We start from the raw sequence: 141,019 nt of genomic DNA, 5'->3' as shown, positions 1-141,019 counted from the left end.
AAGCTGGAATTCCAGGTTTTATGAGACCATTCTTGATTATTGAATGTTTGTAATGAATCCAACTTTTTATCAAGCTGTGCAGGGAAAATCCCCAGCAGCCTGTGTAATGCAGACATTGAGACCACGGTTTGATCGTGGCACCAACGAGGGATCCAGACAGCTGGAACCAGGGTCAGCAAAGCCACTCACTGCTTTGTGACATGGGGTGGGTGTTTAAGGAGCTGAACCTTCACTTCCTTATCAGTGAGAAATGAGGGTGTTTGCACCCAGTCGGAAGGATCGTCGTGAACACTGAGTGGCCATGTGCTGGGGGCAGGTGATGGCCTGGGGTGTGGCCAGGTAAGTGCCGTGCTCAAGAGTGGTCAATGGCCATGGATTGGGTCCCCGGGTCAGACCCCTTTCTTCCGGCAGCTTCGGCGGCCTGCAGAGGAGCGTCCATGTACTTGTTGGAGTGAAGCGTGAGCTCTTGGGTTGGTCACCGCCCACCAGACTGCTGGTGTCTGTGTGACCACCGCCTGGTCCTGGGCCTTCGGAGTTGGCGGCCCAGCAGCAGGATCTGCATCAGGTGTGAGCACCACGCAGAGTTTCCGCTCCCTACGGCGTGGAGCAGGGTCCCTGTGGGAAGCTTGAGGGTGCCGACAGAGGAGCGTCTGTGGAGACCCCGCAGGCACAGGGATGGGCCAGAGCTCCGGGGACGTGGCTGGACAGGCCTGGGCCTCAGCCCTGTCTGGCCGGTGCTTCCTGCCTCTCGTAAATAACCTAGTGGATTTACCCGGCCTCGGGCTTCCATGGCACCAAACCGAATCCTCATGTTCTCCTACAACCTGTGCTCAAAGCTTGACAGAAAAGTCCTTCCTCGAGTGAAGATTAAAAGGTTATGTCTTGGGGCTTGGAAACATCACGGCTTCCCCAGGAAATGGCTGTGAAGTGGTTTCTTGTAGCCTGCTGGTAGTCAGTATGGAAATAAATGCAGCAGCCATGAAAACATGCACTAAGCCCAGATCTTGGCCCTCGAAAGAAATATAATGGGAGACTGGGGACTCTTAACGTTTTCAGGCCCGGAAAATCATCTTTAGGGGAGTTGTAGGCAGCTCGTGCTTTGGAGGGTAGAGCATGCAGTTTCTCTTTGGGGCAACATCAATTAGACTCCTTTGGTGCATGCAACAGGAACAGACTTTGGCTGTTAGCAAAAGGAATTCCACTGGGAGGATGTGGGGTAGCTCAAAGACCAGGAGTAAAAGTTCCTGGGTGGAACTAGAGATCAGGTGGCAAGCACTTCCAGACAGTCTTTTGGGGGCTGCTTTTAGGGGGAATGATGGTTTATTTTCAGCCTTGTCGAATCTAGGTCTGGATTCTAGGGAAGAAGGCATCTGATCCTTCACCTTGGGAGGAAGGATACTTTGGCGATTCTGCCAAAACTCTGCCATCAAAGTAAAATTCTGATGCTGGTTTCAAAAGAAGGGGTCACATTGCCAAGAAGGCAGCTGCCAGGACAGACCTTCCCTTTCCCCCGGGGATCTGGGGGACTCTCCCCCAGACCTCTTGGTTGAATAGCTTTAAGGTTAAGTACCCAATGTCTGGGGACAGGGTTCAACCAGGCTCTGTCAGACTCCTGGGGAAAAGCATCTGATTGCCTGAGGCTGGGCAGCGTCCTGTCTTGGTCTAGGGTCATTGCTTTGAGCAGCTTGTTACCAAACAGGTAAGACAAGTCATTTAATGAGCTATGGGCAAGGTTTTGTCAATGGTAATAAACGGAGTGGATTTTCAGTCCTGGCAGGGACCCAAATCTACTCTTCAAAGGGGGAGGACGAATGGATTCTGTTGCTGAGACGGAGAGAGGGGGGACACATGCAGCTCAGCCCACTTCCTCTTGGGAAGCCAGTCGCCAGGCAGGCAAATGTCCTTCAAGTGCAGGCCTCAGACCCCAGGGCGTCCCCAGGACTTTCACTCTCCAGAGTGATAGCAAAGTGCAGCTTCCCTGGTGGAGATGCCAGACGGTATGCACGGGGCCTCGGGCTCTTGACAGCCACACAGGTCAGGACAAAGTAGACCCGAGAGTGTGTGAGAATGTCCTTGGTGAGCGCCGTTGGTTTACTCTGTCTGCTGCTGGTTGCCTTCAGTGGGAGCAGCCCCTGTGCTGGGCTGGAGTCTGGAACTCAACCTGATTTCCTCAAGACGCTCTTTTACTTAAAGAGTGGTTGCAAACTGTGGCTATTCACACAGAAACGTGTGGCGGTCGTTTTCTCTAAAGAAGTGACTGTCACTTCGAGGTAAACAACTACCAGTATTTGTTGCTAATGATAAAATTGGTGTTTACAAGCAAAAATTTGAATTTTAGAAATGTTTGTCCACCACCATAAACTTGACACTTCCACTACTTAAAGATGCTCCTGGTGATATTGGTGGTGAAGGGAGTAAGTGTAGGTTTTGGGGGAATTAAACCCAAGCGCACTTAACCACTGAGCCACATCCCCAGCCCCCCGCACCCTTTTTTGGGGGGAGAGGGTGCTTTTACTCATGTAAGAATGTACATAATTTATAGTGCATGACGGGTTCCAAAGGAGCAGACTGATTAAAGATTGGCCATTTCTGTGTAATTTCATTCTTTTTTACAGTTATCTCAAAACGTGAGAGTGGAATCTAATTGAAATGCTACAGTTAGTAGGAAAATCAACAAGTAACAAAGGAAGTGTAACTTCAAGGTAGCATCATTTGTCAGTAAAGCCAGTAGGGGTCCCAGAGACCCCAGGGCAGAGGACCAGTTAGGCCAACCATTAGTCCCTGATCCAGCCGCCCATGAAACACATGTATGCTAGACTGATAGATAGGCACATTTCTATTTCTTTGTACAGCGCTTTGTGGATATGCAGAGAAGTGTCATTCCAAAAACAGCCATACACACACCCTCCCACCCAACCCCTTTTTAAAAAAAATTAAATTTTGAGACAGCCTCACTAAGTTGCTTACAGCCTTACTAATTGCTGAGGCTGGCTTTGAACCTGCCATCCTCCTGCCGCAGCCTCCTGAGCTGCAGGGATCGCAGGCGTGGCCACTGTGCACCGATGTCAGATGCTGTGCAGGTTCTGAACGCTGCGTAATGAAGTGTGCTAACGCTTGGAAGAGTACTTACCTTGGATTGTTTGAAACAAAACTTTCCAAATAGTGAATGAGTAATGTTACAAAGATTCATTCCAATGACAGGTTAGAGGATTTTAATGAAACAGTTTGAAAAGTTCATTGATAGGTTTTTGTATTCCATGTTACAAAACCCTTAAGAAATTATCATTAGTTGAATTTTGATGTGGAATCAAAGCAAAATATTTGCAATTATCTGGCAGAATTAAAATATTTCTCTTTTCCAACTATATATCTGTGTGAGACTGGATTTTCTTCACATGCTTCAACCACACAGTACATTGTAAAACAAACCGAATCCAGCTGTTTTCGATTAAGCCAGACATCCAGTTGTAAAAGTATAAAACTATCATACTTCTACTCCAAAAAAGTTGGAAAATTATTGTTTTGTATAAAAATGTCCTTTACGTTAGTACTTAATGGGCTGCTATTTTAAAATGAATTAAAGTGTGAATGTTTAAAGTGTCAGTTTTAGCTTCTAATGGGGTAGATAGCCAGAGACACAGGACAGATCCACATCCTCCTCCGGGGTCCTAGGCAATCTCTGGGATGGGTCGTGTGGTGAAGCAGCTGGAGAGCTGCTGGGTCCGTGGGTCCTTTGCTGCGGGGAGATGCCCAGTGGCAGAGAGATTCTGCTCCTCTGCGTGTGAGCCCAACCCAAGGGTTGCTCTGAAGGCACGGGACCACCTGAGCGTCCTTCACATCCTGCTAGGGAGGCGGAAAGACAAATATTTACCTTTCCAACATCTTTGTACCCAGCAGATGGTCACCTAGATTGGGACCATCAGATTGTAGAAGGTGGTGGCCAGGCCGGCTGTCCTGCACTGGAAGTCTCCCCAGCTGTGGGATTCGGAGGAACCCCAGGGTCCTTCCTGCTTGGAGAAGACCAGGAGGCTGTGCCACATATGCTTGGAAGCCCACAGCCAGGGACTGACCGCCCAGGGACTGTCTGGCTCAGGGACTGACCAGCCCAGGGACTGACCGCCCAGGGGCTGTCTGGCTCAGGGACTGACTGGCCCAGGGACTGACCGGCCCAGGGACTATCTGGCTCAGGGACTGACTGGCCTAGGGACTGATTGGCCCAGGGACTGACTGGCCCAGGAAATGATTGGCCCAGGGAATGACTGGCCCAGGGACTGCCCGGCCCAGGGACTGACCGGCCCAGGGACTGACCGCCCAGGGACTGTCTGGCTCAGGAACTGACTGGCCTAGGGACTGATCGGCCCAGGGACTGACTGGCCCAGGAAGTGACTGGCCCAGGGACTGACCGCCCAGGCACTCACAGGCCAGAACCCCGAGCTTCGGTAGAGAATGGCTCTGGGCAGGGCCAGGCTGGGGGTCGTTTCAGCTGAACCGCATCTTTGCCTGGCCTTTTCCCTACACTGCTTTGTTTACTGAAAAACAATTGTGGGCTGGGGATACAGCTCAGCTGGTAAAGTGCTGGCCTCGCAAGCAGGAGGCCCTGGGTTCAATACCCAGCACCTCAAAAAAAAAAAAATTGAAAAAAAATCTGCCCAGAAGTCGTCTGCCAGGAAGTCACTTGCGCGGAAGTCCTCGTTTTAGCTTCTAGAGAACCTGCCGAGACAGACACGAGCAGAAGCCCTGGAGTTCCTCCTGGGAAGGCCTGCACTTCCTTGGTTGAAAGGGGAAGAGGACACGTGAATTGAGGCGTCCTCTTGCTTCCCTGTTCTGGCCTTGAACGTGGCTGCACGTTCTGTCTGGAGCCCTGACCCCCATCTTGTCAACAAGAGGCCATAGAAGGGAATGGGCAAGAGCATCCAGAGCCAGGACTGGCTGCTCCACCACGGACAGTTTAACAGGTGAGAGCAAGAGTTCCTACCTGTGTAAGCCACTGCCGTGGTGGCTGAGCACAGTGATCTGACGCAGGCGTCGTGAGATGTGCTGAGAAAGCGTGGGTCAGACATGCAGCCGGCACTCAGGACTTCGAGATTTCTCTTCTCCGTTTCTCCCTGAATGGACGTCCTTAGAGGCCAGGTCAGAGCAGGCGGGCCTTCTTCTGCTCCTTTTCCATCCAGTTTCCTTATTTCTGGACCAGTGTCCCAAGAGGGATCACTGCCGGGGGGGTGTACACTGTAGCCCCAGGGCCCCGGGGGCTGGGGAAGGGGATCGAGCCCAGCCTGGCCGCTCCGTGAGGCCCGTCTCAAAATAAAATATAAAACACACTGGGGTGTAGCTCAGAGAGAGCTGCCCTGGCTCAATCCCAATACCACACACACACCAAAAGTAAATAAATAAAAATCCAAAAAGGAAAGGAAGACAAGAGGGTGGCTGAGTGGTGGGAGGAGGTGAAGGCCCCATCTCTCCCTCAGAGCAGCTGTTTGTCACTATGACCCAAACTCCTGTTAAGAACAACCAGGGGAGGTGTGCTGGGGCCCCAGAGGGTCAGGCCACGGCGGGCCGAGTCCACTCTGGGCCCGAGGTGAGCAGCACACCCTGGGAAGGCCAGCAGAGGAAGCTGCTCAGCTCATGGTGGTCAGGAAGCAGGGACGGGGAAGGGCCCCAGGGAAGAGGCCCCTCCAGGGCTGCCTCGTGACCTGCTCAGCCAGCCCTGCTCCCGGCCACCACCCAGTCAGTCCACTCAAACCAGGATGGCCTGATGAGGTCACTGCACCCCGTGGTCCTCTCACCTCCTGCCCTGACTGGCACCTGGGGCCTCCTCACACCCAAGCCACAGCCCCTCCTGGCATCTCTGCAGAGGGAGATCCGGTGTCCAGCGTGCTGTCCTAGCTCATGGCTTTCGTGTCTCAGAAAATACTTCCCATGACATAGAAACGTGTGGCTATTTGAGGCTTACATTGGCCCAGCTCTGGGGTTCGTTTCTCCCAGTGATAGTGCAGTGTCATGGGGACACTAGGGCCTTTGGTTGGACCCTGGCCCTGTGGTCACACAGCATGGCCTCATTGTGCTTCTCTGGAGCCACATCTTGCTCTGGGGAGATGCATCTTATTATTTGTGCGGCTGAAGCTTGTCTCTGGCAGAGTGAGTTCTGGGGCAGGCGTCTACTGTTTGCATCACCCGAACACACTGTTGGTGCTCTGGGAAGCCTGCGGTTCCACCAGATTTGGCGAGCATAGGCGTGGGAGGGCCGTGGGCCTGGGCACTGAGTTGGCACGGCCGACCTTCCCAGGGACAGGGTCCTGAGCTCTGTGGATTTGAGGAGAGTCATCCTGTCATCCTGGGGTCTGACGGAGCACCCAGGGGCACCGGGACAAGGGCCAGCCTGTTTGAACTCATCTTCAGCTTGTGATCCTCGTGCTGGCTGCGGTATGAAGCCCTTCTAGAGGGACTTACGGAAGGGACCCTTGCCCTGCCGCAGGTGGGCTGGTCACGAGCGTCCCAGGGAGGAAGCTGCTACGCACAAGCGTGCTGTTGAGACCAAGAGCCCAGACGCTGGCGCATAGGCTCGGCTCCCTGCCTGGACGTGGGCTGTGTGCCGTCTGCGCCTGGTTCTCAGATGGGATTGCTCCCTTCCTCTCTAGGGCCTGGTGCTGCTCCTGTGTGTGTGGGTGGCCCCTTGTTCACGGTCCGTCCATCGAGGGGCACTTGGCTGGCGTCTGCCTTTCGGCTATTGTGAAGGCTGCTGGGCCTGCATGGAGACCCTTCAAGACCTTGCTCAGCTCCTTCGGGACTGTCCAGGGGGAATGGCTAGGGCACCGGTAGTTCCAGCTTTAATTGTTTGAAGGACGTTCTCCACTGTGGCTGAGCCATTTCACATCCCGCCCAAAGCACCTCAGTGGGCAGCCAGGGTTGGTGACCCCGAAACAGACTCGTCTCTGCAGGACAAGGCCTGGTTTTGCTGACCTTTGTGTCCTCAGCACACAGTCCCTCGCTGGGGGCTGCTGGGGGCCCTCGATGAGGGGCCTCCTCCAGGTGGTCTTCACCTTGCTTCTCGGTAGATTTCAGACCTGACCGGGCCAGCAGAGCCCAGGAGGAGAAGGCACTGGCAGGCCCGGGACGTTCCCCTGGGCCTACTTATTCCTGGATGTTGCAGGGGCCCAACAACAGAAGGAAGAGATTTCTTCTAGAACAAACACGAGAGGAGCAAGAGGCCAGCGGGAGAAAGGAGGGCTGTGGGTTTCCTCAGGCCTGCGGCACGGGGACCTCCTGCCCCTCCACCCGCGGGATCCTCTCATCTGGGTCCCTTCAGCAGCCGCCTCCCAGTTCTTACCGGCCAGGGAGCTGGTTTCATTCCTCAGAAACAAACTCTGGGGCTGGGCGTGGCTCGGCGGTGGAGCACTGGCCCCACATGTGTGAGGCACTGGGTTCGGATCTCAGCACTGCATGTGAGTAAATGAGCGAAATAAAGGTCTACCAACATCTAGAAAATACTTCTTAAAAACCCAACAATCACGTCTTTCTCATTGGGAGTAAATGATCTCCTCAGGCTGAGAGGACATTTGGGGACCTGACCCATGATGACCCCCACACTCATGCACACTGTTGCTCCCAGGGTCCTCCAGGAGGGCTCAGAGCAGGGGGACACGGGCGAGGGCAGGCCGAGGGGCGCTGCGTTCTCTTTGTCCCGCCCCCGGTTGCTGTCGGGGCAATTCATTCGGTCAGCTGCCCTGGAAGGGTCAGTGCCCAATGTCTTCTTCAGTCCTCTGTCTTCTGCTGGCCTCCCCGCCCCCACTCTCCCATCAGGCTATTGCATTCCGTCCGGATCGAGGGCAGACAAAGGCCTCCCCGCTGGACACGCAGGCAGTGTGTTGTACCTGGGATCAGAGACGAAGACCAGCCACCTGGAGTCAGGGGACAGTGAGAGATGAGCCCCGCCCAGTCCTGCTCGCTTCGATGCAGCTGTTGGTGGCAGACTTGTGACCAGGACCCGTCTTCTCTCACGGGGACGTCATTGTGGCCACGTGCCTGGCACCACATGCTGGCGCCACTGACCCGTTCATCCAGTATCCGCTGAGGTCATCTCCAGGTACGTCGTGAAGGCAGGGGGTGCAGGGGGCACCACCCGGGCCTGTGTGGCCCCCACGAAGGCCCCGGTGGATGCAGGTGGTGCATGTGAAGAACCTGGGGAGATTCAGAGTGGGCGGAAGGCGGGGCGAGCTCAGGCAGGTCCTGCCAGCCTCCCCGAAGAGGGGTGTCGCTCTGAGGGCAGGGGAGCTCTCCCAGGCCCAAGCAGGATCCTGCCCATCGGAATCACGTCTGAGGGGCACACTCTGCTCACCACGGGCAAAGAGGAGACCCAGGCGAGGAGAGGTCTGAGCGAGGATGGAGGTGACCGTGGCCACGCTGAGGATCCTGGGGAAGTGGGGTGGACCTGCGCAGGCATCCCGTCGACGTGCCACGTGGGAGTCAGTCGGGAGCTGAGTGGTGTGCCCACACTTGTATGTTGGAGTCCTGCCCTCAGGACACAGAATGTGACTGGAGCAAGATGAAAGGTGGCTGCAAGGCTGGCCTCCAGTCCAGTACCCGCTGTCCTTACGAGAAGAGGAGCAGAGTAAGAAGGGGCCCCAGCGGAAGCCACGCCTCCCGCCTCGGTCCTGGACTCTAGCTTCCTGACTCTCGAAGCACATGCTACGGCGTGGTCACGGTCTCTGCCGTGTGGTCGAGATAGCTGGAGAACGAGTTCACCGCCTCTCTGCTCACAGGTCTCTTCCCGTGCAGATGCCCGTAGTGCATTGAGCACGGGCCTTGGAGCCGGCGTCAAGTTAGAGCTGGGAATTCCACGACAGATAAATGGAGCTGCTGCAAGACGGGTCACCCAAGGGTCCAGGTAGGAGAAGGTGGAGTCAGTCTGCATCCTGAGAATGGCCATTCTTTCCGGGTCAGAGAGGCAGGAGGCTGCCCAGGTCCCAGAGGAGGGAGTAGTCAAGGCTGTCAGAGGCTGGGAGGCGAGGGGAAGCAAGACCAGTGCTCAGGACTGGACGTCGGTGTCCCGCGACGCCCTGTTGGAGCCCTCGTGCGGTAGTATTTGGAGGCAGGGCCGGTAGGAGGCAGGTTTAGATGAGGCGTGAGGACCAGGTCCTCACAATGGGGTCAGTGCCTTCCCAAGAGGGGAGAGAGACCCTGGAGCTCGCTTGTTCTCTGCCGGTTAGCACACGGGGAGAAGGCGGTAGTTGCAGGCCCCAGAGAGAGCCACACCAGCTCCTGCATCTGGGACTCCCAGCCGGAGGACTAGAGAAGTAGTGTCTGCAGTTTGAGCCGCCCAGTCTCTGGCGTTTGTTACGGCAACCGAGTGACCAGGACAGTTGCTGGCCATGAAGGGCGCCTCCAGGGGTGCAGGGATGTGGAGCCAGACTGGGTTTGAGGAAGGGAGTTGTGGAGCTGAGTGAGCTGGGTCACTGGGGGAGGCTGACATTCAGAGCGGAACCTGGGGAGGCCCAGGGGGAAGTCCTTTAAGCGTGAGGCCCTGGGCGGGGCTAGAGGTCTTTTTAGATAAGGTGCAGGTTCAAGTGAGGGGATGAGCAGTAGAGCCCAGACCCCAGACAGGTCAGAGGTGAGCATCTCACAGCTCCGGTCCAGAGGGACCTGGTCTGGAGGAGGCCAGGCAGAGGCCAGGGGCAGATGCAGGGAGCCGGGCACTGAGTCCTGGCCACTTCCTTTCCCAGAGTTGGAGCAGAGGGTGGTGTGGCTGGGAGTCTGTCTCAGGTGGAGGAGGGCGTGGTCAGCCTGCCTGAGAAACGCAGAGGATGCAGATCTTGCTACAAGCCAGGTCATCGGGCGATTGAAAGTGCGGACAGTTAACATGATCCTGTTATGTGGATGAGAAATCCGGGGCTCCAGAGGTCCAGATTCCATCCCTGAAGGTAACCTGGACGTGCCCCAGGCAGGACTGAGGCTTGCCCTGCCCCAGCCTCCACTGGACCCGCCAGTGGGTCCCAGGCCTCCAACCCGTGTCTGTGGCACCTAGGTGGCTTTGCCTGCATGCGGGGTGCAGAGTGGGAGAACCCAGCGACCCAGCCCCTGCAGACGGCTCGGCTCAGAAGGCTCTCCTCCCACCTCCACTGGACCCCCTTCCTGAGGAGGCCGGCCACAGGGTCTCCACCGGAGTCTGCTGCCTGGTGAGGGCTGGGGTAGGTGTCTGCACACCTTCCCAAGCTAGTAGCTCACCAGATGGCAGATGCGTCTCTATTTACAAGTGGTTTAGGTTAGAAATGTAGCTCCAGATCCATTTGTGCAAAGTCAAACTGGACACTGTTCTGCAGGCCAGGGCCGTACCTCCAGCAGGGGCATTTTCTTCTGTTAGTCTTGTTTCTGTCTAGAAAAGACCGAGAGGTGAGGAGCGTTTCGTTCCTTCCAGTCAAGGACAGTGACCTCCCTAGAGGTTCTGGAATGTTCCATCTATTTCCTACTCTGTGGCCCTGTGAGAGCCGAGCACCACAGAGCAGCGTCGTGGGAACTTGTCCAGCTGAGGCAGGCCTGGCCAGCTCTGGCTGTGGTGGCCCATTCCCATCGGGGGTCAGACAAGGGACCTGATGCTCCATGGATGCAGGTGACTCACTGCTGGAGTGGCACAACGCCTTGTGCTGGGAGGAGCCACGGAAGCGTGGTGATGGCGTGGTTGCTCAGGGTCATCGCCCTGGGAACCCCGTGGAGCTACCCGCCAGCTGTGTCTGAGAACACTTCCTCTTCTCATCAGAGACGCCTCCCCGAAGCCAGGTCCCGACTGCTAATGCCTGGCTGTCCCTAGGTCAGTCGTGGGAGGGAGCAGGTGGTCTTTAGGTCCCTAAACCGAGAGGCGGCAAATAATCAGACCTGGGGGGGCGCTCCCGAATGCCTTTTCAGCGCCTCGCGGACCTCTGTGGTGGAGGGTCACTGCCATCCTGCCTTGCCTGTGCCAGGGTCCCCTGGCTGCCAGACTCCCAGGGCTAAAACCCAGAATATCCCGGGTAAACAAAAAAGAGTGATTTATGTTTAGAAAGTAATTTTTTTTTTTTTTTTGTAGAATGATTTTTCCTGACAGAATAATGGCTCACACGGAGGGTTCCTGCACACCCCACCCTCAGCCTCTCCTGCCACGACTATCTTACAGCAGCATGGTACTTTTGTCACAAGAAACCAGTACTGACCGACGTCCACGCTTGTGTCGGACTCCCTTGGTTGGCACCGAGCACCGCCTTCCGTTCCAGGATCCCCTGGGAGCCACGGCCGGGGCAGCGCGCCTCTCCCTGGGCTCCGCTGGCTGTGACGGTGCCTCAGACTCTCCCTGGCTTTGGTGACCTGGGCAGCTGTGAGGAGCTGCTCAGGCCTCTGTAGGCCGTCCTCCCCTGGGTTTGTCTGCGGTGTTGCTTGTGGCTCTGGGGTCAGGGTGTGGGCAGAGTGGCGTTCTTCTGTGTCCGGGCAATGGGACCACTGTGGCCGGGCCGCGGACGCTGACTTTTCCACCTGCCGCCGTGGGTCTTGTCAGGCTCCTGGTCTGCAGCGTCACCCTGCTCATGTCACCACGGGGACTCCCCCGCGTGGGATCCCTCCGTTCTTCCTGGATTCCGTGCCAGACGTTTACTCAGATCTCAGATCTGTATGGACTTCATAGGGGGCTGTAGTCTAGTCCGACACCATCTTATTGACCACATTGCGATTCCCTGATGACAAACGGCCTGGAACAGTCTGGCATATTCTTATTTGCCATCTGTGGGGTTTTTTTGGGCAGGGCGAGGTGTCTGTTTAGAACCTTTGCCCTTTTTGAAGCTGGGAGTCCTGCTACTCCTGAGTGATCTGGAACTGGAGGCTCCTTGCGGGGTGTGTGTCAGGGGAGGAGGGACCCGGCCGGCCCTGGGCTCCTCCACTGTGGCTTCTGACGGTCCCTGGGCGGTCAGCCCAGTCCATCCCTGAGTCAGCTCTGACCAGGGCCGGGCGTGGCCTGCAGGGTGACTGGGGAGGACTCGGGTGTGGCTCAGTCGAAGCCACATGCCCCGGGTTTAGCTCCTCTCCCGCCTCACCTGGCACTTCATGAAACAGACGAGGAGTTAAAGCGCCTCCCGTTGCACTTCCGATGGCCTTTTAGAGGTGTCGGGGACCAGGCTGGTGAACTCTGCGGCCCGTGAAGGCCCTCGCTCTGGCTTCTCTGCTTTCCTGTTTCCTGAGGCCTGAGCAAGGTGGTCGCGTGGACACCTGGGCGCTCCGGGCCTGGGGGCCCTCTCTGCTCCCCGGACAGAAAAGTGATTTGGGAAAACGCCACGGAGTGCCGGCAGTGACCAGGAGGCTGGTGTTGGCTGGAGTGCGGTCCTCTCGGCGAGCGACTCTGAAGTTCGCTTTCTTTGAAGGTGCGCTCACGGTCACAGATCCGTGTTCCCCTCTGGTCACGGACAGATGTCAGGTTTTCAAAGACAACGCTGTTTTGACAGGTTCTCAGGAGGCGACGCTCAGCGGTGCAGTGAATGCGGTTCACCACTAGGGGGCGGGCGGTGTCCTGACAAAGCAGCGCAGCCCCGCGAGAAGGGGACGCGGAGCCAGGCGCGTTTCCAGAGAAGACAGACCCGGCTCCTGCAAGGGCCGGAGCGCAGGCGGCCTGAGCTTTGCCAATAAGGGTGTTTTTTTTTTTTTTTTTTTTTAATATATTTTTGTATTTTTAATTTTTTCTGGCTTGAATGCTAATTCCCTGAAGAGAACCGGAGATTTTATGCCTTTCATTTTGCCTAAGATTTCTCTTCTTTGCAGATTTTCAAATGTCTTTTAATGTCTCCCTCACCAGCCCTGTCTGGCAATTCCTAGGGATCCAAATGGAGATCAGTGCTCTCTCCGCCCCCCACATTTTATTCGGGTGAATCCTGCCTGCGATGAAGCAGAGTGGAAGGAGGGGCGGGCTGGGGGGAGGAGGAGGGTCCCAGGCTCCCGGCTGCCTTCCCGAGGAGCTGAGCGGGGTGGGCCACGGGGGTCGCCTGGCCTCGGCGCTGGACAGGACGGCTCCAGCACCTTCGGGCCCCAGCTGCCAAGTTCTGCCCCTTCTGTCTGAGAACGAGGTCAGGGTCCCACCTGGTGCTGCCAGGGCTCACCTTGCCAAGCAGTCTCTGGTGGGTCCCGGAGTGCTTCCCGGCTCAGCTGTTCTGGGCTTGGCTGTGCCAGGGCGTCAGGATGGCTAACCTGGCATTCCTCTCCCCGCCTCTGGTGCTGGCCATCCCGGAGGTTTGTGGAAGGTCCTCCTTAACATGTGGCTGAGCTCTCATTACTCAATGACCATGAGCTGCTGCGGGCTCTGGTTGGCGGTTCCTGGCTAGCACGGTGTTCCAGGCCGCGGGGTCCGATGCGTTGCTAGCCACTTCAACCTGGCCGCGCTGGTCAGGAGCTTTGCTCACCTGTGGCTGAAGTTTGTTGTTGACTAGTGCAAATTAGTGCGGACGCCCTTTCCCCCTCCAGCAGCAAAAACTTAAAAGAGAATAGCATACGGTGCTTGGTGGGGGCAGCGAAGCCTGAAAGGCTCCCCTTCCACCATGTCCCCGCGGCTGGCTTTTGTTCATCTATGACACCGTGTGGCGCCTGCCTTAGCGGTCTCTCCTCCCTTGACTATAACAAGATGCCAGAGTCTGGGCAGCTAACCAACGGCAGAAACCGATTTCGGACTGTTCTGGAGGGTAGGAGGTGCCAGACGGAGGCGCCGGCAGAGCCAGCCTGGCTCACAGACGCACCCTGGCTGTGTCTGCCAGCTGGGGCCATTGTAGTGGCAGGAGTCCTGGCAGGGCCCTGCCACGGGTCATCTCGCCACCCAGGGCCTGCCTCCGGGCCGGCGCTTGTTTTCTCCCGCCTGGTCGGTTGGGGCTCTTTCCCGCGAGCTCGTCTCAGCGTCTCCCCGTGTGTTAAACCCCCTGCCTCCTCTCCCTGTGGCTGGGTCTCCCTTCGCTTGCCCGGAGGCAGGTGGGCAGCAGTGGCGGGAGGCCTCTACGTGTCGGGGTCCTGAGTTCCTGGCTGACCCAGCCTCCTCCCTCTCAGCGGCAGTCCTGGAGGCCAGCCTCAGGGAGTGATGAGTCCGGCCGAGCCTCCCTGAGAGACGTCGGCCCTCGAAGGCTGCAGAGCTGCCAGACCCGTCTCGCCCGCTGCCTTCCCAGGAGAGGGCACGGCTTCATCCCTTCTGGGCGACGCTCCGTCTTGTGGCAGAGCCTGGCCCTTGCCTGACTCCAAACCTACCAGACTTCTCAGCCTCCGACATGCGAGAAATAAAACCACGTCCTTTGTCAATTACCCAGACTCAGTTATGTTACTGTAGCAGCACAAATGGACCAAACGGCCGCGTTAAAACTTTGATCTGAACGTCCAGGGAGCCCCTCCCTCCTCCCTAACCCTGACCGTGAAGACTGTATAAGTGCAAGGGTCTCCGTCTCGGATCAGGTGCTCTCCCGCCCAGGCAGGACGAGCTGACCCAGGGATGTGGAAGAAGGTTGTCCCAGTTGTAAGGCAAGGCAGGAGCTGAGCTTCGGAACTGGCCCTCATGGGGCAAGGTGACAGGCAGGAGGCGATACCTGGGCACGCTGGAGTAATAGTGGACACCACCCTTACGCCCCGTGGCCACCTCCAGGCCCCAACATGATGACTGGTTGCTTTCTGTGCAGGTGAGGATTGGCCCAGGGTCTGGGTTGGGGCCAGCCTGGGGGCTTAGACCCACAGTGGGAGGGATACCTGCCCTTGCTCAGAGAAGGGCTCCTTTCTAGGGGGATTCTGCTGGGCCCTTTCCTGCCTTGTCATAGCATGCTGCCTGAGGCAGGACAAGAGGAGGTTATGGCTCCTTGCAAGTTAGATCTTTGTAAATAGGAAGAGTGTCTGCATTTATGAAGTTGACCTCTTACGGGGATTTAATGAAACTAAGTAGGAGGAAAAAAAATCACTGCTTGGGAATGCACTATTTCTATTGGGAAAAAAAAAAAAAAACTATAAATAGCTTTTTCTGCTCTCTGTAATCTTGACTGACATTAATTGGCACTTTCCAGTTTGATCAGTCAACAACCCTTTCATCCTTCCCACCATGGATAGCAGACACTTTTGCCAACTTCTACCTTTTAATCTTGGCAAGAAGGAGGGCTGGCCAGAGGGCCAGCTTATTATTCAGCCTTTTAGGCCAAGGATTTATTCGAAGTATTGCACGATCAGAATTAAATGCAAAACCTTACTGTGTTTCTCTCCTCCATAGCTGCCTCCTCGAGGACGGCTATGTGTAAGTTGCTTTGTGCTCAGAGTCACTGATAATGAGACCGGGGCCCTTTTGTCCTTGCTTCTAAGAGGTCCGACGTGTGCTTGCACCATGTCCCAGCATGACCAAGGAGAGTGTGACCCTGAAGTCACCCCGGGTTGTGGCCATTCCCGCAGTCAGTTCTCTCCGGGACTCACCCAGGCCTCCTTAGAGCGTTGGCCTCCTCCTGAGGTGGGTGTGGTCAGGTTCTCAGAGCCAGGAAGATGCGTTTGATGCAGTGGCTCCTGATCACGTAGGGGTGGTGAACTTCCAAAGCATCCCATGAAATCCAGCCTTCCCCCAGGAAGATCCACAAAACACAGAGACATTTCAAACGCTGCACGGAGTTTCTGGCTCCTCTCAACCCGACGGCCATCCCGAGACTCAGGCCAGCGATCAGCAGCAAAGGAAGATTCTACTGTTGACTTATCATGGTTTAACCAAGGTTTAACTGGACACATAGGATCTCTGCAGAGGTATTAAGAGATTCATTGCCAAGACTTGGCTTATGTGGTTGTGGGGCCGGGCCGGGCAAGTCTGAAATCACAGGGCAAACTCCCAGGAAGGGTAGGGGCAAAGTTGATATCTATAGGTGGAATTCCTCATATGGGAAAGTGTTCAACTGATGGGACCAGGCTCACCCAGATTACACAGGATAAAGAATCTCCTTTATTTAGAAACCATCTGTGCTAGTCAGTATTCTGTTACTGTGACAAAATGTCTGAGATAATCAACTTGAGGAGAAAAGGTTTATTATGGCTCATGGTTTCAGACGCTTCACTCTGTGGTTTCCTGGCACTGCCACTTTGGGCCTGTGGTGATGCAATACATCATGGTGGGAGTGTAAGGCAGAGGAGGCCAGCTCGCCTTGTGGTGCCTAGAAGGCAGAAAGAGAAAGAGAGGAAGTGCTGGGGTCCCAATATGTCCTCCAGGGCATGCTCCCATGACCTCACTTCCTCCCACTGGGCTCCATCTGCTGAGGGATGCGCCACCTCCCGAGAGCACCACGGGCTGGTGACCAAGCCCCGCACACACAGGCCTTGGGGGACCTCCAGATGCAAGCTGAGTTTGACCACATCTGTGAATCACCTTCATGGCCGTGCCTAGATTAGTGTGTGAATCCTGGACTGTAAGGTAAAACCCACTCACGGACGTGGGGACATTGTGGTTAGGGGAAGACATCTTTGTTCCTAGAAGATACATGTTGAAATATTTAAGGTGTAATATTCTTAGGGTTATAAAAGATCTCCTCCCTCTCTTCTCTCTTGTTTAGATAATCCACTGACAACTAATAACTACCACGCTTCTTGGGGTGAGCGGGAGCTGAGTGATACAGAAGACGCTACCTTAGGAGCCAGGAGTTCTGCGTTTGAGTTATAAGTATAAGCCAGCTGGGTGACTTTGGGCAAATTGCTTTCCTTCTCTGAGCCCATTTCTGCACCTGGAAACGGGATAATCATGCTTGCTTTATATCGTAATCGTTCCGAGAAATACCTGATCTGAGCTCTGCGTCTTGTGCACCGGATGCTGTGACTTGGCAGGCTTCCTCTGACGGGGGCGTTGGCAGTGCTGTGTCGTTGATACTCATTGGTGGCCGACGAGACAAGTGGCCTCTCAGCTTTGATGAGAGGACCAGTGACTTGCGAGTCCCTTAAACTCTTTCTCCTCTTTGCACTGGGGACGGAAGCCCTTTGCACAGTTGCCTTGAAGGTCTAGGAGCTCGAGTACGAGGGACAGGGAACAGCGACCCCAGGGAGGAAGGAGGACCGCGGGGTGGGTCCAGGGCTGGACCCACCGCTTCCCATCAGCAGGGGCTCTGCCTCGCAGGATGGCCCTGACTGCCACGCACGACCCTTGTGACTCAAGTCTCACTGAGGCCCTGTGAAAACCCTTAGCCCTCTGTGACCAGTGGCCATTTTCTCTCCCGGAAATGTGCCCGTCCTCTGCTGCTGCCCAGCAGAGAGGCCGTGCTGGTCTGCTGGGTCCGTCCTCTCTGGTTTCCTTTGCTTTCGAAACACCACTTGTGCACCTGGCAAGTGCTTCACGAGTGCCCAGCACGGCAGTGTCCACCACCAGCGTTGCTGCTCAGCCCAGGTCCTGCCCAGAGAGTCCCCTGGCCGTCCTGTCCTTGGGAGCAAGCAGACCCAGCCTATGTGGTTTGGAAGGAGGGACCTGAATTACAGCAGAGCACTGCTCGCATCCCAGGTGAGGAGACGCCTGCACACATTGCGTCGAGCCTCCCTCACTCGCTGCCTCCGGGGGACCCTGGGACTCCGGCCCAACCTGGGGAGGCAGTTTCTTTGCACACAGGCTTTCTGAGGGCCTGGGGCGTGGTGGCAGCTGTGAGTGACAGGGCAGCTCCCCCGGGCAGCGGCCTGGCGAGACCCTCCCTGGGCCTCCCACACCTACAGACTCCGAGGCCTCTGGCCTCCGGGAACCAGGGTTGGTTACTGGCAGGAAAGGCTTTTATTCTTGCTGACCTGCAGCTTGAGGACTTAATTTGCACGGTCCCTCCTGTGGAGAGAGGTCCGAATGCTGCTGGCCGCTGAGTCCTCCTAAGAGCTTCTGGCCGCAGGGGCGCAGAGGACATCCTGCTGCCCCCGCCAGCCTGCGCCTGGAACCAAGCCTCTGGCATGAGGAGGGAGGGGAGGACCAGCACGCCTCCGCGGGAGGGTGGTCGTGGGGCTTGGCGGGCCTCGGCGGTGAGACCTGGCGCCAGGTCATGACTCCTTCCCACTCTCTCTCAGGGCTGTTGGCTTCTCATTTTGAGATGATTTCACCTACTAAAAAGTCAAAAAATAGGCACAAAGAATTTCTGTATATTTTTTCATAGATTCTCCAAATAGTAACATCTTATGTAACCCGAAATTCTAAAAGATAAAATAACTTTTTGGCAGATAACGCATTCCCCTGGTTTAAAATAAAGACAAGGTGAGACTGGCCGTGGGTCTCCTCCCGCCTCTGCCCCACCCTCCGTTTCCGCCGGCCTCCTCTTTGAGGCAAGCCGCTCTGGGGTCTTGCCCCGTTTGACAGGCAGACATCACCTCTCCGTCTCCGCAGGTTGGACTTCTGCAGATTCAACCCACCAGGCATCTGCAAACATACAGATCTGTCGTGGTCACTATTCTCCAAACAATGCTGGATAATTGGCATTTCCGTGCTTTGTGCAGGTATTGTAAGTCATCCAGGGAGGAGTTCAACCCCAGGGGAATGTGCGTAGGCTGTGGCTGAGCCACGTCATTGTGCGTACGGGAGGAGCACCTGCGGATCTGGGGTGGGCGTGGTGCCATTCAGTCCTGGACACTGAGGGACGACAGTGAGCCCTCCCCTTTCTTACAGAAATGTCAGCACTGTGTAAACGAGTCCACGGCTGACATTTCTCAGCTAACCCGATGTCCCAGAGAAATCTCCACCTCCTTGTGTAGTGGTCTCGTGCTTTGTATCAGCTGTGTACTCTTCCATGAGGTGTCTGTGCCTCTGCTTGCTTGCTTCGCGGTGCTGGGGATGGAACGTGGGTCTGGCGTGCACTAGGCAAGCCCTCTACCGTGAGCTCACCCCAGCCTCACCTGCTATTTATCCCCTTCCCTGTTGATAGGTGTTGCTGTGGCGGGTTGTTGTTGTCCTCTTGTTTTGTTTTTAAATGACTGGCAGTCGAAGGCATCTTAAGGGACACACCCCTCAGCAGAGGACGGAGAGGGAGCGGGAAGCCCTTCCCCTCCTGGGAGCCCTTTGGCCCTGGGGTGACCTCACCAGCACACTTGGCTCAGAGCTTCGGTGATCTTGTTCCCACTGTGGACGTCGCGCCTGGGAGTGAGGGTGCGGGAAGCACAGAGGGGCGGCGGGTAGGCCCCGCTGCTGACCCATTACGAGGAATGGTTCAGATGCCCTCCTAGTGAAGAGTCCTGAATTTCCACACAGGGTGTCCAGACGTGGAATCAGGGAAGGGAAATCGAACCCGTAGAACAACAGATCTCAGAGAAAAGTGTCATGGCCCTAAGCTTCAGATGGACCCCAAGGGGTGGGGTGCCGCGTGAGACTTTCCCCACCAGGACCCCAAACGGATGAGGAGTTGTCTCCTGATCTCCACCTTCTGCAGAGGAAGAGCACAGGAAGCCTCAGAAACTGGGGCCAATGGCCCTCCGCAGGCCATAGTAAGAGGGAGCGGGAGGGGCTCTGCGCACGCCAGCCGGCACCAGCTGGACCCCAGAGGACGTGGGGCCTGCCTGGATAACCGGGATGATCCCTATCTCAAGGTTCTTAGTTTAAGTAGCCCTGCAAACCTCCTTAACAGGCAAGGCAGCAAAGGCACACGTTTCATGCTGTAGTGGACGTGGACATTCCACGGCCACCCAGCTCATCGTCACCATAGTCCCAGAGTGATAAGACTGAGCAGCGGAATGTTGCCGTGCCCTCAATCTACCTGAGCAGGCAAGGAGAACCAGAGGGAGATGGCAGAGCCGAGGAGGGCAGGGCAGGCGCGCTGACCAGCAGGCCAAGGCTGAAGCCCCGGGCTGAAGCCCCGGGCTGAAGCCCCGGGCTGCACAGTCCCCATCAGTGAGAGCACCCCAGAGGCAGGAGGCACTGGGAGCACTGCCAGGGCCCGGCGCCCAGCTGGGGGTGCCCAAGGCCAGGAGCCAGGCGTTGCAAGTCAGGGGACAGCTGCGGGGGAGAGAGCGGACGCCCTCTCCCGAAGGCCAGCCCTGAGGTCACAGCCTGGCTGGATTTAGATGGGAGGCCATTTTCATCAGAGAGGTGGGAAGTGTAAACTGCACGGAGTTTAAAATAACTGGACAACGAAAAGGCTAGACCTGCCCAAGACGTCGTGCCACCTGGGTGGGGAAGAGCCACCACTGGAAAGGCGGGGGTCACGTCGAAGACAGTACCTCCCTGTTCTGAAGAGGGCAGCTCCGTCATGCTCCACGAGGGCAGGCCGGCCTCAGGGAGAGAAGAAAGGCCCTCAGCAAGGCTGGGTCCCAGCAGCTGGACCGCTGCACTGCCCTTTGCGACACCTGGGGAGTGAGCGGCCCCTTAGGGCCACCCTGCCACAGCCAGGCGTGGTTGCCCAAGCCAGGGAGGGTGCGGGCCTCCTCGGGCTGGGCAGAGGGAAGTGTCCCCCGTCGGCGCTCAGTCAACACTTTGGAAAGTTCATTTTTCCGGAAGAAACCTCAACTACGTGTCGGACTTGTGGGAAGGCAGCGTTTGAGGGTCACCAGCTTGCTCCCAGACGCCCGCCCCCCAGCTGCTATCGCTGCCTCCGTCATTCCAGGGTGACTGTGGGCCAGGAAGGTGAGGAGGGCAGGTCTTCGGGTGGCCAGTCTCGGGTTCCAGTCAGCACCCTCAGGAGACTGGGCCTTCCTCCACCTGGTGGGGACCTCGGTCCACGGATCACGCACCTTCCCCACTGAAGCTCCAGCGCGAGAGGCTCAGGCCAAGTTCATTTACTGGCAAGCGGGCGCAACAGGCTCGCTGCCTGTTCAGCAGCCGTGATACCGGCTCTGCTCCTCGGAGGTCCTCCCAGGAAGGGTGCTCCGGTCAGAAGCATGCGTCCTAGCAGCCCGACTCTGTGACCCCTCGGTGGGGTCGGGCAAACGGGGTCCTCTGGACCCAGCAGGACCTTTTGATAGAGCTAGGGGATCACTGAGTGGACTGAAGTTTCTCCTATTCCATTTGTGCAAGCGGGTTCTTTACAGTGATCGTCCAAAATTGTTGAGCACACTAGTAATTTCATCATCAGAAACTCGTTTCGACATCTCATGAAAGGCTCTAAGTGTCGTTTAGAGATAAAATAGCTGAGGGTTTACAGAGCCCCCTTTGGAGTGGGGCCTTTCGGTTAAATGCCAGTGGAGTGTGTGATTCCTGATTAGGGCACAGGCCGTCCAGGGTGTGGCCTAAACTAACACACAAACACCTACGCCGAAGAACCTGCAATCAAATTGCAGGTGACTGGGTCCCTCTTACCCCTTGGTTTCTTCTTCTAGGAAAGGGGGAAGAAGGCCCGCCTCCCGGCGTAGCCGCCACCGTGATAAATCAGGAAGAAAACTGAACACAATGGTAACCAGTAAGGGCAGAAGGTGTTAGTTGATATTGATATTTTGCCCAGATAGATCTAAACAGAGCTTTTTTGAAAAGCGTGTATTCATTGATCATCTTTGAGTTGATATCTAAATTTTTTTTACTACAGATTTATATATAGTAGCAAAGGATATAATTTTTAGCATGTGGTAATTAACATTTTAAATTTAAACTGATGTATTTATTAATCCAAGTATATCTAATGGCATCTAAATACTATGAGGATCCATGCCTGCTCTCCTTATTTTAACAGCAGCCGAGCATGCTTTTCTTTAATGTAAATGCTGTCCTGTAATAAAGCACATTTCATTTCCTTATTTTTTCTCCTTGATCTTGCATTTCATCCCACAGAATTAAATTCTAACATTATACATTTTTATCCTCAAAAGTCCTTTATTTGATTTCCCCATATTTTCTGCAACAAATATATGTACATAAGTAAAAGTTTTATAATTAGTTTTATTTTTCTGTGCACTTAAGGCTCTACTAAAAACATTTGGATTGGATTGCCATTATAATGTGTGTGTGTGTGTGTGTGTGTGTGTAAAATTGATCAAACTAGCAAATACGGCTGGGCATGGTGGCACACCCCTGAAATCCAGTCACTTGGTGAGGTGAGGCAGGAGGACCCCAAGTTCCAAGCCCTCTGCAACTTAGTGAGATCCTGTCTCAAAATAAAAAATAACTTTTAAAAAGGGCTGGCGATATAAGTCAGTGGTAAAGTTCCCCTAGGTTCAATCCCTGATGCCAGAAAATAAATATCAAAAGCCTCAAAATAACAAATAACCTATAATTTTTGATAAATACATATTAAAGACAATTAACTTGTGTTATAAGTATTTAATAGCATTAGCATCCAACTCGTGACTGAACAAATATCATTTATTTCTAGAATGAGACACTTGGCATCAGTACTTCCTGTTTTTATTTTGTTGATTAAGAAGCCAGATCACCTTCCATCCATAGGTGGAGGAGTGGAAGGAGACCTGCAGAAAGGCGGGTGACAGTCAGCAAGTGAGCTCCAGCTGCTTCCGCGGCTGTTATGATACCGGCCAGAAGAGCCCCTGGCAGCAGATCGTGAAGTGCTGGCCTCCCGATGCGTATTAACCGACAACCCTTATTCGTTCTGTTTAGTTGCAACTGATGGCAGGCTGCACCTCGACACATCCTACGTCAATGGAGTGTGACTTCTCGTTCTTCTGCTTGTGCGTGTGTAGGGTCACAGAGTTATGTAGGTCCTATAGTTACATAGGCACGTAAGGTGATAATGTCTGTCTCACTCTACCATCCTCCCTACCCCACACCCTTCCGCTGCCTTCTCTCCCCTCGGCCTAATCCAAACTACCTCCACTCTCCCAAACGCCCCATCCCATTGTGAATCAGCATCTGCATCTCAGAGAAAACATCCGGCCTTTGGGTTTTTATTTGGCTTAGCATATTCTTCAGCTCCATCCATTTACCTGCAAATGCCATGACTTCACTCTTCTCTATCACCTAACAAAACGCGTTACAAGTTCTGAACTCTGTGTCAGTGTGTAAGTCACCAGACAGCGAAAGAGGGCCTGAAGCTCCTGGGGAGTGACCAGCCCATGACAGCAGAGGGCCTCTGCCTCCAGCCTGGGGACAGAGGGTGCTTCTCGTGTGTGCGGGACGCTGTTTCACCGAGGCTTCTCTGCCTTCATTCAGGGTGTGTGGCTTGAGCAGGGTGCTTGGGCACCAGGGCGGCTGTGGAGCAGACTGAAGGACCACCTCCCCTACGGGTTTCTGGTTAGCAGCAGCACCCAGGAGAGGCTGGGGCTTTGGAGGCTGGGCTGGAGCAGCTGCCTCTCTGCCGTCCACGCAGGCTGGCTCACCTCGGCTGGCGAGAGGCGGCAGCTGCTGCTCCAGCTGCCAAGCCTTCCCCACAGCCTCCCAAGGTCTCCCGAGAGTGTGTCCAGCCACCTGACAAAGGCCCTGGCTGCTTCGAGAATTGAGAGTCACAAGGCCAGAGGCAACAAGAACCTGCCGGGTTCCTGCCGGGTTCCAGCCGGCTCCAGCTGGCTCCGCCCCCTCCCCACCCTGGCTTGTCCAGCCTCAGCCTGGAGGACTGAGGGCCTGGCTGGCACCAGCTCCATCGCCCACACCGCGTGAGTCCCTCTGCCTCTGAGGAACCCCCGCTCAGCGCCTGCCTCTTTGATAGAACCCCGATTAGTGCAGTGAGTTGTGATACGATAAAATCAATGTGCTATTTTAGAATTCATAACAAGACAGTGCAATTTGTAGCCAACGTTGTGAGTTGTTTCACCAGGTGTTGTCGAGACATCCCTCCTGGACCCGAGGGGAGTGAGTGCCCAGGACCTGTCTTCTGTCCCGAGAAAAACCATATTAGGATTTAGTACGATCATCTCAAATGATTTTATTTTTTGAAACTTATGAGCAAATGTTTATTTAATAATTGAGAAGAATAAATATGGTTCAAAACTATTTGGTTCAAAACCTAGTATATAATTTTATTTTGTATTAATAGCAGACAAAAAAAATTTTTTTGAGAGTAAAGGAACAGGACTTATTAGAGTAATAGAAAGCGGAGCTCCCAAGGAGGAAGGGGCCCAAGGGAGGGACACTGGAGTGGCTGCTGTCCAGGGGTTCATGTAGATCTGCAGGCTTAAGGAGGTCAGCCCCTGCCCAATGCTGGGCAGGACACTCAGTGTCCATGAGGTGTTGGTGCAGCCCTTAGTCCAATCAAAATACCAATCAGGCATTTTCCCTTCTTTGGAGAGGCGTGGACTCTGGTCATGCCAGTTGTGATTTAAAAATCACCTTTTTGTAAGTTTCTCAGCGTTTATCTGCAGGAGCTGCCTGTGCCCAGTAGCAGATAAAATATTGAACATTTTATAAGATGAAGTGAGATTTTATTCTAATTAAAATAATGTTTCATGATATATAATCAAATGTCTAAACAGACAGCTAGTAATCTACATTGACTCGGACAAGATGTTATCCAATGGCTAATTCCGATCTTGAAGTCGGATGGGTTGACCTGGGAATAATGCTGCTTTAGGAGGGTCAGCCTTGGTGGCCTCTGCTGCTTTGACTCTTCCTGACTGCCTGCTTTTCTGAGCTAGTGACAAGTTCTAGGGATTCATATGGAGAACAGCAGAAAATATTTGCTCGTGTTTAAATACAGGAAAACGCTATTTTTAGCATTTGGGATTTCTAATGGACTCTCTCTTTGCTTTTATGAAACGCTCCCTCAGATGATTCACCCTTTGAGAATAAACAGGCTGATTTTTTAGAAGAGTAGACCAGAGCCAGGAACAAAGAGTTCACAGAAAACAATTGCAAATGGCTTATGAAGAAGCTGTTTAGCTTCCTACAAACTAAGAGAAACGCGAGGAGAAACTACAGTGAGAGAAGTGGAGCCCGGGGGACGGGCCCGCAGGACAGAGAGGTGGAGACGCGTTTCCTACTGAGGCTGAGCTGGGGTCCGGGCGAGGACAGGGCTGCCCAAGGCAGGGACCAGCCGAGGAGTTAGTGAGGGGCGGTCTTGAAGAGGGTCCCAGACAAGGCGAGACAAGCGACGTGGAAATGCTTGTAACCGCTCAGCTGAGAGGCAGAACTGGTGCAAGTGTCAGTCGCCAACTCCGCTGACAAAATCATGGTGAAACTGGTAAAACTACCAGGTTTTGGCAGGGAGGCGGCGAGGCCCGAGCCCCAGAGGCCTCCTGGTGCACCTCCTGTCTCACCCACCAATGGCCAGCTGATCCCGCCGCTCACCAGTGACCAGTCCTGCTTCCTCGGGTGTTGAAGTCTGAACCCTAGAGAAGCAGCCAAGGCAAGCACATCGAGCAGGTTTTATTTAAAGGTGATAATACAGACTTCTCCGGAGGGGAGAGGGGCCATGGCTGATGTTCTAGAGTCCCAAGAAGCGAGCGCACCTACATCTTTTATAGGTTCGGGTCTCCTTTGTTCTGTTCTCTCCCCCCTTATCTCTCCTTCCTGCCTAAGTGACTAGGCCCAGGAGTTGCCCGGTGACATGGCAAAAAAGGTGAGCAGCAGATGGCAGGGGGAGGGCCAAAGGCAGGTAAGGACCCAGGGGACACTGATTAGCAGCTCCTTGCCCGCAGTCCCTGACAAGGGCAGGTAAATTTGGTAATCAGTGGCTCCGGAGATCCTCAGCAGATGGCTTTCATGGCCTCCATTTCCTCATCTGACCCGAGCCCCTCTTTCTACACTAACTGGGCAGCTTTCTGGAAACTGTAGAGTCGGGCCAGGTACCCGGGCAGAAGAGCTTCAGAGGGTCCGGACGGGCCTGGGATGGACCCTCTGCAGTAGCTCAGCCGGTGGAAGATGATACCTTGATCGTGTGGCCAAGGACAGTTTTGTGTAGCAAGCCGGAGAGTGGGGACCTGGGCCCTGTGGAAGGGCCACGGCAGAAGCAGAGCTGTCCTCTCCAGCCGGAGGCATGGCAGCGCTCCCCGCAGGCCGATGGTCTGCGACGGGTCCACCCTGACTCCACCACCCGGAACTCACAGGAAGCATGTGCCCAAGGGAGGCCAGCAGTGGAAGGCCTTCCTTGGTGCAGTGTGAGTGGGATTGGCCCTTTCTGATGGGTGCGTCACTGTGCAGCCAGGTGGAACTCTCTGGCAAGAGTCTCGGACGCTGCCAGCCTCCTGCTTAAAATCCTGCAGGAGTCCCCAGGCTCAGGATGACATCCAGACCTGCTGCAAACCACCCCTTGCAGCCTCTTCCCTGCTCAGTCTCCCTCACCCTCTGGCTTCCTGCCATACTTAACTATCTTTTTTTTCTTCTTTAAAGCTGACTTTTTCTGAGCATGCCAGAAGGGACAGAAGCACAAACAGAAGCTAAGCTAGTCTCTTCTGCCTTTTTATACGGATTCTTGAGGAAACCTACTCATGGTAGTGTCTATCTTGTATATGTACTTGTGCTGTGTTGAGTAATATCAACATGAGGACTGTTGGATATTTGGTTTATTAAATAGTAATTTATTTTACAAAATCTAAAGTCTTTAAGAATTATCTAGCTTGAGGAATCTGTCAGTGTATGAATTTTTAAGTGAATCAATTTGGTGAATAATGGGAGAGTAGATTGTCAGAAAAGACTTCTTGAAAGAAAAGGCATTTCATCTGTGTGTGTGTGTGTGTGTGTGTGTGTGTGTGTGTGTGTGTGGCATTGAGTCCTGAACCCAGGGCCTTGCACATGCTAGGCAAGTACCTTACTCTGAGCTACATCACCAGCCCCTTTAATTTTGAGACAGGGTCTAAGTTGCTGAGGCTGGCCTCAAACTTGCCATCCTCCTGCCTCAGCCTCCCAAGCTGCTGGAATCACAGGTGCGTGTCACTGTACCTGGCTCGATGTGATTCTTGAAGCATGTGCAGGAGTGAGCCAGCAAGGATGACCAAAGGCACATCAGGCACATTTTAATTTCTTCAACTAAAGAGAAAGAAAAGAGCAGAGTTTCAGAGTCTGGGCTCTTCTGCTTGGGGACATTCCCGGGCCCAGGAGAGCAAGGGAATGAGAGAAGACAGGCGGGAGCCTGATGTTGAAGCTGGAGTTTGAGATGGAAGCAGGTTCTCTGCTTTTGCTGGGTGTGGGGTCTGTGTAAGCTGCAGGCTGCCGCCGAGGGGCTTTTTGTGGTGTCAACAATTGATTAAGGCAGGGAATGCCTCAGCTGCAAGGTCCGGCTGACAGCTGCAAAGTGGCGGGTTAGCAGCTCCTAATGGCCAGCCAGGCCCTCCAGTGTCACAGCTGACCCAGAAGCTCACCACCAGTTTCTTCTTTCTGGGTTCTTGTCTCACGAATCCAGGGAAATCCACAGGCGAGGAAGTCAGGGCGAGAGAGTAGGACTTAGCCAAGCACGAGATCAAAGTTAGAGAGTAGGACTTAGCCAAGCACGAGATCCAAGTTAGTTCTCCCGGGTGAGAGGACACCAGCCAGGGGCTGCCCTCCAGTGCTCTAGTTAGGGATTCACATAGCACTGAGGTCCATGCTGCTGGTTCCAGTGTATGTCAGTCGGGGTTTGGGAAAGTACCATGCTATTGGTTCAAATCCTGCCGCTCTCCACTGGGGTCTGCTCACTCCCACGCTCTCACAGCTTCTTGGGAAGCAGGAGGCTGATGTCTGTGATGGGGTGCTCCAGGCTGTGGGTGATGCATTGGGCCAGGTTGGTGCACCCTGGCCTGCCTCAGCCTGGCTGCTGTGCCCCAGGCTGGCGCTGGCATGGTGGGTGGTCCCTGCCACCAGCCACACTCCAGCCTGCCCAGTGCACCTGCTGCAGGGCATGGGCTTGGATTCGGGGTCAAGGCACTTCTGAGTGTGAAGCTGAGTGTGGGGAAGCTAGATGCACAGGACACCCCCATCGGGAAAGTCCGGGGTGTCTGCGATGCCAGCATGCCCTGGGGTTGAGGTTGCTTGCTCTCGTCTTCCAGAAACCAAAGCTTTCCCCTCTGATGGACATAGCTCCTCACCCGCAGGGTCTGTGGGAGAAGAGAGCTGTTCCGAGGCCACTGTCTGATACCCGCTCCATGAGGTAAGAGAAATCCATTTAGCGTTTGTGGGGATTCTTTTGAAGTCAATATTCTTGTGTGCAGGTATGAATATGTGACACCAAATCCCGCCATCATGTACCAATAAAACGCGGTGAAAAGGATTCTTCCACGGACGTCTGATCTGTTAGTGTATTAGTTTATTTTTCAATAAAAACTTTCATTAGGATAAAAAATAAAATCTGACATTTTGAAAGTAGACCAATTATTTTAAATGATATTAGCAAAATTAATTTCTTTTCTCACTTTCTGTTCTGTCAAATGACTGCATTTACAAGTGACGGGAAGGAGAAATGCACAGCAGCGGACCAGGAGAGGAGGACCTTCAGAGTCATGTGACCCTGAGACAGAACTCCCGCTCCTGGGAGACTCCTCAAGGGCATAGCCACACCCAGAGCTCAAAGGTCAGAAAGTTTTATTAAATATGTTCTTAAGTATTTTTAAATAATAGCAAAAGGAATTTGGCTGGGATCCTTTAGTCTTGGAGCATCTGAAGGGCACAGAGTACAAGGAGACCCTGCGCTGGTCCCTGAGTCTTGTGAATTTCCACTTTTCCTCTCAGAGAGTCTAAAAAGAGTAACCAGAGGAGGGGGCACCGTGCCTGCTAGAGATGAGACCCAGCCAGCCTCCCTGCCTCGTCTTAAGTATCTGTAGCAACAGAAGCTGGTGGTTTCTGGTCAGCCTTGGTCTCATGACATCTTTTCCGTGACGGCTCTCCATGAAGACTTGTTCTTGACCTTCCCCAGGTGGCAGCTTGGGGTGCAGAGCCGCACCCAGGAAGGGGCTCACGCAGAGGTGCGTCCGATGCGGGCTGTGAGGCGCAGCTGGCCGGGCGTTTCAGAATTAGGAGGTCCATGCAGCGGGTGGCAGGTGCTTTCTGCATGTGTGTGTCCATTTTCTACTGTCAAAACCACGTTGCCACAGACAGGGTGGGAAGACACCCTGGATGGTGGTGCTGGAGGTGCAAGACTGGGTCATCTTGTGATGGCCCCACTGGTCCCCAGGGCAAGGCCTCAGAAGGTAAGAGGTGGGGAGTGGGCGTGCCCCCCTCTCCTGAAGCCAGCAGGATCCGATCAGGTTCCACCCTCATTGTCTCCCGCCTACTCAAGTTAGGTTTCCACCTCTAATACCTCACCGTGGGATTCAACTTCAATACATGAAACTCTGGGGACACCCAGGCACAGGATCTCTTCAATCCCAGATCAAGATCATTGCATGTTGCCATTTATTCTCTAGTAAACAGATTACAGATGAAAGTGTTTTATTTTAAGTCAAAGCCCACCAAATGGTGCCCCCACGTATATGAGTGTATGTAGCGTATAGTGCAAGACACGCATGCCCCGCCTGGTCCTCGGACCTAGCTTCACACCCTGAAGTGTTTTCTGTGCACCTCTGGGCCGAACAGCGGGATAGAGGTCACTTTCTGAAGGTCAAAGACCATGGCTTCTCTTTCCTTGTCCCTGACTCTGGACACCCAGCACCCAGACTCTGGGTAAATCTGACCAGGTGGCAAAGAGCAGGCTGGTCAACACGCAAGGGGGGTTATCCTCATTCACCTGCTTAGGGTCAAGTAGCCGTGGGGGCCACACTGGTACCCTAAGAGGAACCTTCAAATGAAGCGGAGCCTGGACGAGGGGTCTTGGCAGGCCCCCCTGGTGAGACCTGGATGAGACCTGGAGGATGTTTTCACAAGGTCATCGAGCATTAGGGATCAACCCGGCACCGCTGGGGCTAAACTGGTGTTTTCATGTGAACATGGGAAGCGAATCTGTGACTCCTCACTAATTTCTTATTTTGGGACACTCCTTCCCAAAGCCCTGAGTGATGTGGCTTGGAATTAAACACCAGCAGCCTGGACTCTGTCTCCCATAGTAGATGTCAATCATTTGGATGTCACCGTGGGTCAGACCTGGTTTCCTCCCTTCCTTCCCTCCCTTCCTCCTTCCTTCCTCTCTTCCTACCTCCTTCCTTCCTTCTTTACTGTCCTTCCTTCCTTCTTCCTTCCTCCTTCCTCTCTCCCTCCCTCCTTCCCTTCTTCCCTCCCTCCCTCCCTCCTTTCTCTCTCTCCCTCTTCTCTCTCTCTCTCTCTCTGGTGCTGGTGAGTGAGCCTGGGCCTGTGCTTTCCAGGCCAGCACTCCACCACTGACCCACATCCCCAGTCCACACCATCTTAACAACCGCTAAGAACCCACTCTCCACCATCCACACCATCTGCTCGGCAGCGGGTCACGTCCCTGATGCTGCGAGTTTTGTGCACCTCCCTCTAGCAGTTGTGGTTCCTCCCTACTCCCCTTCCTGTCTCGGGTCCAGCCCTGCCGTGGTGACCAGCTACGACCAGTCTCCAGCCGCTGCCATCCGACATGCCCATCCACCTCTCGCCCCGTGTCCCGGGCTCCCCTGAGGATGCCGGGTGCAGCTGCTGCGGAGCCCGGCGGGCGCCCACGTGCTCCAGCTCGGGGGAGGGGCCGGCGCGGAGGGGCGGAGCTTCTCCCAGGGGCGAGGCTGATGCAGGCCTCTCCCTCTCCCCGCTGGTCAGAGGTGCCCGGACCGGCCAGCTGCCCCGGGTGCAGCCCTTGCCCGCTCTCCCTGCTCGCCCGCTCTCTGCCGCCCCTCCCGCCAGCCCCTTGGGCTCCCAGGCTCGGTGACGCAAAAGTAAGCAGAGCGTTCTGGACTGACGCAGTTTGGCACAAGATTTTTTTTTTTTTTACTTTGTGATGGTGAAATAGCGATGCATTCGTCACAAACTCTACTTGGTCAGTTTGATCTTTTCCCAGGCTCCCCTTGTTCCCTAAGATCCTCTCCACCAATACTGGGTAGTGGCAGTGAGCGGTGACTCCCGGCCAGCCAGCTCAGGAGGACAGCTGACCCCGCTGGCCAGTGTGCCTGCTGCCAAGGGACGGTGTTTTGTGGCTTGGGTGCACTCAGTGAGTTTGTGGCTTAGGGTATCTTCAGCTAGTCATGTGTGATGGGGATAAATGAGCCTCCGCCCTTGGCCTCCACTTCAGTCTGGAGAGTGCCCTGCTTCCCCAAGCTCCACTTTCATTCCATTGGCACAGAAATCCATCTCCCCTGTATTATCTGTGAGGTGGACAGTGAGGGGGACAGAGGCCGTCCACAGGAGTACTCTTCTTTCCCCTTCCCTGAGGAGGCTTTAACTTCTGCAGAGGTGGAGGCTGAGGATGTTTTTAGAAAGCCCCTCAGTCACACGTTCCGATTTAGATTGCCTGGATCCATGTTGGCATGTGGGAGAAAGACATCAAAGCCTGCGGTTGACTACTTCCCGCCCTGCCTGTGTCTGTCACTGAGGAGCCTGCCACTGCCATTGGGCTCGGGATGTGCCGTAGGATCCTCTCCACCCCAGAGGCGGGGTTGGGGCCACCGTGTCAGGCGCTCTTGTGGCTGTGAGGAGTTGGAGACCAGTCAGGGTCAGGAGAGAGAGACCCTCCCTGCCCCATCCTCATAAGACATCCCCCCGAGACTCAGTGCAGAAAACAGGCACAGAGGTCCCCAGGCACAGAGGTCACTGGGCTGTGGGGTCCCCACTTAGGCAAACCCGAGAGAAGTCTCATCTGTGGCCTGTTGCCTGCTGTGTTTTTACTTTAATTGTAAAAGCATAACATGGAATAAACTTAAGAAGAGGAAAAGGCCAGCCCTAGTCACACTTACCGTGCGGTGGCAGGGACCTGCCAGGAGCGGCTGGGCCAGGGGGCCTGGTGCTGCTGCGGCGAGGAGTCTGGGCACCTTGTCCAGCTGCTGCTCTGGCTGTCTCCTGCGCTGGCCACTCAGTCCACCGCCTTCCCCAGCCCGGGGTCCGGCCCAGCCGAGCCCGCTGCTTCCTTCTCTGCTGTACCTGGAACCAGGAAGGCCTGGGCCGAGGCTGCAGGAGAGCCTGCCCTGGAGGGCACAGAACGTTAGCCCAGAGGGACGACCTGGCCGCAGGAGGAACTCGGCAGTGGGCTTGGACTTCGCGTTCCTTCAACAGCTCCAGAAGATGCCGCAGGAAGGAGAAATCATCTGCAGTACCACCTGGTGAGGATCATTCTCGACGTCTGACTCTGTCCTCCTGCGTGGACACATGAAACACTTCTCACCATCCTGCCGTTAAACGTCAGGCAGGAGCCACACCGGCAGCTGCAGTTGCTTCTTGACTGCCCGGCTTCACACTGCGTCGCGGTCTTGCCTCGATGACCAGCTCTTTGCTCTGGGACACCTGACGTTGGTACCCTCTGACATATTACAGGTGCTCCACCTCAGCTTCAAGTCTGCAGTCACGGGTTCCCAAAGCAGGCCATGACGGGCATCTTTAGGTCCCTGCAAATCCTCAGGGCTGTGCTGGGTGTGAGCCGGATCTAGAGCTCCGAGTGACCTTATCTCACCACCCTGTTGCACTTCCCTAACCCTAGGTCCTGCTTGGCCTTTCCCTCCCTTGGATTTCAGTAAGTGGGGGTGGGCATCGCAGAATGATCCGGTACCCACGGCCCTGAGTCCTACTCACTATGGAGGCACAGAGAGCTTCCCTGAACCCCTCAGAAGATGGAGACCTACCGTGCTCTGTCCCCCAGGCCATCGATGGTCACCACCCTACATCTGTAGTATTCAGAGGACCCCTCGAGCAGCCCTGTGCTGGAAAACGTCTAACAAACACAGCGGCCGGAGGTACGGTCTCAGCAGTTCTGCGGTGTGTACACCCAGCGTGGCCTTTTCAAGCTCTCGGGCTATGTGGCCGCACTGGGCTTTGGGAAGAGGCCGGCGATGGCCGGGTGGGCAGGTGGGACAGAGGCCTGCTCTGAGGCGATGGAAATCCACCTCTTGCTTTGACCCCCAGGGAACCGGTGGAGCCTTTTCTAAATGGGCAAATAAACATACCACCCTCTAGGCTCGAGAACCGGATGCACCTGCGCCGTGCGTCCTCTAAACAGTGCTGGGCGGAGGCTTCTGATGCCGGTTTGTACTTCTCAAACGCCTCAGAGAACCGAGGTGGTTTCTGTGTGTTAATCATGGCTTTAAAGACTGTGCCCAGCTCCTGAGCGCCTGCCTCCCACCAGCGCCTCCACCTCCGTCCTGTCCCTGCTCCTCCCTCCCTCTGGCCTCTGCTCCTTCCTTCCCTCCCTCCTCCTTTCCAGCGTGGCTGCTGGGGAAATCGGCACACGGAGCCGACCAGCCATGCACAGGCAGCAGCAGGCTGGGCTCCCAGACCCCCACTCGGGTTTCGTTCGTGTTCAGAGCTGTGCAGTATTCCAGCGGGGGCCCTTGTTCACCAAGCCTCGAGGGCGGTGGGTGTGATCGACATGGGGCAGCACCAGCTTCCTTCCGGGATCAGTTACAAATCATGATAGGCATTCGCTTTAACACCGAAATCGGCAGTTTTGTCTCCAGGACTATCTCATGCCGGGTCCCGCCTTGGTGGCTGTTTTGAAACGAGTCTGTAGGAGTCACTGCTCCCTGCAGCTCTGCAGACCCTGGCATGGACACAGCCCCCTCGGCCACTCCTGGCGCTGCCCTTTGTCCTGGGGGACGTTGCCCATGGCCTTGTCCACGCATGTGGAGGTGAGGGGTCTTGACAGGACGTGGGAAGCCGAGAGGACCTGGAGCTGCTACTCCTCCTGTCTGGGGATGGTGTGCCGGTCTCGAGTCCCTGTGCTGAGATTTATCAGAGCAAAGCCGGATCCCGCCTGCGTGGAGTCCCTGCCTGGGAGGAGCAGGGGGACGGGGAAGTGCCCCAGGGTGGCCTGGGCCCCCCTGCTAGGGTCCGGGTTTTTCTGGAGGAAATCAAACAGCCCTGGAGTCTTTCAGAAGTCCCCAAACTTGCTGGGGACTCCAGAGGTTGCGGTGCAGGCCCTGAGAGATGGCACGCGGTGCTCGGCTTGATGGGACCGTCTCTCCTCAGGTCGCCTACTGCGCCACTCGGGGGCAGGGTTGGCACCCTGATGGGAGAGCCCATGGAGAGGGTGGGTGGCCTCTCCCCAGCCTCCCTTCACCTGGGAGCTCTGGCCTCCCCTGCTGGGGCAAGCCCTGGGCAGTGGAGTGAGGGGAAGGGGCACCCAGTGGCAGCAGACCCCTGTTCAAGTCCTGCTCTGCAGTTCACTGGACAGAGGATCACTGCAGGGAGCTTGCTGGCCTCCTGGGGTACACCTCCTTCCTCACCTAGAAGCAGGCTGCCAGTCCACCGTCAGGGTCTTTGGAAAGCCTGCCGTGGACAGGCCTGGGAAAGCCTGTCCCAAGCCCATCTCCCCACCTACATGCATCAGAAAACCCAGTGGCAGAGGTGAGTCGGTCTAGAAATCTGCCTTGTGCTTTTTTTAGGATTTGTTCTCTCTGGCTGTGTGAACAGTATCTCCACCGCACGGTGGCTCTTTTCAAGTGGGGATCTCAGTCAACCATGGTGAAGGCCGGTGAGGTTCTGGGTGGTAGTGGGATTCCTGGGTAGGTGTTAACCTCCTCTGCTGTGGTACAGGCCTCTTGCGATTTGACCTAATGCTCAGATTGCTAAGGGTACCGTCCTTCCTGGTGCTGGAGGGAAGGGTTTCGGGACTCCTGGGGCGAGGGAGGGGCCGAGGTGCAGAGCATGCGGAAGACGGCTGCGCTGCAAGTGGACACTGGCCTTTTCACAAGTCTGAACCTCCCTGCCACCTGTGTTAAAGTCTGTTTTGTGACCATTGACATGAAAGCTGTTTCCTTCTGTCCTGAGCTGCACGCACACCATCCCTTGTAAGTTAATAGCAAACGATTTCTGGCGATTATTTGCCAGGTGACAGGACTCCCTCGTTTCATAGGGATCTGGGTCACAGCCAGAATGTCTTTTCAGGCTTCAAAAGCACCAAACTCATGGTCGGGATTTGCAGGTGTGAGATAATTGCTTCTGAAATTTGGTAATTAACGTTTTTTACAACTGCAGAGGAGGCCGCAGGGAGAGGAGAGGCAGAGCTGGTGAAGCGGGCCCTGAACAGCAATGCCAGCAGCGGAGCCTCATTGCAAAGGGGCTTGGGCTTATGGTATTTAAAACACAAAACAAATCTCAACCAAATTCTTTGTTCAATGCAGGTTTTTTGTTTTTATTTAAATTATTCTTTCCTAAATTTAACCATTAAACTTCATATAAAGTTCAAATCACGTCTTCTTTCCTTGAAGATCACTTTGCTATTGTCTGAAGGAGCCTAAAGCACTTAACATATTTCTCGGTTCCTCGTGGTTTTTAGAAATAGGTTGGGGCTGTAGTTACTCAAAAACGAGAAAACGGAAGCACAGGAAGGAAACATTTTTTTCTTACAAAATCACAAGCCAGACTCCAGCTCTTCTGTCCGACGAGAGTCTGCCAGGTGTGCATCCTGGGCAGGCCGTGGGGCCGCTCCCGCTCTCAGCCCGGCCGGGGAAGCTGGCCCCACGCCTTCTGAGGCCTGGCATCCCCTCGCCCTCTCCCGCACCCATCTCTCCCACGCATGCTCTTCAGACGTGCCTCTACTTTCTTCTCGGTTCTTTTTATCAGAAAGCCACAGATTAGACCACGGACGGGTGCCTTTCCGTCAGCGCGAGGGCCAGTGCGATGAGCTCAGCGCAGGGAGCACCCGAGGCCAGTGACGAGGGCAGAGCGCGGAGGCCGGAGGGCAGGAGTTACTCCAGGAGCAGAGCCCACGCAGACGTGAGCGCTCTGAGGATGGCTGTCTGGGAAGAGGCGCCCGGAAAACACTCAAACAAAGCGAAACAGCAAAGCCCCCGTGGCCCGTGCGTGGGGACCACCCTTCCGACAGGTCTTTGGCTGTCAGTAGACCGGGTGTTGCGCTGAGAGCCAAAAGGCGGTCAGTGTGCCTTGTGTGAAGATGGAAGGTCTAGTGGAAATTTGTCCAGTGTCAGGCCCCAAATCCCTCACCAAGACAGGCCACCGAACCCAGAGGCAGATCACAGACCTCTCATCCACCCGCCCACCGGCCCTCCCGTCCACACAGACGTCCTCCGGCCCTCGCTGTGGGACAGAAGGTCGCGACCTCCTCATTCTGGAGGGTCCTCCCACACCCTGGGGGAAGGAATGCTACCAGAGAGACCAGCAGGATGGGGCCCCCAGTCCATGAGCCCTGGGGCTCTGCGCCCCTTCTCCCGTCCCTCGCCCCGTCCAGCCTGGCATGTTTCCTGTGTCAGCAAACCTGTCAACCGAAGTCTGTGCTCCCCTGAGTCCTGTGAGCTACTCAAGCCAATGAACCAAGCCAAGGAAGCCACGGGCGGGACCCCGAGTTACACTGGGGTGGAGAGGCATTTGGAGTAAGAGGAGCGCCAGTCTCGGGTCGAGCCCTCCACTGTGGGGTCTGACACATGACCCGTAGGCGGTCAGAGGGAATCAGGCCAAGGGCACCGCTGGTGCCCAGGACAGAGCTGCTTCCCTGAGGCGAAACCCCCCGTGTCTGGCCTGGGAGGAGAGGACACTGCCTGGTCCTGGTGCCACCTCCTTCCTGGCTCCTGAGACGCTCTGCCATACTGTTGGTGCAGCCCCTGGCGGCTCAACCCGAAGACACAGGCAGCCACCGGCGGGCAAGGGTTCTCCCTGGTGCACCGTTTCTTATTTAAATGGAAATTCTCACTGTAAGGAGCAGATTCCGAATTGACGATTAATTTTACACGCAGCAGCTACGAACCCCGCAGGATGACACCTGGCAACCTCTGTCCTCCCTTTGCCCTGAAATTCAGGCTCGGCGCAGCCTGGGATTCTGAGCTGGTTTGGCGTGGCGATGCTTCTGCGCGTGCTTAGGCGCACCCGGCCCAGCCCCGAACCCCGGCCCACAGGAAGGTGATTTTACCATGAGCGGTGCTTCTCCTCCCCTGGCCGGCTCATTCGCACGCCCCCTCCCTGGGGCTTTAACTGGCTCACCGAGAGCGTCCGTCTGCTTTTGAGCAGCAGCCAAGCTCTTGGTCAGAGCGCCCCGCTTCCTGCCTGGTCCAGTCTGATCAGTCCCTGACCACGCTGGCCTCTTGGGCCACAGCTGCGTGGTAACCGCGTGTGCCCTGCAGCGTTTCCACTGGGTGATGGTCGGCCAGTCCAGGCACCTGGATGGGACAGGCAAGAATGCGGCGACCTTGCATGTCCTGGGGAGGGAGGGGCAGGGACCCTCCGGTGGAGTCCCAGCCCTGGCAAGGAGAAGCTCGCTAGAGCTGAAGGGAACTGGTCCAGAAGAGAGAGTTTGGTTTTAGGATGTGAAACAGACTTCACGCCAGTTTCTTTTTAGGGGACCATGTGGTCGTGTAGGGTAGAGGTGGTGAGGCTTTCCCACCCCTTCTGCCCGGGGACACACCCTTACACTCTCAGCAGGCACTGGGTAAAGGACTACACGTCATCACATAGGACCGCCTATCCGGTCCCACCACCTACCACACCCCCAGTGAAGGCCATCAGTACCCCTTATAAAAGGCCCACTTTAGGAAGCGGCTCGAGAGGCACTTTATAGTCTGTAGCATTCAGCTGTTTGTGCTATTCAATGTTTTTCATGTATGTGTGGAGCTGTGCAACCATCCCTATAATCTAATTTTTGAACATTTCTACCATCCCCAAAGAAGCAGTGCAGGGCACCAGCCTCTTCCCATCTTCCCTCCTTGCCTGCCGCTCCTCCCTCCAGCCCTGCTTTCTGCCTCTCTAGATTTGCCTGTCTGGCGTTTTCTACACATGAGATCGTAGCCTAGATGGTCTTCCATGTGGCTGCTTTTCTGGAGTTGGTCTGAGTCGGGGTCAGTCCGGTGCAGTCCTCGAGGCTCCTTTCTCCTGCTGAATGACATTTATGGTGGGGACACGCCGCTGTCCTTGTTATCCGCCTATCAGTCGGTGGCCCATCGGCTCTTTCTACTGTTTGGATATTCTGAATAGTGCTGACGTGAACAGACACGTGCCAGTTTCCGTGTGAATGTGTGTTCTTGTCTCTCCTGGGTACGTGTCTAGGAGTAGGACTTCTGGGTAATAGGGTGACTTTATCTTAACGTTTTGAGGAACTGCCAGACCACCTTCCACGGTTGGCACCTTCTTAAGCTCCCACCGCAGGGTACGAGGGTCCCTCTTGCCACGTCCTTCCTGCACCCATCATTCACATTGCAGCCGTCCAGCAGGTATAAGTGGACCTCGCATGGTCGTGATTGGCAGTTCCCTGATGGCTGAGGCAGGAAGGTCCCTGCTCTCTCCCCGTCCTCTGGCTCAGAGTTCTCAGGATAACTGTAGAACACGTTAGGACCACGGCATCCTCAGGCGGCGGAGGAGGACCTGTCTGGAACAGCCTGGGCTTAGTTCCTCTCTGCCCTCGAGGCAGGATCCCCTTCAGTGCCATAGCCCCGCAGATCACGTTCCCTGAGGTGTGTAACCCAGGCAGGCTACTTTGGGTCCCTCTGCTGCGGTGTCAGTGGGTGTGCACAGTCGAGACTCCAGCTTCCCCGGCCTGGGGACCAGCCGTTTGTGAATGCCAAGCTTCTTTTCTCCCTTGCTGCCTGTCTGTAAGTAATAAGTCTGCTTCACAGACCGTGTGCACGTCAGCATGTCCTACTCCGACCAGGTCTGAGCAGACAGAACTGCAGCCAGGGTGCAGGGGGCAGGGGGTTGACCTCCACCTACCCTGTTCCTGGTGGTTGGCATAGGGCTGATCTTGCTAGTCCCACTTATAGTGGGAGTTCTCCTTTGGGAAGGGTAATTAGTGAACCTGTTTCACGGCTAATGGTGTTGAAATCTTTTCATGTGCTTAGTTAGCCACTTGTCTATCTGCTTTAGAGAAATGTCTCTTCAAATCATTTGTATATTTTAAAATGGGGCTGTCTTTTTCTTATTGAATTGTAAGTTCTTCATATGTATTCTGAATGCAAGTTTCTTATCAGATAAATGAATTGCAAATATTTTCTCTGAGTCAATAGGTTGTCTTTTCTTGCTGGCATCCTTTGAAGTACAAAAGTTTAATTTTGATGAAGTCCAACTTATCACTTGTGCTTTTAGTTATGTATGTACATAAGAAAACATCGCCTAACCTCCAATAACAAAAATTTACATGTGTTTTCTGCTAAGAACTTTACAGTTTCAGCTTTAACATGCAAATCTATCATCACGTTGAGCTAAATTTTATATATGGTGTGAGGCAGGGGTCCAACTGCATGCTTTTGCATGTGACTAGCCAGTTGTCTCATCATTTGTTCAAAAGACCATTCTTTCATCCAGTGAATTATGTTGGCCTCTTTGTCAAAAGTCAATTGGCCATAAGTCTTCTGGACCCACAATCCCAATGGTCTATATGTCTACCCTCAAATGACCTATTGCAGAAAAATCATTTTATTAACTATATTTTACATATAGAAAGAACATATTTTTAAAAATTTTAATTAATTTTTTAATTTGTTCTAATTAGTTGGGCATGACTGTAGAATGCATTTATACATTTTGGTAGATCATACATAAATGGAGTGTGATCTCTCATTTTCTGATTGTACATGTTGTAGGATCACATTGGTCATGAAGTCATGTGTGTACATGAGGTAATAGTGTCTGTTTCACTCTACTATCCTTGCTACCCCATAACCCTCCCCTCCCTTCACTCCCCTCTACCTATTCTTCCCTATCTCCTCCCTTATTGTGAATTCACTTCTGCAGCCTTTGGTTTTTTGAGTTTGGCTTATTTCACTTAGCATGATATTTTCCAGCTCCATCCATTTACCAGCAAATGCCATAATGTCATTCTTCTTTAAAGCTGAGTAATATTCCATCGTATATATATATAGCATATGTTTTAAGTGTATAATTTGGATGAACTATTTGCAAAGTGAACGTAACTGTGTAGCCAGTATTCAGAAACGTAACATTATTAGTACCCTGCAAGCCCCCTCACCCCCTTTCGAGTCACTAACCACAAAGGCGACAACTCTCCTGACCTTTATTGGCATAGACTGTTTTTTTCCCTTTTTGAGTTATATACAAATGGACCGGTGCAGCCACACGGTTTCCTGTCTGTCCTCGTCCCTCTAGGTCATGCTGAGATCCATCCGTGGTGCTGTGTGCAGCAGCTCATGCGCTCTCCTGACGTGCACTATCCTGCTGTGGGACTGCAGTTTCTGCTTATTCATTCCATTGTTGATGGCATATGGGTTGTTCCCAGGTTTTGGTTCTTGAGGGCAGGGCCACCATGCATGCCCTGAGCTGGGGCCACAGTGACAATGTTCAGCTTAACATTCTCTCAAACTGTTTTTCAAAGGAGTGGTGCAAATTGACACCAAAATAAGAGTATCTCTTTATCAAAAGACAGTCGCAGAGTGAAAGGTCCACAGGGCGGAAGATCTTTGCAATGTGCACAGTCCCCTCAGCATAAGCAAAACAATCTTACAAATCAACAGCAAAACCAAGACAGCCCCGTAGGAAAACAGACACTGGACCTGAGCAGGCCCACAAAGGAGAGAGCACAGTGGCCAAACCTCATGACCAGCGCTCAACTTCATCTGTCACTAGGGAAGTGCAAGTTAAAGCCACCGCGTGACCCGAGTCACCCACCGGGGTGGTGCAGCTGCCAGTGAGGATGTGGGGCACCTGAAACTCCATGCAGGTCCTTCAGGAGGTTGGAAGAGGCACAGACAGCCTGTGAAATTGGCTCACAGATCTCCAGAGATTTTCACCCTTCTGAGGTTGTGCACGCCGTACCCTCCGACTGTTTCAAGACGAGTATAGAGTGTGGGTTGTCCTGAGTGTGAGAACTGTTTCCACGTGCAAAACCGATGTGAAAAGCTGGCCCCAAGCCACTGCCTGGTGAGCATCACCCTTTTCCACTCTGCAGTTTATTTCTTAGAAAATGGCAGAGTCTGTTTTAGGTCCAGTCGGCAGTCTTCCATCCACAGGAGGGACAAAGCAATTTTAAAGTGAGTGGGGGTACAGCCGGCGGGGCAGCAGCACCCACCACCCTTCCCTGTGTGACTCAGACCCCTGGGGCTCCCACCGGGCTCTGTCCACACCCCACCCACCCTGGGACTCAGCCTGCCCCGGGTTGTGGTTTGGGCCTTGGCTCCTGCAAACAGGGTCTCTTGCCTGCAGCCTGCTCTGGGCTCTGCCATTGCTTCAGTCTGCCCGTGGGTCATCATCCGTGGCTGCTGCCAAGAACCGGGCACAGGAAACTGAGGCAGGGTCTGGATGCCCATGGCAAACGGAGAGGGGGAGCCAGAGGCCTGGCGGGGTGGGCAGGCAGTCGGAGCGTTTAATGGGGCACAGAGGTCAAGGCAGGTGGGTAAACACTTTTCAGCCGGATTCAGTCACCTTCTTGAAAGGACATTGATTGTCCATTGTCCATTCTGTTCTCAGTCAGTATGACCTGGATGGAGCGAAGTCCGTCCAGTTCCAGGATGCTGAGGTGACTAGAGAATGACCAGACTAAGACTTTCCCTCCCTGGCCACAGAGATGGGTGCAGGTGGAGGAGTGCCACCAGAGCTTTTGGGGTACGGGGGGGTTGTCTTCTTCTGCAGAAGATGCTAAGAGAAAGCTTTGGGTTTGGGGTGTTTAGTCAGCTTCTTCTTTTTTTTTTTTTTTTGCTGCTGTGACCAAAAGACCCAACGAGAATGATTTTAGAAGAGGAAGAGTTTATTTGGGGCTATGGTTTCAGAGGTTTCCGTCGACTCCATTGCGCTGGGATCCAGGTGAGGCAGAACATCATGGCGGGAGGTGTGGAGGAGGACAGCAGTGGGAACGCAGCACCAGGAAGCAGAGAGGGAGGGAGAGCTCCAAACTCAAACCCCAGTGACCCAGCCCCTCCACCCCAGCCACTGCCCAGTCACCGCTCAGTAATCCTTACCGGGGATGAGCACCCTGCTCAGGTGGGGCCGCCATAACCCAATCACCTCCCCTCTGAGCTTTCCTGCGCAGTCTCACACAGGAGCCTCTGGAATTGATCCAAACCATGACAGGGGACATCTCGCCAGTAGGAGGGCTTCTTGCCTTAAGAAGGAGACAAACTGCAGGGCAGAGAAGCAGAGAAGAGACCAAGTCCCAGTCAGTGCAGGGAGCCTCGATCCATGAGGGCCCAAGAGCAGGCCACCCACCCCTGGACCTGGTTCCCTGGGTGCTGAGCAGCAGGCCACCCACCCCTGGACCTGGTTCCCTGGGTGCTGAGCAGCAGGCCACCCACCCCTGGACCTGGTTCCCTGGGTGCTGAGCAGCAGGCCACCCACCCCTGGACCTGGTCCCTGGGTGCCCAAGAGCAGGCCACCCACCCCTGGACCTGGTTCCCTGGGTGCTGAGCAGCAGGCCACCCACCCCTGGACCTGGTTCCCTGGGTGCTGAGCAGCAGGCCACCCACCCCTGGACCTGGTTCCCTGGGTGCTGAGCAGCAGGCCACCCACCCCTGGACCTGGTTCCCTGGGTGCTGAGCAGCAGGCCACCCACCCCTGGACCTGGTCCCTGGGTGCCCAAGAGCAGGCCACCCACCCCTGGACCTGGTTCCCTGGGTGCTGAGCAGCAGGCCACCCACCCCTGGACCTGGTTCCCTGGGTGCTGAGCAGCAGGCCACCCACCCCTGGACCTGGTTCCCTGGGTGCTGAGCAGCAGGCCACCCACCCCTGGACCTGGTTCCCTGGGTGCTGAGCAGCAGGCCACCCACCCCTGGACCTGGTTCCCTGGATGCTGAGCAGCAGGCCACCCACCCCTGGACCTGGTCCCTGGATGCTGAGCAGCAGGCCACCCACCCCTGGACCTGGTCCCTGGATGCTGAGCAGCAGGCTACCCACCCCTGGACCTGGTTCACTGGATGCTGAGCAGCAGGCCACCCACCCCTGGACCTGGTCCCTGGGTGCTGAGCAGCAGGCCACTCCTGGACCTGTCCAGACCAGTTTGAGGTGCCTCTCCCACCAGAATGAATCTAAGCAGCACTGGGGCAAGGCCAGGTTGTGTGCATGGCTGGCAAGGAGCTCAGGAATCAGGGAGAGGCGGGTGGATCTTGAGGGTGGGGCAGGAGGCAAGGGCACAGATCAGGGGGCCACTCTGCTTGTGCAGATAGCTATGTCTTTGTTGTGCATGTTGGGATTCCATAGGAAATCACATGAAAACCAGATTTTGCTCCAAAAAAACAACACACCATTGGGTGAGAGAATTAAGAGATGACAACGCTAAGAATGAATGGCAGCCTGGGATTTGTTCTTAGAATGGGCCCTGGATGTCTAGTCTGCTTGTCCTGTAAAGTGCCTGATGACAGCTTTCTGATACTCAAAGACTTCTCTGACGAGGCTGTGGTAAAAATCATGAATGTGACTTGGTATTAAATTGTAACTTCGATGTTCTTCAGAATTTCATGAGGCAATATTTTCCAAATGGCCAATGCCTGGGAAAGAGCACTGATGAATTTTAATGTGACAGATTCGAAAAGTTCAATGTGATTTCAGTGTCCATGTTGCGACTGACCCTTGAGAAACTACAGCTCCAGAGTTTGGGTGTAGTATCAAAGGAGAGCCACGGAGCTACCAGGTTCCTCTTTCCTTTTCCTTAAATATCTGAGGCCAATCTCCTTCATATTTCTCAACTAAAATAGCACATCACAACAGTTGGCATGAAGAGGCAGTAATGGGAGCATAGCTGACATTGAAGTATTTACAGGGCAGGGCACGGTGGTGCTCCTGGGTAATCATAGCTGCTCGGGAGGCCGAGGCTGGAGGATCGAAACCCTGAAGCCAGCCTGGGCAACTTAGCAAGAGCCTGTCTCAGAATCACATCCTAAAAGGGCTGGGGATGTAGCTCAGGGGCAGAGGTCTTGCCTGGCATGAGTAAAGCCTGTTTAATCCCCAGCACCATACCAAAAATATCAGCTAGTAGGGAAGTGTAAAATAATGCCTCCTCATGACGTTTTTCCCTTTGGAAATATAGTTGTTTTTCATACATACTTTTAAAGGTTAATATGTAGTAAGTTTTATTGTTGTTTTTTAAAATGAAGGGATAGATAACTCTTTAGCCGATTTTTATTTTGATTTCTGATGAATCAATGTCAGTAGATCTAATAGATCTAACCCAGGTACATGAAAGCCCTTTGGGTTCCTGGTAAGGTACCTAAGGGGTCCAAAGGCGGCCTTTGGACCGCCTTTGTGTTTGCTTTGTGTTTGGGAGCACAGCGGGTCTAGTGGGCAGCTGGGCGTTTAGCACAGGAGCACATGCCTGAGAACATAACTGCTAATCACGGGGAGTGACAGGCAGGGGACAAGGTGTTGGGACAGGCGCTGAGGCCTGCAGAAATGGGAGGTGGAGACTGAGCGCCGCTGTGAAGGCGGTTTAAGCAGAGATCTGAGGCGGTGCCCCAGGTGAGTCCGGCATGAGATGGGCAGCGGCCAAATCCCACAGCTGCTGCAGACCACCGAACATTCTGGTGTCTTGTTCTATGCGCATGAAAGGGACCATGGTATGAGTTACTGTCCCATAGTCAGACTTGAATTTATGAAAGGTAACTGATGGCTCTGTGAAGAAAGAACTGGCAAGGGATAAGAGCAGAGGAGAGAGAGGCCCCTGTCTACTGCAATAGTCTGGGTGGGAAGGAGGGAGGCGGCCGTGTGGGCGGAGCTACCCCCGCAGGCGGGTTGGCCTGCACCCGGAGCAGCCCCGCCCACGTGCTAGGACGCCAGTCCTGGGCGTCTGGGAGGCTGAGTGTCCCTACACCAGTGTGGTACACGCTCTGGGCTCTGCGCGAGCACGTTGCCCTTGCTGGTATTGCCTGGATAATTACATTTGGCACCGAGGTGGACAGAGCCACTCTCTGAGCACCACCTTGTGGACAGCGGTGGAAAGAGCTTTTTGTTTGTCTTGTTTTGTGGGGTGCTGTTGGCTTAACCCCTGGAGGGGGAAGAAAAATCAGAGACAGAGTTCTGCAGAAGGTTCCGCAGCTGTCAGCCACCCAGGTCCTTCTCGGAGGATGGGAGACGACTGCGCTCAACAGATTCCGTTCCCACGGGTTCCCTGAAAATAGCGGGTGGAATTCATTCCGACGTGATCCTCTGCGATTGCTTTTTAACGCAGTCATTGTCTAGAATACTTTGGATTCAGACAGCGCCTGTGGCCACTGATGCATTTTGTTTCTATGCCGCCTCCGCCGCTGGCCCCCTGGGGTGGGGTGGCGCTTCGCGTCGGATCCAGAAGCGGCTCCACCTGCCTGCCTCCGCCAGGTGGCCTCCCCGAGCCAGGGCTGTTCTCTGCAGAGCCGGCTTTGGCCCCCTGCTGTGCTGTCCGCGTGACCTGGGCCTTGGCACTCCTTGCTGTCCTGCGGCCCTGGGCCACTCGGCAGCCCCTCCCGGCGCAGGACTGGCTTCTCCGTGTTTGAAGTCGCTGCTGGTGTGAAGCGCAGCCCCTCCCAGCTCCCCAGGGCGCAGACCGCAGCAGGCTGAGCTGAACGTCTTGACTTAAACCCAAAGCTGTCACAGCGCGGGCAGCCCAGGCTTGACCTTCTCCTGCTGCTGTTTGGATTCTGGGCAGCGCTCTGCCCTGGGCTGGGTTCCAGTGCCCAGCTCTGGCCAGGGCTCGGGTGGGGAGAGCCTGCCCCCTCTCCGGCCCTGCCTCCTCCCCCAGCCTGGGCAGGGGCCCTGCCGCGTGGTTTCCAGTCATGGTCAACTCGCCTCCTCCTGCTCTCTGGCGGCTCTTCCCAGTGCCCTCGCCAGGCTGGTGGACTTGACCAGCAGTGACAGTGAATTCCTTGGGTCAGTGTCAGGCTGGCTCTCTGCCTGCTTCGTCTTCTCTATCCCAGGCCATCCTGTGACCTACTACTGTGACCCAGTGTGTTCATCTCCTCCAGACTCTCCCGATGGCTCATCTCGGCCACCTCCCCTTGGAACCCGGAGCCTGCCGTCCTTGTTGACTCCCACTTCCCTCCTGTCCGCACAGCGCTGGGCTCCGTCCAGTCTCTCTGGTTTCACTGATGGAGTTCCCGAGGGCCTGGTGTAGTGCACTTGAATGGCCAGCGCTTGTCCCCGCCGCCGTGACAGCTCCCCAGCCAGTCTCTGCATCCCTTCTGGGCGCTTGCTGACCTGTTTTCCGCATGGAGGCACCTTTCAAAATGCAGATCTTAGCAGGCCTCTTAGGCTCTTGCCCGGATCCTCCACCGTGGTCTGGGGGCCTCCGGCAGCTTCTCACGGGCCTTGCCTTGCTCTCTGCACTCCAGCCAGTGGCTGCCCCAGCACCTTGGTGCAGGTGTCCACGCCTGCTCATCCCCAGCTGCTAACCTCGGTGCCCCTCCCAGCCTCCAGATCCAGTGTCACTGCTTCCCCCGGAGACGCCTTTCCTGAACTATAAGACAGACACGTTAGAGTCCCTGCCCTCTGAATGCACAGCGTGGCTTTCAAGTGTAGACCCACTAAAGTGGGTCAGTGCCATCTCCCGAGAAGAGCCCTGTCTGATTCGCTCCCCACGTTTCCCAGCCCCCCACAGGGCCTGGCGCAGGGGATGCTAAGGCACCTGGGCAGAACGAGCCCGTGGTTAGTCTCTAAGGCCCGAAGCAACTGACACTGGAGGAACGCGTCCATAGTGTGTTACCCCTGCAGGTGAACCAAGGTCCTGGCGCGGCAAGGGTCAGGCAGGTCTGGACGGTGTGACACCACCAGCCCAGGCGAGGTGCAGGGAACCTCAGGCCTGTTGGCCCTGTCCTGGTGCTACCTGGTCTGTGTCACAGGTGAGCACGTACTTGGAAGCATGAGCCAGGCTGCTCCTCTAAGAACGCGCAGTGATTGCGGTGGGGGGGCGTTGATGTTTACAGAGAACACTACCTGTCATCTCCTCCAACTCCGTTAAAGACACAGTTAGTTAGGACACTATTCGGAAAAATTAATATCTCCATCTTCAAGCAAATAATGTTCTCCTGCTTTAAGTAAGTCTGAGAAGGTAAAAGGACAATTTGAGTCATTTTTCTCAAAACACAGAAGTTTAAAGGTGAATGTATAGCCTCAGCAAATTTCTAGCCTCTTCCAAAAAAAAAAAAAAAAAAACGTGGCTATTGCTGGTGCTTCACCAACACGGACATGCAGAGTGGTGAATTCTTACATGTCATATCTTTTCATGGAAAAACATGATTGTTCCTGCATTGTTTTACTTATTAATAGACTTGTTCCAGGAATAACTTAACAGAGATTACAACAACATAAAAAACATGGCAAACTAACAAAAATCGTGAACAAATTAAAAATTCAGAGGGAAATAAGGGCAGGGACAGAATGCAGAAGCAGAAATGAAGCCTCTGTAGAAACGCCGTCTGTACAGGGCCGTGCTGCTGCGGGGATTCCGCCGTCTTCTGCAGAACCCTGACTTGGCTTTACGTCCAGGGTCCTGTGCTCAGTCCCAGGATTCATCGGAGGGTTGTAGGCCTCCTAGCTGGGCAATTCTTGTAGAAAGGAATGTCCTCCTTGTCTGAGACTCTTGTGGGATCTTTTAGAGTTAAATGCTCCTTGCTGGTGTTTCTAATTTGGCTCCCAGTCTTCCAGCTGTCAACTCCAAAAGGGACATTGAGTAAGAAACAACTCAGTGTTCACAAAACCCAGAGAGGCCAGCTTCTCAGCAAAAGCACAACATGGCTAAATCCAAGACCAAATAAGACCAAGGTCTGTAGGGACTCACTCCTTTATTTGATGTGTTAAAATCGTAAATGAAAACACTAATGATAAGGATACTGCAATCAGCAACCCAAGCCAAATTGGCTTCCTCCTTTGGCATGATTTATTACTCACCTTGAAGTTTCATTTTCCGCATGTTCCTTAAGTTAAACATTGTTCTGGAGCCAAATGAAAATGCACTTAATAATTAATGTGGACAGTGAGTGCAGAAGAGTCGTGCTTTGGAAACTGACCTGTGGTTTCCAAATTCAAAGGCTTAAGTCTGTGAGTGGGCAGACCAGAGATGTCTAGATGGTTCCCATGGACATCTTCTAGGAAGAATATGTGTTGACCGTCTCTTCAGAAAATAGGTAGGCATTTAAGAGGACTTGAAGAACTGTTTTCCTCTTTAAACACTGACATCAGAGATGTTATTTTTATCCAGGATCTATTTTACACAGAATAAGACACGTTTCAGTTTATGTCTATTGATATTATTTATATCTATCTTATGAAAAAGGAGCCAACACAGCACTAGAAAGAGTGCAGCACTCAGCGATGGAAAGAGGGGTCCCCTGCCGCTCCCCCGGGCACCGGAGCTGCCGGCCCGCCAGCAGCAGCTCCCATTTACCCTCTAATGACAAGAGCTGGCTGACGTGGGCAGGCAGTGTGTCCTTGGAAGGGAACGATGGCGTGCCAGGAGAGGCTTGGCCCACGTCTGAGAAGGCCTGAGATCTCGCGTGACCAGAGTCGGTGATGTGCTGCCGATGACTTCATCCCCAGTGGAAGCTGGCTGCCGGCTTCTGCAGTCCTCGTGGGGAGCCAGGCCAGGAGAGGAGGAACTCGGAGCCGGCACGCACAGGAGAGGCTTCATTTTGTCTTTTAGAGGAAGGAAGGAGTGAGGTTAAGGACCTGAGAGGGCCGACCAGAAGACCCCGGTGCAGAGCCATGCCTCCCTACGACCCGATGGCCTCTGCGCAGGGCTGAGCAGAGAGAGCCCAGCAGAGGTCTTTCGAGGGGGCCGTGACAGGGCAATGCAGACCTCAGCACCTCCACACGTCTTCTGCACCCAGCAGTTCAGGGACGGCTGACCTCATTGCACACCTGGTTTTTCTTTAGAAAAGGGGACCAGTCTTATTCCAGCTGATGGTGGCCTCTCTCCACTTGGTTCTGATCACCATCTCCAGTGGGGAAAATCGTCGTCCAGGGCTGAGTCCATCCTCACGTCCGTCCCCACGTCCGTCCCGTTCCCAGGGGTGGGAGTGTGTATCTGGGGAAGGAACACAAGGAACACCAGCGTCCACCCCAACCGTGCACGGCATTCCCGAGGAAGTCAGGCAGAGGGAGAAGAGGGAGGCAGGAGGTGGGCCGGGGTCGAGGCTCAGAGGGGGCAGCGAGGGAGGCGCCTGCCCTGGCCACGGCGGGAACTGCATGGCCAATGCGTGAGGCCCTCCACGCGGTGCCCAGGACAGAAGGCGTGGGTGGGTGAGCTCCTAAAGGTGGGTTCCTCCACACAGATGAATTGGGAATGGCCGTGTGTTTTAGGAACACCTTGTCAGTGTAACACTAGATCAAATGGCTGATGTGTGTTTTCACAATTAAAGAAAAAGAATTGCAAGCTGCACGGATGAGACGGTCACTCTGTTACTTTTCCAAATGTAGTGACAATAATGGAAGATGACGTAATGCTTGGCTGTGGTGCTCAGTGCGGAGTGGGACACGGCCAGGCTCCACGGAGAGAGCCCAGGCCCCAGGGATAAACCCCAGCCTGCCTGCTTAATACTGTGTCCCAGGGGCCAGGGCACACAGGACACAGGGTCAGTGAGGAGGACCACCAGCTGAGGGGCCAGGGCACACAGGACACAGGGTCAGTGAGGAGGAACACCAGCTGAGGGGCCAGGGCACACAGGACACAGGGTCAGTGAGGAGCACCACCAGCTGAGGGGTCAGGGAACACAGGACAAAGGGTCAGTGAGGAGGACCACCAGCTGAGGGACCAGGGCACACAGGACACAGGGCCAGTGAGGAGGATCACCAGCTGAGGGACCAGGGCACACAGGACACAGGGTCAGTGAGGAGGACCACCAGCTGAGGGTCCAGGGCACAAGGTAAGTGAGGAGGACCACTATCTGAGGGACCAGGTCACAAGGTCAGAGAGGAGGACCAGTAGCTGAGAAGGTGCCCTGCCTCTCTCCCTGACACAGGTCAGGGAGGAGGACCACATGAGTTTCTCAGGGACTGTGCCCCATCCCTGGTGGCGCCCAGGGGCAGCCCAGAGTGAGGTGCATGGTGAGTCCTCTGAAGTGCCTGCTGAGCTCACTGAACAGGATGGGCCACCGTTGGCTGATCCTATCATTGGCTGGCCACCTGGTGTTCAGCATGGAACTGGCCGATTGGAACTCCCAGTCCCCATCTTGTTAGCCTCCCCTCGGGCCTGACCCGGCTGGAGGACAGACGTCCTGGAGAAGGCCTTGGTTCTCAGGAGTTGCTTGTTTCTGATTTCCACCGCCCCCTTCCTTCCAGCAGGGTCGGAGCACCCACATCCCAGCCCTGGTGCAGACCCACGGATGGCTGCCCGGCTTCCTTCTGGTAACTCAGCCTCAGCATTTTCCTGCGGAGCCAGCCTGACCACCACACAGGGGTCAGCCACCGGCCGCCCGGCCTGAGCACGGCGAGGCCGCGGCCTTAGAGCCGGAGATGCCCACCTACTGTCAGATGCAGGGGCCTTTTCTGCAAGGGCTGACCGCTGTAGAAGAGCAGGTGGAAGACGCGCTCTGCTTTCCAGTCTGACAAGAGCTGCCTGTTTGTGCAGAAGAGGACGCTGCACTTCCCACTGATGTTGCACAGCCAAACGGGGCATGCGGGAGTCTTCAGCATGCTGCCCACCTGCAGGGGAGGGGCGGGCAGTGGAATGCGTGGGTTTCTCCACGTCACGGCAGGGGGGCACCACCGCAATCACAGAGCAGCTCGCAGACTAGTGTGTGTGCGTGTGCATGTGTGTAGTGTGTGCGCGTGGGTGCACGTGTGTGTATGTGTGTGCGTGCGTTGTAGCGTGTATATGCGTGTGTATATGTGTGTAGCATGTGTATGTGTGTGCGTGTATAGCCTGTGTGTGCGTGTGTACGTGTGTGTGCGCGTGTGTGTGTGGCTTGCGCACTGAGACCAGCCCGCGTGCCCTTGGGAGGCTGTTGCCCTGAGGAGGGGAGGGCTAGTGGTGGTGTTGCGCCCTCTCTGGCGCATCAGTGTTCAGAAGGTGTGTGGGGCCTGGTGGAGCGGGTGGGATCCTCCTGGATTTACGTGAGGTGAGGGAGGAGAGGAAGCCTCGCTGCAGGCACGGATTGGGGCGCCCTGGTTCTGCCTGTGCTCCTGTTCCCAGGCAGGACGGCCCTTCATTCCGCAGGTGGCCAGGCGTCTGCCGACCGCTGCCACTGCAGACAAAGACGTCTGGAAGACAGAAGGCCGAGGCAGCGAGGGCCACAGCCCTGGGCACGCGCCTGCGGGCGCTGGAGCGCGTGATCCGTCCACACTGCGCCCAACGCCACGTCCCCTCTTTGAGCTTGCTTTCTCTTTCCTCCAGGAAACCGTCAGTTCCGAATTCTCGGCTCGAGAGGGGACTCACAGCCAGCTCTCTGGGGTCCCCGGGGCAGGAGCCGCGGGCCTTCGGGTTCAGCGGCCCCTGGAGGTGCCGCGATGTGACAGCATTTCTATAAATGGTAGCTATCGTTTTGTTTAAAGGGCCAGGGAAACACCTATTTTAAAAAAGATTTCCCTCAGAATTCATAAAAACAATTTTCTGAATGTTAAAAATGATTTGGTTTCTACCTGAAGAGATGAACAATGAGCTCTGGAAAACCCTGCGGTTTCCACACGACGCCCACAAGTTTCGGGGCCTCCCTCCCGGTCCCCTGTGACGGGAAGACCCGACATGGACGTTTTGGTTTGTTTCTTCGCAGCCCTCAGAGTTTACTGCTTGTTCAGGAACCGACTCTGTTTTATAGAAAATCCAGTTTTGAAAAATTATCGCACGGGCTGTAAGCCCAAGTGCGAAAGGCTAACAGCTTGCCATTTGGTTCTCACTGGTTCTGTTCCGATCTCTTCACTTTCTTCCGTTCGCCTTCGGTTGCGGCGAGTGGATGAAGCAGAGATGCTCTCGTCTTCAAGCATTTTGCTTCGAGCGACCAGAGAAAAATTCCACTGCTGTGCTTTAAAGAGACGGCCTTCCTTTAGTCGGTAGTTCTAGACCCCAGCCTCAGTCGGGACGGCCTCACGGTGGGTGCGCCTCTCCTCTGGCTGAGGGTGACTGAGTGTCCGCCGTACCCACATTCCCAGTGGGGGCGGATGGGGCGAGGGCAGGTGGGACCCCGAGGCTGCCCCTGGTGCCCACGGTCAGATGCCCAGCCCAAGTTCCAGCTCGCCTGAGGCTACGCGACAGCCATGCAGTGAGCGTCGGTTCTATGTTCTCGCCTGGGCTCCCTCTGCATGTCCATGAGGTATAATCAGGCGTGACATGACGGACGAGGGAGAGCTAGGGGTGGAGAGCTGGATGGGCCAGGAGATTGAGGGCTCGGGGATCGACGGTCATCCCACTGGAACTTCAGGGGGGATTCTGGCTGGTTTACAGCAGCGAAGTCCCGGCCAATTCTGCCTGGACGGACGAGACAGAACACACGCTCGCGGAATTTCCCTTCGCAGAGCGCTTCTAAGGGAGGCTAGTCCAGCGGGCGCCCTCTGCCAGGCTCCACGCCCAGCATGCCACTTCACGCAGCCGTGTTCGTTCCTGAACTCAGTTACCCAAGATATTGTTCAAGGAGGAGGAACATGAGTCCTCCAAGTACAGCCTCCTCCGGCCCCGCAGGGACCTGCTGTCCCACTGAGCAGACTCCCCGCGGGCTGCGGGGAGACGTGGTGGAGAGGGAACGGCTGCTCGTGACTGCCGCGGCACCCGGGTGAACTCCAGGAGGGGAGCCTGAGATCACCAGGACACACCTGGTTTAGCCAAGTCCCCGCCGGAGTCCTGTCAGGCGTCACGCGCCCCCACTTTCCCTGCCCGTCACACGAGCAGAGTTTTCCACGTGGGCATTTGTATTGCTGGATAGACACCCTTTACCAGCTACCCCCAAAGCGGGATCCAAACGGGTTTTACTGGCGAAATCCCACCGGTCTTGAATGTGTGCATGTTGCCATGGTGAAAAGGAGATTGAATTGTGACACAGAGGCCATGGCTAAGACACCCTTCTCCTCAGGTTCACGGACGGTGCCGGAAGCCCTGGGCTGCAGCACCGCACAGCAAGCCAGCTCCCATAACACGCATCCTTCCCACCAAAGTGAGTCGTGAGGACGGGAGGAGGATGGACGGAGTCACAGAGGGCAAGGACCGCGTCCAGGGGATTCTCCTTCCCGCCGTCTCGAGCGATGGCTCAGAACGAGTTTTGCATAACGAGCTGGATATGGCGCGTCCTGAGGCCCAGGCTGGTAGTCTGACCGCGAGGACGGTGTTGGAGACCTTGTGCTTTCTGCAGAGTCCTGGTGATGATTCCTGAGCATAACTGTGAGGGTCTGGCTCTCGTCTCTGCCACCTGGAGCACAGAGCCGCTCCCGTCGCCGAGCGTGCAGGCATGTTGTAAAGACAGACTGGATGGCGCTCGCAGGGTGCGGCCCTAGTGATGGAGGGCAGAGGGCCAGCGCCAGCGGGCATTTCTAAGGCTGGACTTCTTCTATCAGCTCCAGAGGCACCACTGGGACAGGGGCAAGTGCTGCCCAGGCTGCTGAGGGAGTGGTTCCCATCAGACCTAAATGGCCTTGGTCCCTTCGGAAAATCAGAAAATCTCCTCAGTGGCAGTGTGCGGATAGTGTGGACCCCTGCGGCTTTCCGGATGGCGTTAGGCCATGCTGCTTATGTTCTCACTTAGGAATTGGAGGCTCACACGCAAACCTGTACCTTCAAATAGAAAAGTAACAGGAAGACTTCAAAATAGTGCCTCGTCTTGCAGGGAGCTGGCCGCGTCCTGAGGGACTGCCAGTCTGGTGGGCTCTGGGGGGCTTGCATGTCATCTAATGAAAGCTCCACTTTTTTTTTTTTTTTGTAATGTCGCCCACTGGGCTGTGACATTGGGTTGAAAGACGTGTTTGTGCAGTGTGCAATCTGATTGCAGAATAAGAAGAGATGGAGTTGGGAAAGACGGAGGCGGGGGCAGGATAGGCCAAGGACAGTGCAGCCTCGCTGGCAGAGAGCAGTAGGCTTCCTTTCAAACTCAGAATGCTTCCTACGTTAGGTTTTGATTATCAGTGCAGTACACACATGTAACACTCAGGTATTTCCCCCTACCCTTGACGGGAGCTGGCAAATACCCATAAAGCACTTGTGTGCCGAGCTGCATGTCACAGGTGCTGGGTGGAGTCACGGTGCCCCACGGCAGTCACCAGCGAGGGTCTTCAATCCAGCCAGGTGAGGGAGACTGTTCTGTGGCCCGCATGGCCTGCCGGGCTTCCTCGGGGAGACTTCTGCTCTGCAAGGTGATCAGGTCAAAGCCAGGATATTGTGCAGTGGTAGACTTCTGGTCCACCGTGGGCTTCTGGTCAGCACCTCTCTGAGTACCACTGGGCTCGTCTTGAGGCTGAGAAGTTCCACAGTCTACAGGTGTGATCCACCAAATCTACAGAGCATGTGCCCCAGGCACCTGAAGTTCAAGATCGTTATAAACTCACAGGTGCTTTAGCCCTGAAGTCAGTGGTAAAGTTCCTGCTTGTTGGGCACAACTGTCATGCACGCTAACACCTAGTCCTCATTTGCCACTGTCTAAATGTTAGGGCCCACATCAGTGTGCCTATGACATATTGCAGTGTATAATACAGATCTGTATTTATTAAGTTACCAGTTTATTTAAAATTTTTTAAAGTATTTTTTAGTCGTCAATGAACCTTTATTTTATTTATTTTTATGTGGTGCTGAGACTCAAACCCAGTGCCTCACGCATGCTAGGCAAGTGCTCCACCACTGAGCCCCAACCCTGCCCCAGATCTGTATTTATAATGGGTTAGGAAGTGCTGGTGATAGAGTATGACTCCAAGAACTGGCATTTATCTACTTAGAGCTGATCAGAAAACAGTGTGTGGCGGAGGAGACAGAACTTGAGCTGGGAATCAAGGCGGAACTAACTGGGTTTTGACTCTGACACATACCTGGTTGGTGATGTGGGCAGCTTCCGACGTGCCCTGTTTGACCTTTCTCATCTCTAACGCGAATGACCAAGCAGTAGTGGACCATTAAAGCCACAGTGATCACAGTCTTGAGTGGAAGAGAGGATTAAATGAAATCAGATATCACTGCAAGTGACCCACAGGAAGCCTGGCACATAGTAGGCGCTCCATGCAGTGGCTGTTCCTCGATGGGTAAAAAGCCTTCGTATATACTTCTTTTATCTGCCGTGTGTCGGGGATGCTGAGAACGCACACGCCTGTGTACCTGTAGGAAGCTATTTCAAAACTGCATGTGACTTAGGAATCGGTTTATCCTAAATAACAAACTGCTATGTAAAGAAGAAAGAAGTGCCTGCAGGGAAGATCAGCTTCGTGTGTATGTGCTTCACGTAGTCACCTGTCTCAGGAGTAAGGAAACAACCAGCCTGTGGCTGCTCTTCAATACAGTGTTTCTGGAACCAAACTCCAAGTGGGCACAGACACACCGTGATAAACCTCCTTGGGGTCAAGCCACGTTAGCCACTTTCCAAAAGTCTGGAAGCCTTGTGGATTTTAATTTTATGTAGATTGTGAAGCTACGGGGGCAGTTCCTATCCTCTACCCTGCTTCTCATTGGTGAGCAAGCCTCTGGGGGTGGGCCTGTGGTCTGGCACATCCTGCCCTCTTCCTGGCAGGAAAGCTCCTTTTTCTACTTGCTGTGACTTTAAGGTCCTGGCAAGCTTCTTTTTTATTATTAGAGGGTATTTTGGACTGCAGGTGATTTTCTTTAGAGCAAGATTCAGCAGCTCTATTGGTCTGAGCTGACTTGTGTGGAAAGATATATGTTCCAGAAAAACACCAGCGCTGATCCTCGTGAACTGCTGACTCTCTGCCGCGCCCTCTCTTCCTCTCTCAGAACAACTCAGTAGCGATTTTGCAAACACCTGTTCAATTTCCACTAATGACCAGGCCTGAACCGTGTTCCCAAGCCTTTGTAAACGTGAAGAAGGAGCAAAAAGCTGCGGCCTTTCTGATGCTGAGTGCAAGTTCCACTGAGGAGCTGGCTTCCCGGGTCTTCACGCCCTGGGTTGAGTCCGCCGAGCCGCAACAGATTCAAACCCTCCGCCCTCCCTTGCCAGAGCGGTGGTTCTCACCAGGGGCAATGTCGACCCCGGGCATTTGAAAACGTCCAAGACCTTTCGGGTTGTGCGGCTGGGTGTGCATCCAGTGGTGGAGACCAGGAGGCTGCTCCGTGGAAGGGGCCCAGGACAGCCGCCCTAACCCGCAGAGGACCCGCGGCTCAGGTTGTACAGTGCTGAGGTTGGGAAGTCCGCTAGGGACAACCCTGGGCCTCATCAGAGTCACCTGGGTCCCGTGTTCCCAGACCGAAAGAGACTGTCTTTGGGCAGAACTGGCTGCAGCATTTGTGGGCGCAGGGCAAGCTGAAAATGCAGGGGTGCTTGTTAGAAAATACTGATAGTGCAGAGCCTGGGTGGCCACACGCGGCCCACACTGAAGCTGGCCTCTGGGGGTGGCCGTACGCGGCCCACACTGAAGCTGACCTCTGGGGGGTGGCCGTGTGGGGCCCACACTGAAGCTGGCCTCTGGGGGTGGCCGTGTGCGGCCCACACTGAAGCTGGCCTCTGGAGGGTGCGGCCCACACTGAAGCTGGCCTCTGGGGGGTGGCCGTGTGCGGCCCACACTGAAGCTGGCCTCTGGGGGTGGCCGTGTGCGGCCCACACTGAAGCTGGCCTCTGGGGGTGGCCGTGTGCGGCCACACTGAAGCTGACCTCTGGGGGGTGGCCGTATGCGGCCCACACTGAAGCTGGCCTCTGGGGGGTGGCCGTATGCGGCCCACACTGAAGCTGGCCTCTGTGGGGTGGCCGTACGCGGCCCACACTGAAGCTGGCCTCTGGGGGTGGCTGGTGTTGACTTCCCAGAGCTCTTCTGGGGAGCTCGCTGTGCAGCCAGGAGACACCCAGGCCCATGGCACTTGTTGGCTGTACTCCTCTGCAGTGACCAACGTGTGTCTGTGGGGGGTGCAGGACGGCTCCTCTCTGTTCTGGACACAGAGCTCCCAGGTAGGGGAGGCTGGAGGCCCCGGCTGTCCTGTCACTCCTTGCCGTCTCTAGCCTGGCTTTTGGAGGCCCGGGACTGGTGGTCGCCTTTGCTCTTGGCTCTCGTCAGTGTGGAGAGCCAGCTCCAAGCAGGACTGGCGGTTTATGGCGGGAGAAGAGAGGAGGCGGTTCTGAAGGACTGGCCGGTGGGCCTGCTTGAGTTCCCAGTCCACCTGTCCTTCCTGATCTCTGTGTGATGGACCCAGATTACAGCTTGAGGAGCAAACGGGAGACTCTCGGAGCCCACGTGTGCCCCACACAGCGCGGCTAGATGGGGCACGGCTGTCCTGGTGCCACAAGATACAGGACGAGATGCTGATTCATGAAGAACAAGGTAGCTGGACGCTTCCGTGGGGCAGAGAGGGCTGCGGTGATGGAGGCGAGGATGCAGGCGGGGAACCAGGGGCACTGAAGGGCAGGCAGTGCTGAGCAGGGCAGAGGACAGCCCGGCAGGAGAGGCAGCATCGCGCTGGGGCTCAGCACTGGTCCCGAGGCCACCGGGGAGGCGGCTTCCCAGGCCCACCTCGCCGCGGGTTTAGAGGAGGCACGCTGCAGGCGCAGACTCGCTTCCTCCCGTTTGCTTTGCAGGATCTCGTCTCCCTGGGCTCTGCTGCACCTTGCAGCAGCACACTGACTTCCTGGTCATCGGGCTGTGAATCCCCCACACTGGGAACAGTTGTGACAGGAGTTTCCTAAGTGCGGTCCCTTTCCTCCCAGTGTCCTTTGAGAAGGCTTTCAGCGACATATAGAACACACGCATTCATTGCATCAGTACAGCACTGGGAGGACACGCACTCGGCAGCAGTGTTTACCTTGAGAAGGGCTGGGGCTGCCTCTGGCTGTAAGGGGGCTGTCCTTTTATCTGTACTCTTCCCATACTGTTTTAAAATGCTGGCACGTGTTGCTTGTGTTACCTGTACTCTGTGCACATTAAAATGGATGAGATATTTTACGTAAGATTACATATCAACGTAAGTTTGCACAGTCCCATTTCCACTGGGTGGACCGATCACAGTCTACAGATCCAGCATAGACCTGGAGATGTCCATGCAGACCCTGAATGTCCACGTGTGTGTGTGTGTGTGTGTGTGTGTGTGTGTGTGGTCACCAGTGTGCAGAAAGGCAGTAAAGGAAGAAAGCTGCTCAGAGCTGAGGTGACTTAACATCAAGACTTCAAACGTCCTCACGCCACCGACGTGCTGGTTGCGTGGTTGAGGATCTGCCACACTTACCTGTGAGGATCTGTCACCCGTGGAGGTGCCCTCGCCCCACTGCAGGTAGCCAACCTCACTGCGGGCCAGGACCCCGTGCAGTGGCTCCTGAGCCTTCCCTTGCTCACAGCCATTGAAGACGTGTGGACTTGCTCTCCCAGTTAGAATCAGGTTCAGAAGGGCCTGTGAGGGAAATTTTACAAATGCTTACATTTTAGGTAATGGCAAGATAGGGTTATACATTTAATTTTTAAAAATGATTTTAAAAATTATTAAAAATGAGCATTTTTACTGAAAAGAATGAAATCATGGAACACATAATTCCAGAAAAAAGTGTCTTAGTCATTCGGTAGAGTCAAAACCATAGTTCACTGCCTTTGCCCCCCGACCCCATCTCACCTGGACCCCGTCTGAGCTCACTACCCGCCTCCCTTCACGTTTCTTGTAATCTCTGGTTCCACTGAAGCAGTGGGCTATAGTGCTTTTGTTTTTGATATTAGGGATTCCTGGTGAGTCCTGTTAGGATACTTTCTAATGTTTCTAGAATCTCAGGGACGGGGGGCTTTCAAGGTAGCTCGGGGGGCTATTACAGCAGCTGGATGGCACTCTGAACACATCTCCTTGGCTTTTGAAGATTACTCTGCTGGAGGAGAGAACAAGCTTACTTGGAAAACAGGCCTTCGTCAGACTCTGCAATAGAAGCTGAGTCTACCCACACACCTGCCTGCACAGGAAGCCCCCAGCGCTGGGCTGTAACAGATGAGAGGTGGTTGCGTCCAGGTCCTTCTGAAGCCTGCAGAAGGGGAGAAGCCATCAGCATCCGACCAGGAGGAGGACAGTCGCAGTACAGCGGCAGTGCTGGGGGCCCTGGTCACCACCCTCCTGTGTGCCTTGCCCATTCCCACACCTTCCAGAGAAACCCCAGGAGGGGGCCATGGACAGGAGCAGCTGTGGGTGCAGGAGGAGCATGTGGTCAGTGGCAGGGGAGAAGGGAGCGACACAAACGTCTTGTGCACTAGAACCCTGAGTTGTGCTCTGGGTGGACACAGGGCTCACTGGCGAAGCTGTCTGTGCTGTGTAGCAGGGACGCTCGACTCCAGGTGGTGACACCTGACCAGAGGGTGCTGGCCCAAGGCAGGCTGGACAGTCCCAGTGCAAAACACCAGAGTGACCGTTAAGCCCATTTCTGGCTGTAGAAGGGCAGGGGTCAGGGCTGGGGTCCTGCCCTCGGCTGTATAAAGTCTGGGTACAATGTAGCTCCTGCTGTCACCCAAGGGAGCCACCGAGGACTGACATGGGAGCTGCGTACGTCCTTGAATGAATCTGCTCATAGGACTGGAGGTCATGCCCCTCTGTGAATGGAACCTAAAGACTGGGGCCAAGCTTGGCCAGTGTCTTGGCGGCACCCGACATAACTCGGGACCGTGACTCTCAAAGAGTGGCCTGATTCTAGATGGTGCAGATATGAGCGTTTAAAGAATTTAATAGTGAAAGTTTATTTTAAAACTTTATCTTTTATTTATTAGTCTAGGCAGATATTAGTGGATGGAATACTAATGTCTAAGAACAGGTTGATATTTAAATGTATGTTAATCTAAATAAAATTGTTAAGCAAATAATAGCATAGAGCACAAAAGTGCAATGGCAGAAAGTAAAAGGCGGGTTTCAAGAACACCGCTCCCGGCTTCTGCTTCTGCCCTCTGGGGTCTCGCCCTCCTGTCTGACCAGCGCCGCCTGCCTTGCTCTGAGGCCGGGGGAAGGCGCTCTGTGAGCTTCTCTGATGACCCCGTGGGGCCGTCCTCCTCTGGCACCCTGCCGCCCACGCCCCTCACACGGCATGGCACGTCAGCTGGCGCCCTCCAAGCACAGCTCTGGCCCTCCCAGGTGCAGCCTGCCGCAGGCAGGGCCTCGGGCTCCTGCCGTCCTTCCCTCAGGGCCCGGACAGGGCTTTGCACATCACCGAGGTGCGGACGTGTCTTATCCTGGATCTAAATAATAAAGTACGCTTGCTTGACCCCTGGCCCTGCCTGTCCACTCACAAGGCTGGACCAGCTCAGGAAAGGACGTGTGACTGGAAGAGCCAGCCCTCGGAAACAGGCACTCACGGAGGGCGGCGTGACCCCGCTCCTGCACCAGACGCCAGCGGCACGGTGGCTTTTACCTCTCGAACGTCCTGGACAAGATCAGGCTGAAGAGGAACAGCAGGACCCCGCAACTCCCTTCCCCTCTGAACTGTCGGGAAACAAAGGAAGAGCACTTGGTCTAGGAGTACACGGCCTTGTGAACCCACGACGTGGCGTCCACTGCTGGGACGGCCCACTCTGGGCCTCCGCTCTGCTGCTCTGTTCTCGGGCACAGTCTCCCTCCTCAGCCTCCCTCCTTACAGCAGCCAATGGCACTGCCAGCTTCTTGGCCCCAAGTACTCTCTTTCCACCCTTCTCCAAGGTGACGCTCTTCAAATCCCGCCCGGTCCCTGGGTGAGGCCCTGGGCCGGTCCCCCTGCCGCATCTCTCCCACTGGAGAGATGCAGGAGGAGCAGAGGCCTTACAGAAACGGAGGACCTCTCCTCTCCTATTCACCCCTGACCTTTAACTGTCAGCTTCAGTCTCCTTTGGTTTTGTCTGCAAACTAAGAGGGAAAAACACAAAACCCTTTTCCCTGGGTTTGTTACAAAGGTCAAAAAATAAAAATAAATAAAATAAAAAATAATAATGACTGCCCAGTGCCTCTCGTGGTTCTTGGGACATTCTAGCTCCAGGCAAGATTAGGACCTGTCCCTCTTTAGGGCACTCTCCTTCCTGGGCTGCGTTACTGTTCTCCCGAGAGGTCCTGAGGCAGTCTGTGACCTCTGGGGTCACGTCCCTTGCCTGACCAACCCCCAGGGCCTCTCCTGAGCTGGCCAGTGTCCATCTTCCACCCGCAGCACGGCTGCTTCTCCTCCGGCTCTCCAGGCGCCCAGGGTCCAGGGCGCAGGCACTGTGTCCATCAGGAAGGCCTCTGCGGAGTTGCACGAGCCACCCTTTAGGGATCAGCTTGTTTACTTTGCGATCTGACCTGGCAGGACCAGGAACCTCGGGCAGGAGAACAAATCCAGAGCTACCAGAGCCGGACAGGGATTGCAATGCTCGTACCACCAGGGCGCAAGGGAGTGGGCAGCCGGGCCAACTGGAAAGACCGAGTACCAGCTTCTGTGGCCACCTCAGCTGTGGTGGCTCCAAAGCCACGTGAATTCATGCCTTGGGCCCAGCGTGGGTCTCAGTGACAGCGAGCCTTCCTTTTTGGGATGCTAAGGGGAGAGTGGTTTCTGGGCCTTTCCGGACTTCTGGAGACGTCTCCCTCTTTGCCTTGTAAGGAAGCTTTGACTAATAAGGCCCTTCGGTGACTCAGCCTCTCCCATCTCAAGGACCTAATCACGTCTGCAAAGTTCCTTTTACCAACTAGGGAACATTCGCAGGTTTCTGGGGTCCAGACAGTTTATCTTTCAGGGAGGCTGCCTCCCACCTGTGCACCGAGACCCTGCGCCAATACAGGCTGGGTGTGGCCAGATTTTCTGGGAAAAGCCAAAGATATAAGTAGGTTAGGTGGGATTTCCTGATTGTTTTTGACGTTCGCTGAGTCAAAAGTCGTCAGACGGGCCATGGCAGACACACGTAGCAGGTGTGGTCATTTCCCAGAGAACAACGGCATATTGTCAGAAATCGAGCGACTCGAGACAATGCAGTTTATGGTCTTGCAGTCTGAGACCCAGGCCCCAGGGGAGGACCCTCCTCTGCATCTTCCTGGCTCTGGTGACTTCTGCCATCCTGGGATCCTGGGCACCGTGTGGCTGAGAGAATCCGCCAGGTCTCTGCCATGCTTAACCTCGTGTTCCCCTGAGAATCTGCTGTATCCAAAGTTTTAGTCTATCGACATCAAAGCCCTTGGATTACCATCTACCCTAACCCAGAACGAGCTCGTCCAAACTTGATTGCATCTGCAAAGACCCTATTTTCACACAAGATCACATTCTCAGGTACTGCGGGTTGGGACTTTGATCTTTTTGAGGGGACATAATCTAACTGCACAGTGGGTCAGCTGCCACGTGTGGCCCAAGACCTCTGTCCAGTGGACTAGGACAGAGGGCGGCTGCATTCTGCAGTGGTGGGTTTGGCCGAGGGTGCCGGCACCATGAGAAAGCAACACGCCTGCCACCAAGCCCCCCTCACTCCAGAAGCTTTGCCAGCCCTCCCCAGGGTGACGGGGGTGACAGCAGCCTGGGTCGGCCTGACGCGATGGCTCTCCTGCCACGCCCACCTGAGGGCAGAGCCCCTTCTGCTCAGGCCCGGGGACGTCTGCACGGCCCCGCATTGCTCCTCTGACTCCACCAGGCTGCCCCTGCGCCTCCCGGCAGACACGGGTCCCCCTGCCAGCTGGGACGCCAGGTGTCCGTGCAGGAGGTAGAGACCACGGGCATAGGCTCTCCTCATTTTGTTCCATGGGTCCTTTCTTAAGTGGATCCTTCAGGTTTGTGTGACCCATCGAATGTCTCCAGTCCCCACGCAGCGTCCCTAAGCCGACTCTAGCTTAACACTTCATGCTGAGTGTTCAAAACCCATCATAAAGCCTTTCCTAGTTTCATAGCTGCTGTGACAGATCTCCACGAATTTAATGGCTTAAATCGGGGCTTGGGATGTCGTTTAGTGACAGAGAGCTTGCTCAATCCCCCGTACCGTGTAAAATAAAATAGAAGTTTAAATAAGAGAAAGCGTTTCTCACAAGTCTTGAGTCATAGTTGCCGAGGTCACTAAAACGGGTCTGGCTGCGCTGAGGTCAGGCCTCGGCAGGACAGCACTCCTTCTGGGGGCTTGAGGGAAATGTCTCCACCTGCCGCCCTGGCCCGGGCCTGTCCTGGCCGGGGCCTGTCCTTCCAGGCGGGGGCCCACCCCATGTGCACAGCGGTGGCCCTCTTCCAGGTTTAGGACCCTGTGAATACTTTGGGACCCCTGGGTAATCCAGAATAACCCCCCTACTCTACAGTCATCCGATTAGCGCCTTCATGCTTCATGTAACAGATTCGCAGGCTCTGGGGTGGGGTGGGCTCCTTTGGGGGACCACTGTGCCATCCCACCAGTTAACGGCAGCCCGTGGGAAGGTGGGGAGGTGGGCCTGGGGCAGCCAGCTGCACCAGGGCACAGAGCCCCGAGCTTCGGGGGCCTCCGAGGCCCCCAGAGGATGGAGACCAGCCCCCTCTCCGCTCACCCCACCACGTGGCTTCGCTGCACCCTGCAATGCCCTGCTTCTTGCACACCGTGGGTTTCTGATTCTTCAGAAAATCAACTTTCATTTCTTTCTCCACAGGTGAGTCTGTGTTCCCACCCTCCCTGGGGTGGGGAAGAGGCAGGGCAGTGCAAATATCCTGTGGGGTCTGTGGGAAGAGATGAGGGGCCGGCTCAAGGCCAGAGTGAGTCACCGAAGTTGACATGAAGGGCCCCTTGGCAGCTGGCAAGGGCCTTCCCGAGTTCTACACCGTCTCTCCCTACCGGCCGGGCGAGGAGGGACTGTAGGACTCTCTTCTCCACAGAGGAGATCGGAGGAGATGGCAGAGGCCCTCCGCCAAGCTCTTCCCCGGATTATTAGCCAGGGAAAGAGGCCTCCGTGGGCGGGTCCGTCTGATCTGGCCTCTTCCGAGGCGGTGGGAGGGAGAGGCACTTCCTCTTTCACGCCTCCCGCCCTGTCTCAGCCCTCAGAGTGACCTGGTTTTCCTAACAAGCCTCGTTAGTAGCACCCCGTAAGCGGGTCCAAGACAAAGCGACGGCCGCGCCGGAACACTTACGCACTGCGAGTGGTCCCGGATGAATTTCTCAGCCGCTTCTTTCTCCGAGAATTCAAACAGCTGGAGCTATAAACCAGGAACGGAAGACAAAGATGAAAAGGAAGATGAAAGGTGCCTCTGCGGGTGCCCCGCGCTCTCGTTTCCTCAGGGAGCTTTGTTTCAGAACAGAACCAGGTTGCCAGCGCGGACACGTTCTTAGACCGGCCACGGAGGCGCAGGGAGGCGGCCCATCCCTCGCGCTCCTCAGTTTTAAGCCACTTGACACCTCGAGCGTTAAGAGATCGTCCCGATAGGCAGACTGTAGCTGTCTTTAAGATAGTGCATGTGGCCACGCAGGATGGCGATTTCAGATTGCATACACTTGATTATGGAGAGTTCCGGAAGGAAATTCTCATTGGGACGCCCCTCCACTTGGGCTGCTTGGGTCATTACAGTCCTTGGCCCTCTCCTCTTTGGAAGGTGCCTCCACCACAGCAAGCACGTCCAGGGGCGTCTAGGGCTCCCCTGGCGTCCACAGACAGCTCAGTTGGCTGGCTCCGCACCTGGTGGTATGCACTTACCCGCTCAGTGAAGTCGTCCCTGGAGTAGTCAGTGGCCCCGGCAACGTAGGTGTCCTCGGTGACCAGGCAGACCACGGCCTTCTGAGCGGCCCCTGAGGCCCACAGGATGTCAGTCAGCACTGCAGCCAGGGCTTGCTCCTGCTGCTGCCTGCTCAGGTCACACAGACTGCAGGAGGGGAGGGGCGGGCAGAGGGAAGGCTGTGTGCAGGGCCTCCAGCATCCTGCCCCGCTGAACAGTGGGCACCCAGGCTCCCCCCGCAGCCTGCAGTGTGGAGTGTCCCTGGGGGCCTGCGCCCTGCTGTGTGTGGGGCCTCCAGTGTCCTGCCCCCCTGAATAGTGGGCACCCAGGCTCCCCCCGCAGCCTGCAGTGTGGAGTGTCCTGCTGGAGGGCCAGTGGTCCCGCTGTGCCTGCAGCTGGAGTCGGCAGGGCAGGGTCTGGCTCCTGTAGGGTCCCAGCTGGCCCAGGCCCGCACCTCACATGAGAGCCACCGCTGCCCTCATCCTGCGCTCTAGCAGGGCCAGCCCCCCGTCAGCCACCAACGGGCCTTTTCCACATGCAACTCCAGTAACCCTCGCGTCTGTCTCTTCTGCGAAGCCCCTTCCAGCCCAGCAGGTCACGCCCTCCAGGCGGCCCCAGGCCCTCTCACGCCCCGCGCCCACGTCTGTCCTGTCCCAGGGCACAGGCGGTGTCCTCCAGAGCGTCCTCCTCGTCCACGGCCGCCTGCCCTGAGCACTTCACGCATGGCCCCTGTGTGATCCCAAGGCGTCCAGGGCACACGCCACTGCTGCTTCACAGGAAGGCACAGAGAGGCTGAGCCATCGCTGCGGCTGTACATCTTTCAAGTGAGGGAGCAGTGACGTGGATTCAGGCCACTGGGGTCCAGAGTCCCTGCTCCTCCCTGGTCCACTGAGCTGAGTGCCCTTGAGGTCAAACTTCCCAGGAAACAGACAGTCGTTGCGGGTGATGTCCACGCCCCTGTTGTCTGCCTACCTCCTTGACAGGCGTGGCCTTTACGAGGAGCACGTGGCTGCGGTTATTAATGACTTGGACAACGATTTGTAGAACCTTCTAGCTCTGTGGCCAGGCAGAAGTTTGCACCAAGGAGTCCGAGCATCCAAACTCCAGTACAGAGTGGACGGGAGGAAGACGGGGATAGCGGAGGGGCAGGCAGGCCCTTGCAGGGCGTTAGCACTCTGGGGACAGTGTCCTTCCTGCCTTCTCAGGGTTTGCCCCAGGCTGGGTGCTGTGCTGAGTGCTCTGTGTTATGGAGCCACTGTGTGTGCACGTGTGATGTGGTTCCAGGGTCCCCACCGTCAGCACCGGACGCGTCCCCAGACGCTTGGGCCCTCCTGCCAGGCGTTCCGCTTTCGACCTCCTCCAGGGCCTGGAGCCGCCGTCCACAGGCGACGAGGAGGGTGGTGCCTTCCCTGTGATGTGCCGGCGGCCCAGTGCCCTCTGTGCCCCAGCTCCTCCCGCGTGGCCGGGCTTTGCGGGAGCCCCTCTTCCCCTGCTCTGCTCCCTCTTGCCTGCTTCTCTCGCTCTGACAGGGCCTCTGCAGGGCACCTGGAACCAGTCACCGGCGTGGAGGACTCCACTGTGCCTCAGCTCCCGCCAGCTGGGCGGTCCTGGCCTCAGAACCCGAGATCATGCTTCGGGGGTGACTTATCTTGCCTGAGGGCGGAGAGATGCCTTTTTCTGATTCCTGTTTCCTCTGTGCCCAGCACAGGGCTGTGCACATGGTGGGGGTGTTAACTTCTAAGAATAAAGTCAATTTGAAGACGTTTTGAGCTGAGTTTTGTAAACAGGGCGACCACCAAACACTGTCCCTGTCAGGCTGGTGAAGCAGGAGAGGGATCTTCATGGATCAGGTCCTCAGCACCCCTTCCGTCCCCTAGAATCATTAGGTCAGGGCTGCCCATCAAGCACAGACAGGTGAGCTCGCCAGAGACCTGGTGCTTCATTTTGCCTGACAGGGTGGTCGGCAGTGGAGCGTGGAACCTGTCAACCTCATCCCTTCAGCTGGACGTCCAGGGGACTGCAGGAGCCCCCGCCCAGCACTGTGGCCCAGCCCCTCTGGGGGCAGCTGAGCTGCCGGCTTCAGGGGCAGAGGCCCTTCCTGAGGCCACTCCCGTGCCAGTGCGCTCACGGAGCACATGAAGACCCTGTGAAGAGGGTCACTTCTCCCATGGTCAGCCCACTTACCTGTGAGGGTGACGGTCTTCCCCCTTCCTGGGAAACAGCAGATACTTGACGATGGCTGCTTGAACCGCCATCTGAATGCTCCGGGGGCCTCCCTGGAATGGGGAGGGTACACGGTGGGGTGGAGATGCCCCTGGGTTCTAGGCCTGCGGCGGGACCTCAGGGGGTCGACAGGACTAAGTGCTCCTGCGAGTGGACCTTGCCCCTGCGCTGCTCTGCAGCCCTCCCTCCTGGTACCCGGGCTTCATGAAGGATGCTGCACTGTCCTGCGCACCCTGGGTGCCAGGGCTGGCTAGAATCTGCAGTTACTAGCTTCTTTGGGAGCCCCCCAGACCGGCTCCTGGGAATCTGCTCCCCCTCCATCCTCCCAGCACGCTGACCCTGCTTCACACCAGCCCTGCAGACTCGGAGGAGGCAGGCAACTAACTGGCCAGCCGGGGGTGTAGGTGTGCCTGGGACAACGACATGAGTTACTGACACCTCAGACAAGCCAGAAGGAAGTTCTTAGATTTCCTTCTGCTTTCTGAGTCTTCCGGGATGCTTAGAACTTGGAGCAAGGAGAGCCAGGAGGTGGAACTTCATCATGACCCAGGCAGCAACTGGTGATCTTGAAGTCCTCCATCATTGGAGGTCACATTTCAAGTGGTACCTGTGTTTCCACCAGGACCACCATGGAAGCGTGGCTCACGTGGACACAGGTGGGAAGGAGACACGAGGGAGCTGGATTGGGACCCAAGGAGACCACAAGCTGGCTCTTACCTTTTCCACTTCCAGAGCAAAAGCGAGGTCAGAGAAAGGGCTGCGGAACTGGAAGTGAGCCCTTTTCCAGTCATGGCTGAAGACGTGGGCAGTGTTTCCAAAGAGGCTCTGCTGCAGCTTCTGAAAAGGGAGGAAGTGGACCATCAACCAAAGACGGCTCCTCCTGGACACAGCTCCTGCACGGCCAGTGCCATTCCTACCCACATTCCATTCCCCGGTCTCCAGGCCCAACTGCACTGAGTCGGGGTGGCCGTTGACATCAGGTCCACTTAACAAGTCCAACAGGCTACGTGCCTGCGTCTCACATCCCCTGCGGGTCATCTCCCTCAGAGTCCACCACGTGCTGCTGCTTTGTCACTGGCCTCTGGCCTCTATCCCTGACTCTATAACCACAGCCTCTCCCATCTCTGGGATTTTCTGTCTTGATCTAGGAAAAAAAAAAAAAAAAAAAAAAAAGGAGCCCACGGACCTCCTGTTTCCGCAGGGATTCAGTGACGCTGAACAAGCACTCTTGTCCTGGGATCTTTGAAACCATCCTGGATGCTCTAGAGCACCTTGAGATCTGAGAGGGCCTTTTAGAACTTCCCAGAAAAGTGGGAACAAGTCTTTATAAATGAAACTCATGGAAAATATGAAGGGCGGGGCGCTCGCTCACGGTGGAAGACTTACTGACCATTAACAAGGACTGGGCACCGTGTGGAAGGTAGCCGGGTCAAGTCCACCGTCCTAAACACTGCACAGGACAACGCCCTGAGGCGGCGGAAGAAGGACCATGGACTGGGCTGCTCAGGAAGGCTTCAGGAAGAGAAGGCGCTGGAACTAGGCTGGCGAGCGGCCCCTCACGTGTTGAGGCCTGCCCAGGCCACCCTGGCTCAGCGCTTCACAGTCACTGAATGAAGTTGACCCTGTGAGGTAGCTTTGGGGCAACCACCTCTCACCCACACAAGGGAAGCCAAGAGGAGGGACTGACCTCTGGTGGCCCAGGCAGAAACAGCGGAGTCGTACCCAGCTCCCTCTGGGAGCCTGCATGGCCACCTTCTATGCTTCTGGGGCGCCAATTCTGACTTAATCAACACCTTGCATAATGGTGGTGACTTCTTGTAATTTAGAGACCTTATTTTAAGAGGACGCTTGATATCGCTTCCTTACAGGGAAGTCAAACCCACTTGCTACCCTTAAAGAATACAGATACAGTGGAAAGCGAGCAACGTTGTGACTCACAGCTGGCAGCCCCGGCCGGACGCCCTGGCCCTCTCTCCCACTGGAAGGGGAGCTGGGAAGGAGTGAGGGGGCGTGGCCGGGACTGCCCTCTGCCCAGCTTCTCCATGGCCTGCCTGCGTGCAGAAGGGAAACATCCTCACCGGGAACTCAAGATGACCGGAGGCGCGTTACTTGTGTCACATCCCCAAAGTGCCCATGTTCCGGCAGCGACGCCTGTCCCCACTCTGAGACAGACCATACAGCAACTTGTAGCCCAGGGACGAGAGTAAGATCTGCAGACACACACGGTGCCCAGGGCATCCTGGATGGGGAACGGGAAGTTCACCATGACCAGGGCAGTGGTGCGGGGGGAGGGACAGCAGAGTGGACACAGAGAGTGGAAAGTACCCGTAGCCACATGCTGAAGCCAGTTGAAGAGATGGACAAATGGAGCCTGGTGCCCAGGTGGCCCAGAGCTGTGCCACCTTCCTGCTCTGATAGCAGGCCCCAAGAGCAGGCCCTGAGGGCTTCTCCAAAGGGGAAACACAGAAGCATGCATCTAGAACGTTCTTCCCCATGCCAGCCCCAGGTCTGGTTTCATGGCTGCAGTTTATTTCCTGATCATCTTTGCTCCCAGCCTCAGAAGAAAAGGTGGTCTCTCCAGAGAAATCAAGGCAGGTGATCTTGGTGTGAGCTAGGGCCAGGTAGTGTACCCACGGAAAGCCCTTCTGGGCTCCTAGGACAAGGGTGTTGAAGGAGAAGCAGCAAAGACTCAGCTTTTAGAAGACGCTCAGTGTGTGCAGTGGCTGGAGGGTCACCCCAGGGGGCCTAGAAGATGACAGGAGAGGGTTTCCCTGATGTGGAGGTGGAACAACTCAAGACTTCTGAGGGCCGAGAAGCCCTAGGAACTTGGGGAAATTGCCAGACCTTCTTTACTTGCTGATCCCCAGGTGGGGTCCCCTTCTCGGTCCGCATCGTGACTTGGACTGAAGGAGGGGTGTGGAGAAGGGCTTCAGGAAGCTGAGAGCCGAGTGAATGTAAGCGTCGCTGCCTTGGAGAAAACACAGCCTGTCTCTGCAGGGACATCTTGTGCTGTGTGGAAGAAAGTCCCAACACAGATGGAGAAAGACCGGAGCTTGCAGGAAGCAGGGAGGAGAAGCCATGCTAAGTGTGAAAGATTGAGGCTGTTGAGATAGAAGCCTCGGAGCTCGGGACCAACGTAAGATCTCTGCAAGCCACCCAGGCCCCCATCCTGCTGCCAGCTGCCACCTTCTCAGCTCCACCCGCCACACCCCTGGGAGGCTCAGAAAGGGCGCTGTGGGTGGCCTGTGTAGCAAGAAGGAGCTCTGTTTCTCACCCGTGTGACGTTGCCTTCCACCCCACACGCAGCCTGGGAGCCGGTGGTGCCCGAGCTATGGCTGCGGCCATCACTGAGTTCAACTCAGGGGCAGTTCAAGGCTCCTGTGCGCCTTGCTAGCCTTCTGGGCTCAGACGCAGCCCCCTCTCCTGCTCTGCGTTCCGTGTCACCGTGGTGATGACCATGACAGCGTAGCGATCCGTGCCAGCACACAGAGACAGGTCCCCAGTCCCTCTTCCCAAGGGTTCAACGTTCTCACCCTGACGGCCTGTCCCTGGTCCCGGGGCTGAGAGTTTCCCGTGGCCACTTGTCCCCATCTGGTCCCAACCACTGTGGGAATCAGGGATTCTAGAATTCCCGAGTCCTGACCAATTCATGTCCTGGGCCACAAGATTGTGGGGGGTCCTGGCTATCACGTTTGCCGTCGGCTTCTCAGAGTCCAGTGTCACACCTGGAATGAGGTGGGCTCCCCCGAAGAACTCGTTGAATGAAAACACCTAATTTTGCGCTTTCATGTCACAGCTAAAGACGGCGGGCCCAGAGCCGTTGAGTGGCACCCAGAGCCGTTGAGTGGCATGCCAGGGTCAAGCCACAGCAGGGACAAGTCTTCAACCGAATGGCGGGATCCTAGCAGCAGGCAGGTGGCACTCCCGTCAGGAGGGCCAGCTGGAGGGGAGTTCCACATGGGGCCCTCCACAAGGCCGTGGCTGGGTGTGGGGACCACCGAGGTCATGCAGTGTCCTAGCAACAGTGGGGAGTCACGTGACTTCGAGACCTGGAGGAGCAGGGGCAGGAAACAGGAAGGAGAGTCCTGGGAGGGACCAAGCCAGGGCAGGACACCTGGCTTCCTCCCCCCCACCCCCAGTCTCCCCACAGGACCCCCCCGTTGCTCAGACTCAACAGGAAGTTGGAGAAGGAGGGCAGCAGCACATTGATGGAGACTAACAGGTCAGCCCCTGGGCTGAAGCTGGTGGAAAGCCAAGGAGATACCCGTTACCCTGTCCTGAATTGATTGACGAATACCCTCTGAGGCCCACCTGTGAGCCAGGCATCGTGCTTAGGGCACCCGGTTTTCCCCACAGCACCCCTACCTGTCAACCCTCTATTAGAGCTTCGTTCACAGGGTCTCCTGGAATCTCCCGGTGATACGTTCTTACTATGATACAGTCGTGGGTGGGGTTGCAGCTGCATGAGGAGTTTGGTCATTGGTGGCTATGAGAGTCTGTGAAAATGCCTTCCAGGCTGGGTGTCGAAGAAGGGCTGGGAGTGGGGGAGGTTGGGGAGGGGGGAGGCTTGGGGGGGAGGCTTGGTAGGGGGAGGCTGGGGAGGGAGGATGCTGGGGAGGGAGGAGGTTGGGGATGTGGGAGGCTGGGGAGGGAGGAGGCTGGGAATGCAGGATGCTGGGGAGGGAGGAGGCTGGGAATGCAGGATGCTGGGGAGGGAGGAGGCTGGGGATGTGAGAGGCTGGGGAGGGAGGAGGCTGGGAATGCAGGAGGCTGGGGAGGGAGGAGGCTGGGGATGCGGGAGGCTGGGGAGGGAGGAGGCTGGGGAGGGAGGGCAGAGGGAAAGAAGGGCTTTGGGCCAGGCAGGTGCACCTTCTCCATGACCTCATTGGCCAGCAGCCTTAGCCGGAGTGCTTTCCACCTACAGGCTGAGGGACAGAAGGAAGCTGCCTTGTTGTGGGGGGGACGGAGGGGGCAGGAGTGGCGAGGCTGCACAGGCCCAGGGCCCAGGAACACAGCCTCGCGTCTGCGCGAGTCCCAGCAGCCACTGTGTGCCTGGGTCAGCGCCCAGGCCCCCTACTCCCAGGCGCTCCTGTGCCGTCAGGACTGAGGGCTTGCCAGGCGGCTGCACCGTGGAAACATGGATCAGAACTGGTCAGGCCTCCAGACCGGCCCCGAACACACACTCAAACCCACGCTCGTCCCCTGGACATCCCGGGGTGTGCTTGGTTAGCGGGACTGCTGTTTAAAGGATCTGCTCTCATCTGGCCCACGTAATGGGAATCCAGATCTGTCTTTTAGAACAACAGCCGCTGCCTCTGCGTCTGCGGCTTCCCTAGCTCTCCACCCTGTGGCTCAGGCTGCAGTGCTCTGAGCTTTGCTCTCCCAGCCGTTCGCCAAGGAGAGAATCGCCTGGGCAAAGTCGAGGGGAGGCCTCCGAGCACCGCTGTTTGTGCTTGTTGGTAAGGAGCGCGCTCGGACCCAGAGCTGCCTCTCCCATGGAAAGACTTCACAAACATCTGTGAGTGCTTTTCCAGTTTTCAAATTTGTGTGTTTTTAAAAATAGAGAGTGCATTTGCATGGTTCCAGGGTACAGCGCGCACGCTGTGAAACGCTGCTCCCGCCCCTGCCTCCCGTCCGCGAGTCCCCGTCGTGTTTGATGAAACCTTCTGGGACTCATTTTTTTATACACAGGCAAATACCAATATAGAATCACTGTTTTTTCCTCTTTTTCATTTAAAAGGTAGCCTATTTTTTCAGAGGTGTATTAATTTTTAAATGATACTTTCCATAAGAAATCTCTACAGAAGCAAAGAATATATTTCTGCAAAAGATTTTTCATTGAATATATCATCCATAAAATGCACATCTGAGCGGATATCCCTCACGGAAAATGCTTGGGTGGAGCAGAGGAAGGGGTCCAGGGGGAGGAAGAGAGGGGAGGTGGACGCGCTGGGGAATGAAGTTGGTCAGACTGAGTTTTGTGCCCGTACAAGGATGTCACAATAAATCTGCTGCTGTCTGTAATCACAATGCACCAATAAACAATTTAAAACAGAAAAGGCTTGGGGCTGGACGCGTCTCCAATTTTGGATTCTGGAGGATCGCGCATACTGGTAAGGGGTGAGACACTCTGGGAACGGGCCGAGTCTGCACATGGACTCACTTGTGGTTCATATGGACCTTTGGCCCACAGCCCAAGGGGGATTCCACACGATATTTTTGAGGCGCCTGCATTTCCACGGTGACGCGTCAGAGGAGGTCACGTGTAGGAACATCCACCTTTCGGGTTGGTCCTTGAACGATTCTGGGCTTTGGAGCGTTTCGGGTTTCTGGTCTGGGGGTTTGCGCCTACTCTGACTTCTGGTCAGCGCCACGTAGGCAGCAGGCCCACGAGGAACTAACGGGACCACGGTCTCACTGCTGGAAGGAGGTGCAGGACGCTATCCTCCCACTAGGGCGTCCAGCCCTCTGGCACAGCGCAGCCTCTCTGAGTCCCCTGCCCGCCTGCCCGTGCTGCCTGGGCTGGAGCAGAAGGGAGGCCACGGAGGCAGCGCATCGGCAGGAGAGGGAGTAAGCCAGGCCCAGCCATCGGGGAGGCCCGGGAAGCCGCCAGGTGCGCACGATCGCCGGGGTTTTGGGCTGCAGTGCCCGCCTTCACCTGGGGGCTTCGGGACAGGCTGTGTTGAAAGACTGGTCAGGTCACCAGCCGTGGGCTCCAACAGCAGCAGGCAGGCCCGGTGTGCAGCCCACAGACTGTGCGACTTTATCCACACGGCGGGCCTGGCTGCAGGGCAGATGCCGCTGCTCTCTGCCTAGATGACGGGGCTGGTCCTGGGGTCTGTGCAGAAGGGCCCAGGTGGGTGGTGCAAGCCCTCGGGAAGGAAGCACCTCTTCCCGTGCATCCTAGGGCCCCGAGGGAAGGTCCCTGCCTGAGGTTCTAGAGAGTCCTGGAGGTCTGAGGGGTGGACGCGGTGCCTTGCCCTGGGAAGCCCTGAGCACCAGGTCGGGGAGCAACACGATCGAAGGGACTGGTCACTGCCTGTTCTTCTGCTTTGGCTCAACCCCTCCCTCACGTCCCATTTCCCATCGAGTCTTTTCAACAAGGACAGCTGCTCCTCTGGACATCCGCCAAGACTTGGCCTCCGACCCCGCCTATCTGACCCGAGAAGTCTCTAGTTTCGCCTCCTGGCTACGTCTCTGCATCCACCCTATCTTCACCCCCATTAAGTCTTGAATAAAACAAATGGTCCCTGGGACCAAGATCCCAGCTCCATTTGGACCCTCAAATGTCAGGTTCTTTTTAAATCTGCCTGTTAATCACCAGTCCCATTGAAGGAGCCCTTCCTGAGATCGGCTCCTTGTCCCGGGGCCCAGCCTGACAAGTTCCACCTCTCCCTGCTGCCCACACGCCAGCCGGGCCCTCGCTGTGCGCCTGCTTCACCCGAGACCCGTGCATTCCCGGTGCGCGCCATGGCCTGCCTGCCCCTCAGGGGACCTGACCCAGCCACCTCAGGAGAGAACCGTAGGAATGTAATTCCCCTCCCTCAAATTCAGCTGTCATTTTGAGGGAGTGGGTAAACGGAGACTTTCAGAGCTCAGGAGGAAAAGGCCCCACCAACCGTGTCCTTGGGAAATGCCATAAATAAGTCACTAGAATTCAGTTCTCCTTTCACCAGGCACAGCCGCCCGCAGGCTGATCTTGAAGGACACCCTCACAGGACGGCCGATCAGATTCCCTGCCTTGTTGTTTTGCGATGATCACGTTTCGTTTCGTGTTTAATTGACAAGCTGTACTTACTGTGGCCACTGCCCGGGAGATAGGAGAGCCAGCCGATGCTGAGGAGATGACAGAGGGCCGGGGAATGGAAGGAAGGCTCCCGGAGGGCCAGCGTCCCTGTTCCCTGGGCGGAGGTGTCCCCGTCCCATCTCCAGCTTGATCGGCAGCTGCCGGGTACCCTTCATGGTCCTGTAAGAAATGCCACCCCAAAGAGGCAAAGCGAACAGAGCTGGCAAAACCCATTTTGCATCTTCTCTTTCTCTTTGAAATATCAGTGTTCGGAAAATGTTGTCTCACTTTTAAAAATGACTGAAAATCGTGATAAATAGCAATAAAAGAGGTGGAAAAAAATTCCAGAGTCTGTGTCAGAGGAGTTTCTTGTAAGTTTTAAGAGACTCGGAGAGGTGAAAGGTAACTATGGAAACATAATTAATGCTATCGAGGCCTTGACTTGAAATCATGTTTAGAGAAGAATGTAAATGTCACGGTCTCTTGTTTGGAAGAGATAGCGTCTTATAAATGTGGGCTGTTCCTTGCAGTCCATGGGGCATCTCTCGCCATGCTGTTAGGGACCACAGATGAATCAAGTTTCCTCTATTCCATTCTTTCAGATTCCTATTCCCCTTAAGTGAGTGTCATAATTTTCTTCTTTAAGTAGCCCACCCCCCACCGCTTAAAAAAATCGATTTTAACTTTTCTCGACTGATTCTATGGCATTTCAGCCTAAGTTAGCGCCCAAACTTCCTCCAGTTTACTTAACTTGGGTACTAACTCGTGAAAGCAGCGTCCCCATTGGAGGCTGGAGCGTGAGGGCCGCGCCTTCTTAATGTTTCTGTATTCCTAGAGGCAAAGTTGCTTTCTTATCTCAGAACCGCAGCATCTGAGGCTTGGGCTACAGATGGAGAAGATGCATTTTGTAAATCAGATGGAAAATCTTTACATTTGTGCCCATGGGTTTTCCCCGCCCTGCGTGTAGCATAACTTGACACTTATTTACTTTTCCCTTTCAAAGATTGTTTTATCTTTTGAATGTTTTATCCCCCCAAATGTAGCTATCTCCATTTAATACTTTCAGGATGAAAATAGAAGCAGTATCTCCCAGATTCTAATTTAGACTATGGTTAAGAAGGTTTTAGCACAAATAAGCCTTTTGATCACAGGTTACTTGGAGCAAGATGCTGTAGCATTACTGTTAAAATTTTAATAATTGGATTGCTTGATCATATGTATCGGTGCCAGGAAAATCACCTAAACATTTTGTGCTCCGTTGGCTCAGAGATTGACGTAATGCCTGAAGTACAAAGTCCATTACCTCTCAGCCTCTCCAGGTTACATGAGGTACAAACATCTTTCATCTTATATTGAGTAAGAGATTTTAATAAACTGATTACAAAACTCCTTTTTTAACACCTGAATTCAGTCATCTCTCCCTTATTTGAAAATGGTGAAGGAAAGCAATTTTTTAGATACCGAATAAAGATGATAACTATTTTCAAAACTACTTTTCTTCAGGGACACTGATGCAGTGGGTTGTCAGATTCTAGCGTTATTTCACAAGTGTAGGAACTTTGGATTCTATTACTTCTTTTCTAAAATAATAACCATATGGTGCTCTTAATGATGAAAAGTGTCTCTTAAAAGTAAGAAGACACTTGCGAAGGGAAAAAGCACCAGATAAAATCTTCACAGGCTGCCTAGTCTCTCCAGCTTTCGCGCATTAAATGCTAGTGCCTGAGTGACATTATGTGCACTGAATAAATGCAGATTGTGCTGTTAATGTGATTGTTTGAAGAAGCAACCAGAGGAAAACACATTGGACCAGGGAAAGTAATTACCTGCGGAGTTGCATTATTGGTCCCCAACCTACAAACCAAGGAGAAAACATCAAGTAAATTACCCACTGCATTCAAAGCTCACACCTGCCCCCCGCCCCAGGCCCCAGCCTTGCTGGGGATGTCTCGGTCACCCAGCTAGCATTGCAAACCCACGGCTAGCATTGCAAACGTGCCCCTCTGTTGGAGACTCTCCATGCAACAAGCATCAGAGTGGGTTACACCAAACCTGAGAGGACAGCACATCTTACCTGTGGTAACTGAAGATCTCCCTCCATCTGTCAAGAAATGTGATCTTCCTGGTTATTTCTTCTAAATTCAGCTCTGGAGGGCTTGGCTCCTGGCTGGAGACCTCCATATCCACTTGGATGGCGTGAGGAAGTGGAAGCAGAGCTGTTTAGACCGGAGGCAGGTCTGAGTGGAGCACGGCCGGACGGGACAGTCCCTGCTGTGGCAGCACAGAGAGTGGGCCTCACCGCAGCCCTGCCATCAGATCCTGATGCACCTCCCATTAGAGGTCAAACTCGGTGCCTGTTCTGTGCTGCGAATTGTAACCCAGGCGCGGATTTCTGAACAAAGGGGTTTTGATTACTGACCTGTCTCAGAGCTCCTGGGGAACCTGACTGATGAGCAGTGCCGCGGGTGAAACGGAGCACTCCTGTGCTGGGGCGTCTCCCTGGGCGGGTCCGTGGGACAGGACACATTGCCAAGGGGGAGGAGGCATCCTGCTCACCCCACAAGCCGTTAGCCGTGTGATACTCGTGGCCCAGAGTTTAGGGCACAGGAACTCTGCAAAGGTGAAGGACCTGGTTTGCGCTGCCTGGGAGAAATCTCACGCCGTCCTCTTCCTGCTGCTGAAGGAAGGGAGCTGCACCCCGGCACAGCGAAGGAGACGACCTCTGCTTGTCAGCCGGGCTGGCCCGGGGCGCCCACGTCTGTCCCTCTAAACACCAGCCTGCACGCTGCCGCAGAGGGCCTGCTTTTCTAAGATGAGATTAACATTGACATTAGTGAACCCCGTGTGAAGCCTCCGGCCTCTATCTTGTGTGGGCCTCCCCCGGTCAGCTGATGGCCTCAGGAGAGGACTGTGGGCCTCTGAGCAGGAAGGAAACAGTGTTCCTGACGGTCCACAGAAGCGAGTCTTCAGCATCCATCCTCTCCAGGGTCCGAGCTTGTTGGTCTGCCTGCAGAATTCAGGCACCCCCACAACCCCAGCATCCTGTGAGCCAGCGCGTGTGTGTCCAGGTGACTCTGTTTCTCTGGAGGACTTTGCCCAGCGTGGTGGGTTTATTAAGACACAAACACCGGTGGACATTTTTGATATGAGTTATATAAAATCTTAGGAGGCTAAGAAGTCAAGGCAAAGAGGTGACCTGGATTTATTTTAGTCCGGGAAAAGGGGATTGGTTGTTTATAACATTGTAAAGACCTTAAAACATAGAAAGGCAACAAATAACCCGAGGCGGGTTTGAGTGTCCACATCTGACTTGAGAGTTCCCTGCCAGCGGTTCCTTAAGCTAAGTTCTGGTGGTGGTTTGGCTATTTCATATTCGCAGGTCCATAAAGGTCTCCCAGATTTAGGATTTTTGTTGTGAACATAAGAGGCATGGATAAATCTTTTCTTATTTTTCTTCTCTAGGCATAAATTCTCCTTATTTTTAAAGAGAAGGCATTGCTGTTTTCCTCTTTAGTTTTAATGAGAGCATCAGTATTTAATATTTATTAGGCACCCGTAGTGTAGACAAAGAAATAAGAAATTACATGATCCTTGCTCTCAAATAATCAAATGATGAGAAATGTTCTGGCATTTCCTATTTAGAATGTCATATTAAAAAATAAATTCTAGATCTGTCATTTAAATTATTTAACGAACCCAAACCAGAAAAGAGAAACAGCTAAGAAACCCACTTTTGTTAAGAATCATTATTAAATCTGTGTGTTCTGGCCTCTGTCTGCGTCCTGATTTACACAGGATTCTGTAAGGGCTGGAGCATAAATCCCGGTGAAGACAAATCCGTCCTGCTGGGTTCTGTGTGCAGGTTCTGTGTGTTCCCTCCAAGCCGGGCACGCGGGATGTCGGAGTGAGAAGCTGTGCGCTTGTGAGGTGGAGGAAACATGCAGAGCAGGAAGTTCTGTGGGATGTGTCCTGGGCCCGGGGGGCACAGGGGACAGGCAAGGGGCAGGTGGCCTCTGGTCCAGACTGCAGTTCTGAATCATGGTTCTGTCACTGGGGAGGCCCAGGAGTGCCGGGGGGAGTCAGCACGAGTTGGGTTCTGGATCAACATGGTGGACAGGAATTTAAGCATGCTCCAAGAGAGGCACGGACAGATCCCCTTGGGAAAGTGCATTGCACACTCAGAGGAGAAGGGAGCGCGTGGGTGTTCCTGAGCGTGAGAAGCCCCCTCGGCCTGGGCGCTGATGCCCCCCCAGCGACAGTAACTGGGACTGGGCTATGGTGGAGCTGGGTGCCACAGTGTTGCCTGGGTCCCCCTTGCGCCGCCCACGGCCCTCGGGTCCTGCTCCCTGCAGGCAGGCCCCGAGCCAAGGCTGCACCTGGGTTGCTCTGAGTTGCTGCTTCAGGGAAGTTTCTTGCTCTCCAAGGGCTCTTGGGCACTTCTCCTTGGAGACTCAGTGTATCTTTGTTCTCCGTGTCCCGAGTTCCTCTCTCAGGTTCACCCATACCAGCTGTGTGGCCTTAGGCCATTGCATCAGCCTGTGCATCTGGCTATTCACCTGTGAGATGGACTGATTGGGAACCTTTACTACCTGGAGACCTCTGATCTAGGAACATGGCTTGTCTTGCCGTTGGACCTTCGCTATCTTCTCTTTGCTTATTTGGGCTTGGCATTCAGAGTGGAAGGGCTGAGTCAGATGATGGGGCCGTTAGGAAATGGCGCCTCACTGCCCGAGGCCGCTCCTTGCTTAGCCTCTCTTCCTGCTGTGATCCCCAGGTTAGAATTCATGGTCCTCTCCTTCCCTTACCTCCCTCTCCCTCTTCAGTTAGATGCTGGCAACAGTACTGCAGATGGAAAGCACTGGTCTCTGGAATATTCCAAGAGTTAAGAAAATGATCATCCACCTCCAGAGGAAGCCACCGTTCTCTTGGGCATTTTGGCAACAGACTAGGAAAGGCAGACCTGGGTGAAGAAAGGTGGGCTGGGGGCTGCGGCCCGGGTCTGAGGGAGGGCACGATGTGTGGGATCTGGGATGGTCATCTTCATTTTTATGCCCTCCCCCCTCCCCACAGCACAGGAAGCTCACCAAAGCTCCCGTCCCAAGACCGCCCCGCTTCAGCAACGGCCGGGATGGAGGGCGGGATCTAGGAAGCCATGGTTCTGCAGCAAAGCCCAAGAGCAAAGCGGGGGCCCTGGGGAGGAAGGAGCGTCTGCAGCACGCGGCGTGCTGCGGGGCCGGGAGGGTCTGCACCGCCCAGGCCTGCTACGGTGGGGACGCAGAAATCTGCACCTGAGGCCACGTGCCTTGTTCTTGCTTAAAAGAAACAACATTAAGATGACACGACACAAGCTAGCATTTGTTCTGAACCGGAAATTCAGAGTGTGAGACTTCAACATTATTAACCTTTGCCCTATTAACCCTAGACCCCAGAAGCAAGGACCTGGCCTCGTGGTCAAGTCCTCAGTTCCGCCAGAGGTCAGCTCGAGGACCCTGGGTGTGGGGCATCATGACTGCCTTGCGGGGGGGTCCCCTGCACGTCTGCTGTTTTCAAACGACGCTTCATAAACAGGGATCTGGGAGCACGATTTCAGAGGTTTTTGGTTTTTTTTCTTAAAACGCAATCTCGTTAGTATTTAATTAACATTACCACTGGAAAGCTCTTCCTTAGGATGAACTCAAATCCTTTATGCTTTAATTATGGTTCATTTTCTTTGGTTTTACTTTCTGTGGAGATGGAAATTTCCTGATTATATTCCTTCCTGAAATACTCCTGCCAATCCACAGGAAACTGGGAGATGGCCGATATGTTCTGCTTTTGTTCTCTGGTGGTGTGAGGAGGAGGAAGGTGAAGGGAAGGCCCAGCGTCCAGTCTAGACCCCTCCGCCATAGCTGTGTGACCTTGGAGAAGTTCTCTGTCTCTCTGAGCTTCCTCTCCATACCTCCTTGACTTATCTCATGGAATTGTAACGATTATGGTTAGTTGGAAAGCTCCTAACCTTTAATCAGTGTTTCCTTGTCTTTACAGGTTAGAATTCCCCTTGAGAAAGCTCCATCTTCATACCTTTATAGGTCTTAGGGGCAGCAGCTTGGCCAGGGATAAAGTCAAAGTCCCCATGTGAGGCTCGGAGACACGGGGCCCAAGCCGGTCCCTCCGCCATTGGCCTTTGGACACTGAGTCACTGCTCTGGACCCCTGTTGACATCTGAAAGGCCTCAGAAGCCACCGTGTTACAATGGGAAATATGGATTTGGTCTTTGATTTGGGTCCCCAAACCCTTGGCATTTCTGAGTGACCTCTGTGGCCGCTGGGCAGCTTCAGGAGGGTTTGAAACTGGAGAGGGAAGAGGGACTGGAGACTGGGCTTGTCACGGACGCTTCAGTCAAGGGTGCCTATGTCAGGGACAGGCTCCTGGAACTTCCCAGCAGGCGGACGCACCCAGGTGCCAGGATGTGGCACTTCAGACAGAGGCTCCTGCAGGGGACCCTTCGGACCCCGCCTTGTGCGCCTCCCCTCGGGCTGCTTCTGTGTCTGTGTAAGAAGCTGGTGACCACAAGTAAAGGGCTGTCTCCCTGCCATGAGCCTGCCTATCCCCGCCGGGCAGTAAGTGGGTCAGAAGTGCCGGGACCAGGACTGTCGCTCCTGGACTTAGGACGGTCTACGTCCCAACACGTGGGCTGTAGATGGAGAATGCTGGAAGGACAGCCAAGTGGGCAGGGCAGGAGCTCAGCTCTGGGGCACTTTCCCAGCAGGTCCCACAGGGTCCCCGCACAGCGTGACAAGCAGCAAACATGCCAGAGAGCCCACCCTGGCAGCATGGTGACACAAAGCCAGTCTTACCACAAGTTGAGGACGGTCCCGGGCACTTCACTGAGGAGGGTCCCGGGCATGGACAATGGGCTGGCTGCAGGGCAGCTTTCCCGCCATTGCAGGCGGAGCATCAGGAGCGAGCCACGGCCAGGAGGGCACGTGGCTGCCTGCCACGGGTGTCGGGCTTGGATGTCCCGTAGGACCGGGTCCTCAGACCTGCTGTGTCTGGTGCTGGTCTGGGCCATGAGTGTCGGAGTTGAACTGACTCGGGACTCCGGGCAGGGGAATGGCTCCATGGAGACCGCTCCTTGGTGCCAGTGTGTCAGGGGGAACCCCACGACCAGCAGGAGTCGCCTCGGGCATCTTGGCTGCTCTTTCCCTATTGCTGGGGCGCGTTGGCCGCGGACCTGGCAGCTCACAGTTCATGGTGCCCAAGTGTCAGGTCCCAGCACAGCTGGGCTGGGCCCCTCTGGCTGCTCCCAGGGGCCGGCCGGGCCTGGTGCTCTGGTCCAGACCTGGGTGCTTTCCTAAGCTGGCAGAGCCCCCGTGGACGGCTTCCTGCAGGCCAGCAGGGACAGGGCCTTGCTGCTCGGAGTCCCCGCGTGCAGGGAGAGCACACTCGCGGCTGGGCCACCCCAACGGGGACCTCGGTCACATCTGCAAACCCTTTTCCTGGCCGTGGGTAACGCCCTCGAGGAGGCCCGCCTGCCCTTGAGGAGGCACCGCCTGCCACCGCTCCGTGTCCCTGGGAAGAGGTGAGGCTGGTCCTTGCCACCCTCGTGGGTACAGCAGTGCACAGAAGCACCCTGGGAGCAGCGTCTGTGCCCCTGCGGTGGCTGCGGGCCCCCGTTTCACCTCTGTGCCTCACCTACCACTCTCATAGATGGCGCTGGTGGCAGTGACGACATCATGGGTGCTTCTGAGGAGCCACTGACCCTCACACAACACCTCAGAAGTGACGCATGCCAGGCGCACCTGGCGGCTAGCTGTTTCACTTCCAAACGGGGACAGTTCCTGCCCGAGTGACCAAGACCTGGGGGGTGGAAGGTCAGCCGGAGGGACCGTGTAGACAGAGCCCGTCTCCGGTCTCACCAGGACCCCGAACCGTAAGGAGCTCCATCCAGGCTGAGCTGGTTTAACAGGATCGAGGAAAGAGCGTCCAGCTTCAGGGGCGTTGCGCACAGGCGCTGACCACGCACATTCGGCCGCTGTCGGCCGCCCTGGCCTTTCTGGCTTACCTCTGGGGAGACTCTCCTGTGGGGCAGGAGGGCCACCGGCCCTCACTCACTGCTCCGCCCCTCCAGCACAGCACACCTCCTTGGAGCCTGGCAGAGCCCCGGGGTCTAAATGGGTCATCGCTGAGCATCTGCGGCTGGGGCCATGAGAATCACAAATGGCCAGACCCGAGGAAGACCCCGGGGACTGTGGGTGAGGAAGGACGTGTCTCCAGTGGGCGGCTGAGACACAGGGGCCGGGGGAAGGGGTGTGGGTGCCTACCGTGTGGCCACCTGGCTGACGGTGGGCTCTTACAGTATGGGCACCAGGCCAATCGCGGGCTCCTACAGAGTGGCCACCAGGCCAACCCCCAGGCTCCTATGGTATGGCCACCAGGCCGACTCGCCCTCCAACGAGGCAGGAGTGGGTGGGAGTGGCTCAGTGACAGAGCGATGGCTCAGCCCACGGGAGGCCCCGGGTTCCAACGAGCCTCCACAACAGCAGCCACAAGCAGCCAAGAAAGCACAGAAGGCCAGAGTTTTTTCCAGAAACAGCTGGGGCCTCCCGTCCAATCAGACTGTGCCACAGGGACCCCACAGGCCCTCTGGGAGCAATGCCGTGCCTCATCTGCATCCCGAGGATGGTCGGCAGGCTCCCGGGCCTGCGGTCAGCGGAGCGGCTCTCCCTCACCCTCTCCCTCTCCACGTGTGAGCCAGGGCTGAGGCTGACCAGTGCTCCCTGGCTCCCTCAGGCCCGTGGTCTTGGCACTGGGGCCTTCTCGCACACCCGGGGCGTCTGTGGGTGACGGGGAGAAGCCCTTGACGGGGACTGAAGGACGGTGTCTGACTTGATCCTCGCTAGTAAGGGCTGCATCGTCACGGTGTGCAGCTGCTCACTCCACACGCGTGTGCGCCTCTGACCACAACACACACCCCAACCGCTGCTTCTAGGCACACAGCATTCCTGAGTGGCCTCTCGTTCCTCTTGTCCAAAGAGGACATCAGGGGTACCAGGCCACACACCCGAAGAACCCCGTCTGGCAAGCAGTGGCTTTGAGACCCTTGCACCAAGGCCCTGGCGCCTGGCAAGTGCCCGCTCGGTCCCCTTCCGCTCTCCTGTGACTACGCGGTGGCATGGGGCCTTCTGCTTTCTTCGGGATTGCAGGCGAGGGCTCTGCGTGACTCCTCAGCTGGCCCTCCCTGCCCCGCCCCGTCTGCTTGGAGAAGTCTGACCCTGCCAGGGCTGCTCAGGCCTGGGAAAGGTGGAGGCCCGCGTGGCACACCTGGGCCTGCCGATCTGCGGTGGAACCTTCCAGCGCTCACTTCCTCTGCGCTGGAAAAGGCCAAGGAAAGGTGGGGTTGGCGGCATCGGTGGTCTGTGACATTCCCCTCTGGCTCTCGTGGCCTAGCGGCCTCCCAGCTCCACCGGGGCCCCCAGCCTCCGCGGAGGCTACTCTGGGCTGTCAGTGGCTGGGAGACATTTTGGGCTCCCTCCGTGGACTTGGGGTGGCCGGGTTTTCTAGGCACGGGGACGGCCCCTTCAGAGGCCTGGGAATCCCTCTCAGGAGCTCGGTTCTAGAGCCAGGAGCAAAGCCAGGCTGGCACAGAGGGAAAGCCAGGTGCAGCCTCAGCAGGCTCCACACCCCGCTCTGCAGCTCCCGTGGGGCCTCGGTCCCCACGTGTGACCTCTGCCGCTGGGAGCGGGCCGCAGGCCCACGGAGCCTTCCCGGGGGCCCCACCCCAGGGCAGCTGGGGTCTGTCTATCCTGGAGGGCAGCCCAGGATTTCCCTGGCTCTTGTAACTAAATATAATCAAGCCGCCACCCTCTCCATTGGGAATCAGTTATAAATAACAAGTCAGAGCGTCTTTCTTCAGAGAGGCTGCGGTTACTAGGAAACAGGCCCTGCAGTGGGGCTCTGCTGTCACTCTGTGCCATATGGCAGCAGATCAGCTCTTGTCCTTGGCCTTTCAAATGGTTCTCAGGTGACAAGTTCTGCATATCAAAGGAGTCTTTTGTGCATCAGAAGGGATAAAGGCGTTGTTTCTGATGTTGATTTGCTGTGTGACTTTGGGTGAATCAATTCAACTCTCTGGTCCTCAGTTTCATTATCACTGAGAGTTGAGAAGGCTGGGCTAGATTAAGGGTTGGCAAACTACTAGGAGCCACAGGCCAAATTTATCCTGTCATGTTTATGTATGGCTCACAAATAAAGATTATTATATTTTAAAATGGTTCAAAACAAATCAGAATTATATTGTACGACACAAGATACTATATTTATAGTCTAACATATAACATGCTAATAATTATATAATATGGTCATGTTAATTATATGATGCAGCATGCAGTGACATCATGCCTTAATGTTTTATGAAATTCAGATTCATGCCATAATAAAGCTTTATCACATCACAGCGGTGCTCTCTGGCGCGTGCGTGGTCTGCAATAGGTTTGCGCTCACAGCAGAGTTGAGAGCAGCAACCGGGACTGCAGGTGCTGCCAGCCTTAAACTACCTGTTATCTAGCCTTTGGGAGAAGTTTGCTTATTCCGAGCGAAGTTGCCCGGGTCCTGCCACAGAACTTGCCACCTGCCCACATCTGGGCCCAGCGCCTTCTTGGCCTCGGAAAGGAGGCCAGGCTGTGGCTCACCAGGCCTTGGCTGCTCCTCGGGGGCATTGCTGTTTGCCAAATCCTGCAAAGGATGGGGATGTGTACTAGCCAGAGAGGAGATCAGAGGCTGGGTCTTCACTGGGTGGGTGCAGCCTGGAGGTCAGGTGCTGAGCCAGGGGCTTGCCTCAGAGCAGGGCCGCGGGGTGCCGGCTGGGCCCAGGGGGCGGCGCTGGAACTCAAGCCCATTGGCCTTCCCACAAGGTCCAGGCGGCCAGCATGTTAGAGGAGACCTGTCAACCCCAACGTGAGGCGTGTGTTTGCATGCTATAGAAAAATCAAGACCAGAAGGGGAAAGTTAAACCCCGCGTATTCAGTAACAACGAAGAATTACTGATTTTCTCATGTGGGGTGATGTTATTGGGATCATATTTTTAATGGAGTCCTCGGATACGTATTGAATACGAGTGGGTGAAAGGATCCGGTATCTGGGATTTGCCTCAAGACCACCTGGGTGGGTGGGAAGTGAGGGAGACCAGGCAGACGAAACACGCTGGCCGAGGGCGGGAGCTGGAGGTTCGCGATGGGCACGGAGGGATTCCTTAGGCTACTTTATCTACACTTGTAAATATTTTTAAATTTCCACAATTAAAGTTTTAAAATATTTAAGACTTCTAACCAGTGAATAAAAATGTTTGCTTTAAAGAAATTTAGTCCAAGAAAAACCTCGCACAAGTGCCAGAATCTACACTTACATTGTACTTATTCTAATAACAGAAATACCTGGGAATAAGTTTCCCTATGAGAAAAAAAATTCCTTGAGAAAGAATGGTTATGTCAGAAATTCCAAGTACTTCAAATTGTTGATGGGTGGATTATAATTTATTAATTTTTATTGTGCAGAGTCACTTAAAATTGTTAGCTAGACAATGAATCAAAACAGAGAAATTGCTACCTGTGCCCTTGTCGAATATGCCTTTTTTCTGTTTTTAGTCTCGATGGATCATGACGGCGTTTAGCACTTGCAGGGTGCTCTGATTCTGTACAGGATGTGTACGTTTTATCACTTCAGTGCGACTGCTATGAAGTTAGCGTGGACTTGGAAGCAAGCCTGGCTGGTAGGTGCTTCCCAGCCTCAGGCAGCCAGGGTCGCTCCACCTTGGGCTCTGCCACACTCAGCTCTGACTTTCATCTCATGGTTCAATGTAGCCGCTGTGTCTCCTGCCATTGCAGTGAATTCCAGAGTGGAGAAAAGGGAAAAAGAGAAAGGACATGCCTCTACAGGGCATGTGTCACCCTTGTTCACATCCCGTGGGCCAGAGTCATGAGGCCACAGTCGCAAGGAGGTTGAAAATGCAACCTTAGCTGGGCAGCTATCCATTCTACTGGGAATACTACTACCACGTGGGAAGGGAGAAGGGCATGGGGCAGCGAGGTGCGCCTGCCCCGGAAGCCCTGCGGCTCGCCGGCCTCCAGGGGCCTCTACTCCTGCCTCTCCCTCCTGGCCTCCAGAGCCCCATCCCTCTCCCCTCCCCCTGCCTTCCTGTTTGTGGCCTGGTCAGGGCCTGATGACCACATCCGTCCAGCGGGTGGTTCTGTGCATCTTCCCACATCTGCGGCTGCCCCGCCCTGTCGGCCACAGATTTGGCCTTGGAGCCCAGGTGGGTTTGAGTCCCTCCCTTTTCTACCTGTGACCTTGGGAAAGCCACCTTCCCTTCCTAACCCTCATCCTCCTCACCTGGGGAAGGCCTTCCTGCCTCAGGGAGAGGCCCTGCTGAGCCGGCCTACGAGGCCACCCCAGGTCACAGGCTAGTTAGTGAGGGGCCGTGCGCAGGAAGCAGAGTGCCCGCGACCCTGTGCACCGTGCCTGCCGCCTGCCTCGCCGCCCGTCCCTCAGGGGGTCCCTGGACTGTGTCTGCACAGGACTGTGCCCACCCCCGCTGGTTGGCTCCAGTGTGGAATCTGACGGTGTCTCGTGGGACGACGGCACTTTGGCTCACACGTCCTGTGAGGATGACAGAGTCCTCTCGGTGGCTGAGGTTTGCAGGGACCATCCACAAACTGGGGCCCGGGGGCTGAGACCCCGTGTTCTGAGCAACGCCCACTCCCTGTGTGCCCGTCGCTTCTTTCCCTGAACTTGAGGGCGGTCTCTCTCCTACAGGAAGCAGCCCAGCTGCGGGGTCACTGGCAGGAGCCTTGGAGTTTGGCCTCTGGTGTCATCTACACCTGTGCCCTTCCTGCCCTCCAAGGAAAGGCTGGTTGCCCTTCCTCTCCGACCTCACGTTCTCCTGATGGGAACCCGCCCTGAGGGAGGCCCGCAGCGGTCACTGAGGCAGAGCCGCGTGCCTCGCGGGTGCCCACCTAGGCCTTGCTTCTGAGGACATCCTAGCCGGCGTTCCCAGCCCGCAGGGAGCTCTGCCTGCTGGGGAGCTGAGGAGCTGAGCTCTGGAGGGGCAGCACTCCGGCCTCTGGTCTCCTCCCAGCTCCGAGGGTGGAGGTGCCCTGGTTTCCGGCTGTGTGCCAGGCCAGGCTGCTCTGGAGCCAGCAGGCCCGCTCCTTGCCTGACCTCTCTCCACGCTGCAGCCAATGCTCCCCTCTCAGGTGAGTTTCTTTGAAGTAGCCTTACTGGCGGGCCACTTTCTGTGTCCCTCATGTCCCGGCATGCTATTCAGTAAAGCAGGCTGGTCATGCCGTGTGCCCTCGATGGTCTGCGGGAGAAGGGCCTCCCCGGCCTCCCCAGGATCTGGGCTCACGTGCCCCACGCAGACTACAGAGGGGTCGGTCCCCAGGCACTGACGCCGCCCCAGGGGTGGATCTCTGCACTGGGCACTGGCAGGCCCTCCCCGATCCCTGGCCGGCACATCCGTGCCCGCTCTCTGACTTTACCAGTGTAGGGACGATGCCGAGATTAATTTGCCTTGGATGTGCAGAGTCTGCAACTCACGAGGAACTTCAGACAGAGCCTGAAACCCGTGAGCAGGAGCAGGTTTGGAGAGGTGCCCGACCCGAACTTCCCGTTCCAAGGTGGCCGTTTAAAACTGTGATGTGAGCCTTTCACTGATGAAGAAAATGAAGGGTCGCTCTGGCCTAAAAGGAGGAGGAAAAGCCGAGAGGCGCGTCAGGAAGAGCAGGCTTGTCCTGCTGGCTGCCGTCTTCCCACCTCCTGGCTCTGCCGGGGCAGCCGTGCAGAACACACCGGAGGATGTCCCTGGCATGGGGCGAGGTGGGCAGGCCCTGGTGCCCTCTGCCCATCAACCAGGGGCAGCAGATGCTCTGATGGGCTGCTCCATCGGGGGTGGGCTCCTTCCCACCCCTGGCCACGCTAGTCAGGGGGTCATCGCTCGCAGTAGATGAGGCAGCAACCAGCTGAATCCTGGCTCCACGGAGTGTGGGCTGGGGAACCTTCTAGATGCGTGCAGCAGCCATGGATCAGTATCAACCGATACACGTGAGACTTCTCCTTTTGGTCAGGGGAGATCTTGCAGCGAGGTACCTGGTGGGTACCTGGGCAAGGGACCTGGGGCTGCCCAGATGCCAGCCAGGCTGGCTTGGGGCAGAAGGCGGCCTCAGCGCTGGGAGGGACTCTCCTCCAGCCGCCTCCTCTATTGCAGCCTCATGCGGCCGAGAACTGAGGATCGCACAGTCTTTCTCAGGAGAAGTCCATCGCCTTGGCCAGTCGTTTCGCAGAGAAGCATCAGAAGCAGGTGGGTGACAAACTGACTTCTGAGGACCCGGAGGACTTTGAAACTCCCAGGATGACAGGGAGGGGCTCAGGACCAGGGTGGGATGGGAACAGGCCTTGGCTTTCTGTTCGAAGGGGTGTTAAGGTTCCCACTGGGCAGAGACTCATGTGTTGAAGGCTGGTCCCCAGGGCAGCCGTGTTCAGAGGAGGGGGCTTGGAGAGCCGACTGGGCCCCAGGGCATTGGCCTTACTGTGGATTGATCTGCTGATGGATTCGCAGGTGCGGCACTGTTCAAAGTGGAAGAAACTAGAGGAGGTGGGGCTCGGAGGGAGAGGGCCCTGGAGGGTGTCCCTGGGGCTCCATCTCATCCCTGGCCCCTCCCTCTCTCCCTGCTTCCCGGCTGCCATGAGCTGGGCAGCTCTCCCCCCAGGGCCTCCTGCTGTGATGCTCTGCCTCACCTCAAGCCCACAGCAATGGACATGGCCGCCCATTGCCTGAGACCTCTGGAACTGTGAGCAAAGAAAGGTCTTTCCTCCTTCAAGTTGTTTTCCTCAGGGATTTTGTCTCAACAGCAAAAGCCGACTAATAGGACCGCTGTGGCAAGCCCCGGAACCTTGGGATTGAGAGGAGTGCTCCTGCACTGGAGGAGTCTGGAGACACCTGGGTCAGTTCTGGACGCGTGGATAAAGGTCGGGCAAGGTCGCGTCCTGCACCACAGGAGCCTGGGCTTGGACCCCCTCCTTTCCCAGCTGACAAGCTGGCTCAACCTGAGCTCTCCAGGAGCAGTCCGCACTTCAGTCCGCATATGCAATGTATTTGCATACTTATATATTTTGAACAGAAAATAACAAATGTGTTTTGGAAAGGGCAGCAATGAAGTTGGTCAAAGGGTGAAAAAGGAAATCTGAAGGAAGAATTCCTGTATTAGTGTTAACACGTGCAATGAAATAATACTGTCTTGCTGGTTCTTTCATTGATGTGCTTCTCTGCTCCGGGATCCTCATTTCACTTCACCGATGCTCCGGAACCTCTGACTGGACCAGGGACCTATGCATATGCTTTGGGGAGAGGGGGTTGATTCTTGGTGCAGAGAACAGAAGTGGTTTTTTGATTCTTGATGCAGAGAACAGAAGTGGTTTTTAAGTTCAATAGTGTATGGGGCAGTTTTCCATTACTATAACAAAACACCTGAGGCAATATAAAAAAGGCTATTTGGTTTATATTCTAGAGGTTTCAATCCAAGATCAGGCAGCCCCATTGTTCTGGGCCTCTGTTGGAAGCAGCATGTTGCCCTGGGAACACACAGTGGAAAGAAACCACTTACATCACAGAACTAAGGAGCAGGAAAGGACTGAGAGCGTAGGGTCCTGGGGTCACTACTCTGTGGACCAAGCCTTTAACACATGGACTCCCAGGGGACTCTCATCCATATCATAAGTAGTTGAGGTGTACATCAGTTGCATTCTTGCAGAATGAGTTTGTTTTTTGTCTTCAAACTAGTAGAAAATTCCAAGAGCTGGAACCCGGAGGAGGAAAGTATAAATCTAGACTCTGTGCTGGAGCGAGGACCATGGGGAAAACTGAGCCGGTACTCACTCACTGCTACCAAGCTGGCCACCAGCCTGCAGGAAGGGCTCCTCTGGGCTCCAGGATGGCCTCTGACCAGAACTGGAAAATCCTCCATTTACACGTGACCCCTCGGGGAGCTGGAAGCAGCCCTGCCTCCTGAAAGGAGCCAGCAGGAGCTCCAAGGCCGCAGGGATGGAAGCCCTTTCATGTCCAATCAGCTCTTTAGATACGTTTTTAAAAACGTCCTTAGCATTACTTGATTAAGTAGCTTCTTAGAGAATTGTGTGAACATCAAAACTCTAGGATAAATTGTTTCTTGATGACTTATGTAGTTCAGGAATTTCATCTGATTATTTTTTTCCTGACAAATTTTCAAAACTCTTTGTTTAATAATAAATTAAAGTTTTAAAAAGAAAATAAAGGTAGGGAGTCTTGAAGGGTATTTTTCTCTGCAGTCAAGGAAAGATCAAGAGAACTATCTTTCTCCCCTCTCTCACACTAGCTTCCCCTCACCTTCAGGCCTCATGCCCCGTATCTGCACATCGGTAGCAGATACAAGATAAATCTCTTCTTAATAACCAGACATCGCAATTGGAAAGAATCCTGAGAAATCAGCAACATAAGCAAAAATATTTGATCCTTAGATATTCTTGCAGAAAATCCATTCTTGGGGCTTCATTTCAGCAGGTGATGGTCGTGGCCAGAGGGCCAGGCAGCACCATGGAGGGGACAGTGGCACCTGGGGTGGCGGAGGCTGACCCCGTGGACCTGGGGAAGCCACTGGCTGCAGACCTGGAGCTTTCCTAGAGAGCAGGGCCTTGCTGGCCCTCAGAACCGCGGCTCTGCAGGAAGCCGATCTCTGGCCCTCGTCCTCCCCCAGTGCCGCCACCCACCATCCCCTGGGAAGTCGCCTCCCTTCTGCACCTTGAGGTTCCCCAGCTCCCAGGCAGCAGCACCAGGGCAAGAGCACCCTGGGGACGGGCTCTCGCCAGGCCCAACTCCAGGAGGCTGCGAGCCCAGAGGGAAGTGTGGAGAGCAGGCGGTGCTGTCCTGGGGGCAGGAAGGAGCCTCCTGTCCTGGGGTGCAGCCTGTCCTGGGGGGCAGGAAGTGAGCAAGGCAAAGACAAGGCACATGCCTGGTCCCTGGGGCGCGTGGCGGGGGTGGGCAGTCCTGCTGGTCGTACTGGCTATGTGGAAAGAGGGGTGCGTGCAGACCAGGCTGCAGAGGCACCCGAATCCGTGCCCTGAGTTCGCTGGTACACTGTTTCTTTTTGCAGGGGTCAAGTCCATGATAAACTGGAATCTGAGGAGAGTGGGGTGATCAGCTCTGTGGGCTGAAATACCTGCCTCTGGAGGGGCAAGCGCCAGCCTCCACCACCTGCCCTTTCAGACCAGACCCAGTAAGGGAGGGACAACGGACACAGGGAGCCCCCTTGTCTCCCTGCTGCAGAGTGGGATTCCCAGCCCACCGTTGGAGTGGGGACTCCCCTCGTCTTTGGAGTGGGGCCGAGGCCCCTGGACCAGCGTTCTGCCTGAGAAGCACAGTCGCTGGACACTTGTCTTCTTGTTGCCGCAGCCCCCAGCCCCAGCTCCCAGCCAGGGGCTCGCGGCAGCTGCCTGGCACTGCAATGAGCGCTGGCAGCGGGTCGCTGGCGCCTGATGTGGGTCTTTGACTTTCCCAATAACCAGCTCTGGGTGTGACGTCTATGTGTGTCCAGCGACCTGAACTGAGGGGAGGGGCATCAAGGTCTGTAAACCAAATGTAATTGCTTTGGTGGCCTCGTGAGCCGGAGGGTTGCTCCCGAGGGGACTTGTAGCCCAGAAGCTGGGCCCCCACCCTGCCCAGGCTCCTCCCTCCCTTTAGTTTCAAAAGAAGTGGCCCCCTTTCCTCTAAGCTGACCAGGATGCTTGGTCCCTTGTCACTCAGAGGAGGTGGCTCTCAGCTCTGAGCCACAGCCAGCTGTCCTGGTGAAGGGGGTTAAGAAGGAACATCAGCCAATCACACACTGAGCAACAAACAGTGCAGGAAGGACAGCCTGGCGTCCTTGCCTCTGAATTAGACCTGATACACTTTTTTATTTTCCCCTAGAGAGGGGACCATGGGCAACAGGACAGAAAATCAGGGCAGGTGGCTCCAGACTGGTCTCAACAGCACCCTGTAAGAGTCACTGCTTGGAAGGATATCGGATCCCGGAGGAAAAGCGACAGGAGGTGACAGCCCTGCCCTTCCATGGAATCACCCGGGGTCTTGTCCAGCCTCTGCAGGTACACAGCTGAGGGAACACCCGTCAGCGGCAGGCCATGCCCACCTCGGGGCTGGGGCACCCTCACGCCCCCAGAGTTGGAAGGGCAGCCCTCTCTCCCAGGCTCTCTCCCCAGATTGCCAGGGAGCGTTCTGGAATACTGCAGCCCTGCCTGACTGCCGGGACCATGCAAATGTGTGAGCCACCAGCCGATCAGATGGCCCCTGAGCCCCTGTCACGTGGGGTGAAGGTGACCTCCCTGGAGAGCAGGTGGACCAGGAGCAGAGTCCTCTGTGAACTGCGTGGCCCCAGGTCCAGGACGCAACGCCCGCCCTTGAGCCCACTGATCCTGGACCCTCCTGCCCCAGGCGATGGCAGGGTCTGCCTGGAAGGACTTGGCTGGCCCTGGTGGACCCTCGGGCCACTTCTTCCGGGCAGCGTCATAAGTGTGGACGCTCAGGTGTCTGGTGACAATGCCCCTGAGCCAGCAGGGGGCCCCACTTCCTCGTGAGAGTGCTGACTGCCTGGGAAGAGGCAGTCACAGCAGAACGCACGTCTGTCCCTGGGCCTCTGGTGCCTGGTCCCTGCAGAGAGGAGCCAGGCGGAGGCTGGCCGGAGCCGCCTCCAAGGGCGACAGCAGGCACCTCTGGGAAGAGGGAGGCGATAGGCACCGCTGTGCGTGCTCAGGCGTGTTGTTGGGGACACGGGGTCTGTGCGGCCCCGCCTCTGTTTCCCCGCAGAGGCCACATTGCTGCTGGGCCTCTGAGGTCCTCGTTAGATTCCCAGCGGCTGCTCCCAAGCTGCTTCCTTCTTACAGAACAGAGGACAACTGGAGTCTTGTTTCCTAAGGAAGAAAGCTTGGTGCTAGGGGACTTTTCCAAGTGTCCAAGAGGAGGAGGAGGCCACGGAGAGCCTGGGGCCAAGGAGCTGCCCTGCTGGCTGCCGCTGTGGCCAGAGTATCATGTCCCACAAGCTGGAGCCGGGGGTCTGGGCGCCTCACCGCTGGACTCTGGGCTTCTAGAAGCTCAGGGTGAGTCTGCGTCCTCCTGCCAGTGGCCATCACCCCTGATCTGGCTCTCAGGCATCCAGACAGAGGCTTCTTCCTCGTGAACTGTTCCAGAAGGAAGAAGGTGAAATAACCGGGACGATAACCGCGAATGACGGTCTTTGAGTGCACAGCGCCTGTGGTCAGGGGCCCGGCATTTCTCTGTCCCGTTTTTATCCTGAAGCTTTCTGTTCTTTTCTTCTGGTTGAACCCAGGGGTGCTCTACCACTGAGCTACACCTCCAACCCTTTTTGAAAATTCTTTCAGGGTCTCAGTATGTTGCCCAGTTTGGCCTCGAACTTGTGAGCCTCTTGCCTCAACCTCTTGAGTCACTGGTATTACTGGCGTGTGCTTCTGCAGCCAGGATGAGCGTTTTCCTGAGCTCAGAGACTGAGGAGAAGGAAGGGTGAGCACCAAGCTCGACTGTGGTCTTTGGTCCGCTGCAGGTCGATTTCATAGGTATTTCAGAGGAAAAAGTGACTTGGGTCACGTGATGTCACAGCCAGCGCAACACCAAGGAGACACAGTGGTAATCCTGGGATAAATCTGCTTTCCCCATCTGGCGTTGGTGCTGAGACGCTGCAGCTGGAGGAGCCCTGGGTGAGTCATTTCTCAACCTGTTTATCAACAGGAATCATTTTTCATAATTTCTTGGTGGTCCCAGTAATTATGCCCATCGAGAGTGCTGCTGAGGGTGTGGCCAGGGCTCCGGCCCCAGGCAGCTGCTGAGGGTGTGGCCAGGGCTCAGGCCCCAGGCAGCTGCTGAGGGTGTGGCCAGGGCTCCGGCCCCAGGCAGCTGCTGAGGGTGTGGCCAGGGCTCCGCCCCAGGCAGCTGCTGAGGGTGCGCTCAGGGCTCAGGCCCCAGGCAGCTGCTGAGGGTGCGCTCAGGGCTCAGGCCCCAGGGGAAATGCTCACTGTGTTGTTTCTTTTTTGTCTTTTGAGGTTTGCCGATTTTGACCAGCAGGCATTGTTCATAAGACTGAGCTTTAAGCAAACTTTTTTTTAAAGGAGCGCATTGGTACATTTTGGAGATGTTCATTTAATGCACTTTCAATTGGGGAAAGCAATTCCAGCTCTGTTTTCTGGTATCTGTGGCAACAAATATGTGACTGTATCAGAAATAGTATTTGTCTCTATGAAAATATATCCCACGTGCCTGTCACTTGGTCCCTGATGGAACAGGCGTCTTGCGCTTCCGCAGTCCCAGCCCCTGCCTTGGACCCCTGGGTCAAGTGTCCCCCACAGCGAGGCCGCTCTGCACACCTTCTGCCTCCCTCCCTTTCTGCCTGTGTCCTCAGTGCCGTCTGTAAACAGCGCTGCGCAGGGTTTGGCTGCTGTATGTAGTAAAGGATGGACAAAACTCATGGCCTCTGAAGCTGACCCAGGCCCGTCCGTCCCTTCCTTGGAAAGTCACAGGAATGCTTGCTTCTCAGTACAGCAAATCTGCAGCGACATTCGTTGTCTCTGTATCTTTGGATTTTGAAAAAGGAAACTGAAATCCAGCGAGTCGTATTAGGAGCCCGTTCAGAAAATGAACAAAAAAGCAAACAAAGACCACCCAGAAGCAGGTGGCGTAGGTCTCGCCCTGAGTTTTGTAGGCGTAAGTTCCTTCCTCATGATTCGCGATTTTTTCCGAGAGGTGGTGGATCTTCACTTCAGAGGCGAATAAGATCATGACTAGACAGCCACAGGAGCCTGCAAGAGAGGGAACAGAACCTCGTTGGACAGGTGGCCCCTGAGTGGAGGGGACGGGGGTCGGTGAGCCAGCCCGACAACTTCCCACCATCACCCTCGTCCTCTTTCCTCTGCGAGAATCCGACATCGCAGGCCTGATTCTCCAGCCCTCGGGTGGCAGGGCTTGTTGCAGGCTCAGGCCTCCCTTAGAAGGGCTACCAGGACCCCCAGCTCCAGACTGGCCACAACTGCCTGAGGAGCACCTGGGCCAAGGCAGCCATGGTAAGATTTCTCCTGTTTGTGGCTGGATTCTGATTTTCAGCCGGGCACATGGCTGTCTGGAATAAAAACATCATGTAGTTGAGATGAGGGTGACTGAGATGTAGAGGCAGGAAAGTTTTCTTGAAGTATAAGATATAAGGGTCCCACCCTCTCTTCCCCACTCTCTCCTTCCTGTAGTTGAAATATGGATGCAATGGTTGGAGCACCAGCAGACATTTTGGAACCAGTGACTTCAGAAATGGAAGTCGTTTATTATGGAAAAACAAGAAAGGAAGAATCTGGATCCTAGACACCTACAGCTACCAGAGAAGCCCTGACCTTAACCTCTAGGCTTCCATGTGGGCGAAAAATAAACATCAGTGTTGCGTAATTGTTTTTCACTATTTCCCCGTTCCTCCTTGGTAGCCTACTCTAATCTTAATGCCCGCATGGTCTGGGTGAGATCCCTGTAGGACAGGGTGCCCCGAACTGTGTGGAACCTGGAAACTTGGACGGGTGGTCTCCCTTGAGTGGGAAGGACAGGAGACCCCTGGTGGGTGGTCTTCTCTGGGGCAGAAGGAGGTGGCAAGAGGGACATGGCCAGGCCCCCCAGGGCTTCCATGGGCACTGCTCTGCCTCGGCTGCCATAAGGTGGTTGCAGATGACAGACGCTGTCTAAGATGGTTCTCTGACTCGGGTCAAACCAATTTTGGATCCAAACTCCAATTCCTTCACTTATTGTGTAAAGTGGGCAATTTGAACCCCCAGGTTCCCATCTCCTAGTCCATTCTAGGTGGTCAGCACGGTGGGCATGACTGGCATGTGGCCCTGGAGTGGAATCCTATGAACGCTTGATCGCAGGCAGCTGTTCTAGGGAGGGGCCGGCAAGCTGCCTTCTTGCTGGTCCTTCCCAGGACCCCTTGCCCACCCGGCCCCACTCAGGAAAGCTCGATCCATAGGGCGGACCTCCATGATGCAGTACAGAGCCTCGGGCCTCCAGATGCTGCCAGGAAGACTGCAGCACGTCGGGGCGGCCAACACTGCCTTCCTCAGTTACGGCTGGTTCCAATCCCGAGCAGGCTGCAGTGGCCGCAGGCCCCAGTCACTAATTCACTCATTCATTTTTTACATGGATTTTTTACATTACCTGCCAAAGTCAGGGATGGTGGCTGAGACTTAAAACATTCAAGAAGAGACTCGTGGTTTCTGTGCTCATGGAAAATATGATTGTTATGATTTAGATGTGGTGTCCCCCAGAAACTCACGTGTGAGACAGTGCAGGCGGGTTTGGAGGAGGAGTGATCGGGTTGTGAGGGCCTGAGTCAGTCAGTGGATCGATCCCCGATCCCTGATGGGACTCACTGAGCATGAACTGGAGGAGGTGGGTGTGGCTGGAGGGGGTGGGTGTGGCTGAGGAGGTGGGTGTGGCTGAAGGGTGGGTGTGGCTGGGGGGTGGGTGTGGCTGGAGAAGGTGGGTATGGCTGGAGGGGTGGGTGTGGCTGGAGGAGGTGGGTGTGGCTGGAGGGGTGGGTGTGGCTGGAGGAGGTGGGTATGGCTGGAAGGGTGGGTGTGGCTGAGGAGGTGGGTGTGGCTGGAGGGGTGGGTTGGCTGGAGGAAGTGGGCACTGGGACGTGGCTTTGGGGGGCATACTTCGTATCTGGAGAGTGGAGTCCTTTGCTCTCTGATCACCACGTGAGCTGCTTCCCTCTGCCACACTCTCCCACCATGATGCTCAGCTTCACCTCGAGTCCCGAGGAACGGAGCTGGTCATTTATGGCCCGAGACCTTTGACACCGTGAGCCCTCAGTAAACCTTACCCCTCTGCAGTTGGTCTGCTCGGGTCTTTCAGCTGCAGCAGCTTGACAAATGATCAAGCCTGGAATGTGAAACACCGCCAGTCCAGCGGGTGTGACGCAGGGTGGGGTGCCATTATCAGGAGGGGCAGCACCCGCTCACCAGGATGTGGCCCTAGACGTGACCAGAAGGAGCGGTGGGAGCTGACCTCGCAGAGGGAGACGGCCCCATGGAGGACAGGCTAGCCAGGCACTGGTACTCCCGAGTCAGGGCTGGCGCCACACCTTTCCCAAGGTCAGGGTTGTGTGGGGAGAGGTACAGACTGGCCACCCAGTGTGGGGGACAGGAAAGGTGATCTCACTTTGCCCCACTGGGACTGGGGCACCCCGTGGCCATCACCCTGCTGCACCCTGACAGTCGAATGATACAATGTCCTTAAAACTCCCCTCCAGCAGCCCGGAGTCCCGGTCCGGAATGTTCCTTGGTGAGGTTTGTCGGCCTATTTTTGTATTCCGGGCTTCTAATCAGAGCTCTCCCTTGCAAAACCACATTCTTCCTTTATTGTTAGATCCCAACAAAAAGGCCGCGGCACGGTGCTCTCTTCATCTTTTATTTGAAAACCGTGGCGAAAGCCGTGGCTTTTACCCACGAGCTCGCTTTGTCTGAGGAGATGGGGGCTTTGAGGCAGCAGCGCCACAGTTTCCTTAGTGAATTTTCCTGAGAGGAGCCTCGCTCGGCTCCTTTTCAAGTCGTTGGATATCTCAAAGGTGCTGCTTTGTTGAGGAGGCGGCCTTGTGGGCCTGCACCCCCGCTCCTCAGGTGGTGGTCACCAGGACTCGAGGCCTTTGGCTGTGACCGGCCTGTGCCCTGCGCGGCCAGGCCGGGGCGCCCATCCAGGAGATCAGAGGTGGCTGGGACTGCGCTCCAGATCTGGTCGATCCAAGGTCTACCCCGTCCACTCAGAGGCAGGGGAGGGACAGCAGGCCAGGTCTCTGGCCACCTCTCCACGACTGCTGGAGAAGCAAGGAGACCGACGTCCCTGTGGATCCGGGACACTCCTCTTCTGTCCACACCATAAAAGAGCCACAGATGGAGGGGGACCATTGGCCACCTGCAGACGGAAGCATGCAGGGGACGCTGCCAGTGGCCTGGCTGCCAGGGACAGGGGAGGTGGGTGGCGGCAGAATGGGGCCTCGCGTGTTTCCAGCACGACCCCCGCACGCTGCAAGGGCTCCCGCGTGGGGCCTCGTGATCAGAGGGCCTGCTCCGCTCCTGCTCTGGAGAGGTCTCCCACCCACAGGGAGAGGAATCCTCAGGTCCTGGGACGCACCCCTCCGGAGTGCCCAGTGCACAGACCACGCCCTGGGACGGGTTGTCTCCCACAGAGCCCTGAGCCCCTCTCCAGGCCTCACGTGGGGCCTCCCTGGGTCAGTCCTCCCACCCCAGGGCGGCCTCTCTGGCTGGTGCTGCACTTGGCTGAGGATGGAGGGTGGCCAGGGAGTCGCTGTTGGAAGGAGTGAGTGGCCAGGACTTGGCCATGCAGTGGGGTGTCAACACACATGGGCTCTGGGCCCTTCAGGCGGAGTGGGCCAGGAAGAGGGCAGAGCGGACAGTGCCCAGGCCGGCTCGGCTGCAGCATTCCCAGGCTCAAGAGTGCTTTGCCTCTGGCCTTCCAGGTTGGGGGGTGTTTCCCAGGCAGGAGGAGAGAGACGCTCCAGTTTACTAGCTTGGAACTTTCAGACGCATGGACTCCTGGGATGGGGGTTTCCTTTCCCACTGTTGCCCGCGGCCTCCCAAATGTCAGGACGGCCCTGGGCTTCTCTCCTTCCCTGGTTGTCTGTGGACGTCAGGAGCCCGCTCAGCTGCCCAGACCTGCACTTGGGGATGGCTGCTGGGCCTCGCTTCAGCCAGAACTGGGAGCAGACCAGGCACAACCAGGGCTGCTGCCCAGCACGTCTCATTCCGACCCGGGGTCTCCCCCTGCCAGTGCTGCAGCTGGTCCTCCCTCCCCTCTGGTGACCTTGACTGCTGAGTTAACTTCTGACTGAACAGGATCTCGGGGTTACTGAGCTGTCACACCGGGAACGCCCAGCCGATTAACAAACTTCCGTGGTCTGCTAGACCCGGCCACCCCAAGCCCCGGTCACTGGGCACCCGCCCCTTCAGCCCTGTCCCCAGGCTCTGTGTCCCAGCAGTGAGACAGCTGCTCCTTGACCCCCGAGTGTCTCCTGGGTGGGGACACCTGCCAGGATCGCTGGGAGTCCAGGGTTGCTGTGGGTTTAGGACCACTGGGGTGGGGCGGCGGCCTCTGAAATGTCCTGTTATCACTAAACTCATATTTTGGAAAATCATTAGAATTTCAATTCCTTTTAAAGCAATGACTGACATTTTCCAGAATGAGAAGATGTCATCTTTCAACAAGCTACGGACATGAGGCATTCCGTTTCCCACACAGCAGGGTAAGCCAATCGTTTGCTTCTTTAAGGACCCCCGAGAGGTGACAGAAAGGGGCAGGGAAGGGCCGACTTTGCAGGTGTAGGTGCTTGTTTTCTGTAAAATTATGCGATCTCTCTAGAAAGTCCATAATTGAAGGTGAGCTCAGTGGGGTTGCTTTCCCAGTGGAAGCTGTTCCAGTCGCCTGCTTGGGAGACCCTGGCTCCACCCAGGAAGGGTGGCAGGGGACGGGGTGGGGGTGCAGTAAAGCCAGTCAATACCACAGGAGGGTCCCAGCCAGGGGTGGCGAGCATTTTGGCCACGTGCCTGTCCAGACAGAGGTGGAGAAGGGACTGACGCTCGCTGAGGCGAGCTTTTCCTCCTCGCCTCCTGACTGGACCATCCAAGAGCCCACAACGGACCTAAGATTTCCAAAACCCTTGCTAACGAGAAGGGCAGTTAACAAAGAAGAAATGATTGCAAATGCTCATCTAATTTGAATGGATCTTCAGAAAAGAAGAACGTCCTTTGTTACCAGGAGCTGTGCCGAGCTGCTTCCGCTCTATGCCTTTGCTCAACAGGTACTTGTGCTTCTGGGCACTGAGGATAAGCGGGCCTGGGGCACATGCCTGTGGTCCTGGCTACTCGGGAGGCAGACATGGAGACAGAGGTAAGAACACGTAAGTGCAGCGTGCAGTCGGGTGTGGCGTGTACTCAGGAGAAAAAAGAAAGCAGCGGGGAGCCGGAGGCTAGGAGGCCCCGCCAGGCGAGGGTGACCTCCCAGCAGCTGGATGAAGGTGGGCGGAGGGGTGTTTGTGGCGAGGCTCTCCATGAGGGAAGCCAGGCAAAGCAGCCAGGGGTTGAGGCAGCGAGGAGGGCGGGCTGGCAGGGGTGAGCGTGCGCAGGCTGCCGTGTGTCCGGCGAGGTGTGTGTTGCCACGCTGCCCGTGTCCAAAGTTGCTCTGGAGGATGCAGCGAAGACTTGGGCCGGACTCACGATGAAGCAGGGAAGACGCACTTCTGAACAGGCAGCCTCTTTGCGACCGTGGCAGGCAGACGGGGCGTCTCTGCACAGATCACGGCTGGACCCTGGGCAGAGCCAGGCACACCCAGCACTCCCACCGCAGCCTGGGCCTGAGTGACCAGAACGGCTGAGATCTCTTGACACCGCGCAGCTTCCCTGCCACCCGCGTGGGGAAAGGGGACCCTGCCTTTGCCGGGACAGCGGATGTTCTTCCCATTCCTTCTGGGCTCTTTCCCAGGTCTGTGCTGAGCCTGGCAGAGCATTTCATCACCAGCTCTTCCACCCGGACACCCTGAATCCCCTCTCAGACTCCTGACAGCAGCTCCTCCACAGGACCGGGTGGAAACAGGACGTGGACTTTGCCCACTGCCAATTGCAGGATAATGTCCCTTGGGCCTGTCAGACACATCCCAGAGGCCGGGGTACTGTGAATTCTGAAACCGATGCTTGCCGTCAGCATCCTTCTGTTTGGGACTGTTTTCCGTCTCCGCGTCTTTGTGCCTCACGCCTGACTATGCCTCCTTGTAGGCCATGCCCAGCTGTGGTGACGTAACTGACCAGGCCACACCAGGAGCAGCCCCTTCAAAGACAGGCAGCAATCTTACTTGTTTACCTTGGTAGCGCTAAGTCGGAACAGGAGGCTGCGTGGGGAGACACGACACAGAATCTGTAATAGGTCCGGATTTTCACAGTGCTCACTGTCCCCAAAGGCCTGGGCCAGCTCATGACGTCCTCAGAGGTCATTCAACTGCGACGTTGTGCCACCGCTCCACGGAAGGCTTCCACCGGGGCTGGCCAAGCCTCCCGCCAGGAAGCGCCAGAAGGCGCAGGAGCGCACGCCCAGATCCCCATCCCCCACGCCACCTGCCCCGGCCGCCCGCCCCGTCCACTCTCAAAGGTGACCTCTCTTCACAAGCCCACTGGGCACCAGTGCTTTTGAAACATGCCCCTCCTGTGGCCTGGGGAACTCCACACTCTCCCGCTTTTCTTCTTCGTCTCCGGATGCTGGCTGGCTCCTCCTCTGCCCCAGCCCAGGCGGTACCTGCCCCTGGTGGCGCTCCCGAGGGATGGGCCGGGCAGCCCTGCTCTAGGTACATTCTCTGCCTAGACAATGGCATCCATTTTCATTGCTCTACACAACGTCCACGTCTCTACAGCACCTGAATTTATTACTCATCTGGATTCTTCTCTGAGCTCTGGACTCACAGATCTGACTGTCTCCTTGACACAGACGTGGCCTGTCCCAGGCAGCACGCTTGATTTCTGGTGCTAGCTCGTCGCTCTGCATCGTGGCTGTGCTGGACCCTAAGTCTGTTTCTCCCCTCGGCCCGTCCGTCTTGGTCTGCGCCACCTCTTAACTGAGTGAGCTGCCTGAGATGCTTTAGGTCCTCTTGCAGAATGCATAGAATCCTTTCCTCTTTCCCTGCCTCCAACGCATCGTCTTCTACCAGACAGTTCTTAAAGAGGCCAGTCACCTATCAGACAGCGTCATTGTGCCTCAGGAAGCCAGTGCCCCTGTCCAGCAGGAAAGTGGGCGTCTGAAGATGTGGCCCTAGCATGACTTTGGCACAAAGAAAGGAGGAGCTTAGGGAACCTGGAGAGAGGGAGGAGAAAGAGAGAAGGCCCAACGGGGAAGAAAAGACAGCCGCTTTCTCTGCCCGAGCAAGGCCACCAGGTGGCCTTGGTGAGACAAAGAGGGAGTGAGATGCCTCCAGAGCCCACGGGTGAGGCACGCAGGAAGCTCGGAGGTGGAGAGGTGGGTTGTGAGGCCTCGACCTCAGTGCGTGAACCCTCTCGTAGAAATGGCCTGGGGGTGGGTAGGCTGTGGCTGGAGGAGCAGGCCCTGGGGTGTGACTCTGGCATCCGTTTTGTTCCTGGTGGGCAGAGCTCTCTGCCTCCTGATCTGCTTTTCTGCACCTCATCCTTCAGCCATGATGCTCTGCCTCAGCTGGGGCCCAGAGCAGTGGTCGGCCGACCTGGACGGAGACCTCTGAAACCATGAACCCCAATAAACGTTTCCTTCAAAAGTGTTCTTGCAGGTCTTTTGGTCACAGCAGTGAAAAGGCTGAAGAGAGCGGGAGGAAGCCCCTCTGAGGAGAGCCGCATCACACCCAGCCAGGGCGCTGATGCGCTGGGCCTGCAGGGTGTGACCGTCTACCCACGTTTGGGGGTTCGTGGTTCGTGCTACACAGCCCCACCTTCCACAGTCCGTGCTTTAGAGCTGGGGTGTGTGGACATCGTGGCTCCAGATAAACCCTTCCCAAATGCCAGGGGCTTCGGGGGGCCGTTGGATTCACAGAGAATGAGGCGTTCTGTGCGTCAGGAGTGACCTGCGAACCCCAAGGTCACAAACCCTTGGTCACCTGACCCTCTCATGCTCCAAGAGAGACCTGCCTACGCTGAGGTCACAAACCCCTGGTCACCTGACCCCCACACACGTTGTGTGGTCATGCACAGTCTTTTCAAACTTACTGAGAATCTTGGTGTTTAAAATCAAGGAGGGAAGGCTCGAAGACCCCGAGGCTGGGCTCCGGGCTTGAGCCCCCTCAGGACGCGGGGCTGAGCTGGCGCCTCCCCTCCGTGTCCTCTGTCTTCCTTCCCGGGCTCCCGGGCCCTTGCCGCGCACCTGCTCTGGCTCCCAGCTCCAGCTCCGCCGCCGTCCCGCCTGCCTTCAGGCCCGGGTCTCCCAGCGTCAGGCTCCCCGGCAGCGCAGACAGGATGGGAGCCTGTGAACCTGCATTCTCTGCGCCACCCGCTTTCCGAGCACCGATCAGGTCTGACATCCGCAGAACTGCCCATAGCTTGTCTCCCAGTGGCTGCTGCGGTTGCACCCAGAAGCTGCGCCAGGGTCCGTCCCCAGGACCAAGCCTGTGTCCCTGCTTGGGCTTTCCTCTGCTCTACTCTGTGGTGCTGGGGCCACACTCACGACTCATCCCGCCTGTCACCTGCTGCGCTCAGGCTCTGAACGATGTGCGCTCCAGGGCTGGGCAGGCAAGAGGGAAGGGGGCCTCTCCCTCCCTCCGGCCACTCACAGAGGCCGCATGTCGCCGCAGAACACAACTGTCCTGGCGTGCCCAGCCCTGGTGGCGCTCTATCCCACCCCCGTCCCGTCCTACTGCCTCTGGGACCTGCTCTGCTCACTTTCGCGGGGCTCGGGGACATCTCCTCTGAACCCCCTTTTTCAAGTCGGCAAGCACACACTGCCTTGCTTACGGCGAGAGCTTCATGCTGAGGCGTTCGCCAGAGGCCGAGCGCTGAGAGAGCCCCAGCCTGCCCTCGTGGGTGACCACCATCTGCACCCTCACTGTGCGCGTGCGTGCCCCAGGTGGACCTGCTCTGCGTGGCCCAATGTGGGTGGGGAAGGCCTGAGAGGCGACTCTGCCTCTCAGGTGAACCAGCCGGCGACTGCACAGCTGGCCTCCTAGCTGGGACCCAAGCAGGTCTGTGGCTGGGGCTGCTTGGTGGGGAGGACAGGGGCCTGTGCCCACTGCCTGGCGGTTGGCAGTCCAGGACAGCTTCAGGACAGAGAACCAGACCAACAGGGTTGGCCGCTGGACTGTGTGCTGGCGTGAGTTGTCGTCTCTATGAAATCAGCAACCGAGTAGTTCCTTCTTAAGAATGAGGCCACGCGTTGAACCATTTGCAAGTTCAGGCTGGGGTAAATCAGAGCTCTCCTGCAGAAGACTGGCCACGGGGACCTGTGTGCTTTGTTTCCATCTTCTCCTCTCCTTCTCCTGCTTACTAAGACGCTGTAGGCACTCTCGGGTGCTGTCTGGATCTTCATTTTTTTTTTTTTTTAATCAGCTCTGGTTACTGAGTAGTGTCCATCAGTGAGTGAATTCCTGGGTCTAGAGTTCCTCCTTGCCAAGGTGCCTCTGACCTCAGGCTAAGGCAGCTCTTGGGGGAACATCAGCCTGTCACCCTTCCTGGTGGCTTTACTCATTCTCCTGATTTTGCATAAATAGAAGCACATTATGGAACTTTCAGAAATAATGACAATTACTAGCAAAATAAAAACCACGTCAATAAATGAGACCGTCGCCTCCCACCCCAGGTATATGTACAGAGGCTACATGTGTATCAAGAGAGAACACATACATGTGTGTATGAAGTTCAACGTGTGTTTTATGTTTATCTCTCTCTATATATAGTCAATCTGGATTCACAATGTTTATAAAACCTTGCTGCTTTTTAACTTAAATATTTAGACTTTTTTAGTTTTAGATGGACCCAATAGCTTTATTTTATGTATTTATTTTTATGTGGTGCTGAGGATTGAGCCCAGTGCCTAATACGTGAGAGGCGAGTGGTCTGCCACTGAGCCACAGCTCCTTGACATTCTAACGGGAGTATTCATTCTGCTGATCACGACTTCCAAAGTAGAAGGTCAGCCTCAGAGTCATCCACGTAGCCCGCTGTGACGTCTTTACTGAGTTGCACATTGTTGAATGTCTTAGCTGGCCTTTTCGTACCTGTGACCGAAACACCCGAGAACCACCTTGGGTCTTGCCGCTTCCGAGGTCTCTGTCCGGGTCGGCTGGCTCCACTGCTCTGTGCCTGAGTGAGGCAGAGCATCACGGTGGAAAGTCCAGGGGAGGATAGCTGCTCAGCTCAGGGCAGGGTCAGGAAGCAGGGGTGTCGGGAAGAGGTCAGAGGGAAGGTGCCCCCTTCCAGGGCAGGTCTCCAGTGATCTCCCTCCTCTGGCCCTGCCTACGGTTACCACCCAATAGGTCCATTAAAATAGGATGGACCAATTAGGTTACAGCCTGTATAATCTAATCATCCACCTCTGGAGAGTCCTGCACTAACAGGAGGTTTTGGGGGACCCCTCATATCCAACCATAACGTAATTCTATGACGATTACTATCATGGATCACGCTACAGTGATAAAATTATATGCATATAATTGTATATTTAGGTGATCATCTTTTGACACATTAAAAAGCACATTTGTATCTGAAGGTAGCATTTTTTACTTACCTGAAATGAAACTCAGCAGATACAACCCAAGGGGACCATGCAGAGTCTCAAAGGGTTTGCCAAAAGCATTGTACATGAAGAGGGCCGTGCCCGCCATGGTTACGACAGTCAGGATGGAGGAGAAGAGAATGACGTTGACGTGGATGCTCACTGGGATGCCTTTGAGCAAGTCTGGGAAAACTGAGGGCGAATCAAGAATTAGAAGAATTTCACGATCAGTATCTGCAAGCATAGGTTTAAAAATTAAATCTCCATCTTTTTTTATACCATTTCCAATACCACTAAAATCCTATTGATGGGTACGTTCCTACTAATTTATGAAGCATATAAGAAAAAAATTTAGAGATAGCATCATTGTATAGAATTCCCCTGTAGGGCTGGGCTGAAGCTCTGTGGCAGGGCACCTGCCTAGCATGTGTGAGCACTGGGTTTGATCCTCAGCACCACATAAAAATAAACAAAATGAAGGCATTCTGTCCATCTACAACCATAAAAAAGTTTTTAAAAATGGAATGCACCTGTAAAAACTGGCAAAGGGGAGATTTGAGGAAATTTTTTTCTGTGATTGGTCATATGTAATTACTGATATAAGCAAGTGCTGGTTTTATAACTCAAAACCACACAGTTTGATGACCAAACTGTTAATGATGTTTCTCAGTGATAATTTCTTAAAGTCTCCCTAATTGTAATGACCTTTTAAGTTTGGGGACAATTAGGGGAGTTCAAATATCAGGAGGCTTTTTATATTTTGTTACCAAAAAATAAAACACTGGTTTCTAGCCCACACCACGATTAAAGAATGGGGTATTTTCAGTCAACTTCAATATTTTGACGTAGCACAAAGCTGTGGGAAAATAATTTCTGGTGCTACAGGAAATATTTTCCATTTAGAAACCTCGCCAAGTCTATTTTTAGACTTCATGTTCAGGGCAAGACTTTCTCGTCTGCAGAGGAAATGAACGATCTTATAAATGCAGGGTTTCCTTATCGGGCGAGGCATCGGCTCGCTTACCACCCGCAAAACTGGCAGGATGATCTGGGGAAGCTCCGTTCTTTTTAGTTTTCCAACTATTCACTAAATGGTTAATTTACTGAGTACCTACTAAGTGCCAGGCACTGGGACTGGAGGTGGAGGGTCCAAGCAAGACAGACAAGTCCCAGTTGTCTCACAGAGCTTATAATCGAGAGAGCAGACAGTCAGCAGGCCCGTGAGTGAGTGGGTGGTATCTACAGGCATGGAGATGCCTGTGCCATTAAGTCTGCCGTTGCACCTCCAGGAGGCTATCCTATGGACATCTTTGCACATGAATCCAGTGAAGTATCACAAGGATATTTCTGGCTGCACCTTTGGTGATGACAAAAGGTTGGAAACACTTTACATGCTAGCCACGGTGCCTGCATACAATGGACTCTTAGTCCATTACAATGAGCGAAGCAGATCCATAAGAACAGACGTGGAATTATCTTCAAAATGTGGCATTAGATGAAAAACCAGACCAAACAAATAAAGGAAAACGTGCATTGCTTTGCCATTTGGAGAAAAGCCAAGGGGAAACGTATATGATAACAAATAATTATTCAAGCACTTATCTGATTCAATTCTCTCAACAAACCTATGAGACAGGAACTGTTTAACCTGAGGCAAGAAGCTGTGTTCTGTGTCCAGGATTCATACTTAGTGTCAGACGAGGTGCTGGAGCTCACGACCCACTACCCGGCCGCCCACATGCTGCACCAGCCTCAGGGGCTGAGAGTATTTCTAGAAGCCACACCCAAAACTGGTGATGTGGCTTCTGGGGAAAGACCAAGGGGCATTTCACCTGCTTCTTGCTGTTGGGGGGATTGGGAAAGAGGTTCACAAAGCTGTGAGCACTATCTATTCATAATTTTTTAATAATTAAAAGAATAAATGAAGTAATTCCAACCACCTGTGACTGTTGTAGATTAAAAGAAACTTAAGGAACATGTTAACCAAACACGGTGTAGGAAGATAGTGACTGTGGTTTGTGATTGGAACCAACCACATATAAAGAGACTATGTTGAGATAACCAGGGAAAATTGATCAGGGATGGGCATTAGATGATATACCGTAGTTACTACTGATTTTGGTGGTGATGTAATGGTTTTGTGGTTGTGTGTTTTTAAAGTTCTTATGTTAGAAACGGGGTTAAGCTGGGTGTGGGAACACACATCTGTACTCCCAGCAGCTCGGGAGGCTGAGGCAGGAGGGTCATGAGTTCAAAGCCAGCCTCAACCACGGAGGCACTGAGCAACTCAGCGAGACCCTGTCTCTAAATAAAATTTGAAATAAGGCTGGGGGTGTGGCTCCTTGGTGGAGGGTCCCTGAGTCCAATCCCTGGTACCACCCCCCACAAAAAAGAAGTGAGGTGGATGGGTGGATGGATAGAGGTAAAATGAAGCAAACCCCTGGGCTCTGGTTGGAGGTGTGGGGTAGTGCAAGGCGGGTGCTGGAGTCACGGATGCTGCTCCTGCTGGCCCAGGTCCCATGGTGCTCTCTGCTTGCCTTCCCAGGACACAGCAGTCTTCTCTGGCTGTGTCTCCTCCCTCCCTCCCTCCCTCCCTCCCTCCTTCCTTCCTTCCTTCCTTCCTTCCTTCCTTCCTTCCTTCCTTCCTTCCTTCCTTCTTTCCTTCCTTCCTTCCTTCCTTCCGGGACTGACCCCAGGACCTTGTGCATGCCAGGCAAGCACCCTCCACTGGGCCACACCATGGCCCTGACACGGTGGCCGTGAATTCCAGGGACGCAGCTCATCTTGTGCATGGTAACCTGCTCTTTGGGTGCCTCCAGCCGCGGGGGTTCAGCCAGCCCAGCTGCGGCTCTCAGGGCAGGTCCCCACAGTTGGTCAGCCACTGAGGGCGTTTTTAGCAGCAGGCATGCAAACCCCTTGCCTCCACCTCCCGCCTGTGAACAGTCAGCGGCCTGCTCACCACAGGGTAGCGCGGACAGGCCTCTCTGAAGCCCAAGGGGGTCGCGGTGGAAACGAATGAGACAGAAGTGGCACTGACCAGCCTTCTGGAAAGAACAGCCAGAGCAGAAATAAGTCGTGGGGCTTTGGACCCTAGGAAGCCTTTAAGGGTCCCCACTCTCGCGAGGAAGCCGCGGCAGGACGGGCCCTGCCCGTGGGCCTTGGGTTTTATCAGGTCTCCTCCCCCTCCCCTCCCCCTCCTCCCCGTCCTCCCCCTCCTCCTCCATGAGTCCACGATGCTCCTCCAGGACTCTGGTGCAAACCCTCCCTTTTCTGAGCAGACAACACCAGCATGACGTGCCCCTGGTTGAAGCCGGAGCCCACGTTCAGAGCGGCATTGCAGGCGCTGCCAGGGAGGCACCTGTGGAGGCAGCACCGTGCTTGGCCGTCTCTCCTCCAGGGTCAGCGTCAGCGCGGGGGCTGGGATGTCTGGGTCTGTGGAGGAGCTGTCATTGATCCAGCAGGTCACTTGTGGCCTCCAGGAACGACTTGATTGGCAGGTGGCAAGTGAAAGGGAGTCATATGCTGGAACAGGGGGCTGGTGCCACATGGGTAGCGGGACACTGGCCTGTGCCTTGGGTTCCTCTCTGCTCCGTCCTTCTCTCAGCACCGCTGTCCCGCACTCTCTGGACCTCAGTCTCCTCCTCGTTCAGCCCTCCCCATCGCCCTCTTTCATTCTCACCAAACATCCTCGGAGAACCATGTATGAGTAACTACAAGAATAAAATAACTATAGAGCCAATAACTGTAGAGCGTTTGCTGTATCCCAGGTGCTTTGCATGTGTTCCATAAATTAGCGCATTTGATTCAGTATGAGGAAGGTGTTGTTTTTATCTCCATCTATAGATTTTTTAAACGGAGGCACAGAGAGCTTGAGTCACTTGCCTAAAGTCCCACAGTGGTATCGCTGCCTTTGCTTTTTTTCCTCCGGCCCTCCTTATTTTGAAGATTAAAGTTAACAGGACGAAAAACCTCTTCCTTTTTAGTTCTGTAGGTTTTGACCAATGCACAAAGTTGTGTGACCCTCACCACAATCGAGACGCAGAACCACCCCGTGCAAAGCCTCCGGGCCCACCTTTGCCTGGCTAGCTTTGGAAGACGGTCTGTGCTCCCGAGGCAGCGAGCCCTCCACCTGCCCACCAGCAGCACAGGGCAGGCCCCGCTGCTCGCTGGCTCTGGGCACTTGGGGTTGCCACAGAGGGCGCTGTTATCGGGCGCGTCGTTGATCTCGCTGCGGCTTCCATTTGCTGCGGAGCCTCTCTGCGGGCTGACTTGAGCTGTGTGCACCTGTCTCTTGCTGTGTCTGGTCGTGGCTTCTATGATTTTCATCGGATCGTTCATTACGGTTGAGTTTTGGGGAGTCTATGCATGATAGATACAAGCTCTTTATCAGACAGGAAATCCACGCGTATTTTCTCCGAGTCTGCGGCACGTCTTCATTCTCTTATCCATGTCTCTTAAAGAACAGTTCTCGTTCTTATGAAGTCCAATTTATCAACTTTTGCCTTATATGTATCAGGATTTAGATGTTGAACCTAAGCTGTCTCTGACTAAATGCAAGGTCACAAATATTTTCTGCTGCGTTTTTCCTCCTGAACTTTTTAATTCTAGGTTTATGTACGACCTATCCTGAGTTATTTTTTGTGCAGAGTACAATTTGGGGTCAAGGTCAATTTTTTTTTGTGTGTGTGTGTGTATGGATATCTAATTGTTACAGAATTTAGACAGTTTTATGTATATATATATATATATATATATATACACATAACACACCCACACACACACACACACACACACACATTTATGACCCAGCAATCCCATTCCTAGGTATTTACCTAAGAGAATTGAAAAACCATATGTCCACACAAAAATCTGTCTGCAAATGTTTACAGCAGCTTCATTCATATTCATCCAAAACTGGAAACAGTTTAACGCCCATCAACAGAGGAACGTGTTCAAAAGGTGTGGTGCGTCCATGTGATCAACTACTAGTCAGCAGCAAAAACAGCACTGCTCCGCTGCAGTAGCACAGGTCCTTCTGGAATGTTCTATGCCAGCCTAAGAAAATTGGGTTCCAGAGGCTGGGTGTTCTGAGATCCCACACGTGACTTTCTGCAAAGAGCAAAATGGTCAGGCCCAAGAAGAGGCCAGCGGTGGCCGGGCCCGGGGAAGGGGAGGAGACTGACCCCGGAGGGCACCGGGAACTTCCTGGGGCTTGGAAGTTTTCTATCTTGATGTGGGACTCCAGGCAAGCCTGCTGCACTGGTCAGACTTCATAGACCTGAGGTTTTAAAGTGTGAATTTCACTGTACACGTCACCTTAATAAAGTGGACAGAAACCAGGACAGAGCAGGAGGAACAAGGCTCAGTGAGCAGGGACTCCTGGGAGGGCCTCCTGGGAAGGCCTCCGCGAGGTGCGCTTCAGGCAGGAAGCAGGAAGGGCTTAGCCTGAGGAGAGGCCCACCATGGCCGGAGTCTAGCCCCTACTTCTGGTGCATATGTTGGCCCTGGGGGGTGGTTCCGTTTACCTCCCTCGATGAGGGTGTCCAGCAGGGCAGCCCGGGAGAGGACCAGGCATTTGAAATTAGAGTGAGGAGGTTTGCCCTGTGCTGTCTCAGCTGACCCTGGACTCCCAAGCCTGGACTCCCGAGCCTGGACTCCTGAAACCTTGACTTTTTGCATGAGAAGCTGCACTCTTCTGTGGGACAGGACCCACTGAGGCAGGATAGGTGCCTGGCTGTGGTGCTGCCCTGTGGCCCGTCCCTCTCCAGGGCCTCTCCAGCCCGTCTCCCCCTTGGAGGTGCGGCCCTGGGTCCCGCTCTCAGCCTCATCTCCGGTTGGACAGGTCCTGGGCACACAAACAGGCTCTTGAAAACGTCTCCCTGCCGTGTGGCTCTGGCTGCCGCCCCTCCTGTCTCCAAGCCGCCTTCCCGGCCTCTTCGTGTTGCCCACTCCGCCTCTGGCTGCTCCCGCCTCCCGGGTCACTGGGTCACCTGGGCGGCACGCCTCCTCGCCCTCTCCCTTCCTCGGCCCCCATGGTGCTGGGCAAGGCTCTGGCCCCTGGAGGGGCTTTCCAGTGTGCAGCTCCAGTCGGCCCGAGCGCCTCCCCTGCCTGTCCCCCGTCGCCCAGTGAGACCCCTGGCATGTGGAGCGGGCACCCGAGTGTCAGAGGGAGCTCCTTCCCTTCCTCTCTCACTCGCCCCTCTCGCCCTGGTCTCAGCGGCTGGTGGTCTGTCCTTCCTGGACGTCGTCCATCACCTGGATACTTCCCTTCCTCTCGCCCGTCGCGTTCAGCCCACCAGGAAGACCTGGTGGCGTCGCCCTCAGAACTGACCACTCTCTCCAAGCCCACCGGCTCTCCCCGGGGAACTGCAGGCCTCCCGACTGGTCCCTCCTCAGGGCAGAACTCCAGGTGCAGGAGAGGATGACACAGGAAACCCTCCGCGAGGGGCTCCTCACACCAACGAAAGCGGTGGCGCCCGGACCCGGCGACCATGGCCCAGCCTGGTCAGCAGGGTGACCGAGGAGGAAGCGGCTCTCCTTCAATCCCATTAGCTGGGATTAGTAGGTGAGGGAAACACATCACATCACCGGAGCAGAAAGGGTGGGGTTGCTGGTGGGAGGGTCACAGAGCGGGCAGTGCCCAGAGGCACAGGGCACAGCGCAGTGCTGGAGCTACGGCCACCCCTGCACGTCTGGCCCCCCGCCTGCACATGCAGGGTAGAAGGGCCAAGTTCACAGAGCAGAGGCCCGGCTGGGTGCAGGGAGGGTGGACGCAGGCGCAGTGGACAGGAGCAGGCCTGGCCTGGCATCCAGCTTCAGTGGGCCACAAAAGGCAACGGTGGGTTGTCCATTCAGAACACCCAGAGGAGAGGTTTGAAATGTTTTGACACAGAAATAACAAACGTTGAGGTGATGGAGACGCTAATGACCCCAATTTGATTGTTATGCACGATGCACTGAAATATCACATCAGGCCCTAAAAATATGTACGATTATTATGTGTCGATTCAAAATAAAACTGAGAAGAAGAAATGTCACAGGACTCATGAGAAATACAAATGAGATCATTTATTGGAAGTGTTTTTTTAAATGCAAGTAATTGCCTGAATATTTTGTAACCTGATGAGCACAGTGGGGGGCTGTGCACTCGGAACAGTGGGACCTGGGGTCGCTGCTGGGAACACCTGCATTTCCAAGGCTCAGGGTCCTCAGGGTGGAGTGACAGCTGTCTGGCCCACTGGCGGTCAGGGGCGTGTCTGTGCACTGGGATGAAGAGTGGGGGTCCTGGATCACGTGGCCTTCTGTTTTGCAGCTCAGACTTCGACTGCTTTTCCCAATCCGGCGGGTGACTACGGCTCTCCGTGGTCCAGAACCTTGGATTCCCAGCTAACTGCCTCTTGAGCCCGGTCACACGCTCTCCTCGCTGTCTGATGTAGTATCCCCTTTCTCGTTTCTATTTCCCTCGCGCAGTTTCTGGGACATTCTCTCACAGCTCGTCTAAAAATGATCTTTGGACTGATAATGTATCTCAAAGGTGGCCGCTGCCCTTCCATGGGACGTGGGCGGAGGAGGTCAGAGGTCAGCCTTGTTCCTGATAAAGTGAGTAGAGAACATGGCTTAGCTCTGCACCAAGTTCCCCTCCTAACTAGGCGGGGTCACCCACACAGACAGGCAGGCTGGGCGCTGGCCTCCCCGCCAAGGGCTGCGCAGTGGACCCCGTGGGCCCGACCAGCTGGTGAGCAGGCTCCTGGAACTGGGGGCAGGTTTGCCAAGAGGGGAGCCACAGGGGCTGAGGGCCAGTGTGCGCTGCTTCCTGGCTCTTTCCGAGGTGAGCGTGGACCAAGCAGAAGATCCTCCCGGGACTGTGCAGCTGAAGAAATGGAAGCCAGGATCCCAGCCTGGGCTTGCAGGGGAACCCTCCCGCCCATGGAAGCCAGGCTGCGGCTGCGGCCCTCCTTCTGGGGGCTTCCCTTACCCCCGAGGGTGCGGGCCTCCTCCCCTGGTGGCACCAGCCTCAGCCACCATCCCCTCAGTCACCTTGCCGTTGGCATGTGGAACCCGTTCCGGTCTCAGCCCCACGGCCCATATTCAGTCAAGCCTCGGCATCAGTAGCTATGGGACTCCCCGGGTGATCCTAAACTGCAGCGGGGCACGGACACTGGCCTAATGGTTCTCGCCTCATCAACCCTTCCTGCCTTCATCTGGCCAGATGTGGAGTGCAGACAAGGCCATCTGCGAAGCCCTCCAGCTAGGCAGCCTGGGACGGTGATGTCAGCAGGGGCTCAGCGGCTTCTTCCCGGATTAAAGCCACAGGGGTCGCTCAGAGGGCCTGCTTTCCTTCTCCACATAAAAGGGTGCATTTTCAAAAAGGCTCTGGCCCTGTGGTGCTCAGCCATTCATTTTCTTGAAAGGGAGTAAGAGGGAAGAGCTCTCTCTTTTTACAGAAATGCTCTTGATCTGACTTTCCCCTCGGCCGTCTGCAGCCAGTCGTTACAAAACTCCAGCGAAAGTCGTTCTCTGACATCTCCCTAAGGTCACCGAGGCCGAACGCCCACTTCCGAGGGTCACATGGTCAGAGTGCACCCCAGCACTCAGCAGGAAAGGGCCTGGTGGTGCCATTTACAACGGGGTTTTCCCAGCACTTCAGCCGACCTGCTCTCAGCGGATGGACCCCCTGACTTGAGCCTGTTTGGAGCAGCCATCAGTGAGTCTTGGTCACCCATGGTGGCTTAGGGAGGACAGCTGCTTCGGCACATGGTCTCTGAAGACAGAACCCATTCAGCTGCTCCTGATCCACAGGGGTGCACCTAGGTCGGGTGCTGACTCCTGGGAGTGGCTGGCCAGGGGCTGACGCGCTGAAAAGGAGCAGAATCCCACCGCCGCGTCAACCGTCTGCCAGGGGCAGGATTTGCAGCTGGGCAGGGCTGCCACACCCAGCCAGGGCCCTGCGTGATGGGTTGGGAGGCGACACTGTCCTTGTTTGGTGCCTATGGAGTTTGCTTCAAAAATATGCCTGAGATTTATAAAACCCCTCGTGTATTTCTGACATGAAAATGGATTTTTAAATTTTTTATTTCACTTTAAAAGAGAGATTTTAATTGATACTTTATGCCACTATTTCTTAATAAGACCCAGTTTCAAGGTATGTCAAGATGCTCGTACCTGCTTTTCACCTGGCCCCTGGCCCCTGGCTTGGTTCTGAAGCTGTTGGTGTCACCTCTGAGAAGCCTGCCGCTGTGCTCATTGTTAGGGGGGCGGGGGGTGGATCATTGCTGTCGTCAAGGTTACCAACTTTGACGACCTACCATGAAGATTTTGGGTGGTAGGAAGCACACAGGTACTTAAATCCAAACTGCCACATCGAGGTGATAGGATCGCATAACCCGAAGTTTAGAGGGAAGCCTGTGACTTGCTCCACCAAATTATTAAGGAAGGTCTGGCTTGACTCTTCTACCTTCTGAAGGTCAAATATCGGGGTTTAGATGCCAGGGGCACTGACGTGAGAAAAACAGGCAGTGACCGAATTCCCGTCTCCAGTCCCAGCGCCTCCATAGGACATGTGAGCTCTTGTGAAGCAACAACGTCGATTTTAAAATCAGGTGAGGACTGGGGCTATCGTTCCATGGTGCGCTCACCGGAGGCCGTGGGCCCCTGGCACCCCAAATCAAAGAACTATGGCGAAACCAAAGGCCGACTCACCCTGTCTTCCTCTCTTTGTACACTCTTGTCATATTCTAGGGCGGCGAAATTTGGCACAGAGTGGGATTTATCGTATGCATCTGAATTTGAACCCAGGTCGGCTACCCTGGGAACTTTTGTGACCTCCTTGTGTTTCCAGTTTCTATTTTTGTCCAAGAGGAATAGCGTCCGAACACCTCCGCATGAGGACATGAGACAGTGTACACAAAACGCTCAGCACCTCCAGGCGCCCAGGGAACAGCCGCCGGAATGGCATCTTCTCTCTTCCTCCTGAGATGTCCGAGAGCTGCCCTCAGAAACTGGGAGAGAGCAGAGCAACAAACCGAGCAACTCAGGAGTCGTCCTCCCGCGGGTGAAGTAGGCAGGAGGCGCAAGGCCCGTGAAAGAATTTCAGACGGAGACACGGTCAAGGCTAAGCGCCGGAGCGGCTCGGCTCTACTCAGAAAGGACTGTGTTTCTATAGAGCCGGGTGTGGGCTGGTTGGCTGGGGCATGAAAGGCGTGAGAGCTGATAGGGCGAGTCCCGTGCGGTGTCGGGTGGAGGTGTTAGTGCTGATTGGGTGTGGCCGGCGGGAACAGCCCTGGGGGGTAGAATCCAGAAGAGAAGGCTGCCCAGCACCGAGTTGGGAAGAGTAAGAAAGGTGACCTTATAGTCTAGACGTCCCTTGGCCGTCCTCATGCCAAGGGAAACAGGCCAGCCCAGGAGGGCCACCTCACCTGCCTCACAGAAGTGCAGGGAGATTGGGGCTGCCGGGCGGGGAGGGTGGAGCTGGGAGAGGGCGAGGGGTCCCAGCGTGGCTGGAGGGGAGCGAGGAGTCCCGCCCGGGCTGGCTGGCCGGCGGCTAGAGGGGACGTGGCGTCCTGCAGGTTCTTAAAGGCAGGAAGAAAGAATCCCGCAAGTTTTCTCCATAAGGAAATGGTGGAGGTTGGGGACACAGATACGTGTGGCCTGACTTGAGTAACACACAATGTATACGCGTGTATCGAAACACCGCAGCCCCCGGTGAGCAGGCACGACTTCAAGTTTTTATCTATCACTTAAAAGTAAATTTAAAGGGCTGGATCTGGGAGATTTGAGGATGCTGGCTCATTGACGGGGAGGGGAGGCCATGGTCCCTCCTCAGGGCTGGGCAGCGAGAACCAGCTGCTCCTTCCTCGGAAGCCTTGCCCCGTGGGAGGACAAGTTCTGGACAGTCCCTCTTCCTGGTAAAGAGTGTGCAGATCATGGCTAAGTCTCTCGCCATTATCAGTTGAAGGAATCAGACGAGGGGACGAAGGACTTTTCAAGAGGGAGATGGGGCGTCTCGAGGAAAAAGTGGGAGACCAGGGCCTCTCCTCCTCCTTCCCTCCTGCTTTCTCAGCAACACCGCCTCCGTTTGGGGGTGTCCATGGCTGCCCTGTCCTCTGGAACCCGAGACTACAAACGTCCCCTTCTTCACTAGCTCCTTCTTTGATCTGCAGTTTTCCACACAGAAGGTAAAAGACGGTGACAGGGAAGACCAGTAGCGCTCCCTCGGATGCGGAAAGTGGCCTGGGTCCCTCTGTCAGCAGATACTGCGTGAGCGTGGGGAGCGGGCGAGGCATGTGAGCTCACCACTCCTAAGGACGGCCGAAATCTGTCCTCAGAGGGAGATGGAGAGACACAGAAGGGTGGCGCAGTGTTAAAGCTGGGAGGACCCTTCTAGAACAGTGAGCCTCTCATTTTACAGATCACTGAGCATTTGAACTGGAAGAGAGGTTGGGAAATCACCAAGTTTCGCCTCCTTTTATAGGTGCAAGAAGAAAACAGCGAACCGATGGGACCATGGTGGGTCTGATGCCTGTAAGTGCGGAGGCTCGCCATGCACCCAGCTCGCTTCCCTCTAGTTGACTCCACTTCGTTAAGAGGCTCTGTGTGCACACGGCTTCAGGCCCCGATCTGCGGGTGCCGGGTGATTAAGATGCACCCTGCCTTCCTGGGGACGAGGGTCTTCTGCAGAGAATACTCCTTCTCAACCATGGCAGGTGTTCTGAATGAGAGTGCAAAGGTTGCGGTCTAGGAAGGACAGACTGTGGGGCTGCAGACGTTCAAGGTTTTCATGCTCACTGTCCACTACTCACTATCCCAGGAATTGCTTTGGTTTCTGTGAAAAACAAAACTCTACTTGCCAGACTGTTTTCCTAGATGAGGGAGACTGGACAACGGGCCCCCGAGCTCAAGGCTGGTGGCCCACGCCGGCCACGCTGGCAAGCGGTCCTTCCTCCTCCACCACTGGGGAGCTCCCCAGGCCACCCCAGCCCACACAGGCCTGCGGCAAGGAAAGGAGGAGCAGGGTAGCAGGAGGAGGGACCCCAAATCCTCTTTAGGAGAGAGGCAGACTGTCCAGGAGGGAGACCAGAGGGTCACCAGGGGAAGGCGGGGCCAGCAGGAGACAAGAGGCAGACTCACAGGGGACCGCGGAGATGGAGCGCACCACCTCTCAGTCAGGGTCACGGGGACCCTGAGTCCCCAGACCCTACTCCAACACCTGGAGGAAGCCACACAAGCAGCACCAAAGTGGTTTCACACCCCTCCACCGTTCAGGTCTGTGGCTCCTCTGGTAAGGAAACCTCCTCTTCCAAACCATGAAGGTTTTCCAAATCTCTGTTAAGCTTCTAACAAAATTTCAATCATAAGGTCCAAATTCAAATGCTTTTCAAAGGATGACTAAAGACGCAAGCTGTGAGACATGAGTGGTTAAGTTTTATTTCACATTTCATAAGAAAGAGATTCCATATGTTTTCACCAGCTCATTGAACTGCCTTGGCAATGAGCAGATCCGTACATCTAGGAATGATTGATACCATATGATTCTGGGGTATCATATTTTGATGATGTTCCACAATGTTTCAAACCAGCAAAACAGAAGCCCACCCACACACTCTGAGCTCCAAACTGGCAGTTTTTGTCTTGATGGCTACATTTAGAGTTTAAACATCATCATTAAAATTTTACAGGTGACATATCAGGAAGAATCAAGCCCACTGACCGTGCTGCCTTGAAAGAAAAACAGTCCTTCATCATAATGAATGACGTTGCGTGCTTGGTACGGGGCTGCGACCTCCAGAAAATGAACCCTGACCCACACGGGAGAGACTCCACCAGAGCAAATGAGGCGGAAGCTCTCCCAGCCTAACTGGCCACTAGCAGGGCAGATCCCCAGTGTGATCAAAGAGATGGAGCGGTCAGCAGGGAACGCTCAGCGGGAGCAAATCCGACTACCTTGCCAAGGGTTCTTCCAGTGCATTCTTCATTCTCCTGTGACAGCACGTAGCTGGGTTTTAAAAGAGACACAGACCCTGCCCACGAAAATCACACACACAGACTTGTACTGCAGAGCCATCCCCCAAAATAATAAAATCGAGTAAGGTGGACATCGTCGATGGCCAGTTTATTCAGAGGGCATCTCTGTCTAACTCTGTACCATGAATTCAAGAGCCACAAACATGAGCACTTGGAATGTGGCAGTGTGAAGTAGGTGTGCACACCAGACCTCAGAGACTCAGCACAAGTGTGAAGTAGGTGTGCACACCAGACCTCAGAGACTCAGCACAAGAGAAACAAAAGAAAGTAACTAGGCCAACAGTTTGTTTATGGTGATGACGGTTAGGGCGGTGCTATTGGGGACAGCTTGGTTAGAGAAGATGCCCCTCTGGGCTCGCATGCCAGCCCCTTCCCCTTCTGCTTCCTCACAGGCCCTTGGAACAGTTTCAGTGCCGACAGCCTGTGTTGTACTTTCGTTGGCCACTGCTGATCTACATGAAGTTCGGACAAGCGAAGTTGGCCATCCAGCAGAAGAATGTAGGTTCATATCGACCGAGGGCAGCTTCCGAACAGGGCCGGAACCAGCCAGGAAGCACTGCCGCTTAGATCAGCCGCCCTCTCCTCGCGCCTACCCCGGAGGGTTTCTGCAGACAAATGTTTGTGGAAGAACTTTCTACAGGAACAATGTGGGGGCGTGTTGGGAAATGTGCTGAGCTCCCTTCAGAGTTCAGGTCCAGGGGAAGTGGAAAAGTCTCCACCTGAGCTCCACAGGCCCTGGGGTAGCTTGAGGAAGCTGTTGCTGAGGACACAGTGTTGGGCCCTGTCCCTTCACACCAGCCGGGTGATGCTCTCCGAGCCGTAAGAAGCAGAGGGCTCGCTGACTTGGAAGATGGGTTGATGGAACATCATGGACAGAGTGACGGCATTTTGTTTTTGTTTTTTTTGTACCAAGAATGAAACCCAGGGGTGCTTTATTACAGAGCCACCTCCCCAACCCTTTTAATTTTTTATTTTGAGGCAGGGCCTCACTAAGTTGCTGAGGCTGGCCTCAAACTTGCAATCCTCCTGCCTCAACCTCCCAACATCCTGGGATTACAGGCGTGGGCCACTGCACCCTGTACCCACGGAGTGACAGACATCTCAACTGGAACATGAACCACAAAGCCGGTTGCCAAGGGAGCATAACTTGTGTGGGTGTAATATGCCCAAAGGCTTGTTGACTAGAAAGTCTAACATGGAGAGGGATGCTTGTTTAACTGAGCATCACGCTCTTCAAGGAGTCCGTTGATCAGCTTATTCTACAGTTTACCCAGTGCTATCTAACCTTCCATCGAAAGAGACACTTCTGTGCTTCTGCAGAAACACGTCACTTCAGTATTCTTCTCCAGGCTTGGCTACAACGGGGGAGGTTTGGACCAGCGTGTTCACGCGTGGTTTATAGAGTGGACTGAACCATCTGCAATGCACAGAGAGGGTCGCCACCAGACATGCCTGCTCCTCTTCTCCAGGCCGGGGGAGGTTCGGGGTATCCTGGAGACTAATGCAATTCTGTGAGAAAGTGGGGGGCTGTTTAGCCCCGCTGGCAGGCCTAGACCTCAGAAAGCAAGAGAGGGGCACCTAGGTGGAACAGCTTCGCAAATGGACCCGCGCAGGGGGACCGGCCACAGACGTCAACCGTGCAGCCCCAGGAAGGTGAGAGCATTCAAGGAGGCCCAGTCTGTTAGAACCAGCGTGCAGCAAGTGCCCAGGAACATCTTGTTACTGTTCTGAGTCCCGCCCTGGACCTCCACCTCAGCACAGGAAGGGCAAAGGGCCCCAGAATCCCCTGTGCTCCCGCCGGGGCTAGTTCATCTGGAGAAGCACGCGCACGCCTCAGCTCAGGGTGAACGTCACTCAGGGTGAAATCGTCTCACTCGACGTTTTTCCTTTTTTATTTTCAATACAGTTGCAAATCACGTAACATTCTGCTTTTTTCACCCACCCCCTAAGGAAAGCTGAGCTACACTAAGGGCCCATCACCTTAACCAACTAAAGCCACTCAGTGAAAAGAGACGGTATCCACCTCGTCACACCTAGTTTACAATAATGTCTTGAAAAGCTGGAGACAAATTCTTAGCATTTTCTGGAGCCCCATGAACATTTATATCACTCTGTGGCTGGTGTGAGTTGAAGGTTGGTGTCCAATGACTAAATATGAGGAATGTTACAGAAATACAAATAGGCAGCAGTGGAATTTAATTAGACACTGCATGTTAATAATAAATTCAATTAATTTCACCTTCTACCTATATTAGAGGAGAAAAGAAACCCAGGCAAAATAATAATTCATTTTAAATGCCTCAATTGGTAACCTCCTTTCCTGAAGAGTGATTTATGCAGTAATTTACTGACTGTCTTCCCGAGATTGTTCCAAACCAGCCCTTTTGAAATAATAATAACTTTTGAATGTGTGTTGTGAGAGATATAACAAATGACTTCTTATTAATTTTCGTTTAATGAGTTGCCTATTCACATGGTAATTTTTTAAAAAAAATTCTCTTCTTAAGATAAACAGGTTATAAATACTGTGGAGAAAACTTCCATGTCACAAAAAAACATGACAGGAAAATCTCTCACATTTGCCACATGATTGGAAGGTCAATCAGTTGCAAATTTTCTGTACTAAAGAGGCATCTATTTCTCTCCCAGTTATCCCAGCAGATCACTTTGAATTTCTATAGCCAAGTGATTCTAAATTGATTAGAAGTGAAGCAGAAGAGTCAGCGGCAGCAAAGGTCCCGGAAGGGATGTGGGAGGAGGGAAACATGGGTCCTGGGCAGGTAGGGTCAGTTAAGGGCCAGCACACAGGCCCTTTTGAAGACCAAAGCTTGGAAATGATTCAGATCACTGCTTAAGGCTTTCCCAGCTCCCCAAGTGTCCCTGTTTAAAAGACCCCATAATTTCCTACATAAAAAGTAATATTTAAGAATCTTAAGTGCTTATGCTTTCAAAAAGTTTAATTACAAAGCAACTAATTAACTACATGTTATCATGATAAAAGCAACAAGAATGAAAAATTGATACAATCAAAACAAAATAAACAATCAAAACTAGGAAGAAGAAATTGTTCAGAGTGCTGGATAATTAAAAAGTCCTGGCAAAACCGGGGCAAGACTCCTATAGTAACTCCCTGCCGCAGCTGGCAGGTGTTGCTAGAAGTACCGAATAATTCAGGTTATTTAATAATTTACTTACAGGAGAAGCGAAAGGGCCTTGCTCCCAGGCCGCACTGCCGGACGCCCCGCCCGTGGAAAAGGCCGTACTGCAGCTCACCCGTGAACTTGTCCAGCTCCTGCCCTGAGGCATTGACCAGCAGGGCCCCGGTTTTGCAGAGAATGGTGGCTTTAATCCACAGCGGTGTCCCCAGGGCTGTCACAACTCCGAGGGCACACACGAAACTTAACACCCCAGCCAGGCAAAAAATGATCTTCTTCTGTTGGTTGGGCATGGCGAGCGAGGCGTGGGAAGGTGCAGTGCAGGCGAGACCTCTGCAAGCCCAGAAGGGTCCGCCCCTTTGGCTGCCTTTATTACAGACGCCAAAGGGACAGATGCTGGCTGCACCCTGGCTGAGGACCGGCTCCTGCCAGGCTATGCGTCAGCGGATGAGGCTTGCTCGTCACTCATTCTTGGCTTCTCCTCCTCGGCTGCTTCTCTCTAAATGGGAATCTTTGGACTAAGAATCCATAAAACAAAACTCCTTGCAGCTGCCTTCGCGTCTCCCGTGTCACTCAGTACCAAGGTCTAGTGTAACAGATGGAGTTCCGTGTAACCTGAGAGGCACCTCCTGCCTCGGCCTTTGTTTACTGACGTGTTTTTCTGCCCGGTTTTGGTTTTGGTGTTGGCGGGTGAGGGGAGCAGACGCTTCAGCAGAGGCAGGAGAGGGTGTGTAACAGTGGTTCATTGAATTTTTTGAGGATTTAATTGCAGTGGAATGAAAACTTTGCCCTGCCTTGAGCCCGGCCTGGCTGTGCAGACTCGGCACCCCAGAGCGGCCAGGGTCTGTCCTCACCTCGCTCTCTCCCAGATCCTGGTGGAGAAGTGATGCATCCATAGAGAATTGGATTCAATTCTCCTTGGCACGTGAAGATGCGGAGACGCACGTGCAGACACGTCCGTTTCTTACTGCTCTCCTTCAAAGCGTTCGGCTGCTTCTGGATCAGAGCAAGGCATTGTGGTTCTGGGTCCAAAGAGCAGGAGAGTCTGTGAGGTGAGGGCGTTCTCCGGGGAAGGGACTGCGGTCAGGTGGGACCCACCGTCAGAACAAGGGTCCCAGGGAAGACAGCCGGGGAGCTGAGAGACAGTCACAGTCAAGACCCTGGAGCAAAATGGGTTTGGCTGAGCTGGGCTGCGAACCGAAGCGCGGCCGGCAGCAGCAGCTTCTTAACTCTGCGTCCCCTGGAGGTCCGCTCTCTGCAAATAGATGCGGGCGTGCACGCCAGACCCTCAAATGCCTCTCGTGTGCCCGGTCACAGGCTGAGCACCGGCATGGGAAGTCCGCCTTCGGTAAGAGTGCAGTGTGCCCGGCCCTTTGAGGAGTGTCTTACCTAATGACGTTAGTTAATTAATTCCTACAACTGTCACGTAAAATGACGAAGGAAGGTGATGATGACATCCCCGTTTTATAGGTAGGGTGACCGAGGCCAGAGAGATGGCCTGGCTGAGGAGGGTGGCGGAGCTGGGGCTCAAATCCCGGCTTGGAGCTCTGGGTCTGGTGCCTGACCTCCAGGAGGTGCAGGCTCCGGGTTGGTTTGAGTGGGCTGGGAGCAACCGGGCATCTCAGGCTTCTGAAGAACACAGACGTCTGCAGACGGGACGGCTCCGGTTGTCCCGGGGCACATATCCATTCCGTGTCTACTCCGGATTCACCCGGGGGAGTGTGCCGTGCCAGCTCAGAAGACATCAGTAAATGAAGATTCATGTCACCACCGTCGGGCACGAGTTGAGCACACCAGAAGGGAACTCTTGGAGAATGGGAGAGCTCGGCACCGCTACCCTGTCTCGGAGGCTCCTGGGGCTGACCAGCTGGAGACCTGAGAGGCTTCAGGGCGGAGCAGAGAAACACAGACCAGGACCCAGAGGCACCAGGCACATGGATCCCCAGGGGGCGCTCGAAAGGGTGCTTCAAGTACAAGTAAGCCTCTCTATTTTGTGTAACTTGACACAGAATAAGTAACTCATTGCAGATTTTTTGCCATCTAATGACGTCTCCACTGGATTTAGAGTGATGGTCATCATAGCATAACAAGAGGGTACCAGTGCCCCCAGTACGCACTCACCTGGGGACCTGCGTGCCCACCCACCCCAGAAAGCTTAGTTTAAGATGTCTGGGGAGAGCCAGGCTTGTTAAGTGGACTTAGCATTCCCAAAGCCTGGGGGCAGAACTCACCAGAACCTACCCCATGGCGTTCACTCTGCCTGGAAGGACAGGGCACGAGAGGCAGAGTTAGCTGCGCACCGTGTCTGAGTAACCACACCGGCCACTGTGTCCCAGCTGTCCACAGAAGAGAGGCCTGCGTGTGGATGGACAGCCTGCGGGTCTCTTCAGTTCTGAAGTTGGCCTCTGTCCAGAGGAAACGATCCGTGTCTGTAGAGAAGGGGTGGGGGGGGGGTTGGGGGGGACAACACCGTTGTTCATCTTTCATCCTGAAGTTATGTCCTTCCTAACGCTTGTTAAAATTTCGTCTTTAACAAAATAATCGTAGCTGAACTTTTAATGTCCTTTCTTGACGAATTAAAACACGGCTCAAAGCCCACCCTTCGCTCTGACCCTGAGTTCTCAGCTTGGTTCTCGTTGGAATCACTGGAGGAGATCTTGAACACACTGATGTCTGCCTTCTTACCCCTGAGATCCAGGCTTATTTGATTTTAGAGTGTGGCCCTGACCTCCTGTCCCTCCAGGTGATTGCAGGGGGCACCACGGTGGACAGCCACTGCCCTGCCCGACCCCACATGGCCACCTTCCGATCGCAAACCAGGCTCTGCAGGTATCTCGGGGCTAGTGTGCACAGCCGTGAAAGCCTGCTCCCAGAGAGGAACATCCTCACAGTAAATTAATAACGAGGCCCTGATAGTTACAGTTCACGCTTTTCTGAAAAATTTCAGCCTCAGAAGCCTGACGTATGTGGAGCATCTCTGTGGGTCAGGTTTCAGCACGTCCGAGACCGACGACGAGGCCTGGATCCCCATCTTCCCCAGATGAGCCCGAGACATCGGGCAGGGTGGTCGTGCGCACAGCGCCCGCGGGGCCCACGCCCACCTGGCCTCTCTGTGCAGTTTCCTTTCAAACGTCACCACCCACCACCCACAGGCTGCACAGTAGTGTGTGATCTGCGCTCTGCGGATGACAGGATGAGCCTGGCACTCGCGCCTGACAGCCGTCTTCTGAAATTCCATCTCAGATGGCTTGAATGACAGTGATGACACCATTTTCCTCCGTCTCTCTGCGCATTCGAGTCATTAACGTCAGCAAGTTTCACCAAGTGCCCTGCTGAGAGCTTCACTTCTTTCAATCTTAATAGGAATACATTTGTGACAGGAGAAAATGGAACCAGGCCTCCCCCTCTGGCCCGTGACCCCTTTCAGGTCCTGGATAATGATCTAATTTTTCAGAGGGACTGGAAGGACCCAGAGGCCTGGGCTGCCAGTCCAGCACAGGGCACCTTCACGTGCTGACGCGGCCGCAGGGGCGGGGGTGGTCCTTCTGGCCACTTGAAAGCAGAAACCTAGACTAGGCCCACGTCAGTTCTCACCTGTGACAGGGCTTGGGGTGGAAGACCCTACCCCGCTGTTTTCAGGTTGTCACTAAGAATTCTGAGTCCTCTCTCTCCAAGCACCCCACCCGCCCAACCAAAGCTTGCTTTGCATGCTGAGTATTCTTCTAACACACCAAGACTTTCTCTGTAGGCACAGAACTAAAACTTGCCCATTTACTGCATTCTCTGTCTTTTTTCTTTGCCATCCTAGCCTGTTAGCTGGTGTGGGCTATTGCATAGCCTGGGGACACTGCATAGTGGATTATTCCAATTATCAATTTTTAGATTATTTAATGAGAGGTTCTGCATTTTGTCTGATGTGTCGCTGGGAGTACTGATTTTGATTTTCCTCCAAATGGATCATTATGCTCCAAGGCCTAAAAGAGATTCAACAAGGGTCTATCAAGCTTCCTATTCTAAGACAAGAGGCCTTTGTGAATCTGTCCCACTTTTCTCATCTTTAAAGCAAAATCTGGCAAATTTGATTGACGTTCCTTGACTAATTCAAGTTGCTGGTGATCCTCAAGTAGCATTGTAATTCTCTAATGACTGGAAGGGGGAAAAACACTCCACAGAAAGAATTGATTGATTTATTAGAGGGAAAATTACCACGTGTGCTAGGCCTTGATTGCAGCTAATATTTGTAGAGCTAATTGCTCGAACTAGAGTATTAAAAGGATGAGGGAAGGGAAGAGAAGGAGAACAGAGTTCTCTGGGAATACAGATGAACCCTCAGTGGATCTGACTGGGAGGGGTCTTCAGGGCTGCTGCTGGTCTCATGGACCTTGAGAGGAGGTGGAGCAGTGGGTGTTCAGAGCAGCCGAGAGGGGCAGCAGGCCTGGAGGTTACGCTGTTGCCCACGGGACCTGTCAAGTAAGACGTGTGCCACCTCAGATCTGTCTGGTTTCTTGTTGGTACCAACTCCAGCGGGAGCTGCCATTTAAAGCCTCATCCCTGCTGAACGTCTGCGCTCTTAGAGAAAGGAGCTGAGTCGCCTAACCGAGAGCCACCATCTGGGACACTTTCCTCAAAAATAGCGGACAGCCGGGTGGGCTCAGAGCTGTGATCCCAGCAACTCTGAGGCCGGGGCAAGAGGATGCCAATAGTGAGGCCCTGGGCAACTCAGCGAGACCCCATCTCAAATAAAAAATAAAAAAGGGCTGGGGATGTGGCTCAGTGGTTAAGCACCCCTGGGGTTCCATTCCTGGTACAAAAATAAAGAAACAAATGAATAAATAAAAAAGTAAATGTAACAGACGTGCCAGATTCCCAGTGCAGGGAAACAGATAACAGTCTTCCTCATGGATATAACCTGGGGTAGAGGTGGTAAGCTTTGGATTAGTTTGGTTCTGTCATTGCCAAGAATCATTGTGGGATGTTTTCCTCTTTGTCACCGTAGAACGCTTAACTTGCTGACGCCTTCCTTGATGACTTGGAATAGGTGTGTAATAGGTGTGGAAATCGAAAAAACCCTGATAGTGTGGCCTGGGAAAAGGAGTGAAAAAGAAGGCCAGGCACTGCCAGCCTTTGTCTCCCAGGACGGTTGTCCAGGCGCGGGGAGGCGCGTGCGTGCGTGCGTGCATGCGTGTGTTTTAATTTTATTTATTTTTATTTGTACAGATTGCATTTTGACTCTTTGTACACACATGGGGTACAACTTTTCACTTCTATGGTTGTTCGCGATGTAGATTCACACCATTCGTGTAATCATACATGTACACAGGGTCATGATGTTTGAAGATATACAGGCGATCAACAAATACATGAAAAAGTGTTCAATATCTCTAGTAATTAGAGACATGCAAATCTAAAGCACCCTAAGATTTTATCTCAACCCAATTAGAATGGCAATTATCAAGAACACAAGCAACAATAGGTGTTGGAGAGGATGTGGGAAGAAAGGCACACTCATACATTGCTGGTGGGGCTGCAAATTAGTGCAGCCACTCTGGAAAGCAGTGTGGAGATTCCTTAGAAAGCTTGGAATGGAACCACTATTTGACCCAGCTATCCCATTCCTAGGTTTATACCCAAAGGACTTAAAATCAGCACACTACAGTGACACAGCCACACTAATCTTTATAGCAGCTCAACTCACAATAGCTAGATTGTGGAACAAACCTATATTCCTTTCAATAGATGGATGAATAAAGAAACTATGGAGGTGGTGTCTTATCACCCCTAAACTAACCCTCTCTAGGAGGTGTTAATCTGCAAAGTAAATCCTCTCCAGACACTGCCCACAGACCCCCGACCCAAAAAGCTCAATCTCCTGAGTGCCCAAGGAAACGGACATGCTCACTAGACCACCCCGCAAAATAACCTATATAACCCAGTCCCTTTCTCTGTTCAGTGGCTCATTTTCCACCAGGAAAGTGGGTCCAGGGTGCCATTTCATCCCTGCCTCCTCTGTTCCAGTGCAAAACTTTGTTCCTGGATAAACAGCTGAGCTGATTCATGAGGTTTGGGTCCTGCCCAGTCTTTTTGTGCTAACAACTTGCACCAAAATCAAAGTGGTGACCTTAACAAGGTGGCAGCTCACACAGCAGCCGTATCCTAAGTGCTTTCCTCTCAGGCTCACGGGGCAGTTACTGGATTTCCTACATCTTCTCGGAGAAGATGTTCCAGGTAATATGATAGTTTGAGCTCAGTGAGATCACAAGTTGCCTAAAATATTCTTGTGGTGAAGAACGGATAACAGTACAATGAGGTGGATTGACGTCTCGTCAAATCCCCGGAGGGAAGGAGGACTGACCTACGGGACAAGGCCAGCTAGAGGTCTCCAGACTGGTTCACCCTGGCGTTTTTGTCAGTCGTGTGGATAAAAACAGACTCTATCTCCCAAACTTTTGGCTGTGTCTTAAACTTGTGTTAGAGCACTATGAGCTGAGAACATAGCTGAGCAAACAGACATTCAAGATTGCCTTATCAGTTTAAAAGGATGCGACCAGGCAACGAGCTGCATTCAGGTTTTTAAAATGTAGTTGCCTAAAGGTCCTGCTGCAGTCCCGCTGCAAAACGCCAACAGGCAGCAGGTGCGAAGTTCTCTAAGGAAGAGACAGAACATCATTAACAAAGAGTTTATTTTAGAAATAAATGCAATACTTTAAAACAAAAAAAGAAAACCAAAAAACGTGATTTCCTGGGGAAATCCTGGTGGGCAGGCTTTTATGTGAAAGACAGTTAACTAGACCACAAGCAGGACAGGAGCCAACAGCGCAGAAATGACTATCACAGGTGCCACCGCAGTGTGACCCCCACCCCTGGAGTGTCTGCCTGCCCCTGCCCCTTCTTTGAGGAATTCCTTGGATGCCCACAGGTATGAACTCCGGCAGCCACTGTTGGATCACGTGGCCCCCAGCCTACCCGGATCAGGAGTGGCCACCTGGACCAGCCAGCTCCATCTCCTGAAGACTCAGCCGTGGTGTCGAGACACCAGTCAGCACTGGAAACCCACCTGCAGGACGGGAGAAGCATGTGGCCTGGTCCCACCGTGGGGCCCGGGATGGCCCTGCTGCCCATGTGGTTCCCATTTCCCAACACCTGTCACCACGCTCCTCCTGGAAGTCAGTGAAGTTCTCTGGTCTCAGGGTCTTCTTAGTCTTTACCTGGTCGCACTCCCGGGCAAGCTTGCGGGAAGCGCGGCTCTGCAGCCCTCCCCACCACCTGGTTCTCCATCCAGTGCACAGTGGACGGAGGCCACCGGGGCCACCTGGGGCTGCGTGGTGTGTGGGTGAAGGCTGCACGGTGGCTGTTCACCTTTGCAGTGGCTCATGACATGTGCATGTGTCAAGCCCCGTCCAGGCCTCCGTGCCCTGCACTGCCCCACTTAGCAGGGCTTTCAGCCAAGCTGGCCGAGTCTGGTCTCCCCTTCCTCAGGAAAAAGCACCGCTCTTCCTTCTGTCGCCACCCCCAGGGCACCCGAGCCCTCCCTCCAGTCCTGGAGGGGCCGCAGGAGTCCTGGGCCACGGGGAGTCCTGGGGTTCCTGCCCGGAGAACAGGAGGGCTGGGGGCCCAGATCTGATCCTGGAGTGAGCCCCCCAGCAGTGCTGGCAGCAGGCTGGCCACCGTCTGCAGTGGACTTCGCTCGCTGTACAGGACAGGCGGACAGTCCACTGGTCCTGGGCGCCACTCCAGGGTCCAGATCCATTCGGCCCCTCAGTGCACGTGCTTAGGAAGGGAGGGCTCCCTGCCTCCTCTTCCTCACTCCCCCAGACTCCGGTGTCCGTCAGCAAACCTGCAGGCAGCAGGGTGGGCTTGCTGGGATCTGCTCTTTCAGCCCCCAGCTGACAGGGGAGACGCAGGGGAGACACAGAGGAGCCGAGCATGCAGAGAATGCACCTTGCAGATGTCTTCCCTTCCGCCATATTTACTGTCTCCCATAGCCATCCTAGAGTGCCCCCAGCCACCAGTCTAACCAGCAGGAGTAAATATCTTGTCCACCTTTGAGAAGATGAAATATTCTACAAAGTGTATATTTATGTACCTTAGGAAAACAGTACTGTGTTTTTGGTTGATAAGATAGAGGCTAGTCACTAGGCAAGTGAAGGGTTAAAATGAAATATTTTAAACCTGGTGGCCAAGACAGTTTCACTGAAACCTAGTAAGGCAAGGTAAAATTTCTAGGTGAAGAGTCCTTTTTCAGGGAATTTAAATTGAAACAAACACAAGACCTTTATTAAGGGCTGGGGATGTAGCTCCGTGGTAGAACAAGGGCCAGCATGTGCAAGGCCCTTGGTTTGGTCCCCAGCATCTCAAAGAAAAATAAAATAAAAAATTTAAAGTGCTTTATTAACTTTCTAACTTCTCTGTGTATGTTCTATGTGCATAATTCTGACTTGAAAAAACGGTAAGGGTAAATTGTGACTAAAGCAACCTAGAGGGTAATCAATGGTTCTCTGCAAAGTCTCCTTCAAAGATAAGAGGCCGTGGAAGACAGGAGGGTGGCGAGCCCTGGGCAGCCTGCGCCAGACTGGGAACTGCCTTGGCATTGCCCCAGTTGAAGCCAAATGCCTTCACTGTCCTGTGCTGCACATGAGCAGCAAGCAGATCCGACGTGACCCTGTTCTTTAAGTGAAGTAGCATGGCTGGCGCCAAGCCACAGGCACCACGAGACAGAAGTAACTCCCACCCTGGGGTCTCTGGGAGGAGAGGTCCGGGTCCCTGTGCCTTCACTTCTGTGGGAATGAAAGCGAGGCTGGCCACTGGCCTTGCCACGTTGACTCTACGAAGAAATATTTTATCATCATGGGAAAAGATCATTTTAAAAGGGTATTTAAAAAGGTGCGCCATACCGTGTTCAAAAGTTAAATAGAAAGGGGGATCTCGCGAGCCAGAGGGGAACGAATGGAATAGGGGAGGGACTGAGAAGGAGGGAGGTGGAGAGGGCAGGCAGGGAGCACCGGACGGACCTGCCACTCCCCTGTGCCCAGGTACAGACGCTCCACATGAGTCCCACTGTGAGTGACAATGCACTCGTCAAAGCCACGGGAGTGACAGGAGAGGGGCGGAGCACGTGGGTGGGGTGGAGGGCGGGAAGGGAGGTGCCGGGGAGGGTGTGAATCCTGGCTGTGCGGTTCGCCTGCGCATCACCATCATGCACCCATAAAAACTCAATAGAAAGGTATGACAGCTCCAAGTGCAAAGCCTGCACTGAAACCTTCTAGAAGAAGACAAACACGGCCTAAGACCTTTGAGAACTCGGATTCATTAAAGACCGTGTAGACAAAAGAAAAAAAAGTAAAATTAAAAACTGACAAATTTAAATTTTCTGCTCTTCCATAGACACTGAAGAAAAATGAAAGGCATGACAAACTGTAAAAATATGTGAAAAATACATGTCTGCTAAAGACATATACAGAATATGTAAAGAATTCTCAAAAGTCAATAGTAAGAGAATAGGCACACCAATTTTTTTAAATGGGCAAAATATTTAAATAGACACTTCACCAAAGAAGAGACAAGGGTGGCAGACAAGCCCATGAAAACATGCTCAATATCCCTGTCAAAATAAAACTGCCAAGTAAAATCACCACCTGCTTGTTAAAAGGATGAAAGTGTCAACAAGCCCTGGAGCCGACCAGAAGCAGCTGGAACTCGCACACGTTTGTGGGAATGCAAAAGGGCCTGGTCACCTTGGCGGAAAGTCACAGTTTCTTATAAGTTAGACTCACACCATCCAGCAATCCTACTCCAGATATTTACCAAGGAGAAATGAAAGCGTATGTCTAGGCAAGAACCTGAACACAAACACGTGTAGATTTACTCATACTTGCCCCAGATGGAGATGATCCAAATGTCCATGCACAAGTGAGTGAAGAAGTCATGGTGCAGGATTCAGCTGTGCACCAGCCAGCTAGTGGAAAAAGTCAGATTCAAAGGCTATCTACCATGTGATTCATTTGTATGACATCTGAAAAATGCAAAACCTTAGGACACGCCATCCATGGTGGCACATACTTATAATCCCAGGGACTCAGGAGGCTGAGGCAAGAGGATTCCAAGTTTGAGGCCAGCCTCAGCAATTTAGTGAGACCCTGCATCAAAATAAAAAATAAAAAGGGCTGGGGATCTGGCTCAGTTGTGAAGTGTCCCTGAGTTGAATCCCCACTGTAAAGCAAAACAAAACGGAAACCTCTGGGACAAACATTAGACCAACAGTGTCTCCAGTGGGAGGCTGGGAGAGGTCCTGGCCACAAGGGGCATGGGGGACTTTGGGGGTGACTGTGGCAGCGTTGCGTGCTGGAAAGGTGTGTTGAACTGCTAGAACTGCATACCCAGAGTGGGAGAATTTCTCTATAGCAAGTCATACGTTAAACAAAGAAAACAAACACGTTGAGTTGCCTCCGCTCAGCATATAGCTCTCCAGATACCTTCTCATGCAAATGAATTGGCACGGATACCTGTTTAAACCGCCCTCGGCCTCTTAGAGCAGAGAGACAGAGTGCCCCAGTCAATTCGGTATTTCATTAAACACAGTTGCCGTACATGCCATTGCATCATTGCTTCCAAAGGAATTATAATTCAAGAAATGCTTCTTCCAGACAATGTTCAACACGTCAGGAGACTGGACTCGGTTTTGGCAGTTCCTGACACCGACTCACCCAAAGACCTCGTTCAAGCGGCTTTCCTCTGTGGCTTTCTTTTTCTCTCTACTTCAGATGAAGAGATCTGACCTGATTCACCGTCTGCACCTCTTCTCCGCCTATACCAGTGCAGATAAGGATCACTGGGGACGTTCTTGCCACAGGTGGGGTCCAGGGGGTTCGCAGGAAGCAGCGAGGGAGAAATTAAGCCCCCAGGGATTGTTTAGTCTCCCTGGGGGCATAGGAGCTCCCACACATGAGAAATTCTTAGGGAGTTACCCTCTACTTGTTAAAAAAAAAATCATGAAACTGCACCAGGTGTTTGGGTTCCGTTTGGGATTCTGCCCAGGGCTAGCACAGATGTGAGGCCGTGTGTCCCCAGTGCTGACTTTGCGCTGTACACAACTTGATCTTCCTGGGGTGACTTGGAGCCACCGGAGGACGGGGCCACCAGAGCTCCAGGGCATCAGCCTGGCCACAGACCTGCGGCACCTGTCGTAAGAGCAGCAAGGACAGTCTGGAGGACAGTCTGGAGGACGAGGCTGAACCAGCACTGACCCCATGACACCCCGGGAGGTCATTTTTTAAACAAATCCATTGTGGTTTATTTGCCACGTGTTTCTTTTTCATGGAAATAAAAGGAAAAAAGATCCACTTATTTGAGCTGGCTGGTTTCTTGTACTTGGTGGGTGGGAGGTGAAGGGTCCCCAGAAAGAGGCCTTGAGCGGAGTCTCCCAGAACCTGAGGGTGAACCGCGAAGGATTGGGGAGTCACCTCAGGGGACCAGAGCGGTGCTCCTGCGCCCTCCCTGTGTGCTTCCGTCCTCCTCCAGCTCAGCCCACCTGAAGGGCCACCCTGGATCTCACTGCCAGGGCCGACCCCTGCATTCCGTCCTGCGTCCCTCCCGCTCCTGCGGAAAGCCACCGCATCCTGACCTCTTGTCAGCGTCTCCCCACTCGCACAAGCCCTGTGGCGTCCAGTGGCGTCCGGCTCTCTGACTGCGGCTGACTCCAGGCCAGCGTGCTGTGGGCCCGTGAAGCTGCCGTCCCTCTAACTTTCTAGGTGGCCCAGAAAGGGTGCCGTGTGCCCTCGGGAGCCCCTGTGCCATGGCGGGGGCTGGCGCTCGGGCCGACTGTCAGGTCCAGCTGGCGCTGCTGGTCTACCTCTGACTTCCTAACCTACTCCCTGCATGCCACTCGACCCATCATTGAGAAGGGGATAGATAGCCAGGTCTCCGACCTTCACAGAAGTCTCCCTCCCTCCAGTTTTGTCAGGTTTTAAAGAAGCAAGTGGTGAGGCTGTGTCATCAGGGGTGACGCGTCCGTCATCGGCAGAGCGTCTTGCTGCGCTGAAAGCTTGCTGACTGAAATGTCCGCCTTTGTCTCTCGTGGGCTTTGCTGACTGGCAGTCTACTTGGTCTGACGCTGGCCTAGCTACCCTGCGCCCTTGGTGACTGAGACGTTTCCTTTTGCTTTCAAACTGTTCGGGTGTTTGGATCTGAAGTGAGAGTCTCAGAGAGCTTCGCAGTTGGATCACGGCTTTTGTCCACCTGCGGGATCTGTCTTTTGACTGGAGAGTTTGATCCATTTGCGTGGAGAGTGAGTGCTGATAAGGAAGAACTTCGTCATTTGGCTGTTTGTTTTCGAGAGTCCCCATCGCTTCTTTTGCCCTCACTTCCTGCGTGTGGGGTAACACTCTAGTTAGAACTTGCACCAGCTTGACTTCAGCAGCCTGCGAAGGTCCTGTCTTTCCCACCTCCTCTTGTTATTGTCACAAGATTTCGCCTTTAAACATTATGTGCCCCAAATATAAACTAATCATCCTTTGAAATACATTGGTTTCTTAAGTTACATTTAAATACATGTGGAGTTACAAACCAAAGTTACTCTAATACTAGCTTTTAAATTAATAATTCAAAAAATCATTAGTGTATTAAATCATGTAGCCAACAGAGAGGAGTCACAGACCGTGGTGACAGTAACGCGTCCTTTACTACTGTTCGTGTGTTTCCTTATCGAGACACGTCCTTCTTCACCGGGCTCTGAGGTACTCTCTGGTGTCCCTTCACCTTACCCTACGTGACTCCCCCATCACTTCCTCACGGCAGGTTTAGGGATGATCGACTCCCTCGGCTTTTATTTGGAAATATCTTACTTTCTCCTTCACTTTTGAAGAACAGTTTTGATGAATGTAGGATTCTTGGTTAACAATTTTTCTTTAGCATTTAAATACATGAATCCAATACTTTCTGGCCTCCAAGTTTCTAATGAAAACCTGAAGATAAATTCATCGCGAAGCCCTCGTATGTGATGAGTTGCTTCTCTCTTGCTCCTCTCAGGACTCTCTCTTTGCTCTTGGAAGTTTAACCCTGAAGTCTCTCTTTAAGTTTATCTTACTTGAGGTTGGTGGAGTTTCTCAGATGTTTATGTTAATACTTTGCATCAAATCTGGAAGGTTTTCGCCATTATTTCTCCTATGTCCTTGCTGCTCTTTCCGCGCGTCTCTTCTGGACTTCCCAGGATGAGTGTGGTGAGAAATCTGACAGGTTCCTTACGCTCGGGTTCACTTTCTTCAGCTTTCCTTCGTGCTGTTTTCAGACTTGACAGTTTACTCTGTCTGGTGCTTAGGTTCACTGATTCTTTCTTTAGCCTGCTCAAATGGGCCTTTAATCCCTCTAGTGAGTTTTTAATTTCAGTTACTCTGCTTTTCAGGGCCAGGATTTCTTTTTGGTGTCTTTTCAGATTTTTATCACTCTCCATAGTTCCACGAGGTTCATGTCACTTTCTTGAAGTTCTTGGCTTCTTCCTTTAGTTCTCTGAACATCTTTATGACAATTGTTCTAACATCTCTGTCTGGTGGATCTGCATCAGATCTTTTTCAGGGACGGGTTTTGTGATGTATGTTTTTCCTTCGATGAGGCCACACTTTCTGTTGCCTTGTGTAGCTTGTGATTACTGTTGTTGTTGAAAACCAGGCATTTGCATCTAACAGTGCGGTCACTCTGGAGATCAGGCTCTCTCCCTCCCCGGGGTCTGCTGGGTTTTGCTGTTGTGTTGTTTCCTTGCTCAGCCGTCTCTCAGCCAGCGTCACCTCGGGATGGAATCCAGGCTTCTCAGTCCCTTCTGAGCCATGCCTTTCTCTGGGCATGTGCAGTTACTTTTCAGTTCTCCTCACAAATGCAATTGCTTTTAAATTGCTAGTCTTTAAAGTCTGGCCCTCCAAAGGGGAAACGGGAAGATGAGGGAGGGTAGGTTGGCTGGCCCTCCGGAATCCCTGGAGGAGGAGAGATGGTGACAAGGGGCTGGTGCGGTAACAATGCCACTGTGCCTGTGATCAGGCACAATCAGCAGAGCGCAGAGCTCTGCTCTCTGGAGATCAGGCTCCTTTAGCCCAGGCCGACTCCCGTGAGCTGAGAGCAGGCTGCTCTGGGACCTGTGCACCTTTGCCTGCGACAGGCCAGGGGTGGGTATGCAGACTGCTGCCAAGCCCATACCTGGAACTCAACATCTGAACCACGACTTACAGTCCAGGCCTTCCCCTGGAAGAGGTGAGCCTTCACAGCCCAGAGCTCCAGAGGGTTACAGCAGACGGATTCTGCCCGTGAAATTGCTGCTGGGTGGGAAGATGGATTTCCGAGGCTTCCTACCCTACCGCCTTCCCAGAACCCCCTTCTTGCACAAGTACCTTGAAACCATTGAATCGACTCTCACCCCAAATTAACAACCTGGATAGGAAGCTCTTGAATCTGTGACACTCTCCCACGGAAGTGGAACGGCCATGTTAAAAATGTCGGGGAGGGGAGGGTGATAATGGGTTGTGAGAACAAAATGGAATGCGTCAGAGCACTTTGAAATAGTGGCTGGCATATAATAAATGTTAGGCATTCCTTATGAAATACTTTTTATTCATACTATAATTACTTTCTGAACTGGGGAGATGCCTCACTGGAAACAGTTAAAATATTATGGATTTTTAAAGAAAACCACTGGACCAAGGATGAACACTTGCTACATATTAAATAGTTTCTATTTTTACATCAAGTTAAAAAAGTATTAAACATAAGACAAATTTTAACGCTTTCTTGTCCAAAGTTCTAGTATGCTTAATCGCCATTCTAAGTTATTTTTGGTATAGGTTCTGTCTCCAACGTAACTTTAGAAAGATTTAGGTTTTTTTTTTTTTTTTTTTTTTTTTAAATAAATCCACAAGCTTTATTACCTTATTAGCAAAACAGTAGAGATTTAGGGTCCTTAAGTGGGGCTATTTCTTTTCCTTTTAGTCCCTGGTAGTAGCTCTCAACCAGGGAAGTCTCTATAGGAATATGCACGGTTTCGTGTCTACAGTAGGATTTATTTTGGTTCCATAGAAAAGGCAGACATTTTTCCTCTGCAAATTTGAGTGGCTTTCCTCTGTGTGGGTGTGTGTGTGTGGTGTGTGTGCAGGATCCCATTCAGCTGCAGCTTCAGATGCCGTCAACGACACCTCTTCACATCCCTATGACATTTGCCTTATTTTTAATTTGTACAAGTCATATTATCCAGGTCACAAGAGACAGTAAATTTTCTGCAGCTAATTCTCCCACTAGAAGCTGACGTACATATGAACACAGGCCCGTTGGCATTTCCAGGGCACTGAATACCAAAGAGAATATATTTCATATTTAACTTTGGGGTATGACTGTACCTACATTCTAGGAGGATTGGTAATAAAGAAGATTTATCAATTTAATTACTGGTGCTTTACACTCGGGCCTTGCGTAGCAACTTTTTTTTTCCGTCTTAGGAATGACTGTGCTATCCAAGGTCTGAATCTGTGTGTAGCTCAAAAAGGACCCCCAGGGCGCGGTTCCTGGAAGAAGTGACATCGCTGGAACTGCCCCCACCCCCAGAACAATCCCAAGTGCCTAACAACAAGATGCACGTGGTCGACTCCCTCATCCCCTCTGAAGATTTAGCAAGATGTCTTCACAGCAGGGTGCTCTCTGGGTTTAAAAATGAGCTGAGTTCAGCCAGGCACAGAAGGATGTCTGGAGAAACAGAAGAACTGAGGGCACCGTGTTACAGAACAGAGCCGGGGCTCTGGAGTGGGTGGCCCTGAGGTGAGGCAGGAGGTCAGCGGAGCTGCCTGTGAGGATCTACGGCTCGTCTGTCCTTGAGTGTGGGGACCAGGTGTTCCTGAGGAAGAGGCGGGGGGCTTACCACCACCTGGCCTGACTGCCCTTTCCTTCTCACTCACGCACATCTGACCAGTAGCCCAGCCCCGCACGGCCTTCTGAAGACTCTCTTGAATGCACCACACCCCATGTCCACAGCCACGCCCCAGGCCAGCTACTCGCGAGCCCTCCACTGACCAATGCAACAGGCCTCTGGACCCCAGTCCCGACAACTGCATTCATTTCCCTCCCACCTCCACCCCACACTGACCCAGAGCACACTGGGGGGACCTGCAAGGGGCAAGCGGGGGGACACTGGAAACCTCTACCTGTCCCTCAATTTTGCTGGGAGCCTAGAACTGCTCTAAAATAATAGTCTACTTTTTAAAAGTCCCCCACCCACCGCTCCTACCCAGCTCTAAGATCACAGACTTTAAATTTGATTGTAATTGAAAATCTGATGGAGAACATCCATGACCAAAGAAAGAATTACTCCTCAGCCTGGCATAACAAATCCTCATGATCCTGTCTACCTATCTGTTCGTCAGCTTTCCATCACTGTGACAAAATACCCAAGAAACACAACTTGTAAGGAGGAAAGGATTAACTACATGATTTAGTTTTGTAGGTTGCAGTCTACGGTCCCATTGTTTGGGGGCCTATGATGAGCCAGCACATCATGGCAGAGCGTGTGGCAGAGAAGGCTGCTCACCGAGGGCAGCCAGGAAGTGAGAGAGAGACAGGAAGGGGCCGAGGTCCCAGTATCCTCTTCAAAGGCCTACCCCCAATGACTGGACTTCCTCCTAGTAGGCCCGTGTGGTTTAGATGTGAGGTGTGCCCCAAAGCTCGTGTGTGGGACAGATCAAGAAGGTTCAGAGTGAAATGACTGGGCTATGGGGCCTTGACCAAATCAGCTATTAATCCCCTGATAGGGATCGGCTGGGAGGGGATAGGCAGGTGGGTGTGGCTGGAGGAGGTGGGTCTCTGGGGCCTGCCTTTGGGGTCTGTATTTTGTGAATTGAACTTAGTCAGTCTCTGCTTCATGGTGGCCATGTCCCAAGCCACTTTCCTGCACCACATTCTTCTGCCATGATGTCCTGCCTCATCTTGAGCCCTGAGATATGGGGCCTGCTGTCTATGGACGGAGACCTCTGAACCTGAGTCCCAGATAACCTTTTCCTTCTCAGTTTTTTTTGTCAGGTTTTTGGTCTCAGTGGTGAGAAGCTGACTGGACCAGGCCTCTCCTCTCGGGTGGTTCCTGCTTCCTCCCAGGAGCGCGGGGCACCACTGGGCATCGAGCCTTGGAAGGCATCTTCCCGGCCTCACCTGCAGGCTCCTGCAGCTCCCCCTGCACTTCACTTGCTCCCACACCCATGTCCTCATGCCCAGTGTCCCCTCCCTGGAGGCCCATCCCTGCCTGGGCTTTCTTGAAAGCTCCTGCCCTTTCTTCCCTCTGAAGTCTTCTGGTTCCCCCAGAACAGCTGGTTCCTCCCAAGTGATGGATTGGCACCTTACCTGTGGTAAGGATTTGACTCTTTTCCCCAAGCAAAGAGCTTATACTTCCTTATATGTCTATATTTCTTATTTAGGCATCCCCAACATTGTCCATGTCCAGTAGGAGAACACACTCCATGTTCATGGAATGCTTGTACTGAGTGAGTAGAAGAAAGAATGAAAGAATGGCTGAACGCCAAGAGGGCAGATGGAAGAACCAAGGACGTGGTCTGGTTTTATTTCTGACACGGGCCGGATCTCAGTTTTCTCTCATTTTGGTGGTGATTGGACATTCCGGTTGGGCCCCTAATTCTGTGATTCTAAATTAAGAAAATTTCAACTCGCGATTTCCTCGGTTTCTTGGCTGTGACTCCTGAGGACCTGGGAGGGGCCCTGAGGGCTGGCTTCACCCAAGAGCATGGAACAGATTTCACCTTTCTTGTTTTCTTGAGTTTAGTCACTGTGCCACCTTAAACAAGGTTTTTAACTTCTCTGCACCTTAATCCCCTCAGCTGCAATATAAATTTCATGATGTGGCTCCGTCGTAGAGTGTCACCGAGGATTAGATCAGGTAATGTCGACAGAGGGCTTAGAACAATGCCTGCCATACCAAAGCCAGTAAGTGCTCAGTAAATATCGATGATGGCGGTGATTTTCCCTTAATGCTTTTGATGGTACTTTTCTGCACCAGGAAGAGGGTAAACCACAGGACCTCTGGTGAATAGCTGCATGCTATGACGATTAAAACATCGTATCATCCCATTACATAGGCACAGACAAATTCACTTGTCTGTAGTGAATTAGACCTCAAAGACGACAGTGAGCCCAGTACAGTGGCACACACTGGTGATCTCAGCGACCCCAGAGTCTGAGGAGGGGGTTGGCAAGTTCAAGGCCAGCCTCAGCAATTTAGTGAGACCCTAAGAAACTTAGTAAGCCCTTTTCTCAAAACAGAAATAAAAAACTCTGGGGATGGAGCTGGTAAAGCATTTCTGTGCTCCAAGCCCAGTCCCAAAAAGGAAAAGGGAAACATGCAGTGAATCGAGGCAATTGGAAACTTTATGTAACTGGCTTCGTGTGTCTAAAATTTTTCATCTCTAGAAATTTATTTATTATTGGGATTCTTGGTACCCTTTTATGTAGATATTTTAACGAGTAGGAACATATGAGTCATGCGATTCTTTGAGTGAGCGAATTAACTCAATCTTTCCCTGAGAGCAGTTTAGATGGAAGGAAGAGAATTGGTGCTGGAAACCCTGAGGGGTGGTAGAGGAGGGAAGGAATGCTGTCCTGAGGGGACCCATCGGCCCGCTGGGTTTGGGGACCACGGCAGTTCCTGCAAGGTCAGCCAGGGAGCGGCTTCTTGAACTGCATCCTGGCTTCCACCAGGCATTTGGTTCCGCTCACGGGCAGCACAGCGCAGTGCAGAGGGCCTCCTCTGGGTGCTCGGAATTGCCTCAGGACTGCTGGCCTGGGTCTTGGCTGCCTGACCATCCACTCCTTTGCCCACCATGTTTTCTGAAGCAGCCAGGACTCTTGGTTGCAAGAGACAGATGTGCCAACCCAAACGGGCATAGGCATAAAGGGAATCTTTTTGGTTTATATGACTGAAAAGATCAGGGGTGGTGCTGGCTTCAGGACTCAAAGGAAGGCATGTGGTTGCCATCTCACACCCTCTCTTGCTCAGCCCCTTACTGTGCCGATAGCCATCTTACATTTCATGGCTCAAGGGACGACAGTTTCAGTCTCGAGGTTCAAGACACACAGAAAGAGCCTGTCTTTGCTCCAGAAATCTTAAGACATTTCCTCGTGTTTCACTGATTCTTGAAAGGTCATGCACCCCTCACTGAGGTAATTATGGTGTCCGAGAGGAGTGGAAGATCTGATGAA

General features: G+C 54.5%; 2 protein-coding genes across 3 annotated transcripts; both read right to left on the bottom strand.

Moving 5' to 3' along the window:
* Positions 1 to 48,516: 48,516 nt before the first annotated feature.
* Positions 48,517 to 89,097, bottom strand: MINDY4B (MINDY family member 4B; the record flags this gene model as incomplete). The annotated part of the gene is made up of 16 exons (XM_079100453.1): positions 48,517 to 48,671; positions 50,107 to 50,287; positions 57,927 to 58,088; positions 58,626 to 58,698; positions 60,067 to 60,137; positions 63,718 to 63,783; positions 64,278 to 64,443; positions 66,481 to 66,572; positions 67,237 to 67,356; positions 76,132 to 76,159; positions 76,380 to 76,521; positions 81,984 to 82,144; positions 84,912 to 85,018; positions 87,878 to 88,020; positions 88,867 to 88,922; positions 89,075 to 89,097. The coding sequence occupies 16 exons, from the start codon at positions 89,095 to 89,097 to the stop codon at positions 48,517 to 48,519; spliced, it is 1,746 nt and encodes a 581-aa protein (XP_078956579.1).
* Positions 89,098 to 93,344: 4,247 nt separating this feature from the next.
* On the bottom strand, positions 93,345 to 122,094 carry CLRN1 (clarin 1; the record flags this gene model as incomplete). 2 transcript variants are annotated; one of them, XM_079100979.1, is made up of 3 exons in its annotated part: positions 93,345 to 95,167; positions 105,639 to 105,818; positions 121,842 to 122,094. In XM_079100979.1, 3 exons carry the CDS (start codon positions 122,092 to 122,094, stop codon positions 94,902 to 94,904), a joined length of 699 nt encoding a protein of 232 aa, XP_078957105.1. In that variant the 3' UTR covers positions 93,345 to 94,901. The 2 variants fall into 2 exon arrangements, with proteins under 2 accessions (XP_078957105.1, XP_078957106.1); XM_079100980.1 differs by having other exon boundaries at positions 121,920 to 122,094.
* Positions 122,095 to 141,019: the final 18,925 nt, after the last annotated feature.

Source organism: Sciurus vulgaris (genome assembly GCF_902686455.1).
Source record: "Sciurus vulgaris genome assembly, chromosome: 10".
NCBI classification, from domain to species: Eukaryota; Metazoa; Chordata; class Mammalia; order Rodentia; family Sciuridae; genus Sciurus; species Sciurus vulgaris.
The sequence above is the reverse complement of the archived record's forward strand: the minus strand, read 5'-3'. Positions and strand labels throughout refer to the sequence as shown.